General features: G+C 36.8%; 5 protein-coding genes, 2 long non-coding RNA genes and 4 pseudogenes across 12 annotated transcripts; 3 read left to right on the top strand and 8 right to left on the bottom strand.

Annotated features, from left to right (window-relative positions):
* Positions 1 to 4,595: 4,595 nt before the first annotated feature.
* LOC147941177 (uncharacterized) lies at positions 4,596 to 5,868 on the bottom strand. The gene is made up of 2 exons (XR_015560805.1): positions 4,952 to 5,868; positions 4,596 to 4,808 (listed from the first exon to the last, which is right to left on the bottom strand). It is a non-coding gene; the product is annotated as an uncharacterized LOC147941177 (long non-coding RNA).
* Positions 5,869 to 17,864: 11,996 nt separating this feature from the next.
* On the top strand, positions 17,865 to 18,349 carry LOC109125427 (S-protein homolog 20 pseudogene; annotated as a pseudogene).
* Positions 18,350 to 31,058: 12,709 nt separating this feature from the next.
* Positions 31,059 to 32,101, bottom strand: LOC147941176 (uncharacterized; annotated as a pseudogene).
* An 18,962-nt stretch (positions 32,102 to 51,063) lies between these two features.
* On the bottom strand, positions 51,064 to 54,020 carry LOC104700929 (protein NRT1/ PTR FAMILY 5.12). The gene is made up of 4 exons (XM_019227624.2): positions 53,501 to 54,020; positions 53,201 to 53,418; positions 52,557 to 53,095; positions 51,064 to 52,154 (listed from the first exon to the last, which is right to left on the bottom strand). Exons 1-4 carry the CDS (start codon positions 53,634 to 53,636, stop codon positions 51,374 to 51,376), a joined length of 1,674 nt encoding a protein of 557 aa, XP_019083169.1. The 5' UTR covers positions 53,637 to 54,020; the 3' UTR covers positions 51,064 to 51,373.
* Positions 54,021 to 56,450: 2,430 nt separating this feature from the next.
* On the bottom strand, positions 56,451 to 59,238 carry LOC104704527 (protein NRT1/ PTR FAMILY 5.11-like). The gene is made up of 4 exons (XM_087460089.1): positions 58,449 to 59,238; positions 58,145 to 58,362; positions 57,536 to 58,050; positions 56,451 to 57,434 (listed from the first exon to the last, which is right to left on the bottom strand). The coding sequence occupies exons 1-4, from the start codon at positions 58,567 to 58,569 to the stop codon at positions 56,657 to 56,659; spliced, it is 1,632 nt and encodes a 543-aa protein (XP_087316215.1). The 5' UTR covers positions 58,570 to 59,238; the 3' UTR covers positions 56,451 to 56,656.
* A 1,446-nt stretch (positions 59,239 to 60,684) lies between these two features.
* LOC147941175 (uncharacterized) lies at positions 60,685 to 62,175 on the bottom strand. Of its 3 annotated transcripts, none has more exons than XR_015562794.1 (4): positions 61,917 to 62,144; positions 61,700 to 61,844; positions 61,413 to 61,589; positions 60,685 to 60,970 (listed from the first exon to the last, which is right to left on the bottom strand). It is a non-coding gene; the product is annotated as an uncharacterized LOC147941175 (long non-coding RNA). The 3 variants fall into 3 exon arrangements; XR_015562795.1 differs by having other exon boundaries at positions 60,685 to 60,901; XR_015562796.1 differs by lacking the exon at positions 60,685 to 60,970 and adding an exon at positions 61,189 to 61,305 and having other exon boundaries at positions 61,917 to 62,175.
* Positions 62,176 to 62,243: 68 nt separating this feature from the next.
* LOC147941174 (nucleolar protein 12-like) lies at positions 62,244 to 63,526 on the top strand (annotated as a pseudogene).
* A 2,577-nt stretch (positions 63,527 to 66,103) lies between these two features.
* On the bottom strand, positions 66,104 to 73,036 carry LOC104700927 (protein NRT1/ PTR FAMILY 5.11-like; annotated as a pseudogene). Its single transcript, XR_015562268.1, has 3 exons — positions 72,828 to 73,036; positions 66,941 to 72,728; positions 66,104 to 66,868 (listed from the first exon to the last, which is right to left on the bottom strand). The product of XR_015562268.1 is annotated as a protein NRT1/ PTR FAMILY 5.11-like (transcript).
* A 43-nt stretch (positions 73,037 to 73,079) lies between these two features.
* Positions 73,080 to 76,034, bottom strand: LOC104700925 (protein NRT1/ PTR FAMILY 5.13-like). Of its 3 annotated transcripts, none has more exons than XM_019227619.2 (6): positions 75,744 to 76,021; positions 75,525 to 75,601; positions 75,032 to 75,422; positions 74,713 to 74,930; positions 74,094 to 74,620; positions 73,080 to 73,997 (listed from the first exon to the last, which is right to left on the bottom strand). In XM_019227619.2, exons 3-6 carry the CDS (start codon positions 75,135 to 75,137, stop codon positions 73,190 to 73,192), a joined length of 1,659 nt encoding a protein of 552 aa, XP_019083164.1. In that variant the 5' UTR covers positions 75,138 to 75,422; positions 75,525 to 75,601; positions 75,744 to 76,021; the 3' UTR covers positions 73,080 to 73,189. The 3 variants fall into 3 exon arrangements, with proteins under 3 accessions (XP_019083164.1, XP_087315329.1, XP_010414832.1); XM_087459203.1 differs by having other exon boundaries at positions 74,757 to 74,930; positions 75,744 to 75,979; XM_010416530.3 differs by having other exon boundaries at positions 74,719 to 74,930; positions 75,032 to 75,601; positions 75,744 to 76,034.
* Positions 76,035 to 76,836: 802 nt separating this feature from the next.
* LOC104700924 (wax ester synthase/diacylglycerol acyltransferase 2-like) lies at positions 76,837 to 79,564 on the top strand. The gene is made up of 7 exons (XM_087459204.1): positions 76,837 to 77,086; positions 77,167 to 77,739; positions 77,842 to 77,908; positions 77,989 to 78,056; positions 78,156 to 78,365; positions 78,482 to 78,619; positions 79,097 to 79,564. Exons 1-7 carry the CDS (start codon positions 76,898 to 76,900, stop codon positions 79,265 to 79,267), a joined length of 1,416 nt encoding a protein of 471 aa, XP_087315330.1. The 5' UTR covers positions 76,837 to 76,897; the 3' UTR covers positions 79,268 to 79,564.
* A 2,091-nt stretch (positions 79,565 to 81,655) lies between these two features.
* LOC104704525 (uncharacterized) lies at positions 81,656 to 125,251 on the bottom strand. The gene is made up of 6 exons (XM_087458412.1): positions 125,236 to 125,251; positions 124,129 to 124,744; positions 83,913 to 84,415; positions 82,029 to 82,122; positions 81,800 to 81,942; positions 81,656 to 81,726 (listed from the first exon to the last, which is right to left on the bottom strand). Exons 1-6 carry the CDS (start codon positions 125,249 to 125,251, stop codon positions 81,656 to 81,658), a joined length of 1,443 nt encoding a protein of 480 aa, XP_087314538.1.
* Between the last annotated feature and the right edge of the window lie 18,928 nt (positions 125,252 to 144,179).

The raw sequence follows: 144,179 nt of genomic DNA, 5'->3' as shown, positions 1-144,179 counted from the left end.
GCGAGTATTGTGTCTGATAGAGATTCTAAGTTCACTTCGGTGTTCTGGAGAGCGTTTCAGGCAGAGATGGGCACTAAGGTGCATATGAGTACAGCTTATCATCCCCAGACAGATGGACAGTCACAGAGGATGATTCAGACGCTGGAGGATTTGCTGAGGATGTGTGAGTTGGATTGGGGAGGCCATTGGGCAGATCACTTGAACTTGGTGGAGTTTGCTTACAACAACAGTTATCAGGCGAGTATTAAGATGGCTCCCTATGAGGCTTTGTATGGGAGGTCGTGTCGTACACCGTTATGCTGGACTCAGGTGGGGGAGAGGAGCATTTACGGGGCAGATTTTGTTCAGGAGACCTCTGAGAAGATTCGGGTTCTCAAGCTGAACATGAAGGAGGCTCAGGATAGGCAGAGGAGTTATGCTGATAGGAGGAGGAGAGATCTTGAGTTTAAGGTGGGAGACAGGATGTATCTCAAGATGGCCATGTTGCAGGGTCCGAACAGGTCATTGTCAGAGACTAAGTTGAGTCCGAGGTACATGGGTCCGTTCAGAGTGATTGAGCGGGTGCGACCGGTAGCATATAGGCTGGAGTTGCCTGAGGTTATGCGTGCGTTCCACAAGGTGTTCCACATTTCTATGTTGCGGAAGTGTCTCCGTGAGGGAGAGCAGGTGTTGGCTAAGATTCCTGAGGATCTTCAGCCTAACATGACTTTGGAGGCGAGACCAGTGAGTGTTCTCGAGAGGAGGATTAAGGAACTTCAGAAGAAGAAAATTTCTTTGATGAGAGTCCTGTGGGATTGTGATGGTGTTGAGGAGCAGACGTGGGAGCCTGAGGCAAAGATGAAGGCAAGGTTTAAGAAGTGGTATGAGAAGTAAGCCGCGACTTGAACTTGTCTAGCTAGGTCCCATCTGTAATTCGTGGCTAAAGCGGGAATGGAATATTCCAGCCCATCTCTCTTGTTTACTTGGTCGCTTGGAATGGTTGGTTGTGCGACTAAGTAACAAGATGAGGTGGTGCTCGGGGTACAAAGTTTACGTGAGTTGGGATTTTGGAGGAAAGTTTCCTGAAATAGAAGTTGCCTAAAGTGGAAAGTTTCCAAAAGTGAAAAGTGGTAAAAATGGAAAGTTTTACGGGAGTTAAAAATTTGTCCATTTTAGTGGAAGAAGCCGTGGAGGGGCTTGTGTGGCTTTAGTGGCAGACTTTTTAGTCATTTTGTAGCCTTAGTGGCAGACTCTTTAGTCATTTTGTAGCCTTAGTGGCGGACTTTTTAGTCATTGTGTGGCCTTAGTGGCGGTCTTTCGAGACATTGTGTGGCCTTTGTGACAGGCTGTTTAGCCAGATGTGTGGCTTTTGTGGCGGGCTGTTTAGCCAGATGTGTGGCCTTTGTGGCGGGCTGTTTAGCCAGTTGTGTGGCCTTTGTGGCGGGCTGTTTAGCCAGAGTGCCTGTTTAGGCGGTCCTTCGGGACAGATGGCCTTGGTGGCGGTCCTGTTTAGGACATTTGTTTGGCCTTGGTGGCGGTCCTGTTTAGGGCAGATTGTTTGGCCTTGGTGGCGGTCCTGTTTAGAACATTTGTTTGGCCTTTGTGGCGGCCCTTGTGGCAGTGAGATGATCCATGTGTGGTCATGAGGTATCCCAGTGAGGGGATATGTGGTTGGTAAGACATTGAGATGTCTTACGCGAGCCACAAGAAGGAAACCTGGATAGGGATAGGACTCGGACGTGTTCAGAATTGTTTGCTCGCGACTCTTGGGGGACTTAGGTTCTCCTAGTACTGCCATATTCTGAGACTTTGTGGCTTGGGAGTATGGTTGGTATATCGACTTCGGATGACGATCTGGGGGCGCGCTGTAGGGTGGCAACCCGAGAGACGAGTATTGGACTTTCTTATATATTATGGCATGCAGGCTTCGGCCTGATGAGGAGCCAATATTATGGCATGCAGGCTTCGGCCTGATGAGGAGCCAATAAAAACTCAAGGTTTAGGCCTGTGAGTAAAGGAAAGTCCAAAAGTCAAGAGCAAATGACGCCTGGAGCGTGAGTATATCGCCTAGAGGTAACCTTCTGTAGATCAGTCGGAGGAGTGCGGGCCGTGGAGACGGTTGCACGTGAGTCCTTGGCTGATGGTTGTTCGAGATTCGAGGACGAATCTAGATTGGTGGGAGAGAATTGTAACATCTGTGTTCCGGAATTAGAGTTTGAGTTATGTTGAGTAAACCAAAAGAGTGAAATTTAATTAATTTTGGTTTAATTAAATCCTGGTTTAATCTAACTAAACCAAAAACCCTTAATTCTCCTTCTTTTTGTCGACATTTGCTCCTCTTTTGTGCTTTGGTTGACATTTTCATCAGAGAGAGGGAGAGAAAAAGAGTTAAGTGTTGGTTATTTGGTGTAAAGGAGAAAGAGAAGGAGATCAAGCTTTTTCCTTAGAATTAAGAGAGAAACAGAACTGTCAGGATTTGGGAGAAGGAGGATTCGACTGGTCAAATCGTTTCTAAAGGTATTGATTTTTGGTAGAGTTGTAGCTAGGAGATTTTTGTACACTCTCCTTTTTACAGAAGTGGATTTGGATTTAAACTCAAAGAGTTATTGGCAGTTTCGTGGGGCGTTTCGTATCAGTCGCAGATTGAGACCAGCGGGTGTTTCGGGATCTATTGCGGTTTAACCTGAGATCTGGTCGTGCTGAAATTTTGTGAGAAGTGTCGGGACGTCTAGGGCTAGCCTTTCACCGGAGGGATTTGATAGTTAACGGTTGGTTTGTATTTTAGGATTTCGTCTTTGAGACTGTTATTTTATGATGTTTCTGTCCAGTTTTGCTATAAAGTCGTTTTTGGTTGTGTGGTTTGTTGTAGGGCGTTTTTGGGCTGTTGCAGACGTTAGGAGAGTCTCAACTTGTCATATTTGTTATAATCATGTCGAAAAGGTGAGTGCGTGACCATGAGCTTATCTAAGCGATTGGGTTGTATGACTTGTTTTGTATGATGATGTGTAGGTGTGGTGAAAGTGTTATTGGTTGTTCTGTTTAAATGGTTGGTTTGTTATTTTTTTTATTTGTAGTTGTACTCTTGATTTGCTTGTGTGTATAGCTCGTAGATGGGAGGATCGCCTCACTGAGTATTTCTGGTAATACTCACGCATCTCATTGTGTTTGTGGTGCAGGTAGAGGCAAAGTGTGACCGTGGGATCATGGCAATGAAGAGGAGGATGTTCTAGTGTCTCGTTTGGTTGTTGTCTTGATTTTGTTAGGTTGCTAGAGTTGAGTCCTAAAATTTTGTTTAGGATTGCTGGTTCTATGGTTTATATTGATTGGATCTTTAGCTTATGATTTTGGAATTATTACGGTTTAATTGATATTGGTTTATTGGTTTTATTATTTTCGCTGTTTGTTATGATTGTGGTTAGGTGGCTAGTGGGTATGGGACCACTAGCTTAGATGTTTATTATCATATTATATTAATATATTTATTATTTATTATTTAAAAAAAAACGGGTCGGGTACCTTTTAAGGAACAATTTAACCCTGAAGCCATCCTCTCCTTCAGGTTAGGACTAACCGAATCTACAAAGCTCCTCTGCCTCCCACCTACTGGAATCGTGATAGGTCCTCTTGCACCTTGGATCCTCTAGACCCTCTGGACAGCCCGAAATTGCCTAATTTTTGACAAGATCCAACCCCAAACTGAAGATATTGTATTTCTAGCTATCTTCCGAGCGAAGGAATGACAGGAAGCTCAACAGACTCAAGCCTATCGGACATCACTGCAAGGCAGATCCCTGATCTCTGTACCGCGAACTGCCCAACCCTCCCTGAACCAAATTACCTGTTTCACTGATGCAGCTTGGAGAGATAACGGGAACACGGGATGCGAGTGGATCTTCAAAGATCAATCCGGCGCTATTCTGCTACAAGGAGCATCCACTGCAACTCACATCCGATCACCCCTGATGGCCGAAGCACTAGCAACTCTCTTGGCGCTGGGAGTTGCTATTGAATCGGGTTTCAACCAAATTATATTTGCTTCAGACTCGCAGATGATAGTCCAAGCATTCAATCGTAAGACCTTCCCAAAAGAACCTCGCGGGCTTCTATGTGATACCCACTCTCTATCGTCTCAATTCGATCTGTGTAATTTCTCTCATATCCCTAGACTCGATAATCACCAAGCTGATGCTATCGCGAAAAATGCCCTAAGGGGCTTCTGTATCACAACTGATTAAGTTTAATTAAAGTATTTTGTTTGCCAAAAAAAAAAAGTCTCGGATCACAATTTTGGAGGAATTATTAACTTATGGACATAACTCTATCTTTTTGTCACTTAAAGGACAAAAAAAAAAAAGAGAAATAAGTCTAGATGTTTTGATATTCTTGATGCTAACATAGATAAACATATGTGCAAACATCAACCATGCGTTTGGATTATAAGACCTAGTGGATCATGTAGATTAACAAGTCAGGAATATGTTTCCAATTGAATGTTATAGTTGGTCAGCATTTTTCTTTTCTTTCTACAAATAAAAGATATTTCTATTTTTGAAACAACCCGACCCGTTTTTTTAATCATAATTAAGTATTCCATAATACGTAATTAAACATCAAACCACAAATCATCATTAAACCAACCACAATCATTATGCACAGCGGAAACATACCAATAACAGAAACATTCCTAACCATTCTAACCAACAACCTAGCATGCTACTAAACCGGGTCTCAACATTAATAAACATATCCAAGACCAACAACACATAACTGAGACTCTAGATCATCCTCCTCCTCATCGCCTTGATTCCACGATCACACTTTGCCTTTACCTGCACCACAAACACAAATTGAGATGCATGAGTATTGTCATAAACACTCAGAGAGGCCATTCTCCCATCTACTGGGCTATACACATTAGCAACTGAGATTCTATTGTGAAGGCAAACTAACAAAACACAACAACACATCATACCAAGAAAACAAGTCTCGGTTAAGTTCGGTGTCAACCGACGCTAGGTCGGTGTCGACCGACGCTAGGTCGGTGTCGACCGACGCTAGGTCGGTGTCGACCGACGCTAGGTTGGTGTCGACCGACACAGACTCGACCATGGTGTCGACCGACACACAACTGGTGTCGATCGACACCGCCTTCGCAGACACGATCTGAACAAAAAAGAACGTCAAACCTCGTTCCAAATTGCTTCCAATCCGCTCCAAACTCTCCCAAACGCTTCAGGAACCTATGGAGACATAAACCAACCAACCCACGCAAGCAAAACACCACAAACAACAAAGAACAACCACAACCAAAGAGATCTCAGGATTAGATCAGCCATGGTCAAACACTCCCCTCTTTTGAAGGAAGATTTGCAGGAAACAACACTTTAAGAAGCTTCTCCTTCGTTCCCAGCAACAATTCTCCCTTCCATAGCACATATCTCACCAAAAACCCCCAGAACAAGCCAAAAACCTCTCAACTCATAAGTTCTCTCCTTTCTCTCTTTTCTTCTCTGAAGCGGCGACAGAACACTAAAACCATCGACCTGGGTCGCTTCTCCACTTATATACCCGGTTTAGACAATCCAAATAACCAAACCAACCCAAAAATTGCGAATTAAAACAATCTGGTCGAACCAGAAAAGCTGGTGTCGATCGACACACTCATTATCTCCCTTTAGGATTGAAAAGCTGGTAACCATTATGTTTGTACAAAAAGGGTCTATGACCAACCAATCGAAGTTGAAAAATTAGAAAAAAAATTAATTTGACATAAATATAGAAATAATAGAAAATTATAAGCAAGATAATATATGAATTCCAAATAAAACAATGTGACATAAATATGAATTCCAATCAAAAAGTTTTACCAATAGAACAATGTTGAAAGCAATATTTTTGCATAAATTATTTTGTTAGATGAAAAATATGAGACGATCTATGTTTATATAGAAGTGAGTAGTTACAAAATTAAAAATTAATAATTAACTGTATATTTTCCTTAATCCCTTTTCTATTTTTTTTGTAGAATTAATAATTTAAAATTAAAAATAAATGTTATAATTTTAAATTTTATGAAATCTTATTATATATATATATTAACTTTTACACATGTCAAAATCTCAGATTGATATAAACTTGACACATGTCAAAATCTTATTAGTGGCTAACTTTCAAAACCCAACTTTTTTTTTTTTTTTTTTGTCAAAACCCAACTTTATATAATAAGATATATGTATATTTAAACTAATCATATGCAGCTTATGTCATTTTTAATATGATTATTTTTTTCAAGCTGTTAATGGAAACAGTATAATGCTTAATTCATGCTCTTCCACTTTCACATAGGTTACTTTTTATTTTAGTCTTTTATTCAACCACAAGTAAAAATGTTAATTCATTTCATATATATTACATTTACTCAATCATATAAAGAAAAATTAGGATGAACTAAAAAACATTTAGGCTGAACTAAAAAAAAAACTTAAATCAAGTAAGATTATGAAGCAAGTCAATGACAAAAAGAGAACCAATACTTATTTTTTAAAAAATCTATCAATATTACAAACATGATAAAATAACTGCTTAATAAAATTATTATGCATTGAGAAAAATTTTATACTAAATGTGAAAGTAGATACTTTAACAGTTTCAATAAATATGAGGACAAAAATTTTTGAAAATGATAAACAATATAAAATGATAAATAAATTTAAAGTTTTTTTTTTAAGAAATCAAGAATTAAATTCTACTAAACACATAGCCCACGCATGCAACTATCTAGTAACATATATTGTCTAGTATCACAATAATGTTTTCTTGGCATAACATTGCAACAAAAATGACTTAAGAACCTTACTAGAAGAGTCGACAGTATTCTAACATTTTATCCGTAAAAAAATTTATTCCGTATTCATATCCTTTGGAAGCATCTTTTTAAAAATTCTAACATAGAATATTGATCGTTAGCCTAATTATAGAAATCATTTAAACATATCATTATCCCACATAAAATGCAAATATACAAAGTTTCATGAACATTTTTAATGCTATGTCGTTACAATGGGGTTGTCTAAGCGCATCACCTGCCATAATAGAATTTCCGACCAAGTCAAGAGTGCTTAGATGGTGAAAAAGTTAAACCCGGCAATGAATATCCGTTATGAAACTGACTTTCTTTGTGGTGTATGAATGAATGATGTATAGAATGATGATGTATGGAATGAATAGAAGTCAGGGTGTTTCAATTCCCCTTATGCAGTTGCAGTATAAGAGGTGTCAATCCTATCTGAGTGATTGTGAACAATTAAGATGTGCATATGAGTCTAAGTCAAGCCAATTGTAAAGATTGTTTGTCACTAACAATCCTAAAATGAGATATGAAATGCAGAAAGTAAAAACAACTAGAACAGGATACTAAATGCAAACAGAACAAACAACTTGAAGCTATAATGAAACTAGAACAAAGATAGAAACTATGCTAATGAACTAATGCAAGACAAGTAATGAACAGGAAACTACGTGAATGCAATGGAAATGAAACAGGAATGAAACAAGACAATCACAAATCAAAAACACAAGTTCTGGGGATGAACTCGAGCAGCACTCGACCGAGTGTAGGTCGAGTGGGTGGTCGAGCTAGACTTAAACGTGAAAACAGAGCAACACAAGAAAAACAGAGCAATGCTAAAACCAATCAAACAACAAACAAGCAATGATATTTAGACTAGGATTTCAATAAACAAAGAAGGCCTTGAGGAGGGATTCATGGGCTGAGCTAATCATTGTGGTTATCTAACTTTGTCAACAAATCTCAAGCAAACATTGAGTTGATCTCTAGACATACTATTCTAATACATGTTTAATCCACTCTCATGGCAAGAAACAATCAAACCTATGCAATTCTAGACTTGTTCTCACAAAGAAAAGAATCTACACAAGCAGGCATTAAGCAATACATCTCAAACCAAACAAGACTCCTAATCTCTTAGCAAGCCTAATGGTAAGCTCTAGATCTAGCCTTATCTATGCTCCTTAGACATTGGTGTGATGCTAAGATGCTTGAAATCAAACCCTACCCTCTCAGATATAGGATCAGCATTAAGATCATCTAGCCTAGAAGAGATCTACAACAATCAAGCTTGACCAAATCAAACAAACCACAAGATCAGCCCAGCCTAACCCATCCTCAAGGTCCTAAACAAACTACTCACAAGAACACATGGTGAAATATGTCAAAAACCCAGAAAATAATGAAACTTGCATCATTAGAGAGATGAAACAGAGATCTACAATATTGATGAAGGAATAAAACTCGAAATCTTAATACTTTGAAAGTTATGAAACAAACAAAATATAAGAATCTAGTCTTTCTCTCTCAAACAAGTACAAGATCTAAAAATAAAATAAAAGTGCAAAAGAAATAATATCTAAAAAAGGTAAAAACTAGGTTTTAGACTCTCTAAAAAGCTGGACTCTTTTGTGGCTGCAAGTACAAGGGCCTTATATAGGAGGTGAGGTGGAAGCCCTAAAAATACAAAAATTCAAAGTGGTCAACGGCTCGGTCAACTCGACCAGTGCTCGGTCGAGTGGCTGGTCGAGCTGGCTTCTCTCGTGCATTCTCCACTCGGTCGAGTCCTCCTCAGCACACGGTCGAGTGGTGGTCGAGTGATGCGATCGAGTTGGACTCCGGACCTTGATTCTACAGCCTTAACTCTCTTGTTTTCTCCTCAGGACAGCTTCACTTCTCCTCAGCATTGCTTCCATGCTCCTTAAGCTCCAAAATCACCTGTTTATGCATGAAAAGATGCAAATTCAATGCAACTACACTCTAATGCATGATTAGTCCTAAAGCTACACAATAATGGCCTAAATGGATAGCAAAAGATGCAAAAGTTGTGAATAAACTAAGGGAAAACAAGGTAAAATATATGAACATCAACACCCCCAAACTTAGTCTTTGCTTGCCCTCAAGCAAATAATCAAAGACAAAAGAAAGTAGGTGAGGTTTGAAAGTGGGATCTCAGCTCCTAAAGCTTGCAAATAGACTATCTAGAATCAATGTCCAAGTTACTAGTACCATGATGCAAGTTGAATGAGCTATACTTAAAGACTTTAGACAAGCATATCACAACCTTCACTGATTTGAGCCATAGACATCCACATGCATTCAAATCAACCATTTCCTTTAACATTCATTAATCAAGAACATGAATCAATTCTATGCAATGCTTAAACTCATTTGGCTTGGCAGTAAAAGGTTTAGAGACAATGATGGTCTCTTTTTTAAAGTAGGGCTTATCAATATCAAGTTTCTCTCATAAAAAATGAATTGAGCTTTAGAAGAATGCTAAAGGTAAGAACACTTAGACACATACAAGAACAAAACCTTGTCTACCCAAAGGCACCCAAAGTGTTTATCCTATCAATCTAAACCCAATTGGTCCTAGTGCTACCCTTTAACTTCTTTTCTTCTTTTTCACCCTTTTCTCTTTTGGTTTTAAAGTCTTAGGAGAGGTTTCTTATTTGATCTTTCTAGTGGAATGGGGGATTCTTACTTATTTGCTATGGCTCTCTTTTCTTCTTATTCTTAAGACATATAAGCATTTTGCTAGACTTCTCTTTCCTTTCTTTCTTTTCTTTAACTAGAACCATCTTTAAACAACCTTATTCTTCCCATTCTTTCACTAGACTTTAAATTTTCTTAAACACATTCCCCTCCTAAAGACTATAACCTTTTCTTTCTCTTTTTCCTTTTTTCTTTTCATAATAGCCAAGTCCCAAACCCAACAAGTGAACCACCTAGTCCTATCTAGTTTGAAAAATGCAAACTAGAACTACACAAGGCTTTACTCTTGTCAGTTCAAACCTAACACTTTCTACCAAGCTCAATCCCAAAAATAGGCCTCACACACACAAGAATAAACATGGCTTGAAAGAAGGTTTGGTTTAGGGGTAGGGGAACTGGTTCTTAATGAGGAAATCAGCTACTTGGATCAACAAGAGTGGTAAAAAGGAAGAAGATGATCCAAATATGTATGTGGTATCCATGAGTTTAAAGCATTGCACACATTGATAATTAAAAGTCAATATTAGGTTCTTATAAATAGGAAATGGTTTCAAATCTCAACATGCTTCAATTTAGACCAAATGCAATGTAGGAATTCAAGGCCTGGTTCAATCTTATTCTAACCACTCAACTAGCATCAAAGTACTATTAACTTGGGCATTGATCCTAGTCTAGTGAATAAACAAGCTAATAAGGGAATACTCATCATAGATCCCTAATGCAAGTACTATACAATCCTACATGAAACATGGTAAACAAGATCCTAATGTGCAGTGCAAACTACATGAACACTCTTTTTTTTTTTATAAAGATTTTTGCAAAAATTTTCAAATTTTTAGGGTTTTTCTATGCCTTAGATGCTATGCAAGTATTAACATGATTATGCTAAAAATTTGAAATAAGAATCACAAAACACAATGTCAAATGCTATCTCAAACCCTCCCCCAAACTTAAATCACACAGTCCCTGTGTGAAAGAAATTTGAGTGAGGATTCAAGATGAAAAACAAAAAACAAAACACAATGTCAAATGTTATGATATCTACAAGGGAAGGTGATAGTGGTACCTTAGGGATTGTGGAAGTAGTTGTCCACATACATCTGCATGCTGTCATAGGAGTAGTTGGGGTCTTGTTGGTGACTTGGAGGTGGAGATTGGGGCAGCTCGACGATGGGGATCGACCGGGACTCGGTCGAGTACGTGCTCTAGTGGGGAGGTCGAGCTGGACCACGTGTCTTCTTTTCCAAGTCTAAATCTCTCCTTACCCAACTACATTCTCATTAAACAGCCTGCCCAACACAAACATAAAACAAAAATATCAAAACTACAAGGAAAATAAAGCATATGTACAATGATACCTTAGGGACTTCCTCCCTAGTGAGCTTGTTTAAAGTCACTAAGCTTGACTTTTGATGCCTTTTCAGGCTTGTTTTAGAGACCAAGTAGGTGATGAAATCCCCCCTGGTTCTACTTGGTAACCTTGGTGTTCCTTCTTGATCACTACTTCTTTAGCACTTGAACCATGTTTCTTCTTAAACTTGAGTCTTGGTCTTGCCTTCTTCAAAGACCTCTTGGTGAGCTGAACTTGAAGACCCTTCACTAAACCAGCTAACACTTGAACTGAATCCATTAGATGTTGAACTAATTCTTCATGAGATGAGACCTTAGCTTTTGAAGTCTCTTCTTCTCTCAAAACCTCAAAATCAGCCTTATCTTCAATCTTAAATGGTTGACCTCCAATGGTTGGTTGGTTAGATGGATCTGTAATATCAAAGTTCATGGTCAAACCTTCAGCTATGTTCAACCTTATCAGCCCCTCCTTAACATCAATGATTGCTCCTGCTGTGGCAAGGAATGGTCTCCCAAGCAAGATTGGATCCTCTACCTCCTTATCCATCTTTATTATGATGAAATCAGTGGGAATTCTTGCCTTGCCTATCTTGACTAGGAGGCTCTCCAATTTACCAACTACATCTTTGTGTGAACCATCAGCTAGACTTATGTAGAGATTGCTTGGCTTGAATTCAGTGTGTCCAAGCTTTTCTGCTATAGAGTAGGGCATGACACTAACAGATGCTCCAATATCACACAAGCATTTGTGGAAGTGAAGGTAGCTGATGGAGCAAGGTAGATTGAATGGACCTGGATCTTCAAGTTTTGTTGGTACAATAGCTTTCCCAATCTCTTTCAAATCCTTCATGTCTTGGTCTTGAGCCTTCTGCTTGGATAATTCAAGAAGCATGTCCTTGAGTGCAGGATGGTGAGCATATTTTTCCAAAGGAGGTCCTCTATCTTCCTCCTTCTCCTCAATGACAACCTCTTGTTGAATGGCCAATACTTTCTCTTGTTGCAAAGCCATCATTTCCTTTCTCTCAATGATTTCCCTTAGTTCCTTCAGCTTCTGTGCCTTGAAACGTCCTGGGAATGGTAGAGGCGGTTTGTAAGCAGGAGGAATGTACTTAGCAGGCTTAACAGTTTCTGTGTTCTCAGCTCGATCGACCACTCGATCAGGCACTCGGTCGAGTGCAGGCTCGAGCACATGGTCGAGTGCACTACCGGATTCAGTCTGCTTTGCACAAACTTCACTCTGAGCTTCAAGAAATGACCAATCCTCCCCAGCTTGAACTTCACTGTCCTCAGTGACTTCTGCCTCATTGAGATGAATGGCCTTGGCAGTGCATTCCCTTGGGTGTTGAAGTTGGTTTGGTGTAGGAGAGGAAGTAGAAGTCATGCAACTCTCCATGTTCGTGATTGTAGAGCTCAGTCTCTCCAACTGGTTATTCACTCCAGTAGAATAAGAATTCAACGTTTGGTGCAGCTCAGCAAACTACCTTGCTTCCTCAATCTGCTTAGTGGCTTGCCCAAGCAACAGTTGTTGCATCATAGCTCTTAAGTCAGGTTCTTGAGCTTGTGAGGTCTGGAACCATGGAGAGGGATACAATTCAGCCTGGTATACTGGTTGATGTTGCATGGGTATGTAATTGAACATACTGTTGTTGTACATCATTACTGACTCGAACAGGTACTCGGTCGAGCGCAGGCTCGAGTGGGTGGTCGAGTCGACTGGGAAGTAATGGCTATTTGGATCCGGCTTCTGGCTCGCTCAAGTGCTCGATCACAGCTCGGTCGAGTTGGTGGTCGAGCTGGTACTTGAAACCCAATCACAGACAAGCAGTAGAAGAAACGAGATCAGTAGTGAACAAGTGGATAAACGAACTTAATCTTAGACTTCTTTTGATCCTAATTGTCACAAAAACACACTCAAATGGGCAACGGCGCCAAATTGAAACTGACTTTCTTTGTGGTGTATGAATGAATGATGTATGGAATGATGATGTATGGAATGAATAGAAGTCAGGGTGTTTCAATTCCCCTTATGCAGTTGCAGTATAAGAGGTGTCAATCCTATCTGAGTGATTGTGAACAATTAAGATGTGCATATGAGTCTAAGTCAAGCCAATTGTAAAGATTGTTTGTCACTAACAATCCTAAAATGAGATATGAAATGCAGAAAGTAAAAACAACTAGAACAGGATACTAAATGCAAACAGAACAAACAACTTGAAGCTATAATGAAACTAGAACAAAGATAGAAACTATGCTAATGAACTAATGCAAGACAAGTAATGAACAGGAAACTACGTGAATGCAATGGAAATGAAACAGGAATGAAACAAGACAATCACAAATCAAAAACACAAGTTCTGGGGATGAACTCGAGCAGCACTCGACCAAGTGTAGGTCGAGTGGGTGGTCGAGCTAGACTTAAACGTGAAAACAGAGCAACACAAGAAAAACAGAGCAATGCTAAAACCAATCAAACAACAAACAAGCAATGATATTTAGACTAGGATTTCAATAAACAAAGAAGGCCTTGAGGAGGGATTCATGGGCTGAGCTAATCATTGTGGTTATCTAACTTGGTTAACAAATCTCAAGCAAACATTGAGCTGATCTCTAGACATACTATTCTAATACATGTTTAATCCACTCTCATGGCAAGAAACAATCAAACCTATGCAATTCTAGACTTGTTCTCACAAAGAAAAGAATCTACACAAGCAGGCATTAAGCAATACATCTCAAACCAAACAAGACTCCTAATCTCTTAGCAAGCCTAATGGTAAGCTCTAGATCTAGCCTTATCTATGCTCCTTAGACATTGGTGTGATGCTAAGATGCTTGCAATCAAACCCTACCCTCTCAGATATATGATCAGCATTAAGATCATCTAGCCTAGAAGAGATCTACAACAATCAAGCTTGACCAAATCAAACAAACCACAAGATCAGCCCAGCCTAACCCATCCTCAAGGTCCTAAACAAACTACTCACAAGAACACATGGTGAAATATGTCAAAAACCCAGAAAATAATGAAACTTGCATCATTAGAGAGATGAAACAGAGATCTACAATATTGATGAAGGAATAAAACTCGAAATCTTAATACTTTGAAAGTTATGAAACAAACAAAATATAAGAATCTAGTCTTTCTCTCTCAAACAAGTACAAGATCTAAAAATAAAATAAAAGTGCAAAAGGAATAATATCTAAAAAAGGTAAAAACTAGGTTTTAGACTCTCTAAAAAGCTGGACTCTTTTGTGGCTGCAAGTACAAGGGCCTTATATAGGAGGTGAGGTGGAAGCCCTAAAAATACAAAAAGTCAAAGTGGTCAACGGCTCGGTCAACTCGACCAGTGCTCGGTCGAGTGGCTGGTCGAGCTGGCTTCTCTCGTGCATTCTCCACTCGGTCGAGTCCTCCTCAGCACACGGTCGAGTGGTGGTCGAGTGATGCGGTCGAGTTGGACTCCGGACCTTGATTCTACTGCCTTAACTCTCTTGTTTTCTCCTCAGGACAGCTTCACTTCTCCTCAGCATTGCTTCCATGCTCCTTAAGCTCCAAAATCACTTGTTTATGCATGAAAAGATGCAAATGCAATGCAACTACACTCTAATGCATGATTAGTCCTAAAGCTACACAATAATGGCCTAAATGGATAGCAAAAGATGCAAAAGTTGTGAATAAACTAAGGGAAAACAAGGTAAAATATATGAACATCACGTTCACTATCCAATTTACATATATTTTTTTAAAACCTCATATGTTATTTTCAAATGTTAATTTTGTGATACAACCTTAGCTTCGTCTTCTAAAAAAACATAATGTACTTTAAATATGATGATCTGTCAATGTTTTGGGTTAAAAGCATTTTCTATTGATGAAATCTCAAGCTTGTTTTATATTTTACTTTTTTTTATCATGTTATAGAATTGTAGCTCCAGTTGATAATATGTCTTCTAAGATATGCACTTTTCGTAGTGGCTTACATGTCACTTTTTGTAATAGCTTACATGTCATTTTTCTATATTTTGTGGCCATTGATTTTATCTTTTTAGATGGATTATTTTTTCACGAGCTTGTTTTATAGTTTTCCAAACAAAGTGTCAACTTTACAATGTCTTCATTTTTGATCAAAAATTTTAAGTTGGGTTGAGTAATTAATCTTTTATTTTTCTTTAAATGAAGTTTAATAATAAATTTTTGTAGTACATGTTTCTTAGAAACTAATGTTTCATTTCAATTTTATTTTTATGTTTAGAATCTTATAAATACAATTACATAAATTGTTTTTTACTCTACCATGCATTAATATCTTACTTCCATTTTAAAACTCATTACCCGTTCTAATTTTGGAATATGATAATTTTTGGTTAAATTTGAATAATAAAATTATTATGAAAACAAATTCATAGTACTTTTTTTAGTATTTTCAAATTTTCATTTATGTTACTTAATTCATTTTAATATAGTTATTATTTTTACTATTTACTAAAATAAATTTATATTATTGTTTCTACTATTTTAAAGTTTAATTGATTTTACTTAATTTGTTTTTAATCTATTTTTACTATTATTAATTACTAGATTAGGACCCGCCCGATGTGCAGGTTTAGATTTTTTAAAATAAAATAAAATTTAACAAAGAATATAAAATAAATATTTTTAGTAAGTAAAAACTATCTATAAAAATAAATTAATACACGGAGTTGTCCAATGTGATATTTGGTGTAAATAGTGTGATTATGCGGTTGAGATTATTAATCATGTTTTCTTTGAATACCCTCGCTCAGAGGGTTTTCTATATGAGTCGGTGTACTCGAATTTGGATTTTGTTTTCTGGAAAGGTGCCTCTCAACAGGGTAATCCTGATCAACTTTTTCAATTACCATAGAATTTATGGGCAATCTGCAAGACCATAAAGAAAAAAGTTTTTCAACGTTTAGAGATTGAGGCAAATGATTTTGGACGGTAAGTTATCCTGGGAAGAGGCGCCCTCTTTTACGATATCATGCCAGCTCCATCCCCGTCTTCGGATGTCCAGGTTTCTTCACATGGTTGTCAGATTAATGATTCTTGGAAAGCAACCAATGTGCATTCAGGATTGGGCTGGTAGTGTTGCGTTGGTGAGGAGCGAACCTTGTTGTTGGGGGCCAAGTGTCTAAGACGGAGCCCCTCCCCTACATTCGGAGTTAGAAGCATTGTTGTCGGTCATGGAGAGGATACATGCTGCAGGGATCGCTTGTCAACATTTCGAGACTGATTGTGCTGAGTTACTAAATATTGTGCAGTCCCTGAAGATTGGTCGTCCTTCTCCAACCTGCTCGATGAGTTTAACTCGCTGGAGTCCTTCCCACAATTCTATATCTCTTGGATCCCGCGTGCGTCAAATACGAAGGCAGATTGTCTTGCCCGTGCTTCGCGTTCTATTATCTCTGAAGTTTCTTTTGTAAACCCCTTCCCTCTAGCTTGGATAACTAACCGAGGAATTTCCTATTAGTTTATTGTTTGGTTGAAAAAAAAGTAAATGAGTTAAAAGTTATTAAAATAAAATTAAATTTAACAAAGAATATAGATTTAATTCTTTTCATAAATAACTCTTTTCATAAGTAAAAACAATGTATAAAAGTAAAGAGATAAACTTTTAGTTATAGAAAATAGTTATTTTTTTTGCTATAATACACTAATGTATATCTATTTACAAATCTACTATATACATTACCACTAAAAGTCTATTTGTACACACAAATATTTAAAATATACTCTTTAGTCTTTACTACTACCAACAAATTACCTCTATATACACATTAAATAACCTATTATATGTCTCTTCTCTTTAATTTTTTTATAGTTAAAAAAACGCATACGTTAATATTACATACTCCTATCTTCTATATTACAATAGCAGTTTTTTGAATAAATTATTTGATTGGTAAAAAAAATATGAGACGATCTATTTAAAAAAAAATCTTTTTCTTTATGTAAATGTGAGTATTTAGATTTTTTTTATAAACAGTAATTAATTGTATATTTTCACAATCATTTTTATATGATAAGTACTCCTTTTTCTTGCCAAATCAGCAATTTAAAATTAAAATAAATAAACTATATTATAATTCAAAATTTATGATATATATATATCATTTATTTGTAATGGTATTTTTATATTTTAAAGCTGTTTAAATTTTATAATTTTCTTATAAATGTCTTTTAATATTTTTAAAACTGTTAACTGTTTTGTTTTTTATTTGGAAGTTTATAAAGGTTTTTTTTCTTTAAAAGTTTTTTTCTTTAAAAGATTTTAAATAAAATTAGGTTTTCTTTTCTCTATTTTACTTTTTTAGAAAACCTTTTTATGTTAGATTTTGAATTTTTACATTTTTATTTTTTAAAATTTTAATAAATTTATAATTGACATATGTCAACATCTGAATGATACAATTGACATGTATCACGATATTGTTAATGAGTAATTTTGACATTAAGATTTATATAATAAGATAAGTAATAAATATTCAAACATAGTGGACAAAGATCTCATATCACATTTTTGGAGGAATTATTAACTTATGGACACAACTCTATCTTTTTGTCACTTAAAAAAAAAAAAAAAAGAGAAATAAGTCTAGATGTTTTGATATTCTTGATGCTAACATAGATAAACATATATGCAAACATCAACCATGTGTTTGGATTATAAGAACTAGTGGACCATGTAGATTATCAAGTCAAGAAATATGTTTCCAATGGAATGTTATTGTTGGTCAGCATTTTTCTTTTCTTTTTGCAAATAAAAGATATTTCCATTTTTTCTAAAATAAATAAATAAATTTCCATTTACGAGAGTAAATAATAGTACTATATCCTTTGACTATTTAATCATTCTTCAAATGTGATGGAGTATAAATAGATGAGATGCTATAATTTAAAGTTCATTTTTATAAAACATTCACAGTTATTATTGGAAAAAAGTCATTCATAATGTATGGCTCATCATCATTTCACTTAATATCTTGTGTTATATTTATAGTTTTTCTTTTTGGTGGTTTATGCGAAGCTAGTCTGCATATAAATGTGGATATCATCAATGATATTGGTTAAAATATTCAATTAGTAGTCAATTAGGACTACACTGCAAATCAAAAAACAAAGACCTCGGATCACAATCTTTAGCTCCTCATCAACACTGGGGATTTAGAGCATCTATTAACTTTTGGAAAAGAACTTTATTCTTTTGTCACTTTGTATGGGAAAATCAGTCTAAATGGTTTGATATTCTTAATTCTAACGATATAAAGATATGTAAACATCAACCTTGTGTTTGGAGCATAAGACCTTATGGTCCATGTAGAATAACAGGTGGTGAAAAATGTTTCCTATGGAATGATGGTGTTTGAATACTGTTGTAACAAAGATTTCATATTTATAAGCCAAATAATAAAAAGTGTTATTTTCTTTTTACTAAACCAACATTTTTCGTCTTTTAAGCCCATCATAAAATGTCAAAACTTTGGTGAAACGACCCGACCAGTTTTTTAATAATAATAATAATCTAAACTAAACTAGTGGTCCAATATCCACTAGTCACCTAACCACAAACACACAACAACGAATAACATAAACAATACTGTTATAAAACTAGAGAACTCGAAGGTGTAAATCTCTTGTTCTTATTCATAGAATCGGCATAGAGGTAACATATTGTAACACCCGTGAACCAAAACTGTGCGTTTTGGGTAAGAGTGTCGATCGACACCAAGGGGGTGTCGGTCGACACCACTGATTTTCTGGTTCGACCAGATTGAGTTTTAATCGTTTTGGACCGGTTTGGTTTAGGAAAAACCATTGGACCGAGATATTTAAGTGAAAATCGACGGAAAGAAGGGTTTTTGGCTTTTGTTGGTCGCCGTTTGTTTGTTTTTGAGAAGAAAAGAGAGAAAACAGTTCCTAAAGGTTTTTGAGAGAGATTTGTGAGTTTTCTTAGCTGTTCTTGTGAGATTTGGAGCTAGGAAGGATCTAGAGGCTTGCTAGGAGGGTTGGATTTGTGGTTATTGGTCTGAACCTTCCTGCAAAGAGGTGAGTGCATGACCATGGCTAATCTAAGCCTTTGATTTCCTTGTACTTGCTTGGTTGTTGCTTGTTTGTGTGTTTTTCTTGCTGGGATTGGTTGATACAGGTTCCTACGGATGTATAAGGCTTGGGTTTCGAGTATTGGACGATTTGGAGGAGCTTTAGGAGCAAGATTCAACTTTCGGCTTCGCGCAGATCGCAGTTGTAGAGGGAGTGTCGATCGACACCACTTGGTGTTGGTCGACACCATCAAACTGGGCATCGATCGACACTGTGGGGTAGTGTCGGTCGACACCAAAGCCAGTGTCGGTCGACATTTGGCAGGTGTCGGTCGACACCTCCCTTCCAGCGAGACGTGTTTGGTTTCCTGGTTTGTTTGTTTTGCTTGTTGATTGTTTCGAACATGGTTATCATTGTTGCTTGTGTGTATAGCCCGGTAGATGGGAGGATTGCCTCACTGAGTGTTTATCAAATACTCATGCATCTCAATATGTGTTTGTGGTGCAGGTAAAGGCAAAGTGTGATCGTGGAATCAAAGGCGATGAAGAGGAGGATGTTCTAGGGACTCGATCGGATGTTGTCTGGCATTGCTAGGTTGCTAGAGTTGAGTCATTAGAAACATGACTAGGTTGCTGGTTTCATGTTTTCCTGTTGATTGAATATTTGATTATTGGTTATTTATATTTATTGGATATTGGTTTTTGTTATTCCGCTGTTGATTGTGAATGTGGTTAGGTGGCTAGTGGGTATGAGACCACTAGTTGTAGTTTATATATTTATTATTTTTTCCTATTTATTTATTATTTAAAAAAAAAAAAGAGGTCGGTCCTTTCAGTTTGGTATCAGAGCCCTTACGGTTCTAGGTTTGGGTTCACTAGGTTTCTGTTGTGATGTTTGGGATTGCATGCTTGATTGATTATGTGAGTTAGTCAATTGTATGTGGCATGGAGTCCTAGAACATCCTCTTCTAGCCTACAATGTGATTCCACGGTGAGTTTACTTTTCTGTGTTGTAGTAGAATTTGTTTGCTTAGTCTTTTATTCATGGTAGTGCAGATGGCTAGAGGTGGTGCTGTTACTGGTCGTGGTCGTGGACGCGGACGTGGTCGTGGACGCGGATGTGGTAGGGGTAGAGTCCCAGAGGTTAGCGAGACCGAGGACCAGAGTGTGACAGCAGAGGGTGTCAGCGAGTCGCAGGGTGTCCAAGGGGATTCCGTGAGTGTGGTCGGAGGGGGCGGTGTTGATGCTCCAGTGGCCGGTGATGGTAGGGCCCCAGGTGTGGGTGTCCCAGTGGGTGGAGTCCCGGGTGTCGACCTTGCGGGTTTGCTGGCACAGTTGATTGAGCGGTTGCCGCCAGTGGCACCGGCTCAGGCTCAGGTAGTGCCACCAGTGGTGGCGGAGGAGCGGCAGCCAGTGGCTGCGGATGTGGGAGCGCATGGACGTTATTTGTCTATGCTCAGGGAGATGAAGGGTCTTTCCACTGAGAAGTTTTCGGGTGATACAAATCCTACTGTTGCGGATGCTTGGAGGGCGAGTGTGGAACGTAACTTCCATACTCTGAGATGTCCTGAGGAGTTTTGGGTGGACATTGGGGTCCATCATTTGGTTGGTGATGCTCAGATGTGGTGGACTTTTGTGGCAGCCAGGAGAGTTCATAGGGAGATATCTTGGGCTGACTTCGTCTTGGAGTTCAACCGCAAGTATTTCCCTAGAGAGGCACTGGATAGGTTGGAGGTGCAGTTCCTTCAGCTAGCTCAGGGAACTGGGTCAGTGCGGGAGCTTGACTTGGAGTTCAGTCGACTTCTGAGGTTCGGGGGTCGGGATATGGAGTCTGAGGAGGCTCAGATCCGAAGGTTCTTGAGGGCCCTACGTGATGATTTGAGGGTTTACTGTAGAGGGCCGAGTTATGCTTCGCGTGCAGAGTTGGTAGAGACTGCAGCTGGGTTTGAGGAGGATATCCGGGCACAGTCAGTGTCGGTCAGACCAGCAGTTCAGCCTAGTAGGGCTCAGCAGCAGGGTGGTTCTAGCAGGGGCGGTAGGCCTGCGCAGGGAACCAAGAGGAGGTGGGAGGCTACGCAGAGGCCGAGTGGTGCGAGTTGCTTCGGGTGTGGAAGCAAGGATCACAAGGTTGCTAGCTGTCCCAAGAGGAGTGCCCCGACGGCAGTAGATCGTGTGTGCTATCATTGCAGGGAGCCAGGGCACATCAGGCCTTATTGTCCTAAGTTGCAGCCGGTTGCAGTGGCAGCGTTGTAGCAGGTGCAGCCTGGAGGGCAGCAGGTGGCACGGATTGAGCAGGCGGCACGAGTTTACACGACTACATAGACTGGTGGGACCAGTGCCGGGACGATCACAGGTATAATTTATGGTACTGTAACTTTGTGAATTCTTAGTAAGTTCAGATTTTATGTTTTTCGGTGATAAAGTGTTAGTTTCTCAACACATGAGGTTTGTGTAGGGACCTTGTTGGTGGGTGGGTTTAAGTCCCACGTTATGTTTAATTCTGGAGCTTCTCATAACTTCATTACTCCGGAGTATGCAGAGGGTGCGGGAATCAGAGGGGATCTCGGGGAGCGTACAGGAGTTGTCAGGGTTGCAGGAGGCAAGTTCTTGAGAGTTATCGGAAGAGCTAGGGGAGTTTATATTCAGATCACAGGAGAGTCATGGCCAGCGGATTTGCTTATCAGTCCAGTGGAGCTGTATGATGTTATTCTCGGGATGGATTGGATGCATCAGCATATGGTACATCTGGATTGCTATCAGGGTAGAGTGGAGTTTGAGCGTCCAGGAGGGAAGTTGGTTTTTCAGGGTATCAGACCGACTTCGGGGAGTCTCGTGATCTCGGCCATTCAGGCTGGTAAGATGATCGAGAAGGGCCGGGAGGCTTATTTGGATACCATTTCTATGCTAGAGTCAGTGGGGAAGTCTACGGTTAGCGGTATTCCGGTAGTGGAGGAGTTTGAGGATGTGTTTCAGTCTTTGCAGGGATTACCACCATCTCGGTCGGATCCTTTTACTATTGAACTGGAACCGGGGACGATGCCGTTATCCAAGGCTCATTACAGGATGGCTCCAGTAGAGATGGCAGAGCTGAAGAAGCAACTAGAGGATTTGTTGAGTAAAGGATTCATCCGTCCTAGTGTATCACCGTTTGAGCGCCGATGTTGTTTGTCAAGAAGAAGGATGGGAGTTTCTGGTTGTGCATTGATTATCGGGGTTTGAACCGGGTTACTGTGAAGAACAAGTACCCTCTTCCCAGGATCGATGAGTTGTTGGATCAGTTGAGGGGTGCTACTTGGTTCTCTAAGGTAGATCTGGCGTCGGGTTATCATCAGATACCGATAGATGAGGCAGAGGAAGACTGCATTCAGGACGAGGTATGGGCATTATGAGTTTGTGGTGATGCCTTTTGGGTTGACTCATGCACCAGCAGCGTTTATGAGATTGATGAACAGTGTGTTTCAGGAGTTTCTGGATGTATCTGTCATCATTTTCATCGACGATATCCTGGTCTATTCTAAGAGTCCTAAGGAGCATGCAGTGCATTTGAGGGCAGTTATGGAGAAGCTGCGGGAGCAGAAGTTGTTTGCTAAGCTGAGCAAGTGCAGTTTTTGGCAGCGGGAGATGGCTTTCTGGGTCACATTGTGTCTGCAGATGGGGTTTCTGTGGATCCAGAGAAGATTCAGGCTATCAGGGATTGGCCTAGACCGCAGAATGCCACTGAGATCAGGAGTTTTCTGGGATTGGCAGGATACTACAGGAGGTTCGTGCAGGGGTTTGCGAGCAGAGCACGTCCTATGACTAAGTTGACAGGGAAGGATGTTCCTTTTGTTTGCTCAGAGGAGTGTGAGGACGGCTTTACAAGCCTGAAGGAGATGTTGACTACTGCGCCAGTTTTGGCTTTGCCTGAGTAGGTAGAACCCTATGTGGTTTATACAGATGCATCCAAAGTTGGTTTGGGGTGTGTTCTGATGCAGCATGGGAAGGTGATTGCCTACGCTTCGTGGCAGTTGCGGAAGCATGAAGGCAACTATCATACTCATGATTTGGAGATGGGTGCTGTAGTTTTTGCCCTGAAGGTTTAGAGATCTTATCTTTATGGTGCAAATGTGCAGGTGTTTACAGATCATAAGAGCCTGAAGTATATATTCACTCAGCCTGAGCTGAATTTGAGGCAGAGGTGGTGGATGGAGCTTGTGGCGGATTATGATTTGGAGATAGCCTACATCCTGGTAAGGCTAACTTGGTTGTAGATGCTCTGAGTCGGAAGAGGGTAGCTTCGGCTCAGGAGCAGGAGATGGGGTCTCTGGTAGGAGAGATCAGTGCTTTGAGCTTGTGTGCGGTTTCACAGGAACCGTTAGGTTTAGAAGCAGTTGATAGAGCTGATCTTTTGAGTAGGGTGCGGTTGGCTCAGGAGAAGGATTTGGGGCTGGTGAATGCCTCTAAGAATGTGGATTCAGAGTATCAGGTCTCAGGTAATGGTACTATCTTGGTGCACGGTCGGGTTTGCGTGCCCAAGGATGAGGATTTGAGATAGGAGATTCTGAGAGAGGCTCATGCGAGCAAGTTTTCTATTCATCCGGGAGCGACTAAGATGTACCGTGACCTCAAGAGGTACTATCACTGGGTCGGGATGAAGAAGGATGTGGCTGGATGGGTTTCGAGGTGTGATGTGTGTCAGCTAGTGAAGGCTGAGCATCAGGTTCCTGGCGGTTTACTGAAGAGTCTACCCATTCCTGAGTTGAAGTGGGATATGATCACTATGGACTTTGATGCTATTTGGGTCATTGTGGACCGGTTGACTAAGTCGGCACATTTTCTGGCCATTAAGAAGACTGATGGAGCAGCGGTCTTGGCTAAGAAGTATGTGAAGGAGATAGTCAGGTTGCATGGGGTGCCAGCGAGCATTGTGTTTGATAGAGATTCTAAGTTCACTTCGGTGTTCTGGAGAGCGTTTCAGGCAGAGATGGGCACTAAGGTGCATATGAGTACAGCTTATCATCCCCAGACAGATGGACAGTCACAGAGGACGATTCAGACGCTGGAGGATTTGCTGAGGATGTGTGTGTTGGATTGGGGAGGCCATTGTCCAGATCATTTGAGCTTGGTAGAGTTTGCTTATAACAACAGTTACCAGGCGAGTATTGGCATGGCTCCTTATGAGGCTTTGTATGGGAGGCCGTGTCGTACACCGTTGTGCTGGACTCAGGTGGGGGAGAGGAGCATTTACGGGGCAGATTTTGTTCAGGAGACCTCTGAGAAGATTCGGGTTCTCAAGCTGAACATGAAGGAGGCTCAGGATAGGCAGAGGAGTTATGCTGATAGGAAGAGGAGAGATCTTGAGTTTCAGGTGGGAGACAGAGTGTATCTCAAGATGGCCATGTTGCGGGGTCCGAACAGGTCATTCACAGTGACTAAGTTGAGTCCGAGGTACATGGGTCCGTTCAGAGTGATTGAGCGGGTGGGACCGATAGCTTACATGCTGGAGTTGCCCGAGGTTATGCGTGCGTTCCACAAGGTGTTCCACATTTCTATGTTGCGGAAGTGTCTCCGTGAGGGAGAGTAGGTGTTGGCTAAGATTCCTGAGGATCTTCAGCCTAATATGACCTTGGAGGCGAGACCAATGAGGGTTCTCGAGAGGAGGATCAAGGAACTTCGGAAGAAGAAGATTCCTTTGATGAGAGTCCTGTGGGAGTGTGATGGTGTTGAGGAGCAGACTTGGGAGCCTGAGGCAAAGATGAAGGCAAGGTTTAAGAAGTGGTATGAGAAGCAAGCCGCGACTTGAACTTGTCTAGCTAAGTCCCATCTGTAATCCGTGGCTGGAGCGGGAATGGAGTATTCCAGCCCATCTCTCTTGTTTTACTCGGTCGCTTGGGATGGTTGGTTGTGCAACTCAGTAACAAGATGAGGTGGTGCTCAGGGTACAAAGTTTCCGTGAGGCAGGGTTTGGAGAAAAGTTTCCTGAAATAGAAGTTTCCAAAAGTGGAAAGTTTCCAAAAATGGAAAGTGTTAAATATGGAAAGTTTTGCGGGAGTATAGAATTTGTCCATTTTAGCGGTGGAGAGCCTTGGAGGGGCGTGTGTGGCCTTAGTGGTGGACTTTCGAGTCAGTGTGCCGTGTGTGGCGGTCTTTTTAGACCTTTGTGTGGCCCTTGTGGCGGGTTGTTTAGCCGTGTGTGTCCTTTGTGGCGGGCTGTTTAGCCATTGTGTGGCCTTTGTGGCGGGCTGTTTAGCCAGATGTGTGGCCTTTGTGGCGGGCTATTTAGCCAGATGTGTGGCCTTTGTGGCAGGCTGTTTAGCCATTGTGCCTGTTTAGGCGGTCCTTCGGGACAGATGGCCTTGGTGGCGGTCCTTTTTAGGACATTTGTTTGGCCTTGGTGGCGGTCCTTTTTAGGACATTTGTTTGGCCTTGGTGGCGGTCCTGTTTAGGACATTTGTTTGGCCTTGGTGGCAGTCCTGTTTAGGACATTTGTTTGGCCCTTGTGGCAGTGAGTATGATCCTTGTGTGGTCATGAGGTATTCCAGTGAGGGAATATGTGGTTGGTAGGACATTGAGATGTTTTACGGGAGCCACGGGAAGGAAACCTGGATAGGGATAGGACTCAGACGTGTTTAGAATTGTTTGCTCGCGACTCTTGGGGGACTTCGGTTCTCCTAGTACTGCCATATTTAGAGACTTTGTGACTTGGGAGTATGGTTGGTATATCGACTTTGGATGACGATCCGGAGGCGCGCTGTAGGGTGACGACCCGAGAGACGAGTTTGGATTTTTCCTTATATGTTATGGCATGCAGACTTAGGTCTGATGATGAGCCAATAAAAACTCAAGGTTTAGGCCTATGGGTAAAAAAGAAGTCCAAAAGTCGAGAGCAAATGACGCCTGGAGCGTGAGTCTATCGCCTAGAGGTGACCTTTCGTAGTTCGGTCGGAGGAGTGTAGGCCGTGGAGATGGTTGCACGGGAATCCTTGGCTGATGGTTGTTCGAGATTCGAGGACGAATCTAGTTGGATGGGGGAGAATTGTAACACCCGTGAACCAAAACTGTGCGTTTTGGGTAATGGTGTCGATCGACACCAATGGGGTGTCGGTCGACACCACTGATTTTTTGGTTCAACCAGATTGAGTTTTAATCGTTTTGGACCGGTTTGGTTTAGGGAAAACCATTGGACCGAGATATTTAAGTGGAAATCGACCGAAAGAAGGTTTTTTGGCTTTTGTTGGTTGCCGTTTGTTTGTTTTTGAGATGAAAAGAGAGAAAACAGTTCCTAAAGGTTTTTGAGAGAGATTTGTGAGTTTTCTTAGCTGTTCTTGTGAGATTTGGAGCTAGGAAGGATCTAGAGGCTTGCTAGGAGGGTTGGATTCGTGGCTATTGGTCTGAACCTTCCTGCAAAGAGGTGAGTGCATGACCATGGCCAATCTAACCCTTTGATTTCCTTGTTCTTGCTTGGTTGTTGCTTGTTTGTGTGTTTTTCTTGCTGAGATTGGTTGATACAGGTTCCTACGGATGTATAAGGCTTGGTTTTCGAGTATTGGACGATTTGGAGGAGCTTTGGGAGCGAGATTCGACTTTCGGCTTCGCGCAGATCGCAGTTGCAGAGGGAGTGTCGATCGACACCACTTGGTGTCGGTCGACACCAGCAAACTGGGCATCGATCGACACTGTGGGGTAGTGTCGGTCGACACTTGGAAGGTGTCGGTCGACACTTGGAAGGTGTCGGTCGACACCTCCCTTCCAGCGAGACGTGTTTGGTTTCCTGGTTTGTTTGTTTTGCTTGTTGATTGTTTTGGAACATGGTTATCATTGTTGCTTGTGTGTATAGCCCGGTAGATGGGAGGATTGCCTAAGTGAGTGTTTATCAAATACTCATGCATCTCAATATGTGTTTGTGGTGCAGGTAAAGGCAAAGTGTGATCGTGGAATCAAAGGCGATGAAGAGGAGGATGTTCTAGGGACTCGATTGGATGTTGTCTGGCATTGCTAGGTTGCTAGAGTTGAGTCATTAGAAACATGACTAGGTTGCTGGTTTCATGTTTTCCTGTTGATTGAATATTTGATTATTGGTTATTTATATTTATTTATATATATTGGATATTGGTTTTTGTTATTCCGCTGTTGATTGTGAATGTGGTTAGGTGGCTAGTGGGTATGGGACCACTAGTTATAGTTTATATATTTATTATTTTTTTTCCTATTTATTTATTTTTTTTAAAAAAAAAAGAGGTCGGTCCTTTCACATATATATAGTAAGGGCAAAGTCTAAACCCAAATCGACTAGGACTTAGTACTATGGGCCTATGGACCGTACATATCATAAACACTAAAGAGGCCGGTTATGGAAGTCCACTCCAAGTGTTTTAGAACACTCTCTCTTGGATGACATAATCGTGCCGATGCTAAGGGATCAGTGCAATACGCTTGGGGGTGCTGCCTCATTAAAACCTTACGAGGAAAACCTAATGGGACAAAACCATGGTGAAGGAAAAAGAGTACAGCACACATTGCTCCCCCTGTTCTAAGCATCCCTAAAGTCCTTAAGTCTCCGCATTCCAATCTGGTGCATGAGCTTCTTGAATGTAGTTGTCGGTAATGCCTTAGTGAAGAGATCGGCTGAGTTGTCGCATGATTGAACTTGCACCACTTGAACTTCTAAGGCCTTTTGTAGTTCATGTGTGAAGAAGAACTTGGGTGGGATGTGCTTCGTCCGATCTCCCTTGATGTATCCTTCCTTGAGCTGTGCGATGCAGGCCGTATTGTCTTCGTATATGACTGTTGCTTCCTTATCGTCGATCATGCCACAATCTGTCCTGATATGTTGAGTCATTGACCTCAACCAAACACACTCACGTCCGGCTTCATGAATTGCTAGGATCTCCGCATGGTTAGACGATGTGGCCACAATACTTTGCTTCATAGAACGCCATGAGATCGCCGTACCACCGTGACTAAAAACATAACCGGTTTGTGACCTTGAGTTGTGCGGATCCGATAAGTAACCTGCATCAGCGAAACCAACTAAACCTTTCTTGTTATAGTTAGTATAAAACAAACCAAAGTCTGTTGTCCCTTGTAGGTAACGCAGAACATGTTTAAGACCATTCCAGTGCCTTTTAGTTGGACAAGAACTAAATCTTGCTAGGAGGTTCACGGCAAAACATATGTCCGGTCTAGTGTGGCTAGCCAAGAACATTAACGCTCCTATAACACTGAGGTATGGCACTTCAGGACCGAGAACTTCTTCATCGGCCTTCTTTGGACCAAATGGGTCTTTATCCAAGTCAAGGCTCCTCACAACCATTGGGCTGGTCAATAGGTGAGCTTGGTCCATATTAAACCTCTTGAGTACCTTTTCAGTATATGCCATTTGATGCACAAGGATTCCATCATTAACGTACTCAAGCTGCAATCCCAAACAGAACTTCGTTTTGCCTAGGTCTTTCATTTCAAATTTTTTCTTGAGATATTCTACTGTTTGGACAATTTCACCAGAGGTCCCAAGGATGTTTAAATCATCCACATACACTGCTATTATCACAAACCCTTTGTTTGCAAACTTCTTTATAAAAATACATGGACTGATTGGGTCATTCTTATAGCCTTCCTTGGCTAATTTCTCACTTAATCTATTGTACCATATTCGACCACTTTGTTTCAGTCCATAAAGGGATTTGTTCAGCCATATGCAGTATTATTCTCGAGAACCACTCTTATCTTTAAGCTCAAAACCCTCTGGTAATCTCATATAAATCTCATTATCCAGTGGACCATATAAGTATGCAGTTACAACATCCATTAACCGCAAATCCAGTTTTTCTCTTATAGCCAGACTTATTAGATATCTAAAAGTCGTTGCATCCATCACAATGGAGTATGTCTCCTCATAATCTATTACTGGTCTTTGAGAGAATCCTTGTGCTACAAGCCGTGCCTTATATCTCACGATTTCATTACTCTCATTTTCTCTTCCTTACAAAGACCCACTTATGTCCTACTGGTTTTATATTGAATGGTGTCCTTAAGATCGGACCAAACACATTCCTCTTCTTGAAAGAGTTCAACTCCACGTCAATGGCTTCTTTCCACTTTAACCAATCTTTACTTTGAGTGCACTCTAATATAGACGTGGGTTTATGATCCTCATTTATCTCAAGTGCTACCTTATATGCAAATACTTCATCAATGTCGACATTCTTACGGTTCCATTGTATTCCAGACATGATATAATTGATTGAGATCTCATTATTATCAATACCTTCAGGTACTTGAGGTTCAGCGTCCCAAACCTCATTCGGTACCTTAGGATTTGCCGCGGCCATGTCTGTAATTTCCTTAACCTCGGTATGTTTTGCACCTTTCTTAGATTTCCGAGGGTTCTTATCTTTGGAACCTAACGGTCTACCTCGTTTATACGTGGCTTAGACTCTGCAGCAACTTGATTATTGTGTTCCTTCTGAACATCAATACGTATTGGTGCATTACAAGCTGGTATGTACGATTTTGTTACTCTCTTTGGGTCAGCAAAGGAATCTGGCAATTGATTAGCTAGCTTCTGTAAATGAATAATCTTTTGAACCTCTGCATCACATGCTAGAGTTCGAGGATCTTGCCAATTTAAGGATGTTTGATTCCATGATAATTCTTTAACCAACTTGCTTGTCTCTCCACCCAACATAGGAAATTCGGATTCTGTAAATTGACAGTCCGCGTATCTAGCCTTAAATAAATCTCCTGTAGTTGGCTCAAGATATTTAATAATGGTGGGAGACTCATATCCAACATATATTCCCATCCTCCTTTGAGGTCCCATCTTAGTTCTCTGTGGTGGAGCAATCGGTACATAAACGGCACACCCGAATGTTTTGAGATAGGATATGTCTGGCTCATGACCCGTTAATAGTTGGGATGGTGAATACATATGTTCACTAGATGGCCTAATGCGTATAAGCTCTGCTGCATGTAATACTGCATGTCCCCAAGCCGACACAGGAAGCTTCGACCTCATAAGCAATGGCCGAGCAATCAATTGAATATGTTTAATAAAAGATTCAGCTAATCCATTTTGTGTATGGACATGTGCCACGGGATGTTCCCCACTCACCCCCATGGACATACAATATTCATTAAACGCTTGGGATGTAAATTCACCAGCATTGTCTAGACGTATAGTCTTACGTGGAAATTCTAGAAAGTGTGCTCTTAGTCTTATAATTTGAGCTAACAGCCTAGCAAATGCTAGGTTCCTTGTGGATAACAAACAAACATACGACCATCTGGTCGATGCATCAATCATGACCATGAAATATCTAAACGTCCCACAAGGTGGGTGTATTGGTCCACATATATCTCCTTGTATCCTTTCCAGAAAATTCAAAGGCTCCTTAGTTACTTTGACTAGTGATGGCCTTATAATAAGTTTCCCTTGTGCACATGCTACACACGTGAGATTCATAATAAGCTTACGCATCATGTTAGAACCCGAATGGCCAAGCCGGTCATGCCATAGAGTGAACTGTTCATTGAACATTTTATTCTTTGCCAAGTTTGCTTCTATCATGTTAATTTTAGCATGGTAAAGACCAGTGGCTAGTGCATGTATAGTCTCTAGGACTTTCTTATGTTCTTGAATAATTTCTGTAATATACAGAAACTCTTTGTCTCCTTCACCCTTTGTTTCAACATAGTAACCATTCAATCGAATGTCCTTAAAGCTCAATAAGCTTCTCTTAGAGCTGGGTGAATACAAGGCATCACTTAGTTCAAGATGTGTGCCATTAGGTAATAATATATGAGCCTGGCCGTAGCCCTCTATAAGGCTTGCTATACCCGCAATTGTACTAACATTGACATTTTTCATTATGATATTAATAAAGTATCTCTTATCCTTCAAAATTGTGTGGCTGGATCCACTATCCACCACAAGTTCACTCTTGTCCTCAGCCATTTCTATAATGACAATAATTTTTGTTTAAAACTTTAATAGAACAAGCAAATACATATTGAAGGAAATGAAATAATTTTGAATTTAAACCAAAATAATTATCCAACAAAAATAATCCAATCAAATGCAAAAAACATAAAGCATAGAAATTAAACCAAAATAATATTTTTGAGTTCACATATCCTCTCCTAAACAATCGGAGGTCTCATGATCAAATAGATCATCCTTCTCATGGTCAAAATCATCTTCACCATCAAGATGAACCAGGTTAGCCTATGGATTTTTCTTCAAGCTCTCTTGATAGAGATCAACAAAATGCTTAGGAGTTCTGCAAGTCTTTATCCAATGGTTCTCCAAACCACATCTATGGCAAGTGGACTTGGTCTTTTGTTGCGGCCTGAATGCCCCGCGGCCTCTCCCCCAACCACGGCCGAAATCGGATCGGTTACCACGGCCTTGACAACCAAACTTGTGTCCTTGGTAAGTCCCACGACCAGGACCACCACGTCCACCTCCTCCACGGCCACGGCCACTCTTGTCCCTATGGACATAGTGAGACTCCTTGGTCTCCTTTGGATCATTAGTCTCTTGAGGATTTTTCTTTGCTAAATCAACCTTGTGAGCTTCTGGCGATGGAGCTGTACCAGGAGGTCTCATTGCACAATTCATCATCAATAGCTCATTGTTCTGCTCAGCTAGCAGGAAACACGAGATTAGGTCTGCATAGGTTTTAAACCCCTTTTCACGGTACTGTTGCTGAAGCAGTATGTTGTTGTGTGAAAAGTAGAGAATGTCTTCTCTAGAAGCTCCTTCTCGGTCACCTCAGTACCACACAACCTAAGGATTGAGAAAATCTTAAAAAGCTCTGAGTTATACTCATCCACGGATTTGTAGTCCTGGATCCTTAGGTTTTTCCAATCGAATTGAGCCTTTGGTAGGAGCACCGCCTTTTGGTGTCCATATCTGCTTTTCAGCTCTGTCCAAAGGTCAAGAGGATCCTCTATGGTGAGGTACTGATTCTTGAGGCTCTCAGCAAGGTGATGGCGCATATGCATAATGGCCTTGTACTTCTGCTTATCAGACGGGTCATATCCCTCCTCAATACACTCAAATAAATCCTTTGATTTCAGCATGATCTTAGTGTCCAATGCCCATTGCAAGTAATTGTCTCCAGAAGCATTCAAGGCAACATAGTCTAGATTGTTAAGCCTTGCCATCTGCATAATACAGAAATAGACAATCAGTCTTTAGCATGCGGTATTATGAGACGGATCCATGCAATCATTTAATAGGACATGCGATAATGAGACCGAACCATGCCAAATACATAGGGTCATGCGATAATGAGACCGATCCATGCCCAACACTTATACTCAAATTTCGTGGTTTAATCATGCATGCAAGACAACAAACCTAGATAGATACTAGCATGCAACAATTTCCTTTTATTAAGAGCTTCCTTTTTTTAGGTTGAATTTCCTATTCTAATTAGGAAAAGTTTTAAGAAATATTTTTAAGTTTTTAGGATAATGATTATTATAATTTAGAAGTTATCCAAATTTATTTTTCATGCAAACATAGAATAGTTCCGATTTTAACTAGGATTTTAAAGTTTTAGATTTTAAGGTTTGATTAAACAAACAATCTTAATCGGTTTCAATCCTTAGAACAATCAGATTAAATTTTCTTCTATGAATTCCGAATTTTAATAGTTTAGTTCTAGGGTTCTTATGCAACAAACAAACAATCAAACAACCCTAAACTTTTAATCTTAAGCAATTCGGATTTTAGGATAAGTTCTACGGTTTCAAGCAATCAAACAATCATAATCGGATTTTAATCATAGTATAAACAGTTTAATTGCAACCAAAACTAAACAACCTATAACAACCGATTTTTAAAGTTTTAAAGTTATAGGTTTTAGGGGTTTGGAAGCTTATGAACTTGTTTGTTTGATTGTGTACTTGTAAATTTAAAGTTCTAATAGATTTAAGGATCAAGTTCGATTATGGGTTCTTAAGAGGGTTTGATCTTATTTACCTTCACCGATTAGGAGGTTGACTGGATATGAACCGGGAGCTAAAGACTTCGGTTTTACTTCTCTTGATCACGAACCTCGAACAAGGTAGGAGGAAGAAACCAATCAAACTTGAGCTGCTACTTTGAACAGGAACCAATCGCCGAACAGAACTCACCCCAGACAGGAACAGACCACAAACTAGGGTTTATCATGAACAGGAAACCGATCGCCGAGTGTATCCTCGAACAAGGGAAGAAGGCGGCGGTTTTTAGGGTTTTAGGGTAAGGGTTTTTCTCAGCTGGCTTTAGAGCTTTGTGCTGATAACGTGTTATAAAACTAGAGAATTCGAAGGTGTAAATCTCTTGTTCTTATTCATAGAATCGGCATAGAGGTTATATATATATATAGAAAGGGCAAAGTCTAAACCCAAACCGACTAGGACTTAGTTCTATGGGCCTATGGGCCATACAGATCATAAACACTAAAGAGGCCGGTTATGGAAGTCCACTCCAAGTGTTTTACAACAAATACCATTAAACTAATAATAACTAATACTCAAATAACCAGTATTAATTCATAACAATTGAACCAATAATCCAAACAACATAAATCAAAGAACCAGCAACCTAAGACACATTATAATGACTCAACACTAGCAACCTAGCAAAGGCCAGACAACTACCAATCGAGTCACTAGAACATCCTCCTCTTCATTGGCTTGATTTCACGATCACACTTTGCCTTTACCTACACCACAAATACAAATTGAGATGCATGAGTATTTTATAAACACTCAGTGAGGCAATCCTCCCATCTACTGAGTTATACATACAAGCAACTGAGATACCAATGTCCAAAACAAACAACAATCAAGACATACAAACCAGGGAACAAGTATCGTCTTTGCTGGAAGGGAGGTGTCGACCGACACTGACTATTGGTGTCGACCGACACTACCCCACAGTGTCGATCGATGCTTCTCCATGGTGTCGACCGACACCCACCTATTGTCGATCGACACTGATTCCGCTGACGCGATATGCTGAAGCCGAGAGTCGAATCTCGCTTCTCATCACCTTCAATCCATCCAAACCTCAATCCCAAAGCCATATGAATCTGTAGAAAACCTATAGCAACCATAACAAGCAAGAAAACACCACAAACAACACCAAAGAAGCAAGAACAAGGAAATCTCAGGCTTAGATCAGCCATGGTCATGCACTCACCTCTTTGCAGGAAGATTCTGACCCAAAATGACGAATTCAGCACCCAAGCAATCCTCCTAACACGTCTCCAGTCCTGGATCTTCACTCCCACAGAAGAATCTCCAAGGAAAAGCACCCAAAACTCCAAAATCTCCCAAGAACGCTCTTTTTCTCTCTTTCTCTCTGTTTCTCTCTAAAAGCAGCCAAATAACACTGAAGCCGCGACCCAGGTCGACTTCCCACTTAAATACCCCGGTTTCAGGGTTTTCCTTAAATCAAACCTACCCAAATCGACAATTAAATCGAATTGGTCAAACCAGAAATTGCTGATGTCGACCAACACTACCCTTGGTGTCGATCGACACCCATCCCCAAAACTCACAGTTTGGTTTGCGGATGTTACATTTGGACTGTAGAACATCCCTGCTAGATCAATTTGATTGAGTCCCTAAGACCACTAAAGAGAAAGAATCTTAGAAGCAAGCTCTAAGTTTGAAGATAATTAACAATTAAATGAAAGATGCACCACAACGGTTTAGTCAACAAAAAACATCTAATGCAAAATCTCATAATTTTATGTAGCCAAATCGAGATAATTTAGAGATTTGAAAAAACTATATAAAAATTTGGCTATTTGGCAAATTCACCAATGTCTTGGAATAATACTATGATTGTTATGATGTGAAAGGAAGAATTGAATATTAAGGGCAGGCCCATGGGGTTGCTCATGTAAATGCTTTTATTAAAAAATAATAAAAAGAAGAGAGAACATAAAAGAAAGAGGATTGTTGCTTCTGTGAGAAATTTGAGAAACGTTTCTAAGAGTCAATTAGACAGGTGTCATTTACCCAATAGTACACATATTAAAAACAAATAAAAAAGAAAAATATGTAATAAAAATATATTTTTTTAGTTTTCTGTGAAACGTTTCATCGTTCCTCTATTAAAGATGGTCTAAAGGCACAATATTTTTGTTGCCGTTTAATAAATAATATATAATTATAAAGGCACAAAGGGGGTGTATTCAACTTGACATTTTAAGTGATTTGTGTAAAATTTACAAATCCTATGTTATTCAATCATGGATTTTCAAAACTCGATTAAATCTATTGTTATTGAACTGATGATTTAAAAATTAACTTTAAAATCCATTGTTATTAAACTGATGATTTAAAATTTTATTTTAAAATCCACTGTTATTCAAAACAATTTGTGGATTTTAATTTTAATGATTTTTAGGGATTCTGAAGGATTTGAGATGATTCTTTTAGTAAAAAAAACTACAGAAATCCAAATCTCATTGTTTTAGGTAGGATTTGAAAGAATTTTACAATAAATCATATTAACTTTCCTAAAATTATCAAAATCATTTAAAAGCTCATGAAAACTCAAAACACTTGATATTTTAATTGATTTGTAAATCCTATGTTATTCAATCATGGATTTTAAAAAGTCTACTAAAATCTATTGTTAATGAACTGATGATTTAAAAATATACTTTAAAATCTACTGTTATTGAACTGATGATTTAAATTTCTACTTTAAAATCCACTGTTATTTAAAACAATTTGTAGGATTTGAAAGAATTTTACAATAAATTATATCAACTTCCCTAAAATCATCAAAATTATTTAAAATCTCGTAAAAATTCAAATCAATTGAAATATTAGATTAAATATTAGTTGTAATAGTATCATGTAAATTTGAAACCAAATATTACTAACTAATCATTTACATATTTTTTTCCATAGGTTAATGTCAATTTGCTTTCTCTTTTGTCATTTCTTGATAAGAGAAACTAGCAAGTTGTCTTGTCACGTGATGTAAAAAACCATATGATGTGACAACAACAATTGTTCGTTTTTTGGTTTCCTTTTTCATTTAACAAACAACAAGTGTTGACAAACACATTATACAGTATAATTAAGGGTCTTACTTATTCAAATACAATGTTTGCAATTGGGGTTACTCAAGTTTGTGGAAGCGGACAGTTGCAATTTCAAGTGTTATTAAAGATTTTTAACGGTTGGTTTAATGTTTTAAAATTGGTACACTTGCGGGAGTTTTACGACTGATTGATCATGTGTTGCAATAGCGGTTAAAACGTTGATATCAAAAGTAAATATAATAAATAATTATACAAATGTCTAAAAACAACAAAAGCTTCATTAAACTTGATTAATAATTAAAATTCATAGATAAAGTACTAAAAGAATTATTCAAAAAACAAATAAATTTCATAATAAAATATTTATTATTTTATGAGTTTAGTTCGTCGCCAAGTATTTTTGCAATATACAGAATGAAAAGGATAATGTCATGATAAAAAAATTCAAAAAGTTACACATGACCAATAATGAATGAATAATGAGATAGGATACTTGCGTTTCTTCTTTATTTTCATCAATTTGGGTGGAAACCATAGTTGAAAGTAGCGGAAGAACCAATCAAGACGTGAAAACTATGAAAATTTAATTACACGTGATGAATGATTCCAAGTAATTTAAGTTTTCGTGAGACTTTAAATGATTGTGATGATTTTAGAGAAGTTGATATGATTTATTGTAAAATTCTTTCAAATCCCACACAAAACCATATGATTTGGATTTCTGTATTTTTTAACTAAAGGAATCCTCTCAAATCCTCGAGAGTCGCTAGAAATCGTTAAAATCTAAATCCACAAACTTTTTTGAATAATAGTGAATTTTAAAGTAGATTTTTAAATCATTAGTTCAATACTATGGATTTTATTAGACTTTTTAAAATTCACAATTAAATAACATATGATTTGTTAATTTTATACAAATTACTTAAAATGTCAAGTTGAATGCAGATATTAGAGTTTTCTTTTAAATTTTAACTAACTACTAGACATATTTAATACAAAATATATACAATTACTTACGCTGTATATTAATATATTTCCACAGTGAACTCGTATCAACAGATGAAGACTGAACAAAACACATTAAGAGATTGTCTTTTTTTCTCCCCTTGCCAAAGCCAAAGCTACTTGTGTTGCTTTTTTTTTTTTTGGGTCTAAAATGTTTAATTTGATTAGTTGGATATTAGGCCCAGTTTTATGCCAAAAGTCCAATCTGGAAATAAGGCTTTAATGCAGCCCAATTCTTAAAGTTAAATAATCTAGAGTGATGTGAGATTATATGGTATCTAATATATTAAAGTAGAAGTCGAGAAAGCTCACATTAATCCTCAGAAATTCGACTTCTATTTAATTGTCCTTAATGAAAAATCTTTTAAAAAAACCCGGATAAGCTATTCTCCCCTATTACAGATGCAGAAACGCACCACAATCATCCTCAGACCTAGAATTACTTTTTTGCCATTAATGAAAATCAATTCTGGACCTTTTTACCATTTTATAATTTTAAAAATTATTAAAAAAAATAATTACAAAAATATATAATTAAAAGTCAAATTTCGTAAAAAAAAAGGCAAAAACTCTAAATAGGCTTCTATAAAAAAAAACCCATCAAGAATACATCGTCTTAGTCAAAACCCTAAAATCGTTGGTCGTTTACTATTATAAATACCATATACCCTAACTATTCTCCATAACTCAAAATTAGGAAGGAAAAAAACCCTAAACTATTATCATGTTCTGGAATTTATTTTTGTATTATAATCTTAGTTTTCTATATGATTCATCGGATTCTAATTTTTCATTCTCTTTTTGTAGTAGTTGTTTGAAAATCAAGATCAAGCAATTTCTCCATCTTTTCAAACAAGTATGTTGTGTTGTTCTCTATATTTTGTTTTATACTTTGGTAATTTGAAATCTTTTTTTGTTTCTGGTAAATTCATGGATGATCATAATTGTGGATGTACAAAATTGAATATAATGAAATTCATGTACTAATATTAGTTAACCCGAATCCTTAATCTTTATAAATTATATTGATGCTAATTTTTTTTTCTAATGGTTATAGTTGCAGAAAACTATGGTGAACTCTATTCATAAAAAAATTTATGGTAATTTTCTAAATTTTTTGATTTCCTTCTATTTACAAATAGATTTAAATTATAGTTTTGTTTATTTTTGTTTTAAATAATAATATAATATGTGTGCCTAATAAATATTTTCTCTTAAATTAATAGAAAGCATAAGAAATTATAATTAGAATTCTGTTTATTTTTTGAAAATCTATGTATATAATATATTATTTATCCCTTTTGAATAAATAGAAAATGACGAAAGCGCCTAGGAAAGAAGAGTGTGTAATTTAACAAACGAACAGCAAAAAAGATGTAACTAAGATTCAATTCCTTCTTAAATTGATGGAAAGAATGTGTGACAACCCGTCCCGCAGACCCCACTAACCCCCTCGTTAGCTGCCCCAACGGACCGTCTGTGGGTCCCATTAGCCCCCCGCCAGCCGGCCCAACAGGCTCCAAGCTAGCCCTGCAGGTCATCGATCTTAACCCATCACTCTGGATATCCCAATCCACCAGTAGGTTATTGGTGCGCCAGGCGTTCCCTCGAACCCCGGACCCCACTGCTAGCTTGGAATCTGTTGGGCCAGCTAGCAGGGGCTAGTGGGGCCCACGGATGGTCCGTTGGGGCAGCTAGCGGAGGGCTAGTTGTAACACCCGTGAACTAAAACTGTGCGTTTTGGGTAAGAGTGTCGATCGACACCACTGATTTTCTGGTTCGACCAGATCGAGTTTTTAATCGATTTGGTTCAGGTTGGTTTTAGGAAACCATTGAACCGGGGTATTTAAGCGGGTTTCGACGCAAGAAGGGTTTTGGAAAGTTATTTTGTCGCCGCTTTGTTGTTTTTGAGAGAAAAGAGAGAAAAGCATTGTTCTTGAGATTTTGAGAGAGATTGGTGAGATTCTTGGTTATTCTTGAGAGTTTTGGAGCTAGGAAGGATCTAGAGGCTTGTTAGGAGGGTTGGATTCGTTGCTATTGGTCTGAATCTTCCTGCAAAGAGGTGAGTGCATGACCATGGCTTATCTAAGCCTTCGATTCCTTGTTCTTGCTTGTTTGTTGCTGTGTTTGTGTGTTTTTCTAGCTGGGATTGATTGCTACAGGTTTCCACGGAAGAATATGGCTTGGGTTTTGGTATTGGGCGATTTGGTGGAGTTGGGAGGCGAGATTCGACTCTCATTTTCGTTTTGATCGCAGATGCAGAGGGAGTGTCGATCGACACCACTTGGTGTCGGTCGACACCAGTGAAGCAAGCATCGATCGACATTGTGGGGTAGTGTCGGTCGACACCGTTGAGCCAGTGTCGGTCGACACTTGGCTGGTGTCGGTCGACACCTCCCTTCCAGCGAGTCGGTGTTCGTTTTTCCTGGTTTGTTTGCTTTGTGTGTTGATTGTTTGGAACATTGGAATCATTGTTGCTTGTGTGTATAGCCCAGTAGATGGGAGGATTGCCTCACTGAGTGTTTATCAAATACTCATGCATCTCAATATGTGTTTGTGGTGCAGGTAAAGGCAATGTGTGATCGTGGAATCAAGGCGATGATGAGGAGGATGTTCTAGTGGTTCGCTTGGTTGTCTGGCTTCTGCTAGGTATCTAGAGTTGAGTCCTAGAATGTTGTTTAGGAATGCTGGTTATTTGATTTATGATGTTGGATCATTAGTTTATGATTATTAATGATATTGGTTATGTTTGGATATTGGTTATTTATTTTATTGGATATTTATTGGTTATTGGTATTGTAATTCCACTGTTGATTGTGATTGTGGTTAGGTGGCTAGTGGGTATGGGACCACTAGTTGTAGTTTATTTATTATTATTACTATTTATTATTTATTAAAAAAACGGGTCAGGTCGTTTCACTAGTGGGGTCCGCGGGACGGGTTATCACGGAATGAAGGAATATGAATTAAATTCGCGATTTCATCTCTTATATGTTCTTCAAGAAAGAAGAGATTAAGAAAGATTAGGAAGAGTTTTTTTTTTAACAATTTACAATTATTGTTTATTCGAAATTGCTTTGGATGGATGGATAATATATAATAAATTGTAAAGTTCCCCTTCTGGTTATTAAAAAAATCATAAATTTAAATTTTCTATCTCAATTAAAATTAAAAAGTAATAAAAGATAAATACTATAATATATTGCGAATATTTTTTTGAGAAAATCCCTGTTTTTAGTAATGTTAAATTTCTACAGAATAATTTTTCTTTCACTTTTAAAAAACGAAAATTAGAAAAAATTAGAAATCAAATATTTATATCCCATTTATTTTTTTTTAAAAAATGAAAAATAAATGCTAGAATCTATTGTAAATATTTTTTTGAGAAAATTTCTACTTTTTAAAATGTTAAATTTCTATTGAGAATTATGAAAGTTTGACTTGGATAGAAGGAACTGAAAATCTCGAGAGGCTATATTACAAATATCTATTTAATTTGAAGATATGACACAATCTTTTGTGATCTCCAAGAATTCTCATAGGGTTTTTACAAATCCCCGCAAAAAAACCATGTTTTTCTGGCTGGATAGAAGCAAAGACTAGAAATAAGATAAAAGGTCATGATGATTATAATTAGGAGGAGTATTATAACACCCCGGTTTCAGAGACTTGCAGAGAGGTTTAAAAGAATTGATTTGACCACCTATGTCACCAAAATGCACTTATCTTTTTGGTCAAAGGTCCTGAGAGAACTCCAAAGTTAAACTTGCTTGAGCTGAAGTAGTGTCAGGATGGGTGACCTTCCCGGAAGTGATTGACGGTACTGTGCGAGTGAGGACAAAACACAGGAAAAGATCATGTGGTGATTATAGAGGCGATAACAAGTCTTTAAAGCGTCTCGGACGTAGCAAACCGGCCGTCGGATATTGATGGGCTCACGGGCCTAGTGATAGGACGTAAGGCCCATTAAGGAAGGTGGGTCCATGGACTGGAATTGGATATGGGGCCCACTAAGAGGTGGTGGTCGGGGCGTTGAATATATATATTGAAAACAAAAACGAATAATTTTAAAGAATAATTTCTCTTTCACTTTTAAAAATAAAGTTCTTTTAAAAAACGAATTATTTAAAAAAAAAAACGAAAATTAGAAAAAAAAGTTGGAAATCAAATATTCATATCCCATTTAATATTTTTTAAAAATAGAATATAAATACTAGAATCTATTATAAATATTTATTACGAGAAAATTTCTATTTTTAATTGTTAATTTTCTATAGATAATTATGAAGGTCTGGCTTAGATACTAAGCTATCAATTTGGAGGCGCTCAATCACAACATTAGAAGTCAAATTCGGTAGGCCTAAACATTTAGGGTATATTTTTTAGAGGATAGGGTTTAGTATTTATAGTTTTGGATTTTTGAAATTTCCAGAAATAGCACTATTTACATAATTTTAATATTTTAAGAATTTTTGAGTTTGGGTTATCGTCCCTATAATACTTTACATTTAGAGTATATTTTAGAGCGGATAAGGTTTAGCATTTAGAGTTTCGGGTTTAATTTTGACCTATATTGCTGTATTATAACTTTAGAGATGATTTGCTAAATTTAAAAATGAAACGACCCGACCCGTTTTTTTAAAAAAAAATAATAAATAATAAATATAATATAATAAATAAACTACAACTAGTGGTCCCATACCTACTAGCCACCTAACCACAATCACAATCAACAACGGAATAACCAAACTCAATAACCAATAAATATCCAATAATAAACCAATGAGTATAACAACAACAATATCCAATAATCAAATGACAGGAAACATAGAACCAGCAACCTAGCAATGTTCTAATGACCCAACTCTAGCAACCTAGCAATGCCAAACAACATTGAACCGAGTCCCTAGAACATCCTCCTCTTCATTGCCTTTGATTCCACGATCACACTTTACCTTTACCTGCACCACAAACACATATTGCAATGCATGAGTATTTAATAAACACTCAATAATGCAATCCTCCCACCTACTGGGCTATACACCAAGCAATAGAGTCATCTCCAACCATCAAACAACAATCAACAAACAACAAACGACAAACCAGGACTCTGCATCGACCGACACCAACATGCATCGACCGACACCATATGGGAATGCATCGATCGACACATAAGCTGCATCGACCGATGCAAGTGTAACTTGCATCGACCGACACCAAATCTGCATCGACCGACGCATGCTCGACATAACACAAAAACCCTAGAGTTTTACGCGCCGTCCTTGCACTTGCATCGACCGGCGCAAGATATGCATCGACCGACGCAATGCCGAGCATCGTGTTTCCCCGAAGCTTCTCGCCGGATCTTCGTTTCTGCAACCACAAGACTCGATCCCAAGCCACAAGAAAGCTTCCTAACGTCCAAAGCAACGATCTAACAAGTCTAACATCACACAACAAGCAGATTAAAGAGTTTTCTAGCTTAGATAAACCATGGTCCTGCACTTACCTTGGCTACAGAAGAAATCCGACCCAAAACACAAGGAGAAATGTTCCTAGGACGCTCCTACAACGATCTCAGCTACAGATCTCACCCAGAAACGCCACAAACCTCCAAGAATCTCCCAAAACGCTCAAGAACTCTCACAAAGCTTTTTCTCTCTTTCTCTTTTCTCCAAAAACGGCCACCACCCACGAATGAGACAAAAAATTGTGTTAAGGGTTTTCCCTTCACCCAAAACGCATCGTTTAACTTAAGTCAAAACGCACGAAATTGAGTCAGCATCCGGTTCGCGGATGTTATAATTCTCCCCCACCAATCTAGATTCGTCCTCGAATCTCGAACAAACATCAGCCAAGGACTCCCGTGCAACTGTCTCCCTGGCCCGCACTCCTCCGACCAAAACTACGAAAGGTCACCTCTAGGCGATAGACTCACGCTTCAGGCGTCATTTGCTCTCGACTTTTGGACTTCCTTTTTACTCATAGGCCTAAACCTTGAGTTTTTATTGGCTCCTCATCAGACCTAAGTCTGCATGCCATAATGTTGGCTCCTCATCAGGCCTAAGCCCGCATGCCATAACATATAAGGAAAAATCCAAACTCGTCTCTCGGGTCGTCACCCTACAGCGCGCCTCCGGATCGTCATCCGAAGTCGATATACCAACCATACTCCCAAGTCACAAAATCTCCGAATATGGCAGTACTAGGAGAACCAAAGTCCCCCAAGAGTCGCGAGCAAACAATTCTGAACACGTCTGAGTCCTATCCTTATCCAGGTTTCCTTCCTGTGGCTCGCGTAAGACATCTCAATGTCCTACCAACCACATATCCCCTCACTGGGATACCTCATGACCACACAAGGATCATCTCACTGCCACAAGGGCCAAACAAATGTCCTAAACATGACCGCCACCAAGGCCATCTGTCCCGAAGGACCGCCTAAACAGGCACTTTGGCTAAATAGCCCGCCACAAAGGCCACACATATGGCTAAACAGCCCGCCACAAAAGCCACACATCTGGCTAAACAGCCCGCCACAAAGGCCACACACGACTAAACAGCCCGCCACAAAGGCCACACACGGCTAACCAGCCCGCCACAAAGGCCACACAAAGTCTAAAAATACCGCCACACACGGCACACTGACTCAAAAGTCCGCCAGTAAGGCCACACAAGCCCCTCCAACGCTCTCCACCGCTAAAATGGACAAATTCTAAACTCCCGTAAAACTTTCCATATTTAGCACTTTCCACTTTTGAAAACTTTCCACTTTTGGAAACTTCTATTTCAAGAAACTTTCCTCCAAAAACCTCGCCTCACGGAAACTTTGTACCCCGAGCACCACCTCATCTTGTTACCGAGTCGCACAACCAACCATCCCAAGCGACCGAGTAAACAAGAGAGATGGGCTGGAATACTCTATTCCCGCTCCAGCCACGGATTACAGATGGGACCTAGCTAGACAAGTTCGAGTCGCGGCTTGCTTCTCATACCACTTCTTAAACCTTGTCTTCATCTTTGCCTCAGGCTCCCAAGTCTGCTCCTCAACACCATCCCAGTCCCACAGGACTCTCATCAAAGGAATCTTCTTCTTCCGAAGTTCCTTGATCCTCCTCTTTAGAACCCTCACTGGTCTCGCCTACAAGGTCATGTTAGGCTGAAGATCCTCAGGAATCTTAGCCAACACCTGCTCTCCCTCACAGAGACACTTCCGCAACATAGAAATCTGGAACACCTTGTGGAACGCACGCATAACCTCAGGCAACTCCAGCCTATATGCTACCGGTCCCACCCGCTCAATCACTCTGAACGGTCCCATGTACCTCAGACTCAACTTAGTCTCTGACAATGACCTATTCGGACCCTGCAACATGGCCATCTTGAGGTACACTCTGTCGCCCACCTGAAACGCAAGATCTCTCCTCCTCCTATCAGCATAACTCCTCTACCTATCCTGAGCCTCCTTCATGTTCAGCTTGAGAACCCGAATCTTCTCAGAGGTCTCCTGAACAAAATCTGCCCCGTAAATGCTCCTCTCCCCCACCTGAGTCCAGCATAACGGTGTACGACACGGCCTCCCATACAAAGCCTCATAAGGAGCCATGCCAATACTCGTCTGGTAACTGTTGTTATAAGCAAACTCTACCAAGCTCAAATGATCTGCCCAATGGCCTCCCCAATCCAACACACACATCCTCAGCAAATCCTCCAGCGTCTGAATCGTCCTCTCTGACTGTCCATCTGTCTGGGGATGATAAGTTGTACTCATATGCACCTTAGTGCCCATCTCTGCCTGAAACGCTCTCCAGAACACCGAAGTGAACTTAGAATCTCTATCAGACACAATGCTCGTTGGCACCCCATGCAACCTGACTATTTCCTTCACATACTTCTTAGCCAAGACCGCTGCTCCATCAGTCTTCTTAATGGCCAGAAAATGTGCCGACTTATTCAACCGGTCCACAATGACCCAAATAGCATCAAACGTCCTGGACACTGGCAAACCTACCACGAAGTCCATAGTAATCATATCCCACTTCCACTCTGGAATGGGAAGACTCTTTAGTAAACCGCCAGGAACTTGATGCTCAGCCTTCACTAGCTGACACACATCGCACCTCGAGACCTAACCTGCCACATCCTTCTTAATCCCGACCCAGTGATAGTACCTCTTGAGGTCACGGTACATCTTAGTCACTTCCGGATGAATAGAAAACTTGCTCGCATAAGCCTCTCTCAGAATCTCATGCCTCAACTCCTCATCCTTGGGCACGCAAACCCGACCGTGCACCAAGATAGTACCATTATCTGCGACCTGATACTCTGAATCCACATCCTTAGAGGCATTCACCAGCCCCAAATCCTTCTCCTGAGCTAACCGCACCCTACTCAGAAGATCAGCTCTATCAACTGCTTCCAAACCCAACGGTTCCTGTGAAACAGCACACAAGCTCAAAGCACCTATCTCTCCTACCAGAGACTCCACCTCCTGCTCCTGAGCCGAAGCTACCCTCTTCCGACTCAAAGCATCTGCAACCAAGTTAGCCTTACTAGGATGATAGGCTATCTCCAAATCATAATCCACCACCAGCTCCATCCACCGCCTCTGCCTCAAATTCAGCTCAGACTGAGTGAATATATATACTTTAGGCTCTTATGATCTGTAAACACCTGCACCTTTGCACCATAAAGATAAGATCTCCAAATCTTCAGGGCAAAAACTACAGCACCCATCTCCAAATCATGAGTAGGATAGTTACCTTCATGCTTCCGCAACTGCCGCGAATCATAGGCAATCACCTTCCCATGCTGCATCAGAACACACCCCAAACCAACTCTAGATGCATCTGTATAAACCACATAGGGTTCTCCCTGCTCAGGCAAAGCTAAAACTGGCGCAGTAGTCAACATCTCCTTCAGGCTTGCAAAGCCTTCCTCACACTCCTCTGACCAAACAAAAGGAACATCCTTCCCTGTCAGCGTAGTCATAGGACGTGCTCTGCTCGCAAACCCCTGCACGAATCTCCTGTAGTATCCTGCCAACCCAAGAAAACTCCTGATCTCTGTGGCATTCTGCGGTCTAGACCAATCTCTGATAGCCTGAATCTTCTCTGGATCTACAGAAACCCCATCTGCAGACACAATATGACCCAGAAAGCCCATCTCACGCTGCTAAAAACTGCACTTGCTCAACTTAGCAAATAACTTTTGTCCCTGCAACTTCTCCATAACTGCCCTCAAATGCATTGCATGCTCCTCAGGACTCTTAGAATAGACCAGGATATCGTCGATGAAAATGATGACAGATACATCTAGAAACTCCTGAAACACACTGTTCATCAATCTCATAAACGCTGCTGGTGCGTTAGTCAACCCGAAAGGCATCACCACGAACTCATAATGCCCATACCTCGTCCTAAATGCAGTCTTCCTCACATCTGACTCATCTATCGGTATCTGATGATAACCCGACGCCAGATCTACCTTAGAGAACCAAGTAGCACCCCTCAACAGATCCAACAACTCATCAATCCTGGGAAGAGGGTACTTGTTCTTCACAGTAACCCGGTTCAAACCCCGATAATCAATGCACAACCGGAAACTCCCATCCTTCTTCTTGACAAACAACACCGGCGCTCCCCACGGTGATACACTAGGACAGATGAATCCCTTACTCAACAGATCCTCTAGCTGCTTCTTCAGCTCTGCCATCTCTGCTGGAGCCATCCTGTAAGGAGCCTAGGATAACGGCGTCGTCCCCGGTTCCAGTTCAATGGTGAAAGGATCCGACCAAGATGGTGGTAATCCCTGCAAAGACTGGAACACATCCTCAAACTCCTCCACTACCGCAATACCGCTAACCATAGACCTCCCCACTGACTTTAGCATAGAAATAGTAACCAAATAAGCCTCACAGCCCTTCTCGATCATCTTCCCAGCCTGAATGGCTGAGATCACGAGACTCCCCGAAGTCGGTCTAATACCCTGAAAGACCAACTTCCCTCCTGGACGCTCAAACTACACTCTACCCCGATAACAGTCCAAATGCACCATATGCCGATGCATCCAATCCATCCCGAGAATAACATCATACAGCTCCACTGGACTGATAAGCAAACCCGCTGGCCATGACTCTCCCGCGATCTGAATATCAACTCCCTTCGCTCGCCCAATAAATCTCAGGAACTTGCCTCCAGCAACTCTGACAACTCCTGTACGCTCCCCAGGATCCCCTCTGATTCCCGCACTCTCTGCACACTCCGGAGTAATGAAGCTATGAGAAGCTCCAGAATCAAACATAACATGGGACTTAAACCCTCCCACCAACAAGGTCCCTGCACAAACCTCATGTGTTGAGAACCTAATACTTATCACAGGAAAACATAAAATCTGAACTTACTAAGAATCAAAAAGAAAAAGTACCAGAAATTATACCTGTGATCGCTCCGGCACTGGTCCCACCAGTCTCAACAGTCGTGTACACCCGTGGCGCCTGCTCAATCCGTGCCACCGGCTGCCCTCCCGACTGCACCTGCTGCAACGCCGCCACTGCTACCGGCTGTAACTTGGGACAATAGGGCCTGATGTGCCCCGGCTCCCTGCAATGATAGCACACACGATCTGCTGCCATCTGAGCACTCCTCTTGGGACAGCTAGCCACCTTGTGATCCTTGCCTCCACACCCGAAGCAAGTCAGACCACCCGGCCTCTGAGTAGCCTCCCACCTCCTCTTGGTTCCCTGCGCAGGCTTACCGCCTCGGCTGGAACCACCCTGCTGTTGAGCCCTACTAGGCTGAACTGCTGGTCTAACCGTCACTGACTGTGCCCGGATATCCTCCTCAATCCCAGCTGCAGTCTCAACCAGCTCCGCACGCGTAGCATAACTCCACCCTCTACAGTGAACCCTCAAGTTATCACGTAGAGCCCTCAAAAACCTCCGGATCTGAGCCTCCTCAGACTCCTATCCCGACCCCCAAACCTCAGAAGTCGACTGAACTCCCTAGGGAAATACTTGCGGTTGAACTCCAAGACGAAGTCAGCCCAAGACATCTTCCTCTGCACTCTCCTGGCTGCCACAGAACTCCACCACAACTGAGCATCACCAATCAAAAGATGGACCCCAATGTCCACCCAAAACTCCTCAGGACATCTCAGAGTATGGAAGTTACGTTCCACACTCGTCCTCTATGCATCCGCAACAGTAGGATCTGTACCACCCGAAAACTTCTCAGTGGAAAGACTCTTCATCTCCCGGAGCATAGACAAATAACATCCATGTGCTCCCACATCCGCAGCCACTGGCTGCCGCTCCTCCGCCACCACTGGTGGCACAACCTGAGCCTGAGCCGGTGCCACTGGCGGCAACCGCTCTAACAAATGTGCCAGCAAACCCGCAAGGTCGACATCCGGGACTCCACCCACTGGGACACCCGCACTTGGGGTCCTAAGATCACCGGCCACTGGAGCATCAACTCTGCCCCCTCCGACTACACTCACGGAATCCCCCTGGACACCCTGCGACTCGCCGACACCCTCTGCTGTCACACTCTGGTCCTCGGTCTCACTAACCACTGGGACTCTGCCCCTTCCACGTCCGTGTCCATGACCACGTCCGCGTCCACGACCACGACCAGCAACAGCACCACCTCTAGCCATCTGCACTACCATGAACAGAAGGCTAACCAAACAAATTCTACTAGAACACAGAAAAGTAAACTCACTGTGGAATCAAATTGTAGGCTCGAAGAGGATGTTCTAGGACTCCATGCCACACACAATTGACTAACTCACATAATCAATCAAGACATGCAATCCCAACATCAACAACAGAAACCTAGTGAACCCAAACCTAGAACCGTAAAGACTCTGATACCAAACTGAAACGATCCGACCCGTTTTTAAAAAAAAATAATAATAAATAATAAATATAATATAATAAATAAACTACAACTAGTGGTCCCATACCCACTAGCCACCTAACCACAATCACAATCAACAGCAGAATAACCAAACTCAATAACCAATAAATATCCAATAATAAACCAATGAGTATAACAACAACAATATCCAATAATCAAATGACAGGAAACATAGAACCAGCAACCTAGCAATGTTCTAATGACCCAACTCTAGCAACCTAGTAATGCCAGACAACATTGAACCGAGACCCTAGACCATCCTCCTCTTCATTGCCTTTGATTCCACGATCACACTTTACCTTTTCCTGCACCATAAACACATATTGCAATGCATGAGTATTTAATAAACACTCAGTAATGCAATCCTCCCATCTACTGGGCTATACACACAAGCAATAGAGTCATCTCCAACCATCAAACAACAATCAACAAACAACAAACGACAAACCAGGACTCTGCATCGACCGACACCATATGGGAATGCATCGACCGACACAGAAGCTGCATCGACCGATGCAAGTGTAACTTGCATCGACCAACACCAAATCTGCATCAACCGACGCATGCTCGACATAACACGAAAACCCTAGAGTTTTATGCGCCGTCCTCGCACTTGCATCGACCGACGCAATGCCGAGCATCGTGTTTCCCCGAAGCTTCTCGCCGGATCTTCGTTCCTGCAACCACAAGACTCGATCCCAAGCCACAAGAAAGCTTCCTAACGTCCAAAGCAACGATCTAACAAGTCTAACATCACACAACAAGCAGATTAAAGAGTTCGCTAGCTTAGATAAGTCATGGTCCTGCACTTACCTTTGCCATAGAAGAAATCCGACCCAAAACACAAGGAGAAACGTTCCTAGGACGCTCCTACAACGATCTCAGCTACAGATCTCACCCAGAAACGCCACAAACCTCCAAGAATCTCCCAAAACGCTCAAGAACTCTCACAAAGCTTTTTCTCTCTTTCTCTTTTCTCCAAAAACGGCCACCACCCACGAATGAGACAAAAAATCGTGTTAAGGGTTTTCCCTTCACCCAAAACGCATCGTTTAACTTAAGTCAAAACGCACGAAATTGAGTCAGCATCGACCGATGCTCCACCTGCATCAATCGATGCACATCCTAAAACGGGATTCCGGTTCGCGGATGTTACAAAAAACGAGTTCCTTCTAATTTTGAATGTTTATATTAACAAATATTTGAAATTCATATTTGTGTTCTTTATTTTAAATTTGTAACTGGATCATTTTGGAAACCAAATTATATATGTTTTTTTATGAAAAAAAGGAAGCATAAGACTTTTTAAAATATTGAAGGATCAAGTGAAATTTAAGATGTTAAAGTAGTATATTAAAGTTTTTTTAAAAAACTGTTAACTGGCCTAAAAAATAACAAAATATTTTGAGACTTCATTAATGGGGTTTGACACTTTTTACTGTAGTTTGTTTCTTTACAAGACTAAAATATTTTGATGACTATCATACATGTTTAAAAAAATATATACAAAATTACTACTAAATCTAACAAAAAAAATATTTATTTTTAATTTTGACAAAATAAAAATCAAATTTTAAAATTATTGTTTATAATCAGCATTTGACCATACAAGAGTGTGGGTAACTCTCCTAGTTATACGTAACCAGTGTTAAATTAAAATTACAACCCAAAACCAAACTCAATCTGATATGAAACCGAACTAAAAAGATAGATCCAAAAGTGAAACTATGCATGTATATTGTAATATAGTTTGGGAAAAATGTCATAAAAAATATTTTAAATTACAAAAATGGGATTTGAGTCTAGTAGTTAAGTAAGGTATGATTTCTCCCAAAGGGGTGATGGGTTCCAGTTCTAATTTAATTTTTTTTTTTTGGCAAGCTGTTAACGTTGACTTAACTTCTCCGTCAGTTGATTTGAAGATGTGCTTTTCTTTGTAAAATCAATAAAAATTAACTATTTAATTGGAAAGTCAACTAAAGTTAACTATTTAATTCACTACAAACAAAGTTTATGCTTTTTCAATATTTTTGGTAAGTTCAAGATTTTTATGACATTTTTCTTAATATAGTTTTACTGCATCCATGTTTTCTATTTTCCAAAAACAGAATTACTATATTCTAATGGAACCCAAAAGAAAAAGCTGATCAAAATCTTTAAAAAAATAAAATAAAAAAGATACATTATTTGTATAAAACTCAAACTCAACAAAAAAAACCAAAAACTATACCATACCAAATCATAAATGATATCTTTCGTTTCAACATTTAAATCAATTATCAATCCCTATAACCAAAATATTATCACAAAACGTATAAATAATGATTTTAATATCAAAATTAATAAATCGTAAATACCATTTCATTTATCCATCCATATCGCTCTCACTATTTTTATTCAACCTATTTAATGTTTCTCAACGTAACCTTATTCCTCAAGATGGCTAGAGTTTACTTTGGGCTTTTGTAGACATACGACTTGGCGAGATGGACAATGAAAACGAAGGAGATGGAGCTGAGACAAGCAAGTAGCCAATAGAAGTAATCAAGATGTGCCTGGTTCAGGTTATTATCGAACCAGCTCGCTTGACCGGACTGGCTTGTGGCTTTCTCGATGACCGATACCATGAAACTACTCAGGAAGTTTCCTATGCCGATTATGCTTAGGTATAGAGCCAGTCCCATGCTCCTAAGCTCGACAGGGATCTGTCCATAGAAAAACTCTTGTAATCCAACCATAGTGAAAACGTCAGACACTCCAAAGAGAACGTATTGTGGAATGAGCCAGCAAACACTCATTGGGACCGTGGCGTCAGGCGAGTCAACTAGCCCGTTATCTCGAGCGACCTTGAGTCTTTTCATCTCGACCAAAGCAGCTGTCGCCATTGAAATAATTGAGAGGAAAATGCCGGTAGAAATTCTCTGAAGTGTTGTGATTCCTGCTGGTTTATGAGTGAACGATCGTACGATTGGGACGAATAAACGGTCATAGATTGGGATGAAGAAGATAATTCCTAGGCTTATGAAGCATTGGAGTGTAGCTGCAGGGACTATGAGTGTTGATGAGATTGATCTGTCCATTGTAGATCCTTGCTTTGTGAAGAAAGTAGGAGATTGCCCATACACAATGCCAAAAACTAAACTACACATCCATATTGGAATGAGACTCAACACAGCTTTTGCTTCCTCAACTTCATATGAACCGCACGAAATTACCGCTCTATCCAAGAATCTGCATTTGCAAAAGATTAAATTTATTTTCCATTATCTTTTTGAGAAATGTAAATGTAAACAGTTTTGCTGTTGTACGTATGAAATTGAAAAAGAGAAAGTTGAATAGAATTTAAGGTATAAGCTGTATACATAAATATATGGTCGAGCATGCATTTATAGTAAACAAACTAAATAAGTGAAAAGGGGAAAAATGTTGAAACATGCCACATGCGACGAATAAATGTTTTAAATTTATAGACTGAAAAAAGTTTCAACCTTTATTTACTTTTTTGAAAAGTTAGTATATTGACTACGGTTTAACTGCGTTTAGATAAGCATATTGACTTGCAAAACCACAGCGTAAAAGAGCAAAGAAAACGAAAAAAAGAAAAAAAAAAAACATGTATAAATCTAGTATTACCTGAACTTATTCGAAGTTTTTTCGTTAGAAAGAAGAAGGCAAGTCTCATCAGAAGGAGTTTGTCGTCGGTTTTTGGCTGCAGCGATTAAAACAAGGCTAATTCTAACAAAAGGGTTATTATGTTTTTTCCCTTGTCTTTTTTCTTCTCCAGTGTTGAAACGGTATGTTTTGATTCCAAGTAAGAACAAGAACAGAGAAAGCATCATGGAGAGACATGGAATCCCATATCCTAAAGCCCAGCTTAGATTTTCTTGGACATAATTGATGACCAACCGAGTGGTGAATATGCCGGTTGATATCGCAAAATACAACCAGTTAAAGTAAGAGCTCTTGGCTTTGGACTCTACAGGGTCTTGTTCATCAAACTGATCTGCTCCTAAAGTTCTAAGACATACCTTGAAGCCTCCTTCCCCTAACGCAATCAAATAGAGAGCACAAAAGAAGACTCCTACTTTGACCTGAGAAACGCACGAAACATGTGTTTCTTGATCTCCACAGATATCAGGAATCGTCGCTGAATACGTAAGCAGCCCAAGTCCCTAAATAATTCAAGATCACACAAAATACAAATATTTGAGATTTTCAAGAATTGTGAGATTCGAGCTCAAGAATGAACAAGAAAAAGCTTTTGAGTAATTTATTACCATTATGTAGAAAGAGGAGGTTACGAGGATGGTACGGAAACGTCCGAGAAACGAGTCGGCGATAGAACCCCATATCAGAGGCAAAAAAGCTGCAGTTCCGAGCCAGAGGTTAACGTTTGACGCAGCAACCGCCGTTGACTCTTGTAGCGGCCCCGTGAAGTAGGTCATCAGATTTGAAGCTACCCCGAAGTAGGCGAATTTCTCCGCCATTTCAGCACCTGTTCGGAATATTCTCTTCTTTTAGTTGACGTGGAAGTTTGACGACGTAAGTGGATACAAAAAAAAAGGTCAAAGACTTACCAATGAAGAAGCCAGAAGATCTCCATCCACCGGAGGCGGATCTGACGGATGGATTGCCTTGAAAATCGACGGAACACTCGACAATATCGTTTGAAACTATAGTTCCAGTCTCATTATCGGCTGTGAACGTCGACATTGCCTCTTATAATATTGTCCGAGTCTCTGAGGGTTATTGGACTATATATAGTACATAAGATGGCCAAAATCTAATTTACGTTCATATGAAATTATTTAGCACGTGAGTCACGACGATCTAGAACTTAATTTATTGGTCCCTTGATAAATGCGACGCCATAAACTTCTTAGGTGTCAGGGAATGACACGCCATATCGAAGTAGTTGGGAACGAGGAGAAGAAATTTGCACAATAGATTGGTTATTATAATTAATTAAAATAAATGGAAGATTTTTTTTTTTTTTGGGTCAACAATAGGAAGATTAGATTTCAGATATAATGATGATACGGCCGATCTACATGCATGCCTGTCATGGAGTTCAGATTAACCAAATTCACAATGATCAATTCAACATCTATAGTCTAGGCTTCATATTATATAACCTTACAGCGTTTTCCACGTGAGTCACAACGAATACGCTATTGGTCAATTAATTGATTAATTACGACTAGACGCTAGAAAAGTCTACGGTTACAGGAAATGACACCGCGCGTAGATGAAGTGGTTGGGGACGAGGCAAAGTTGTCAAAAAAAAAAATAGGTGAAAGGTTTGATTTCAATTGATGAGAGGTCCGATCCGATCTTTACTTGGATGATGCATCCTATTTAACATTTTCTGGCAGACGCCAGATGATTGTAATCTTCACTTTTTTTTATTATTTTTTAGAAATTTGAAAACTACATTTTCTTTGACTATAGCATCGTAGACGTAGTGAATCGATTTTTTTTTATAAATTTCTTTTGGCCTACTGGCAAATTATAGTAAATCATTTTGTTTTGTTTGTAGCGGACACAAGAAAAATCAAAACTAAATATCTTACTTTTTCTGTTCATCACTACAAAAACTTTCTTTGTCGATTTAAAGTAAAATAAAAATATGTCGATTTTGAACTTTTTCAATTATTTTAAAGTGTTATTAACTTTTTAAATAATTTTAAAGTGTTATAGACTTTTGTACTAAGGTTAATAATATACTTTTTACTAAAGTACCTTTTTTTATTTTCGATTATAGATATATATATATATATATAAAATAAATTGAAATTGATGTCGAGGGAGAACACGGTGATGGAGGCAGATACGTCTAATCTGGCATCACGATCCCATGTGTGAGATAATTATTAATATGTCACCAACACAGCGTAAGCTGTATCGCAGTTAAATAAAGTTAGGTTCACGCAGAGAACGTTGCATGGCGAAATTGTGTGAGACAAACATTATTGTGTAGGAAAGCTTTACCCGAGAAAATGAAGGAAAAACTTTGTCAAAGCATTAATAAAAAATTAGCATGATCGCTTTTGTTTTTAGTGGCTTCATCAATATTATGGTAAGAAGTAAGACATTATTATGTTTAATAATTAAAAAATAATAATTTTGGATATTTATGAATTATATTTGCAATAATTTATTCAAAACTATTTTAATGTTGTTTATCTAAAATTATTCATAGTTATTCGAGATATCAGAATATGAATCGACTTTTTAACTCATGAAAATTTATATGATGTTGAATAATGTTTTGAGTTAACAATTTTACAAAGGATATAACTCCAAATTGTAAGTCAATCATAATACATTGTAACTCAAACTCAATTTTAAAAATTTTAGTTTTGTTGTTGATTGGTAAAATTTTTAAATAATCTATGAGTTAAGTCCATAACTCAACTTAACTCAATGGTAACTCATGTTACCAATCAAATATATGATGTTTTCAAGTTTCTATGCAACTTTTAGATTAGTTTAGTATTTATATTATGCAGTATTGTTTCTGATTGGTTGAACTTGTTAAAAGTAAAGACTTTTTAATCTGCGTGCTTTAGTTAAAACATCCTATATTTTGAAACGGAGGGAGTATAATATAAATATTTCGGATATATCCGGATATCCGGTTTTCATATTGTTTGCTATCCATATCCGGATCTGCCGAATATCTAAATTTATTATCCGGATTGGGATTCGAATCCGGATATCCTGTTTTACGGAGTAGAGTAGAGCGGATCCTAGATCGGATCCCGGATAGCGGATAATATGTTCCAGGCCTATGAAACCATAACAGAGATGGAAAAAGAAATTTCAGTTTTCTCATAATCAATAGTTTGACTATTAAGATGTATGTGCAGTGCTGGCCCAGAGGGGAAGCCATGTATGTCCTCCAATTTTTTTTTTTTTTGTTAAAGGTTTATTTAAAAATACATGGTATAGAAAAGACCCAATTTAGTATGAAAAAAAATAATTTTAGTATGAATTTGGGTTAATTTTTTTCACTTTTAGTGTAAACCTAAAAAGAAAAATGTTTATAACTTTTTTTTTAAAAATAAAAGATAAATTTTCTTTTTACTCTAAAGCCTCTAAATGGAACTGTGTGTAGGCAGTGCCGGCTCAAGGTTTTTAGGGGCCCATGGGCAAAAAAAAAAAAATTGAATAAAAGGCCATTTTTTTTTTTTTAACTTTTGTTATATGTTGAAAAATATGGATTTCATTTTGATAATATATAAACACTTAACAAGATTATAAAAAAATTATTTTCGTTCTATTGTTGGAGTCTGTTGAAATAATTGTGGAAGATAAAATATCTTTTTAGTTATTGACTCATCAAAATAAATTCTTAAAACATATTTTAATATATTATTTTGTTTTATAAATTTTTTTTGTCTCTTTTATTTTACATATATTTTTATATCTCTTTATCTTGTATTATTTTTTTTGTGCTCCTTTATCTTGTATTATTTTTTTTTTGTGCCACTTTATCTGACATTATTATTTTTTTTGTGCCCCTTTTATCTTATAATTTTTTTTTTATATAGAAAAAAAAATTATTTGCATCTTAAATCTTTAAACCCGGGGCGGTCACATTACTTGTTCCCCCATTTAAGTTGGCACTGTGTGTAGGGCATCCAATAATACTGGACCGGCACCATAAGACCATTTATACAACTCGATACGATATGCTATCAAGCCAATTCAGTTAAGAAGACTGATGACTATATGATGTTTTTAGAAGTGTTTGGTCTATTGTAGACATACGACTTAGCGAACCACAAGTAGGATGCTAAACCAGTGGAGCTAAGACAAGCGAGTAGCCAGTAGAAATAATCTAGATGAGCCTGGTTTAAGTCGTTATCGAACCAACTCGTTTGACCAGATTGGCTCGTGACTTTGTCAATGATTGATATCATGAAGCTGCTTAAAAAATTGCCGACCCCGTATATGCTTAGATTCAGAGCCATACCAACACTTCTAAGCTCACAAGGGACTTGGTCGTAGAAGAACTCTTGCAAACCCACCATTGTGAACACGTCTGCAACTCCAAAGATAACGTATTGCGGAACCAACCACCATACACTCATCAGTATCGTGACATCATCCCGAGCGGTCTGGAGCCTTTGAGTCTCAACCAAGGCGGCTACTACTATAGCAAGAATGGAGAGGAAGATCCCTGTGCCAATCCTTTGAAGCATTGTGATTCCTGATGGGTTTTGAGTGAAAGATCTTGCCACCGGGACGAGCAGACGGTCGTAAAGTGGGATGAAAATGACCATTGTTAGGCTTATGAAACATTGGAGTGTAGCTGCAGGGACTAAGAGTCCTGGTAAGATTGACCTGTTCATTGTGGCTCCTTGCTTTGTGAAGAAAGTATGGGATTGTGCACATATAATAGCGTAGACTAAGCAAGTCATCCATATGGGAACAAGCTTAAGCACTGCTTTGGCTTCTTCGATTTCAGCCAAACTACACGAAATCGCTGCCTTGTCGAGGAATCTGCCATAGTAACATATACATTCAGAGAAACCAAGATGGTATAATCACATATGTAGCCTTAAAAGACATTCAAGAAAAGAAAGATTTCTCTGTAGTGTTACCTGAATTGCTTGGAACTCTGGTCAGCAAGGAGAAGGAGGGCTTCGTTCGGGTTATAAAGATCTAAATTTTGTTGTCCTCTGTTCTTTAAGGCCTCAATGAAAACATGAATGATTCTAGCAAAAGGGTTCTTCTTTCCTACTCTTGCAGTGCTATAGCGGTAACTCTTAGTTCCAATGAGGAAGAGAAGCAGAGAAATTAGCATGAAAACACTTGGAATACCAAATCCTAAGAACCAATTTAGGTACTCTTGAATGTAGCTAGAGACCAAACGAGTGCTCAATATGCTAACACAACTTCCAAACATCAACCAGTTAAAGTAAGAACTCTTGGCTTTTGCCTCTTTTAAATCATTTCCATTCAACTGATCAGCTCCAAATACCTTAATACACGGTTTGTAACCGCCTTGTCCTATTGCTATAAGATACAGAGAACAGAAAAAGAGAATTACTCGGAACTGATTTGAATCTTTGGTGTCTGAAGTAGTCATGGCAGAAAAAGACAGCAACCCAAGTCCCTGTTTGTTTCATGATTAAACCATCTTAAGAAACAATAATGAAGTGACAGATTCTAACAAAGTTGTTTGAGAGGAAATGGTTATATGTATATACCAAGATATAGAGAGAAGACGAGATCACAATGGTACGAAAACGTCCGAGGAACGAGTCAGCAATAAAGCCCCAGAGAAGAGGCAAAAACGACACTGTTCCAGTCCATGCGTTGACATTGGCCGCAGCTGCAGCTGTTGACTCCCCCAATGGTCCCGTCAAGTACGTTATCAGGTTCGACGATATACCGCAAAAGGCGAACTGCTCCGCCATTTCAACACCTTATACAAACAAAACAAAACGGATTAATCTCTAGTATAAGAGTTTAACGAAGCTAATTTGGTGTAATCAGACTTAATTTACTAACCGATGATAAGCCTAGCCGATTTCCATCCTCCAGAGGATGATCTGCCGGCTGGTTTGTCCATGGAACTCTCAGTGTTGACCTGATGAAGAGTACCTTCAAGCTCATCGCAGGCGATCACCATTTGTCTTTTACAAATTAAAGTTGTCTTTTATGCACAAGAAGATAATAATTGAGTAAGTAGTATACGTCTTTTGTTATATTGAATTTAAATAGAGAAATACCCTAGAATAGCATTATTTTATTTTAGGTTTTTGTTCCAAAAATATCACACACACTTATATATTCCTAATCTAGCATTAGTGAATATTAAGTATTTAAACAAATAACACAATTGCTTTTTTAATAGCAAAAAAAATCAAACACAAGATCTTTCTCCGGTGAAGCTTGAATCTTCCAAGCTGAGATCTTCATCTCAGATATTTCAATTAAATGCTAAATCGATCGTCATAAGCTTCAATCAAATGATTTAATCAGAGTTTTATCGATTTCATTACCAATCGAATTCGGATTCGTTGCTCTGTTAGGTGTTGGTGATTTTAAGCAGCGACGAAGTAGAGAGACGAGACAGTTTGGTGTTGTTAGCTTAGTCTTCTACTCCAATGGTGAGATCGAGATCTCAAGGAACCACTAGGTGAGTGACTCCAACGCCTTTAGGTGACGTTGAGAAGCCGCTTCCCAACGGAGATCTCTACGTCGGAAGCTTCTCCGGCTTGCTTTCAAGTTGCAGATCAAAATGGTAGTGGTTTCATTGATGATAAAGAGTTTCAAGGAGCTCTTTCTTCTTATCAACAGAAATTCAGTATGAGAACTGTTCATCTTCTTATGTATTTCTTTTCACCAATAGCAATGCCCTGAAAATTGGTGAGCTTTCTTCTATATGCTTTTGATTGATTGAACAAGGATTGTTGTTCGGTAACGTTATTATGTCCATCTCTTCATTTCATTATAGCAAAATTCATACTTTGGGGCATTTCGTCAATGTTTTTTATATTAGCATGCTGGCAATTTTAACAATATTTTGTAGACTTCTCAATGAATAACTTGCTATTGCACAATCTCACTATCATCTTTTTGAATCTCTTTGTTTCATTATTTTAGTTCTAATTGAATTTATAAATAATCATTCTAGTTACATTCATTTCTCTTGCTAGCATAGTTTTAAATTGGTGTCCTGTACTAACTTGACAAGCCTCCACATTTTGTAGGACCTAAAGAGTTTACTGCACTTTTCTACTAGTTCAGAACTGAAAGGTAAGTTTTATAAATGTTTTCATGAATCTAATTGGGTTTCTGTTAGTGATATAGCATAGCAACATTGTTTGGAAGTTCCCTCATGTGGTTTGTATTGGGAATGGTTCAGTCCATTTTTGAGAAGTCTCACAAGGACATGAGCCGAAAATAGATGTAAAGGAGCTGAGAGATGTACTTTTGAGCCTTGGGTTTTGGTTTCTCCTATGATTTTGGATCTGCTTGTTTCCAAGTTTGACAAAAGTGGAGGAAAGAACAATTTTTTGGGATTTTTATATATTTTGGAAGACCTTCCTAAATATTCAGGATGTCTTCCTAAACATTATGAAATCCTTCCTAATTTTTTTAAATTTGAGTTTTTGAATCCTTTATTTATGTTTTGTCTTAATGTATCACAAATTACTCCATTTAGTGAGAGATAATAATTTTATTTTGTGCACATCCTGATATTTTATCTACACATACAATAGGTGTAATGATTTGATTTTGTGTCTTCCTAAATATTTATGAAGGTTATCATGAAATTTAAGATGTCATTCCTAAATATTATTGAATCTTTCCTAAATTTAATTAATTATGTTTCTATATATCTTTTTAATGCTTTGCCTCAATATATCAAAGATTCCTCCATCAATGAATGATACAGATTTCATTTCATGAAGGCTATCATGAGTTCCAAACTTTTTATGAACATCATCCTGAAATTTAAAAAAAACTTTTCGGAATTTCGTTCTTGAAATTAAAGAGAATCTGTAGCAGTAATTATGCTGAGGAAAGTCTTCATCAATTTTAAAATATCATTTCTAAACATCGTTCAATCATTTCTAAACATGGTTCAATAATTTTGTTTGTATCCAGCCTGGTGTTTTACCTGTATTAATGTTTATTGTGTACTTTCTACGAAGGAACAAATTGGCTTATTGTTTTGACTTATTGGTTATGCTCTCTTAGACCTTTCGTAAAGGCTTCAGGTTCAGATCCGAACATATGACAAAATACTTAACTTTTCTTTTTCATGAAAACCATCCTGAATTTTAAAAGATATTTCCTAAATATTATTCAATCCTTCCTGAATAATTTTGTTTGTAAAAACGAGCACGCTTGTTTAATACAAGCATCTTTTTTCTTTCCTCGGATCTTTGAGCCATACGGTTTTGTGTTCTTGGAACCTGGTTCCTGACCTTATCAAAGTTTGCTGTATCCACCTATGATTAATCAATGGTCACAACATGTTTACAAGACATAATCACAACGTAACAGATCAGACACTCTACCTGCAACAAGAAAATAGAGTTATTCGTCAATCCTCAAATACACTAAAACCATCTTAATGGCTTTAAAGACCTTAAATTTGAATAGTAGCAGTCAAGTTGTTTAACTTTTAATCCAGCAAAATGGGTTCTAAAAACCAAAATGTTCAGAAGCCAATTCACAAGCATTCGATAAGAAAATTAAGATGGAAGTAAGAACTATAGAGCTTAGAGACAATATATTAAGAAAGGATGAAATTTTCCAGTTGGTTAGTATCAAGAGCACAGGGAACAACATAAGTTCTGAAGCAAGCAATTGTAGCCTCATGTGTTCCTTATCTCAGCAGCTCAATAAATTTCTTCACAGCAAAAAACAAATTTGAACAAGAGTTACATGGTTTAAATTCAATGATCGACATTTAGCTGTGCCCAAACATAAAAAAGATTCTTTTAAGTCATTTTATACCTCTGCTAGTAACATTTCACATAACTGTGGCTTGAACATTTCAAAAGTGAAAATCCCAGGAGAGGACTCAACCATCATGTTTCTGAAACTTTGCTCCGACTTCTGACTAAAAGCTTTATGAAACGAAGGCACAAAGAAACTTGTAGGGTGAAGAGAATAATTCTCTCCATGTAGACGCTGAAAAAACCAGATTAACACAAAGCAAAAATTAAATGATTGAAATAACCAATTGAAATAACCAATTCAAGATTAAGACTTTTCAACCCAACTCGGTAAAAGAAAATTACGTGGTAAGAGACAAGACTTTCTTCTTGTATTCGTTATGCCTCATAATCTGGAAATTGAGATACGAATACAAAGCCACAAAAACGGAAGCTTGAAAACTATTAAAAATCAGGTAAAAAGGAGAAAGCTTTGACTCGAACTCGCTCACTGTCATGGAAGTATTAACAGGAGAAAGTCTAAAGGTAGATCTTCATAGGTTGATGAGATTAACACACACACCTGTTTCTGGAGCTGAAATAGAATACAATGATCATTGAGGACGAAAGGAGCTTGGGAGCGAAGGATGTTGATGGCGGTCTCAATGTCACCGGATTCAATCGAGTTTCAGATCCGGCGAATGATCAATCTGGAGTGGTAAGACAAGAGGAAGGAGACGATAATGGAGATGAGGATGATGAATTGGCGTCGTCTTCACTCATGTCTCTTCGTCAATCTCCTCTTGTCGGCGATGAGAATTGGCTGGGGAACACACAACTATAGTAATTTTAATTTTAGTGGTTTAACTATTTAATTAGAATAAGTGCTAAATTTGGAAAATAGAAGATTATGCGCTAAGTTTGGAAGAAAAACTTAAAATGATGCTATTTTTGTCAATTGCTCGTTTAAAGAAGAGAAATACTTGTCAATAGCACCATCTAAGTTTTTATTCCAAAGTTGGCACACATACTCAAAAGTTCCAAACTAGCATTAGTAAATATTAATATTTTTTATCTTAGTTAATAAAATTAATTGAAGGAAACAGAGGCCAAATCTCAAACGATGAACCTTAGACTAAATTAGGTATTTTCACCACTTTCTTCTCCGACGATGTGGCTAAAGGTGAAAGTTCCAGATTTCGAGTCTCTTCTCTGACAATAACCCTTTCCGGTAAAATCAACCTTAATAAATCAAAGGTGAGAAGAAACGAAATGAGGAGAATGATGAAGAAGAAACAATTTTCTCTGTGAAGTCAAAAAAATTCTAAAAAGGAGAAGAAATTAATTTTCAGATTCTGAGAAAATGACAAATTCAGAGGTTGTTGTAGAAACTAGACTGGATTCAAAAAGGAAGAAAAGGAAGAGAGATGGGATTGGGAACCAATATGAGGGAATCATTGAGATGAATAAGGAGAAGAAGGTTGGTGAGCAGAGGAAGAAAGCTCATGAAGTAGCTGATCCGATGGTTTTAAAAGAAGGATTTGGTGATGAGAGTAAGCTTGTTAGAACTGTTTTCGTTGGGAATTTGCCATTTAAGGTTAAGAAAAAGTCATCTTGAGGAGATTTAGTAATTTGGGTGTAATTGAATCTGTGAGGATATGTTATGTGCCTATTATCAATGTGAGTTTCTTATAGCTTAAAGATGAGTTATTTAGATTGAGTTTTGTGTTTAATTGTTGATTTTGTTTGTTTTTTTTAATTGATTAGTGAGAAGAGGACAAGGAAAGGAACTATAATGCTGAAACAAAATCGATGAGAAAGTTTAAGGTCTGTGCTTGAAACCATGTATTGTAATTCTGATTTTGAAGTTTAGTGAAGAAAAGTCTAATGTCAATCTGTTTGAAAGAGATAAGTATGTTAATTCTTCTTTGGCACATAATATGTCTCTGGTAATATAACCTCTTAGCCTTTTTGTTTATGTATAGATTGATTTATGGTTTTATGTTATATTCAGATTGATGGCAATAATATCCGCGTTGATAGAGCAGGTCCGCCTTGTAAGAAACGGAAAAGTCAGGTTGATGCTCATTTTTATGATCATAATAGGACAGTCTTTATGGGTCATCTCCCTTTTGATGTGAAGGTTACTTGTTTGTATTAGTCTTAGGACTCTTCTGTTCAATTTTGCAGTCATAGAACAGTATCTCAGATTCTCAGTCTTGTTGTATCCAAAAAGCGTGTGAACTTACAAAAACAGCTCCATGTCCTATTCTTTTGAAGGAAAGGTGGATTTGATGTAGAGAAGATTAAGCAGACACTTTGGTTATCATCTGCTGTGAAATTGCTTAAATCTGTTTGTACAAGGTGATCAATCATCAAATTATAGTCTCAATAGGCACAATATACTTAGCAGAGACAAAGAGAAATGGAAGAGCTAGTATGTCCCATGGTAAAGCAGAGGTTTCCACAATACATGGACGTAATTATGGTTCTGGTCATCAGCATTTTTTGAGATTTCTTAATATTTAGGAAAACTTCCCTAAAATTCAAGGATTCTTCCTAAACATTATGAATCCTTCCTAAATTTAAAGAAATGAGTTTTTGACCCATTTTCATTTCCTGTTTTACCTTGATGTATCGCAGATTACTCGATTTAGTGTGGAAATTTGATTATATTTTGTGCACATCATGACATTATATACATATCTATAGGAGTAATGATTTGAGTTTGCATTTTTCTAAATTTTTATTAATGTTATCCTGAATTTTAAAGAGTCATTCCTAAATATTACTGAATTTTTCCTAAATTTAAATAAATGTGTTTCTAACCTCTTTTTGATGTATTTCCTTATGTTAAAAATTACTACATTAGTAATGAGTATTGTGCATATCTTGGTGTTTATGAATATCCAGACTTTTTATGAAAGTCATCGTGAAATCTAAAATTTTTATGAAGATCATCCTGAAGTTTAAAGAATCCTTCATGAATTTCATGTAATCATAACTGAATTTTGTGGAATTTATCCTGAAATTTCAAAGAGTCCTTGAAATTAAAGAGAGCCGGTAGTAAACTCAATCATGTTATAGTGTTCTTTGATCCATCATCTACAACTATTGTAACCTAGATCCTAGAGTATAATTAATCATAAGCTCATTTGCATGACTATCATCTTGAACACTAACAAGACCACATTTTACCTTAAAGACTCAACCATCTTCAAAATTAGATAAAGGAGTCTCACAACCAGTACTATACGACATAACCTGCAATCAAGTAATAATATTTAGGAAGAAAACCTTAAACTTCAGGATAGCGTTCATAAAATATTTAAGAAGACACAAAATCAAATTATTAATCTTCACTATATAGATAAAATATCAGGATGTGCACAAAATAAAATCAAATATAACTCACCAAGTGGAGTTATATGTAATACATTATGGCAAAATATAAATTAATGGCAAAACATAAATTAAAATATTCAAAAACTCATTTCTTAAGATTTAGGAAAGTTTTCATGATGTTTAGGAAGATGTTCTTGAAACTTAGGAAGATTTTCCTAAATATCCAGAAATCCCAGAAATGATGATGATCATAATTAGAAGATCATCCCGTTGTACTCCGCATCATCAACACTACTAGCCAACTCTATCATCGACGAAGCACAAGCCGAAGACATCAACGAAAACGACAAACTTTCGTACATTTACCAACTGCTTTTTTTCCAATGATATTATATCAAACACTTGGTATGCAACAACTTTAATGTCCAAAGAGGAGAGAGTACCACTCAAATACACATTTCAGCTTCCAAATTACATATGATTTTCTATTTTATTCACAGTTCAGATTCCAATACCCAACAATTCAAGCCACCATTCATAATCAGATTTCATTTATTACCAACCAATGCCCAAACAATTCCAATACCCAAATTAACATTGGTTTAGCTCTGAGACCACCACTCATAATCAGACATACATATCGTAGAAGAGTTTCTTCAGGAATCTCAAAGAATGTTCTGGCTGAGAATGGAGTAACAAAGACCCTGCATCTCCGTTACATCGTAAAGACGTGGCTTCTCCGGTCTTCGTTCTCTTCCATCTTCGTACTTTTTCTTCCATCTCCGTTCTTCTTTTGCTTCTTCTTACAATAATCATCACGATGACATCACTACAAATTTACCCAATTTCTAAATTAAAAGCCATAAAAATCACTTTGAAAATCTCAAAATTTAAGATCGTAATTGATAAATGAAGAAGAAGAACAAGACCGAAGGCTTCACCGTAAGCATTGGAAACTTCACTTAAGCTTTCAAAATTGTAAGTAAAAAGTTATAATTAATTTTAATGATATATAAATTTGTGCTAAATTTGGAATATTTGAATGTGTGTGCTAGTTTTGGAACAAAAACTTAAATATGTGATATTTTTGTCAATTGCCCTTTAAAGAACGACTTTTAATTATATATATAAAAAAATATCAAACTAATTAACATAAATTTATCGATTCGATATCATCAATTTCTCTCGTTTGATTGTAGTTATTAATATTTTTCATTTGATATACTTTTATAGGGCAAGAGAACATTATCATATAACGATTATGTTTTACATGACTAGTTTTTCTAAAACTAGTTGTTATTCAATAAAAGTAACTCCAACATTGGCTTTGTTTATCCTTATTTGCATGGTTGTGAAGTTAATTTCTGAAATACAATAATGAAGCCTAGTTCAAATGGCAGAACAGAGAAAACAATGCTTTAGAGTTTAGAAGGTGTTTGGTCTATTGTAGACATATGACTTGGCGAACCACAAGTAGGAGGCGAAACCAATGAAGCTAAAACAAGCTAGTAGCCAGTAGAAGTAATCTAAATGAGCTTTGTCAGGTCGTTATCGAACCAGCTCGTTTGACCAGACTGGCTCGTGATTTTATCAATAACTGATACCATGATGCTGCTTAGAATGTTTCCTGCCCCGTATATGCTTAGTTTTAGAGCCATACCAACGCTTCTAAGCTCACAAGGGACTTGGTCGTAGAAGAACTCTTGCAAACCCACCATTGTGAACACATCCGCGACTCCATAGATAACATATTGTGGAACCAACCACAACACGCTCATCAATATTAGTTCATCGTCCCAAGCAGTTTGGAGCTTTTTGGTCTCGACCAAAGCGGCTATTACTATAGCAAGAGTGGAGAGGAATATCCCTGTGCCAATCCTTTGCAGCATTGTGATTCCTGATGGGTTTTGAGTGATGGACCTCGCGAATGGGACGAGTAAACGGTCGTAGATTGGGATGAAAACGCCTATTGCGATGTTTATGAAACTTTGAAGTGTAGCTGCAGGGACTAAGAGTCCTGGTGAAATTGACCTGTTCATTGTGGCTCCTTGCTTTGTAAAGAATGTAGGGGCTTGTGCATATACAATGGCGTAAACTACACAACTTGTCCATATTGGAATAAGCCTAAGAACCGCCTTTGCTTCTTCGATTTCAGCCATTTCACATGAAACAGCTGCCTTGTCTAGGAATCTGCATAGTATCCAAGAGAAATAAACTATAAACTTTTTCTTTGTGATAATTTTTCACATATTATTATGTTACCTAAACTGTTTGGAACTTTGGTGAGCTTGGACAAGGAGAGTCTCGTTCGCGTCAGCCATATCATCGAAATCAGGTTGTCTTCTGTTCTTTAAAGCCTCCATGAAAACACGACTGATTCTAGAGAAAGGGTTTTTCTTTCCTCCTCTCTCAGTACTAAAACGGTAAGAGGTAGTTCCAAGGAGGAAAAGAGACAGAGCAAGCAACATGGAAACACTTGTGATACCAAAACCTATTGACCAGCTTAGGTTCTCTTGAATGTAGGTAGAGACCAAACGAGTCGTCAATATGCTAATACAGTTACCAAAGAACATCCAGTTGAAGAAGGAACTCTTGGCTTTTCTCTCTCTTAGATCGTAACCATCGAACTGATCAGCCCCAAATACCTTAATACACGGTTTGTAACCGCCTAGTCCTATTGCTATAAGATACAGAGAGCAGAAGAAGAATGTCACTTGGAACTGATTCGAATTTTCGGTGTTTGAAGGAGTCATGGCTGAAATAGACAGCAACCCAAGTCCCTGTTTGATTATGTTTCAAATATAATTATTCATCAAAATCTCTAGTAATAGAAATGTTTTGAGAGGTGAGTATTTTTATATACCAAGATATATAGAGAAGATGCGATGACAATGGTGCGGAAACGACCGAGAAACGAGTCAGCTATAATGTAAGAACAGAGAAACTAAGGGTGTATTTCCATTGAAGATACTTTTCTAATTAATCTTTTAGTTGGGTTTTACAATGCTATTTATATACAAAAGTTATAGAACAATCTAGACTTTTTAGGAGGCAACCTTATCCTTAACTTCCAGCTGTATTGATAGGGATTAATGAGCTTTTGAATTTGTTACCGTTCCTCTGATTTGCAGGTCTGATCCTCTGTTGAGCAGGTCTGTTCCGTCTGGTCCGCTGTTTGCAACCTGCAGTTTTGTTCCTCTGTTTTGCAGGGTTGTATTGTCGATGAAGACTTTGTCTTCTTCTGTTGACTAAGGCTGAGATTATCTTGTTGGGCTTGGGCTGTGTCTCCATTCTTTTTGTCAAGGCCCACATTATCTCTTACACCCTCCCTCAAACTTGACGTGGGTGAGACGCTAGAAGCAGACACGCCGAGTTTGCCACAAAGATCAAAGAACGACGGACGTGGTAGGGGTTTTGTGAAGATATCGGCAAGTTGCAGTGTTGCTGGGATATGATGAGTTTCAATGAGACCGAGAGCTACTCTTTCCCGAATAAAGTGAAAGTCCTTGTCAAAGTGTTTAGTACGGTTGTGTAGAGCCGGGTTTGCAGAAAGGTAGACAACAGACAGGTTGTCACAGAAGACTCGGGTGGGTTGATACTGAGAAACGCCAAGATCACATAGGAGGGAGGAAATCCACATGAGTTCACGAGCCACAACCGATAAGGCTCGATACTCTGACTCAGTGGAGGAGTTTGAGATGGTTTTCTGACGTTTTGCAGACCATGAGGTCAAAGTGGAGCCAAGTAAGATGCAAAATCCCGATGTGGATCGCCGTGTATCCTTGCAGCCAGCATAGTCACTATCACAAAATGCAGAGAGCACCGGATTATTGTGTTTTCGAATTGGAAGACCCATGTTGATGGTTCCTTTCACATACCGGAGAATTCTCTTGAGCAGACTGAAGTCAGAGTTTGTGGGATTGTGCATTCTTTGGCATATGAAGTTAACTGCATATTGGAGGTTCGGTCGTGTAATTGTCAGATATTGCAGTTTGCCTGCTAGACTCCTGAAGTAGGTCGGCTCAGAGAATGGTGTAGTGTTGAGGTTCTCCAGCTATTGTGGCAGAGGAGTGGGCATGGGATTGCAGTCCGACATGCCAGCTTAAAACAGAATCTCTGAGGCATAACCTGTTTGATGCAGAAGCAGGCCATTTGATAGAGTCTCGAACTGTATGCCAAGAAAACAACTTGGTGGACCAAGATCCTTCATTGAAAAACGAGTATTGAGAGCAGTGAGGAGTTGTTCTAGTAGAGACATGTCATTGCCGGTTAGGAGTATGTCATCTACGTAGAGGAGAAGCACCAAGGTCTTCTGATATTGATTACACACAAATAGAGAGGGATCTGATGTACTGCATTCAAAGCCAAAATCAAGCAAGAAGTTGCTGAATGTATCGAACCATGCCCTCAGAGCCTGTTTTAAGCCATAAAGGGCTTTAGTGAGACGACATACGTGATTTGGCTTGTCTGGATCGACAAAACCTGACGGTTGATACATAAACACAGGTTCCTGCAGTTCACCATGCAGAAACGCAGTTGATACATCAAGTTGCTTGATAGGCCAAGAATGAGCAACAGCCGTATCAAGAACTAGACGTATGGTGGCAGTCCTTACAACAGGACTAAAAGTTTCAAGATAGTCCACTCCCTCTTCTTGGTCAAAGCCCTTGGCCACAAGACGAGCTTTTAACTTGTCGATTGTTCCATCAGGTTTGAGCTTCGTTGTGAATACCCACTTGGAGGATAAGATATTCATGTCTTCAGTGGGTTTGGTAAGAGACCAGGTTCGCAATATATGAATCCGTTTAATCTCTTCCATGACTGCATTGTTCCAACCCGGATGTTTCATGGCCATGGTAATATTTTTCGGTTCAACTGCAGTATGTTTGGAGGCGAGAAGAGCATAGCGCTTGTTCAGTTTCTGAATCCCATCCTTTGATCTGGTTGTCATGGGATGGAGACTGTTTGTAGTCACTGGTACGATGGTTGTACTCGGAGCAAGATCACTATGTGTAATGGTTGCAGTCTGTATCAGGATCTACACCATAGTCATGGGGAGGTGGGGACTCTGATTCTGCAGCAGAATCTTCATCAAGATCATGATCATGATTCAGCTCTTCTGCTTCTGGATCGGTGTGTGACATTGTTGCGACACGATTATGAATCAATGTGGTGTTAGTATCCTCTGACTGCTTGGATGAAGAGTGCAAGTCTGATGAAGAACACGAGTACATTTGTTGCCAAGCCTGAAGAAGAGGTGTTGTATATGATGGAGAGAGCTGCTGAAATTTCTCTTTAAATGGAAAGTGACACTCATCAAATATGACGTGTCTGGAGATATACACTTTACCGGTTGGAGGGTGTAGGCAACGATAGCCTTTGTATTGGCTGTGGTAGCCAAGGAACACACATTGTAGTGATCTTGGATCAAATTTGTTCTGAGCTAGAGGCCGCAGACACGGGTAGCAAGCAGAACCGAAGACTCGGAGGAAGGAATAGTCGACTTTTTCTTGATGAAGGGTTGTATGAGGACTGACATCATTTAGTACTGAGGAAGGGAGAATGTTAATAATGTAGTTGGCCGTGAAAAACGCTTCTACCCAGTATTTCAAAGGTGTGTAACTATGAAATAGCATAGACAGTTCAATTTCTACTAAATGTCGATGCTTCCTCTCTGCAAGACCATTTTGTTGTGGAGTGTAGGGACATGAGATCTGATGATGAATCCCATGCTCTTGAAGATGTTTCTTGAAGTTATTACTTGTAAACTCTCCACCCCCATCACTTTGAAAGATTCGTATTTTTGCATTCAATAGATTTTCAACCAGCTTTTGAAATGCAATAAACACTGAGTAGAAATCTGACTTTAAATGTAATGGATAAAACCAGGAGAATCTTGAATAATCATCAACGAAAACCACATAATATTTGAACCCTTGGTTTGACACAACCGGTGAGGGTCCCCAAAGATCACAATGGATCCTATCTAAAGGCTTTAAACTGCGAGAAGTAGAAGAAAAAAACTGAAGCTTGGTGCTCTTTCCCATCTGGCAAGGCTACCAAACAGGAGATGTTCTGCTCTTATTGATTTGAATTTCCTTGCAGGCTAGAAGATGCTGCAGAGATCTTGAGTTTGAGTGTCCTAGACGATGATGCCAAGTTTCTAAGCTTGCTGCACATCGTCGATTTGAAAAACAAGCCACAATCTCTTGATTCTGCAGCACATAAAGTCCTTCTTTACGAGGACCGTTGGACACCACCTTCTGAGTGTTTAAATCGATGATGTACACTTTATTAGAATCAAAGAAAACACCACAGGGATAGTCATCGCATAACTTGGAGACAGAAAGCAGAGATTTCTTGATGTCAGGACAAACTAACACCTCATTAATGGGAATAGTACCTTTGGATGAAGATATGGTGGTGGAACCAACATGAGTTATGGGAAGATAGGCTCCATCCCCAACCATTACCGTATCATTTCCTTTGTAAGTGGTGGTGCCTTGAAGACCAGAGGTAGATGACGTTATGTGGGCTATTGCAGCTGAGTCTGGATGCCACTCTCGACCATTTTCTTCAGATACCCGGAGAGAGGCAAAAGCTTGCGTTGGGACGTCACTTTGATAGTTGTTATCGAACCTGTTGTAACATTTGAGGGCAGTGTGACCAATGCGACCACATATTTGACAGATAGGTCTCTCGCCTTGAACATGAGGAGAGGACTGGTGTTGAGTGAATCCAACCTCGTGTTGTATAGCCTCCTCTGCCTTTGTTCTGACCGAAGCGACCACCACGACTTTTATGATTCGGAGCAAACTGAGGAGCACACGGATTTATCTTTTCAGTCATAAAGGCAAGGTGAGGAGTGACAGTGGTTGTATCCTTATATGACTGTAGTTTACTGTCGAATCCTTGAACTTCTGAAATCACATCGTTGAAGGTAGGTGGTGGTAGTTTGCTCAAGGAACTTTGAATTACCGTAGCAATGGGGTCGTACTCCCTTCCCAGTCCATTGAGAAAGCCAAAGATCTTCATAGATTCATCTACAGGCTTCCGAATGGAGCTGAGAGAGTCGCAAATGGTCTTGAATTCTCTAGCAGAGAAAGTTTTACCCTTCTTGGAAACGAGTTGCAGGTTGCGACGGAGAGAAAACTCTCTGGCCACGCTGCTTTTGTTGAAGTTTTCAGCAAGCGAGACCCAGATTTGATGAGAGGTTTCAAGACTGTGAACATGACCAAGAACCTCTTCGGATAGAGTTCCAAATAACCAAGACCGGACTTCGGTGGTGACATCACCGTTGGTGACACGACGGGTCTGAGCTGGGACCGAGACAGCTCCGTTGACGAACCCGATAAGTTTCTGACTGGAAAGGAGAGACTCGAACTGCGTCTTCCACAAGAGGTAGTTGTTGTCATTGAGTTTGAGCGTGACTGAGCTCGAGACATGGACGTTGTCTGGAAAGGGATATGCGGTTGCCATTGAGATGCCTGTAAGAGCTTAGAATGGCTCTGATACCATGTAAGAACAGAGAAACTAAGGGTGTATTTCCTTTGAAGATACTTTTCTTATTAATCTTTTAGTAGGGTTTTACAATACTATTTATATACAAAAGTTATAGAACAATCTAGACTTTTTGGGAGACTTTCCTTAACTTCCAGCTGTATTGATAGGGATTGATGAGCTTTTGAATTTGTTACCGTTCCTCTGATTTGCAGGTCTGATCCTCTGTTGAGCAGGTCTGTTCCGTCTGGTCCGCTGTTTGCAACCTGCAGTTATGTTCCTCTGTTTTGCGGGGTTGTATTGTCGATGAAGACTTTGTCATCTTCTGTTGACTAAGGCTGAGATTATCTTGTTGGGTTTGGGCTGTGTCTCGGCCCACATTATCTCTTACATATAAAACCTCCGAGTAGCGGCATAAACGAAACGGTTCCAATCCAAGCATTAACATTTGTTGCGGCTGTAGCTGTTGACTCACCTAATGGTCCGGTCAAGTACATTATTAGGTTTGACGATATCCCGAAGTAAGCGAATCGCTCCGCCATCTCCACACCTACAAAAATATTATATACAAAAACAAAGAGAATTATCAAATATTATATGGTGACTGTGTGAGTGTGTGAGTAAAAGGAGCTCAACTGTGCTTACTTACCGATGATGAGCCTCGCGGATCTCCATCCACCAGTGTTATTTCCTCGGTTATTAAGAGAAGCCTCAGTGGTATCTCCGAGCTCATCTGCAGCTGAGGAGCCGGTGATAGCCATTGTATATGGGATTGATTGGTTCTGATAGTATTAAAATATATGTTAATCATTGTAGGAATTATGTTAGTTTGTTTTATTCCTTTCTTTTCAAAAGTTTAAAGATAAGAAAGCTCACACGCACGTTATATGTCTTTCGTTCATGGCCACAAACATATATCTCTTTTTTAGAAATATCTTAGACAGAGCCGGCGCTAGCATTTCAATAGGGCTACAAACAGAGGAATAGTTACAAATGGCATTTATTTAGAAACTACACTCCGTCCACACGACGATAGGTGTACGACCTGGAAATGAATAGGAACGTAAAGAACCCAACGGCGCTAACAACGGCAAGTAAGTAATAGAAGTAATCGAGATGGGCTCTGTTCAGATTACTATTGAACCAGCTGTCTCCAGCGTCTCCTCCAGTGGTTAAGTCGATCAGAGAGATAAGTAAGCTGCTCAATAAGCTTCCCACGCCTAACGCACTTAAGTAGAGAGCCATACCGATACTTCTCAGCTCAGTGGGAACTTGGCTATAAAAGAACTCTTGCATTCCCACTAAAGTGTGCAGGTCGGCTAATCCCAGCAATATATACTGAGGGAATAACCACCAGATCGACATTGGACCAGTTATGTTCGGTTGGTCTATAAGTCCGTGTTCTTTTGCAGTCTTGAGCCGTTTTGACTCAACCAGAGCTGCAACCACCATAGTGAGAGTTGCTATTACCATTCCAGTTCCAATTCTTTTGAGTGTTGTGATGCCACAAGGATCTTTGGTTATTGACTTTCCCATTGGGACCAAAACACGGTCGTAGATGAGGACAAAGACTATAATTGATAAGCTGATCAGGGCCTGAAGAGAAGCAGGTGGGATCATTACACCAGGAAAAATTGTTCTTTCCATTGTGACACCTTGCTTTGTGAAGAAAGTCATGTACTGTGCGTATGGTATGGCGTAAGATAGAGTTGTAAGCCATACTGGAATTAGCTTGACAAGAGCTGTGGCATCTTCTACATCTCTAGACTTGCATGACATTTCTCCATCATTGGGAACAAGCAATGCTTTGTTGAGAAAACTGTCACAAGAAAGTGTATTTAAATTCATAATCATGCAAGTATGCAACAAGGCTGTCCGAACCGTAACATCTATGATTGCTATATGTCAAACATACCTCAGCTCCTCTGGAGAATCTTGAGATGGATTTGCCTCAAGCTCAGCTATGCATAATTCTGAGGAACTCAATCTTTGGTTCTTGAATGCTAATAAAAAGACTCTACCTATCCTGGTAAAAGGGTTGGTTTCTTCTACTTGTCTTCTTTTACTGTACCTATAAAGTCTTCTTCCTAACACGAAAAGAACAAGAGAGATCACCATGAACACACACGGGATACCAAATCCAAGCGCCCAGCTAACGTATTCCTGGATGTACACAACCACTAAAATCACCAGGCTGATTCCTGCACATATACTAAAATACCACCAATTGAAGAAAGAGCTTCTATCCCTGTACTCTTGCAGGTTCTTCTCATCAAACTGGTCAGCACCAAAAGCCTGAACACAAGGTTTGTGCCCACTTTGTCCAATAGCCACCAAATACAGAGAAAAGAAGAAGAGTGCATTGACAAAAGACGAAGGTGAAGAGGTCACTTCAGTAGTGTTGGGAATCATAAACGCAGATGAAGTCAGAAATGCCAGTCCCTGTCATCAAAATCCAAATTATGTTCAAGTCAGTTTCTGCTTCTAATATGATCGACAAAATCGAAAAAAAAAGAGACAGAACAAAGACGAACCAGTACATAGATAAGAGAAGCAATGATAATTGTTCGGTACCGACCAAGAAAAGCGTCAGCGACAAAAGCTCCAAGAACAGGAAGAATAGTGGAAATACCCGACCAAGCGTTGACATTAGCGGCGGCGACAGCGGTAGATTGACCGAGTGGTCCAGTCAAGTAACTTATTAGGTTTGATCCGATCCCATAGTGCGCAAACCTCTCCGCCACCTCCACACCTGCCAAAACAAAAATGTCCTCAAGAGAGAGATTCAAAAAAAAAGGAGGTCTAAAAAAATAGTGAAACAGAGCAGCTCGTGATTATAATGATGGAGCTTACCGATTATGAACCATGCAGCTCTCCTTCTACCTGTATTGGATCTTCTAGCGTCGAATCCACGGTGGTCAACGGCGTCGATCACGCGTTCTTCTCCAGAATTAGCCATTTGGAGAGAGACTAGAAATAAGAACTTTTTTTGTAACGCCTAACAATTTACAAAATACATTTGAAATATATATATATATATATTCCAATACTATAACACTTGGACTGCAGAATTTGAATTTTCTTGTCTCTTTTGTATACATAGTTTCTGTATGAGACATGTGTTCCGACTGTCTTTTAAAATTCTGGAATAAGCCTAATAAGAGCTGTGGCGTCTTCGACATCTCTAGACTTGCATGCCATATCTCCATCATTGGGTACAAGCAAGGCTTTGTTGTTGAGAAACCTGTCACAAGATAATGGATTATATAACCTCATAACCAACCATACAAGCAAGGCTTCCGAACCATAGCTTAACGTATATATTGAACATAAAACTGGTCAGCACCAAAAGCCTGAACACAAAGCTTGTGTCCACTCTGTCCAAGAGCGCATTGAGTAAAGAAGGAGGTGAAGAGCCAATCCCTGACACCAAATTCAAACTCTTTCTCAATCTCCTTGTTGAAGAACAAGTAAAAGCCAATACCCATCATAAAGATTCGATTTTTTTTTTTTTGGTATCAAAGAATCGATTTTTATCAGTCCGATCGAAAGAGAAGAGACGAACCAGAACGTAGATAAGAGAAGCGATGATAATAGTTCGATACCGACCGAGAAAAGCGTCGGCGACGAAAGCTCTAAGACCAAGCGTTGACATTAGCGGCGGCTCTCCATCTACGGGTATTAGATCTTCTGGCGGAGAATCCACGGTGGTCAACGGCGTCGGTGACGTACTCTTCTTCTCTGAGAAGAGAAGTTTCTCCACAAGTCGTCATTATCTTCTCTGTCTCCAACGAAAGCGACAAGGAACGAGGTACTGATTTGAGTTGTTCACCTTTGAAAGCTAATTTCTCTGTCCTTTTCTTTTTTCATATATTTTTAATTACTTAATTAGTAACTGTCATATTGTACTTTTCACAAGTGAATTTTTAAAGATCTAGTGACAGCCACAGTATATAAAATGAATTGATATGATTGTCAAAAAAAAAAAAAAAATGAATGATATGATAATGGGAGAAAAAATAGTAATTATATGTACATGAATAAAGAAGGATTCACAATCTTGAAGTTGAAACATCTCTTTTAGTTGCTCACAGAAACCATCTAGGATTTGATTATGAGTGAGAGGATGATCTTAGCTGGAGAACCAAAGTTGCATCAAAATTGTGGTTGTGATCAATCACATTGCGGAGATATTCTGCATGCTTCCATGGAGTCTCGTTAATATGGATTAAGATAGTATTAGATGTGTGATTATATGGAAGTTCATGGGAAGCCTTGGCGTCACGCAAAAATTAACAGTTAGTGTATCGTCAAAATGAATAACAATCTTTGGTAGACTAAAAGTCCATAGGTTTGTTTCTACAGTATTATTCACATGACGAAAACAAAAGAAAAGAGTACGTACGCTTTCATCCACCACCTATCAAACATTGACGTATAGGCGGATAGGCCCATTACTATTTCTTGCCACATAAATAGAACTGTTATGTCAATTTCGAAAGGCGTGGATACTTTCTCGACAGACACAGAGGCACTAAACCGTACGTGAACTATTCTTTTCGAGTACTAGCTATTAACTCTTAGCTCCTTAACAACCTCAATTAACTACAACAGTGTCAAATGTATACACATATATTAATAGCTATGTGTCTATAAATAAGCCATTTGCATGTGTACTTAGTAGACTAATACCATAAAACCGGATATTTAATAAGAGATATGGCAATAGAAAGGCAAGTAACGGAAGGAGAGGAGCCGGTAAGTCCATTTGCGCGGTTGTTTAGCTTGCCAGGTCTTGATGTCTTCAACATTCTAACCATTGGATTCAAAACCGAAACCAATCCATCAATCCTTGTGGAAGGCTTCAAGAACACACTGATCAACCATCCACGCTTCTCTAGCATACTGGTCGGTAATTGACTTATACACACGTTTTTATTTTTTATATGTTAAGTTTCATGACTTCTAACATCATATGAGACATGTAGGTGACTGGTCATGGTGAGCACAAAGGAAAAGCTAAATGGATTCCAACGAAAGTAATAGTAGAAGAGCATGTAATTGTTCCAGATATAGATCCTAACATTGAGAATCCTAATGAATTTCTAGAGGATTATACATCTAAGATGGCTCTTTCTCCAATGGATATGTCCAAACCTTTATGGGAGTTTCATTTATTGAAACTTAAAACATCACATGCCGAATCTGTGGTCGTGGCTAGGTTCCATCACTCTTTGGGCGATGGGATGTCTCTTATGTCTCTTTTACTCGCTTGCACTCGGAAAACATGTGACCCCGAGTCGTTGCCTACTTTTGTGGCTCCGAAGAAAAACAAAGCAAAGAACATTTGTTTTGCTTTGGTTGCTTGGTTATGGTTCATAGTAAGATTTATGTTCCACACTTGTGTCGAAGTTATCAAATCAATACTTTTTATTTCTTGTGCGAGGGACACCTCAGCTCATATAATGGGTAAACCAGGAGTTACACTCAACAATAATAAGTTTATTCATCAAATCGTTAGTTTGGATGATATCAAAATGGTGAAGAACGCCATGAATATGGTACGTTTGCTTAATTAGTTTTTTTTTCTACAAAAATGAGTTTTTTAAATGCTTTCCCTCCTTTTTTTTTTTTTTACATCTTTCTTTCCTCTTTTTTATTAGACTATAAATGACGTTCTTTTTGGGATGGTACAAGCTGGTCTTTCTCGATATTTGAATCAAAGATATGGTAAATCTAAGGCCAAACATAAATATCATAATATGATATATATAACAATATCTTACATTTTGTCTCGAATTTGTAAACAGATATTGAAGACAAACTACATCTTCATGGTGTTGTTTTTTTTAATCTAAGGCCAAACAGAAATATTGAGGTGCTTAATAACATATCCCAAACGATTTTTTGCTTCCTTTTTTTGTTTTGTCTTGTTCAAAATAGTACGAATTCTAACAAATAATTAAGTCTATATCAGGAATTGGCAAATATGATGGCAAAAGGTTCGAAGTGTAGATGGGGGAACTCAATAGGTTATGTTCTGATCCCCTTGGACATGAAATCGAACGATGATGTATTTGAATATGTTCGACAATCCAAAATTGTTATGGATCGTAAGAAACATTCCCTCGAACCTCTATTTTCCCATGTGTTGCTCAAGTTAACATTGGAGGTTTTTGGATTTAAGGTAAGATTTTAAATCAAACATTATCTTAACATATGCAGTTCCAAATATATATAATTAATGTATCTTGTGTTCTTATCGACATAATTATATGTATCTGTGCATGGGGTGGAAAACAGGCACTCAAAAATCTTGTAAAGAGAATTTTTGGAAGCACAACAATGATATTCTCTAATGTGGTTGGTCCAGCCGAACACATTAGTTTTTTCGGCCATAAAATATCTTACGTTGCTTCAAGTACCTTTGGTTTTCCACAGGTACTCTCTTACACAAACACATTCTTGAAAGTTGAAACCGATCATCAAAAATTACATTACTTCAACTTCTTTTGCATAAATTAGGCTAATATTAGATTATCCCACATTATAAATGGATTTGGTAAGGGAGATATAAGGGAATTTGGTTCGAGAATCATCTCATGGAGTTTGTTATATTCATTTCGTTTTATAAAGGATATTGATTTAATATTTTATTTTTGCTTCACAGAGAGTGTTTTTTTTCCATGTTTTTAATAGAGTTTTTCAAACAAAATATGTTATATATATATATAGGTATATTATTTTAGCTTATTAATTAAGAAAAATATACAGTATTTATTTTTTTAAAATATGTGTATATATATGATTTTATTTTTTAATTTGTTAAACCACGTAAGAATAATTTTTTTGCATTGTGAAACAAGGGACTCATAATAATTTTTTTAATTCTATCCCTTTTTTTTTTTGTTAAACAAGGGACTCATTATCGGTACTCAAAGCTATGTGGACAAACTCATTATCAACATCGGAGTTGATTTAGACGTGATCCCAGACCCTCATCACCTCCGCGATCTCATCATCGAAGCTCTCCACATGATGAAATCTGCTGTTGTTCCACAAACGACTTTTCATGCTTCAGAGGTGTAAACGAAATGGTCGGCGTGCATAGCATATCTATGGATGAAACCTATTTACTACATATAATTCAGTTGAGAATGTGATTATTTTCAATAGATTGTTTATTTACGTCTCATCCTTTGTTTAACATCTTTATAAGTCCTACACTATCATTGGTTTGCTGTATGTCATCCTTAGTTTATCATCTTATAAGTCCTACATTATCAATAATAATTCATCCATAAATGTTTGTACGAACGTGTTGGATCATTTTTTTTTTTAAAGATGTATTCCCTCCGTTTCGAAATATAGGATGTTTTGGAGAAATTTTTTGTTTCATAATATAGGATGCTTTCAAATTTCAATGCAACTTTTAGTTAGTTTAGTATTTTATATTATGCAGTATTGTTTTTGATTGGTTGAACTTGTTAAAAGTAAAGACTTCTTAATCTGCGTGCTTTGCTTAAAACATCCTATATTTTGAAACGGAGGGAGTATATATCACCAGGAGAGTTTCTGCACTCTTGTACGGGCAAAAACTTTTTAAAACAGTTATTGTCTAAATTTTTTATGGTCAAATATATCACTAATTCAATTCTTTTATACGCTTGTATGGGAATATATATTTTTAAATAATATTTTCAAATATATCAAAAAGTAAATTAATTATAAGACTAAAAAGAATTCCAACAAAAATGTAAATAGAAAATAATTAACCAAAAGAGAAGCTATAATTTAATCTTCAATAATAAAGAATGGAAGTAATTTTTATAATATAAACATAAAGTAACAAAGGTAGGAGAGTTACCCGCGAGCATATCCGACCAAATGTTTAAGCCTAACAAAGTTGACTTTTAATGTTGTGATTGAGCGCCTCTATATTGATGATAGCTTAGTATCCAAGTCAAACCTTCATAATTATCTATAGAAATTTAATATTTCTAAAAATATATTTTTTTCGAAAAAAAAATATTTACCAAAGATTTTAGTATTTATATTCCATTTTTTAATAATTTTAAATAGTATACGATTATTTTAACCCGATTTTTACTAATTTTCGTTTTAAAAAAAATATAATTCATTTTTAAGCTATCAATATTCGTTTTTAATAATTTGTTTTTATTTTCAATATATATACATTTTTAATTGTTTTATTTGTTCATCCACGTAATTATAATTGTCAGAACTTTTTGTCTTATTTAGAGTATTTGTTCCTCCTTTTGGTGATAGTGTATCCAGCCGGAAAAACATGGTTTTTTTCGGAGATTTGCAGCAACCTTATGAAATTTTGTCGAGATCACAAAAGATTGTATTATATCTTCAAATTAAATGGATATTTGTAGTATATCCTCTCGAGATTTTTAGTTCAAACCGTCATAATTATCTATAGAAATTTAACATTTTAGAAAATAGAAGTTTTGTTGAAACAAATAATTACAATAGATTCTAGCATTTATTTTCCATTTTTTAAAAAAAATAAATGGGATATGAATATTTGATTTCCCTTTTTCTAATTATCGTTTAAAAAACAAAAAAAAAAATAAAAGTGAAACAAATAGTCTGTAGAAATTTAATATTTTTAAAAGCAGGGATATTCTCAAAGAAATATTTGCAATATATTCAAGTATTATCTTCTATTACTTTTAAACTAGGAGAGTTACCCGCACGCTTGTGCGGGCAGGAACTAAATAGAGAAAAAAAAAATTAATTTAATTCTATAAAATGTTGAATCAAAATTTTATTATATTTTAAAAACCTGTTTATTTTTTTTTAATTTGTATAGTAGTTCGTATGTTCAGACATAAATTATTTTTTTGTAAGTTTCGTATTAAATATATATATATATATATTAAAAATTTTAAAATAATAAAATGAATAATAGTTAATAAAATGTTTATAGTATTACTCTACATATGCAAAATATAAATTGAAAATTTAAAGTCCATTTTTAAAGTTTAATTGAAATTTTAAAGTCCATTTATAAAGTTTTAGCCCAAATTGACTGTAACAAAGTTTTAAATGAGCCAAATACAATTGTTATAGTCAATTTTAATTACCTTGATATAATAATTTGGGATAATATAATATGTAATTTTGTTTAGACCATTAAAATGATATTTTAAGCAACCCATAAATATACTTTCGTTTAGACCATTGTATTTGATACTACAAACATTCAAAATTATACTAAAGTTTGCATATACAAAAAGTTCATTAAGCCACCGTATCTTCATTTCTGAGTTCATTCTTTATGACTGAGTGTCTGAGCTCTCACTTTGATGCTCCATTACATAGTTTATGTAATAACGTCCAGCAAACTCAGACCTGTAAATATATTAAGTGTATGAAACAAAATTATTTTAACATCATACATAATCATATATAAAGTGTATAAAGTTATTTTTACATAATCGAATCTTACCAGTCCTTCGAACTGTGGTTTATAAAGATCTTCGAAGAGGCCAATGTGTTTTCGATACATGGTGCACCTATAAACATTTGGAGAGTGAATATATTGGTTACCTTATGATAATTATATCAGAACTATTTTATGTTACATACCTTCATATTCTCCGACCTTCACAAACCGCATTACACAAAACTCAGGTCCGGATTTGTATATGAGATGACACCTTTTTGATTGCCATTTAGACATGAATTCTGAAGCGTAGTTATCTTTGACACGACACTTAACAGTTTCATTCCTACATGTTTATCAAATTAATAAATAATCTTAACAGAGACAATTTTAAAACGTAACTGTCCTAAAAGTAGAGTAAATGTCTTTTACCTGCAGTTCAACAACGTGAAAACAACTTCATTACTTTTAATGGCACTGTCAGGTCTTCTTTTATCTTCCACATCTACTATACACCCAAAGACATCTAATTTGGGGAAAAGATAGAATTTAGTTTTCCAAAGTGTTGCAAATCTACATTTTGTAAAAGTTTAATTCATAATTTTCTAAGGGAGGGGCCAATAAACAAAGTTATAACAAATCCTATAAAGATTCTAGATTCCCGAACACAAAGTTACAATTAACTATACTCACGGAGTGTACCATATCAATATTAAATTAATTAACGAAACACTTACGGAAAGAGATGGGATGATTTATTCTTCCATGATATATATCATCCAAATCCTCGAATCAAAAGTAATTCTTTGGACTCAATTGTTGGACCAGCGTCATAATGGTATCGTCCGTGAATTTAATTTGATAAGGATGATGAGTATTCCTCTCATTCAGGGTTGGATTGATTACTTTGAAAGTTCTAATATCATATCAGTCACCATCGTCGATATATTTTCGGAGTTTGGCGAGTGTATTTGGTAAAAAAGTAGCTTCGATTGTGACATTTGTTTGGCCTTGGTGGCGGTTCTTTTTAGGACATTTTTTGGCCTTGGTGGCGGTCCTGTTTAGGACATTTGTTTGGCCTTGGTGGCGGTCCTGTTTAGGACATTTGTTTGGCCTTTGTGGTGGCCCGTTGGGCAGTGAGATGATCCTTGTGTGGTCATGAGGTATCCTAGTGAGGGTATATGTGGTTGGTAGGGCATCGTGTTGTCCTACGTGAGCCATGGGAAGGAAACCTGGATAGGGATAGGACTCAGACGTGTTCAGAATTGTTTGCTCGCGACTCTTGGGGGACTTAGGTCCTCCTAGTACCGTCATATTCTAAGACTTTGTGGCTTGGGAGTATGGCTGGTATATCGACTTTGGATGACGATCCGGGGGCGCGCTGTAGGGTGGCAACCCGAGAGACGAGTATTGGGCTCCCTTATATACATTATGGTATGCGGGCTTAGGCCCGATGAGGAGCCAATATTATGGCATGCAGATTTCGGTCTAATGAGGAGCCAATAAAAACTCAAGGTTTAGGCTTGTGAGTAAAAAGGAGAGTCCAAAAGTCGAGAGCAAATAATGCCAGGAGCGTGAGTCTATCGCATAGAGGTGACCTTCTGTAGATCGGTCAGAGGAGTGCGGGCCATGGAGACGGTAGCTGGGAGTCCTTGGCCGAGTGTTGTTTGAGATTCTAGGACGAATCTAAATTGGTGGGGGAGAATTGTAACATCCGCGAACCGAAATCCCGGTTGAGGGATTGCATCGGTCGATGCAAGGTTGAGTTTCTGCATTTTGACTTAAGTTAAACGCTGCGTTTTGGGCAAAGGGAGAAGGAAACCCTTAAGTTCGTGTTTTGTCTCATTAGGCGTGTTTAGCCGCTTTTGAGAGAAACAAAAGAGAAAGAGAAGAGTTCTTGGTGTTCTTGAGTGTTCTTGGTGGTTTCTTGGAGTTAGAAGCGGTTTCTGTAGAGATCTGTAGCTGGGATCGTTGTAGGAACTTCATAGAAGTGTTTTCTTGCTTGTTAGAGGTTTAGATTCTTCTTGGCAAAGGTAAGTGCAGGACCATGGATTATCTAAGCTTTCTAGTATGATATCATCAACATATACGAGAATGACAATGATACCTTGGTCACTTGGGTATGTGAAAAGAGTGTGGTCAGATTCTGATCTCCTGAATCCCCGCTTGGTCAAGGTTGAGCTTAGCTTGTGATACCACGCCCTTGGCGATTGCTTCAAGCCATAGATCGCTTTGTTGAGTTTGAACACTTTGCCGGGGCTAACCGTGTCCTCTAGGCCCGGTGGTGTCTCATGTATACTTCTTCCTCCAGTTCACCTTGTAGAAACGCATTCTTCACGTCCATCTGCCATAGCTCCCATTTCAAGTTGACGGCCAAAGAGAGAACTACCCGGACTGTGTGTAGTTTGGCTACCGGGGCAAACATATCCTTATAGTCCTCCCCGTACGTTTGCGTGAAGCCTCTTGCCACAAGGCGAGCTTTGTACCGTTCAATCTCCCCGTCACATCGATATTTGATCGTGAAGATCCATTTGGACGTCACTGCCTTCTTTCCTTTGGGTAGATCAGTCTCGTCCCACGTGTGGTTTTTCTCCATGGTCGTTCGTTCGTCTTGAACTGCATCACGCCACACCTTGTGATCTTTAGCTTCCTCATATGTTTGTGGGATCCAGTGGCTATCAACTTGAGTGAGAAAGACTTGGTGTTCTTCCGGTAAATGGGCTAACGTGCACACGGCTTGAATCGGGTGAGCTATGGCAGCATTGTTGTAGTACACTCGCGTGTTTTTCCAGTTAGATGGTGGAAACTTGAGTCTTTGGCTGCGTCTCAAGGGGATAACTTCCTCAAGATCATCATCTTCGTTTTCTCGGTTTTAGCCTGGTTTGGGACAAAATGGGTATAGTTGTTGTCTAAACACTCCAAATTCCTCCTGAACTCTTACAATTAGTTAACTGCACTGGATTGTCACACATTTTGACACAAAAAACACAAACAAAGCTGTTTACTGCTTCGAATTAATGTTTTCTCGGTGTTAGCATGTTTTCTCGTTTTATGCTTGTTTTGGAACAAAATAGGTATAAGTGTTGTCTAAACACTCCAAATTCAACCCGAACTCTTATAATTAGTCAAATGCATTGGATTGTTACATATTTTGACCCTAGAAAGAGTAACATAGCAGTTTACTGCTTCAAATCAATGTATTTTCGGGTTTAGCCTGTTTCGGGACAAAATGGGTATAATTGTTGTCTAAACACTCCAAATTCATCCCGCACTCTTACAATTAGTTAAATGCATTGGATTATCACACATTTTGATACTAGAAACACAAACAAAGCTGTTTTCTGCTTCGAATTAATGTTTTCTCGGTTTTAGCCTGTTTTCTCGTTTTAAGCCTATTTTGGAACAAAATAGGTATAAGTGTTGTCTAAACACTCCAAATTAAACTCGAACTCTTATAATTAGTCAAACACATTAGATTGTTACATATTTACAACTTAGAAAGAGTAACATAGCTGTTTACTGCTTTAAATCAATGTTTTCTCGGTTTTAGCCTGTTTTGGGACAAAATGGGTATAATTGTTGTCTAAACACTCCAAATTCATCCCGAGCTCTTACAATTAGTTAACTGCACTGGATTGTCACACATTTTCACACAGAAACCACAAACAAAGCTGTTTACTGCTTCGAATTAATGTTTTCTCGGTGTTAGCCTGTTTTCTCGTTTTATGCCTGTTTTGGAACAAAATAGGTATAAGTGTTGTCTAAAACCTCCAAATTCAACCTGAACTCTTATAATTAGTCAAATGCATTGGATTGTTGCATATTTTCACCCTAGAAAGAGTAATATAGCTGTTGACTGCTTTAAATCAATGTTTTCTCGGTTTTAGCCTGTTTTGGGACAAAATGGGTATAATTGTTGTCTAAACACTCCAAATTCATCCCGAGCTCTTACAATTAGTCTAATGCATTGGATTATTACATATTTTGATCCTAGGAACAGTAACAAAGCTGTTTATTTTTTCGAATTAATGTTTTCTCGGTTTTAGCCTGTTTTCTTGTTTTAAGCTTGTTTCAGGACAAAATGGGTATAATTGTTGTCTAAACACTCCAAATTCCTCCCGAACTCTGAAAATTAGTTAAATGCATTGGATTGTCACACATTTTGACACTAGAAACACAAACAAAGCTTTTTACTGCTTTTAATCAATGTTTTCGCGGTTTTAGCCTGTTTTCTCGTTTTAAGCCTATTTTGGAACAAAATAGGTATAAGTGTTGTCTAAACACTCTAAATTAAACACCAACTCTTATAACTAGTCAAACACATTAGATTGTTACGTATTTTCTCCCTAGAAACAGTAACATAGCTGTTTACTGCTTTAAATCAATGTTTTCTCGGTTTTAGCCTGGTTTGGGACAAAATGGGTATAGTTGTTGTCTAAACACTCCAAATTCCTCCTGAACTCTTACAATTAGTTAACTACACTGGATTGTCACACATTTTGACACAAAAAACACAAACAAAGCTGTTTACTGCTTCGAATTAATGTTTTCTCGGTGTTAGCATGTTTTCTCGTTTTATGCTTGTTTTGGAACAAAATAGGTATAAGTGTTGTCTAAACACTCCAAATTCAACCCGAACTCTTATAATTAGTCAAATGCATTGGATTGTTACATATTTTGACCCTAGAAAGAGTAACATAGCAGTTTACTGCTTCAAATCAATGTATTTTCGGGTTTAGCCTGTTTCGGGACAAAATGGGTATAATTGTTGTCTAAACACTCCAAATTCATCCCGCACTCTTACAATTAGTTAAATGCATTGGATTATCACACATTTTGATACTAGAAACACAAACAAAGCTGTTTTCTGCTTCGAATTAATGTTTTCTCGGTTTTAGCCTGTTTTCTCGTTTTAAGCCTATATTGGAACAAAATAGGTATAAGTGTTGTCTAAACACTCCAAATTAAACTCGAACTCTTATAATTAGTCAAACACATTAGATTGTTACATATTTACAACTTAGAAAGAGTAACATAGCTGTTTACTGCTTTAAATCAATGTTTTCTCGGTTTTAGCCTGTTTTGGGACAAAATGGGTATAATTGTTGTCTAAACACTCCAAATTCATCCCGAGCTCTTACAATTAGTTAACTGCACTGGATTGTCACACATTTTCACACAAAAACCACAAACAAAGCTGTTTACTGCTTCGAATTAATGTTTTCTCGGTGTTAGCCTGTTTTCTCGTTTTATGCCTGTTTTGGAACAAAATAGGTATAAGTGTTGTCTAAACACTCCAAATTCAACCCGAACTCTTATAATTAGTCAAATGCATTGGATTGTTACATATTTTGACCCTAGAAAGAGTAACATAGCAGTTTACTGCTTCAAATCAATGTATTTTCGGGTTTAGCCTGTTTCGGGACAAAATGGGTATAATTGTTGTCTAAACACTCCAAATTCATCCCGCACTCTTACAATTAGTTAAATGCATTGGATTATCACACATTTTGATACTAGAAACACAAACAAAGCTGTTTTCTGCTTCGAATTAATGTTTTCTCGGTTTTAGCCTGTTTTCTCGTTTTAAGCCTATTTTGGAACAAAATAGGTATAAGTGTTGTCTAAACACTCCAAATTAAACTCGAACTCTTATAATTAGTCAAACACATTAGATTGTTACATATTTACAACTTAGAAAGAGTAACATAGCTGTTTACTGCTTTAAATCAATGTTTTCTCGGTTTTAGCCTGTTTTGGGACAAAATGGGAATAATTGTTGTCTAAACACTCCAAATTCATCCCGAGCTCTTACAATTAGTTAACTGCACTGGATTGTCACACATTTTCACACAGAAACCACAAACAAAGCTGTTTACTGCTTCAAATTAATGTTTTCTCGGTGTTAGCCTGTTTTCTCGTTTTATGCCTGTTTTGGAACAAAATAGGTATAAGTGTTGTCTAAAACCTCCAAATTCAACCTGTACTCTTATAATTAGTCAAATGCATTGGATTGTTGCATATTTTCACCCTAGAAAGAGTAATATAGCTGTTGACTGCTTTAAATCAATGTTTTCTCGGTTTTAGCCTGTTTTGGGACAAAATGGGTATAATTGTTGTCTAAACACTCCAAATTCATCCCGAGCTCTTACAATTAGTCTAATGCATTGGATTATTACATATTTTGACCCTAGGAACAGTAACAAAGCTGTTTATTTCTTCGAATTAATGTTTTCTCGGTTTTAGCCTGTTTTCTTGTTTTAAGTTTTTTTCGGGACAAAATGGGTATAATTGTTGTCTAAACACTCCAAATTCCTCCCGAACTCTGACAATTAGTTAAATGCATTGGATTGTCACACATTTTGACACTAGAAACACAAACAAAGCTTTTTACTGCTTTTAATCAATGTTTTCGCGGTTTTAGCCTGTTTTCTCGTTTTAAGCCTATTTTGGAACAAAATAGGTATAAGTGTTGTCTAAACACTCCAAATTAAACACCAACTCTTATAACTAGTCAAACGCATTAGATTGTTACATATTTTCTCCCTAGAAACAGTAACATAGCTGTTTACTGCTTTAAATCAATGTTTTCTCGGTTTTAGCCTGGTTTGGGACAAAATGGGTATAGTTGTTGTCTAAACACTCCAAATTCCTCCCGAACTCTTACAATTAGTTAACTGCACTGGATTATCACACATTTTGACACAAAAAACACAAACAAAGCTGTTTACTGCTTCGAATTAATGTTTTCTCGGTGTTAGCATGTTTTCTCGTTTTATGCCTGTTTTGGAACAAAATAGGTATAAGTGTTGTCTAAACACTCCAAATTCAACCTGAACTCTTATAATTAGTCAAATGCATTGGATTGTTACATATTTTGACCCTAGAAAGAGTAACATAGCAGTTTACTGCTTCAAATCAATGTATTTTCGGGTTTAGCCTGTTTCGGGACAAAATGGGTATAATTGTTGTCTAAACACTCCAAATTCATCCTGAACTCTTACAATTAGTTAAATGCATTGGATTATCACACATTTTGATACTAGAAACACAAACAAAGCTGTTTTCTGCTTCGAATTAATGTTTTCTCGGTTTTAGCCTGTTTTCTCGTTTTAAGCCTATTTTGGAACAAAATAGGTATAAGTGTTGTCTAAACACTCCAAATTAAACTCGAACTCTTATAATTAGTCAAACACATTAGATTGTTACATATTTACATCTTAGAAAGAGTAACATAGCTGTTTACTGCTTTAAATCAATGTTTTCTCGGTTTTAGCCTGTTTTGGGACAAAATGGGTATAATTGTTGTCTAAACACTCCAAATTCATCCCGAGCTCTTACAATTAGTCTAATGCATTGGATTATTATATATTTTGACCCTAGGAACAGTAACAAATCTGTTTATTTCTTCGAATTAATGTTTTTTCGGTTTTAGCCTGTTTTCTTGTTTTAAGCTTGTTTCGGGACAAAATGGGTATAATTGTTGTCTAAACACTCCAAATTCCTCCCGAACTCTGACAATTAGTTAAATGCATTGGATTGTCACACATTTTGACACTAGAAACACAAACAAAGCTTTTTACTGCTTTTAATCAATGTTTTCGCGGTTTTAGCCTGTTTTCTCGTTTTAAGCCTATTTTGGAACAAAATAGGTATAAGTGTTGTCTAAACACTCCAAATTAAACACCAACTCTTATATCTAGTCAAACGCATTAGATTGTTACATATTTTCTCCCTAGAAACAGTAACATAGCTGTTTACTGCTTTAAATCAATGTTTTCTCGGTTTTAGCCTGGTTTGGGACAAAATGGGTATAGTTGTTGTCTAAACACTCCAAATTCCTCCCGAACTCTTACAATTAGTTAACTGCACTGGATTGTCACACAATTGACACAAAAAACACAAACAAAGCTGTTTACTGCTTTCAATTAATGTTTTCTCGGTGTTAGCCTGTTTTCTCGTTTTATGCCTGTTTTGGAACAAAATAGGTATAAGTGTTGTCTAAACACTCAAAATTCAACCCGAACTCTTATAATTAGTCAAATGCATTGGATTGTTACATATTTTGACCCTAGAAAGAGTAACATAGCAGTTTACTGCTTTAAATCAATGTTTTTTTGGGTTTAGCCTGTTTCGGGATAAAATGGGTATAATTGTTGTCTAAACACTCCAAATTCATCCCGAACTCTTACAATTAGTCAAATGCATTGGGTTGTCACACATTTTGACACTAGAAACATAAACAAAGCTGTTTCTTGCTTCGAATTAATGTTTTCTCGGTTTTAGCCTGTTTTCTCGTTTTAAGCCTATTTTGGAACAAAATAGGTATAAGTGTTGTCTAAACACTCCAAATTAAACTCGAACTCTTATAATTAGTGAAACGCAATAGATTGTTACATATTTTCACCCTAGAAAGAGAAACACCTATCTGTTTACTGCTTTAAATCAATGTTTTCTCGGTTTTAGCCTGTTTTGGGACAAAATGGGTATAATTGTTGTCTAAACACTCCATATTCCTCCCGAACTCTTACAATTAGTTAACTGCACTGGATTGTCACACATTTTGACACTAAAAACAAAAACAAAGCTGGTTACTGCTTCGAATTAATGTTTTATCAGTGTTAGCCTGTTTTCTCATTTTATGCTTGTTTTGGAACAAAATAGGTATAAGTGTTGTCTAAACACTCCAAATTAAACCCGAATTCTTATAATTAGTCAAATGCATTAGATTGTTGCATATTTTCACCCTAGAAAGAGTAACATAGCTGTTTACTGCTTTAAATCAATGTTTTCTCGGTTTTAGCCTGTTTTGGGGCAAAATGGGTATAATTGTTGTCTAAACACTCCAAATTCCTCCCGAACTCTTACAATTAGTTAACTGCACTGGATTGTCACACCTTTTGACACTAAAAACACAAACAAAGCTGGTTACTGCTTCGAATTAATGTTTTATCGGTGTGAGCCTGTTTTTTCGTTTTATGCCTGTTTTAGAACAAAATAGGTATAAGTGTTGTCTAAACACTCCAAATTCAACCCGAACTCTTATAATTAGTCAAATGCATTGGATTGCTACATATTTTGACCCTAGAAAGAGTAACATAGCAGTTTACTGCTTTAAAGCAATGTTTTTTCGGGTTAAGCCTGTTTCGGGACAAAATGGGTATAGTTGTTGTCTAAACACTCCAAATTCCTCCCGAACTCTTACAATTAGTTAACTGCACTGGATTGTCACACCTTTTGACACTAAAAACACAAACAAAGCTGGTTACTGCTTCGAATTAATGTTTTATCGGTGTGAGCCTGTTTTTTCGTTTTATGCCTGTTTTAGAACAAAATAGGTATAAGTGTTGTCTAAACACTCCAAATTAAACCCGAATTCTTATAATTAGTCAAATGCATTAGATTGTTGCATATTTTCACCCTAGAAAGAGTAACATAGCTGTTTACTGCTTTAAATCAATGTTTTCTCGGTTTTAGCCTGTTTTGGGACAAAATGGGTATAATTGTTGTCTAAACACTCCAAATTCCTCCCGAACTCTTACAATTAGTTAACTGCATTGGATTGTCACACATTTTGACACTAGAAACACAAACAAAGCTGGTTACTGCTTCGAATTAATGTTTTATCGGTGTTAGCCTGTTTTCTCGTTTTATGCCTGTTTTGGAACAAAATAGGTATAAGTGTTGTCTAAACACTCCAAATTAAACCCGAAATCTTATAATTAGTCAAACGCATTACATTGTTACATACCTTCACCCTAGAAAGAGTAACATAGCTGTTTACTGCTTTAAATCAATGTTTTCTTGGTTTTAGCCTGTTTTGGGACAAAATGGGTATAATTGTTGTCTAAACACTCCAAATTCCTCCCAAACTCTTACAATTAGTTAAATGCATTGGATTGTCACACATTCTGACACTAGAAACACAAACAAAGCTGTTTTCTGCTTCGAATTAATGTTTTCTCGGTTTTAGCCTGTTTTCTCGTTTTAAGCCTATTTTGGAACAAAATAGGTATAAGTGTTGTCTAAACACTCCAATTTAAACACCAACTCTTATAATTAGTCAAACACATTAGATTGTTACATATTTTCACCCTAGAAACAGTAAAATAGCTGTTTACTGCTTTAAATCAATGTTTTCTCGGTTTTAGCCTGGTTTGGGACAAAATGGGTATAATTGATGTCTAAACTCTCCAAATTCATCCCGAACTCTTACAATTAGTTAACTGCACTCGATTGTCACACATTTTCACACAAAAACAAAAACAAAGCTGTTTACTGCTTCGAATTAATGTTTTCTCGGTGTTAGCCTGTTTTCTCGTTTTATGCCTGTTTTGGAACAAAATAGGTATAAGTGTTATCTAAACACTCCAAATTCAACTCGAACTCTTATAATTAGTCAAATGCATAGGATTGTTACATATTTTGACCCTAGAAAGAGTAACATAGGAGTTTACTGCTTTAAATCAATGTTTTTTCGGGTTAAGCCTGTTTCGGGACAAAATGGGTATAATTGTTGTCTAAACACTCCAAATTCCTCCCGAACTCTTACAATTAGTTAAATGCATTGGATTGTCACACATTCTGACAGTAGAAACACAAACAAAGCTGTTTTCTGCTTCGAATTAATGTTTTCTAGGTTTTAGCCTGTTTTCCCTTTTTAAGCCTATTTTGGAACAAAATAGGTATAAGTGTTGTCTAAACACTCCAAATTAAACCCGAATTCTTATAATTAGTCAAACGCATTTGATTGTTGCATATTTTCACCCTATAAAGAGTAACATAGCTGTTTACTGCTTTAAATCAATGTTTTCTCGGTTTTAGCCTGTTTTGGGACAAAATGGTATAATTGTTGTCTAAACACTCCAAATTCATCCCGAGCTCTTACAATTAGTCTAATGCATTGGATTATTACATATTTTGATCCTAGGAACAGTAACAAAGCTGTTTATATTTTCGAATTAATGTTTTCTCGGTTTTAGCCTGTTTTCTTGTTTTAAGCTTGTTTCAGGACAAAATGGGTGTAATTGTTGTCTAAACACTCCAAATTCCTCCCGAACTCTGAAAATTAGTTAAATGCATTGGATTGTCACATATTTTGACACTAGAAACACAAACAAAGCTTTTTACTGCTTTTAATCAATGTTTTCGCGGTTTTAGCCTGTTTTCTCGTTTTAAGCCTATTTTGGAACAAAATAGGTATATGTGTTGTCTAAACACTCTAAATTAAACACCAACTCTTATAACTAGTCAAACGCATTAGATTGTTACGTATTTTCTCCCTAGAAACAGTAACATAGCTGTTTACTGCTTTAAATCAATGTTTTCTCGGTTTTAGCCTGGTTTGGGACAAAATGGGTATAGTTGTTGTCTAAACACTCCAAATTCCTCCTGAACTCTTACAATTAGTTAACTGCACTGGATTGTCACACATTTTGACACAAAAAACACAAACAAAGCTGTTTACTGCTTCGAATTAATGTTTTCTCGGTGTTAGCATGTTTTCTCGTTTTATGCTTGTTTTGGAACAAAATAGGTATAAGTGTTGTCTAAACACTCCAAATTCAACCCGAACTCTTATAATTAGTCAAATGCATTGGATTGTTACATATTTTGACCCTAGAAAGAGTAACATAGCAGTTTACTGCTTCAAATCAATGTATTTTCGGGTTTAGCCTGTTTCGGGACAAAATGGGTATAATTGTTGTCTAAACACTCCAAATTCATCCCGCAATCTTACAATTAGTTAAATGCATTGGATTATCACACATTTTGATACTAGAAACACAAACAAAGCTGTTTTCAGCTACGAATTAATGTTTTCTCGGTTTTAGCCTGTTTTCTCGTTTTAAGCCTATTTTGGAACAAAATAGGTATAAGTGTTGTCTAAACACTCCAAATTAAACTCGAACTCTTATAATTAGTCAAACACATTAGATTGTTACATATTTACAACTTAGAAAGAGTAACATAGCTGTTTACTGCTTTAAATCAATGTTTTCTCGGTTTTAGCCTGTTTTGGGACAAAATGGGTATAATTGTTGTCTAAACACTCCAAATTCATCCCGAGCTCTTACAATTAGTCTAATGCATTGGATTATTATATATTTTGACCCTAGGAACAGTAACAAAGCTGTTTATTTCTTCGAATTAATTTTTTCTCGGTTTTAGCCTATTTTCTTGTTTTAAGCTTGTTTCGGGACAAAATGGGTGTAATTGTTGTCTAAACACTCCAAATTCCTCCCGAACTCTGACAATTAGTTAAATGCATTGGATTGTCACACATTTTGACACTAGAAACACAAACAAAGCTTTTTACTGCTTTTAATCAATGTTTTCGCGGTTTTAGCCTGTTTTCTCGTTTTAAGCCTATTTTGGAACAAAATAGGTATAAGTGTTGTCTAAACACTCCAAATTAAACACCAACTCTTATAACTAGTCAAACGCATTAGATTGTTACATATTTTCTCCCTAGAAACAGTAACATAGCTGTTTACTGCTTTAAATCAATGTTTTCTCGGTTTTAGCCTGTTTTGGGACAAAATGGGTATAATTGTTGTCTAAACACTCCAAATTCATCCCGAGCTCTTACAATTAGTCTAATGCATTGGATTATTATATATTTTGACCCTAGGAATAGTAACAAAGCTGTTTATTTCTTCGAATTAATGTTTTCTCGGTTTTAGCCTATTTTCTTGTTTTAAGCTTGTTTCGGGACAAAATGGGTGTAATTGTTGTCTAAACACTCCAAATTCCTCCCGAACTCTGACAATTAGTTAAATGCATTGGATTGTCACACATTTTGACACTAGAAACACAAACAAAGCTTTGTACTGCTTCGAATTAATGTTTTCTCGGTTTTAGCCTGTTTTCTCGTTTTAAGCCTATTTTGGAACAAAATAGGTATAAGTGTTGTCTAAACACTCCAAAGTAAACACCAACTCTTATAACTAGTCAAACACATTAGATTGTTACATATTTTCTCCCTAGAAACAGTAACATAGCTGTCTACTGCTTTAAATCAATGTTTTCTCGGTTTTAGCCTGGTTTGGGACAAAATGGGTATAGTTGTTGTCTAAACACTCCAAATTCCTCCCGAACTCTTACAATTAGTTAACTGCACTGGATTGTCACACATTTTGACACAAAAAACACAAACAAAGCTGTTTACTGCTTCGAATTAATGTTTTCTCGGTGTTAGCATGTTTTCTCGTTTTATGCCTGTGTTGGAACAAAATAGGTGTAAGTGTTGTCTAAACACTCCAAATTCAACCCGAACTCTTATAATTAGTCAAATGCATTGGATTGTTACATATTTTGACCCTAGAAAGAGTAACATAGGAGTTTACTGCTTCAAATCAATGTATTTTCGGGTTTAGCCTGTTTCGGGACAAAATGGGTATAATTGTTGTCTAAGCACTCGAAATTCATCCCGAACTCTTACAATTAGTTAAATGCATTGGATTATCACACATTTTGATACTAGAAACACAAACAAAGCTGTTTTCTGCTTCGAATTAATGTTTTCTCGGTTTTAGCCTGTTTTCTCGTTTTAAGCCTATTTTGGAACAAAATATGTATAAGTGTTGTCTAAACACTCCCAATTAAACTCGAACTCTTATAATTAGTCAAACACATTAGATTGTTACATATTTACAACTTAGAAAGTGTAACATAGCTGTTTACTGCTTTAAATCAATGTTTTCTCGGTTTTAGCCTGTTTTGGGACAAAATGGGTATAATTGTTGTCTAAAGACTCCAAATTCATCCCGAAACACATCCCATAACCGCACTGGATTGTCACACATTTTGATACTAAAAACACAAACAAAGCTGGTTACTGCTTCGAATTAATGTTTTATCGGTGTTAGCCTGTTTTCTCGTTTTATGCCTGTTTTGGAACAAAATAGGTATAAGTGTTGTCTAAACACTCCAAATTCAACCCGAACTCTTATAATTAGTCAAATGCATTGTATTACATATTTTGACCCTAGAAAGAGTAACATATCAGTTTACTGCTTTAAATCAATGTTTTTTCGGGTTAAGCCTGTTTCGGGACAAAATGGGTATAATTGTTGTCTAAAGACTCCAAATTCATCCCGAACTCTTACAATTAGTTAACTGCACTGGATTGTCACACATTTTGATACTAAAAACACAAACAAAGCTGGTTACTGCTTCGAATTAATGATTTATTGGTGTTAGCCTGTTTTCTCGTTTTATGCCTGTTTTGGAACAAAATAGGTATAAGTGTTGTCTAAAGACTCCAAATTCAACCCGAACTCTTATATTTAGTCAAATGCATTGTATTGTTACATATTTTGACCCTAGAAAGAGTAACATAGCAGTTTACTGCTTCAAACCAATGTTTTTTCGGGTTTAGCCTGTTTCGGGACAAAATGGGTATAATTGTTGTCTAAACACTCCAAATTCATCCCGAACTCTTACAATTAGTCAAATGCATTGGTTTGTAACACATTTTGAAACTAGAAACACAAACAAAGCTGTTTACTGCTTCGAATTAATGTTTTCTCGGTTTTAGCCTGTTTTCTCGTTTTAAGCCTGTTTTGGAACAAAATAGGTATAAGTGTTGTCTAAACACTCCAAATTAAACCCGAATTCTTATAATTAGTCAACCGCATTAGATTGTTGCATATTTTCTCCCTAGAAACAGTAACATAGCTGTTTACTGCTTTAAATCAATGTTTTCTCGGTTTTAGCCTTGTTTGGGACAAAATGGATATAATTGTTGTCTAAACACTCCAAATTCCTCCCGAACTCTTACAACTAGTTAACTGCACTGGATTGTCACACATTTTGACACAAAAAACACGAACAAAGCTGTTTACTGCTTTGAATTAATGTTTTTTCGGTGTTAGCCTGTTTTCTCGTTTTATGCCTGTTTTGGAACAAAATAGGTATAAGTGTTGTCTAAACACTCAAAATTCAACCCGAACTCTTATAATTAGTCAAATGCATTGGATTGTTACATATTTTGACCCTAGAAAGAGTAACATAGCAGTTTATTGCTTTAAATCAATGTTTTCTCGGTTTAAGCCTGTTTCGGGACAAAATGGGTATAATTGTTGTCTAAACACTCCAAATTCCTCCCGAACTCTGACAATTAGTTAAATGCATTGGATTGTCACACATTTTGACACTAGAAACACAAACAAGCTTTTTACTGCTTTTAATCAATGTTTTCGCGGTTTTAGCCTGGTTTCTCGTTTTAAGCCTATTTTGGAACAAAATAGGTATAAGTGTTGTCTAAACACTCCAAATTAAACACCAACTCTTATAACTAGTCAAACGCATTAGATTGTTACATATTTTCTCCCTAGAAACAGTAACATAGCTGTTTACTGCTTTAAATCAATGTTTTCTCGGTTTTAGCATGGTGTGGGACAAAATGGGTATAGTTGTTGTCTAAACACTCCAAATTCCTCCCGAACTCTTACAATTAGTTAACTGCACTGGATTGTCACACATTTTGACACAAAAAATACAAACAAAGCTGGTTACTGCTTCGAATTAATGTTTTCTCGGTGTTAGCATGTGTTCTCGTTTTATGCCTGTTTTGGAACAAAATAGGTATAAGTGTTGTCTAAACGCTCAAAATTCAATCCAAACTCTTATAATTAGTCAAATGCATTGGATTGTTACATATTTTGACCCTAGAAAGAGTAACATAGCAGTTTACTGCTTTAAATCAATGTTTTTTCGGGTTTAGCCTGTTTCGGGACAAAATGGGTATAATTGTTGTCTAAACACTCCAAATTCATCCCGAACTCTTACAATTAGTCAAATGCATTGGTTTGTCACACATTTTGACATTAGAAACACAAACAAAGCTGTTTATTGCTACATATTAATGTTTTCTCGGTTTTAGCTTGTTTTCTCGTTTTAAGCCTATTTTGGAACAAAATAGGTATAAGTGTTGTCTAAACACTCCAAATTAAACTCGAACTCTTATAATTAGTGAAACGCATTAGATTGTTACCTATTTTCACCCTAGAAAGAGAAACAGCTATCTGTTTACTGCTTTAAATCAATGTTTTCTCGGTTTTAGCCTGTTTTGGGACAAAATGGGTATAATTGTTGTCTAAACACTCCAAATTCCTCCCGAACTCTTACAATTAGTTAACTGCACTGGATTGTCACACATTTTGACACTAAAAATAAAAACAAAGCTGGTTACTGCTTCGAATTAATGTTTTATCGGTGTTAGCCTGTTTTCTCGTTTTATGCTTGTTTTGGAACAAAATAGGTATAAGTGTTGTCTAAACACTCCAAATTCAACCCGAACTCTTATAATTAGTCAAATGCATTGGATTGTTACATATTTTGACCCTATAAAGAGTAACATAGCAGTCTACTGCTTTAAATCAATGTTTTTTCGGGTTAAGCCTGTTTCGGAACAAAATGGGTATAATTGTTGTCTAAACACTCCAAATTCATCCCGAACTCTTACAATTAGTTAACTGCACTGGATTGTCACACATTTTGACACTAAAAACACAAACAAAGCTGGTTACTGCTTCGAATTAATGTTTTATCGGTGTTAGCCTGTTTTCTCGTTTTATGCCTGTTTTGGAACAAAATAGGTATAAGTGTTGTCTAAACACTCCAAATTCAACCCGAACTCTTATAATTAGTCAAATACATTGGATTGCTACATATTTTGACCCTAGAAAGAGTAACATAGCAGTTTACAGCTTTAAAGCAATGTTTTTTTGGGTTAAGCCTGTTTCGGGACAAAATGGGTATAATTGTTGTCTAAACACTCCAAATTCCTCCCGAACTCTGACAATTAGTTAAATGCATTGGATTGTCACACATTTTGACACTAGAAACACAAACAAGCTTTTTACTGCTTTTGATCAATGTTTTCGCGGTTTTAGCCTGATTTCTCGTTTTAAGCCTATTTTGGAACAAAATAGGTATAAGTGTTGTCTAAACACTCCAAATTAAACACCAACTCTTATAACTAGTCAAACGCATTAGATTATTACATATTTTCTCCCTAGAAACAGTAACATAGCTGTTTACTGCTTTAAATCAAGGTTTTCTCGGTTTTAGCATGGTGTGGGACAAAATGGGTATAGTTGTTGTCTAAACACTCCAAATTCCTCCCGAACTCTTACAATTAGTCAAATGCATTGGTTTGTCACACATTTTGACACTAGAAACACAAACAAAGCTGTTTATTGCTTCGAATTAATGTTTTCTCGGTTTTAGCCTGTTTTCTCGTTTTAAGCCTATTTTGGAACAAAATAGGTATAAGTGTTGTCTAAACACTCCAAATTAAACCCGAACTCTTATAATTAGTGAAACGCATTAGATTGTTACATATTTTCACCCTAGAAAGAGAAACAGCTATCTGTTTACTGCTTTAAATCAATGTTTTCTCGGTTTTAGCCTGTTTTGGGACAAAATGGGTATAATTGTAGTTAACTGCACTGGATTGTCACACATTTTGACACAAAAAATACAAACAAAGCTGGTTACTGCTTCGAATTAATGTTTTCTCGGTGTTAGCATGTGTTCTCGTCTTATGCCTGTTTTGGAACAAAATAGGTATAAGTGTTGTCTAAACGCTCAAAATTCAATCCAAACTCTTATAATTAGTCAAATGCATTGGATTGTTACATTTTTTGACCCTAGAAAGAGTAACATAGCAGTTTACTGCTTTAAATCAATGTTTTTTCGGGTTTAGCCTGTTTCGGGACAAAATGGGTATAATTGTTGTCTAAACACTACAAATTCATCCCGAACTCTTACAATTAGTCAAATGCATTGGTTTGTCACACATTTTGACACTAGAAATACAAACAAAGCTGTTTATTGCTTCGAATTAATGTTTTCTCGGTTTTAGCCTGTTTTCTCGTTTAAGCCTATTTTGGAACAAAATAGGTATAAGTGTTGTCTAAACACTCCAAATTAAACTCGAACTCTTATAATTAGTGAAACGCATTAGATTGTTACATATTTTCACCCTAGAAAGAGAAACAGCTATCTGTTTACTGCTTTAAATCAATGTTTTCTCGGTTTTAGCCTGTTTTGGGACAAAATGGGTATAATTGTTGTCTAAACACTCCAAATTCCTCCCGAACTCTTACAATTAGTTAACTGCACTGGATTGTCACACATTTTGACACTAAAAACCAAAACAAAGCTGGTTACTGCTTCGAATTAATGTTTTATCGGTGTTAGCCTGTTTTCTCGTTTTATGCTTGTTTTGGAACAAAATAGGTATAAGTGTTGTCTAAACACTCCAAATTCAACCCGAACTCTTATAATTAGTCAAATGCATTGGATTGTTACATATTTTGACCCTATAAAGAGTAACATAGCAGTCTACTGCTTTAAATCAATGTTTTTTCGGGTTAAGCCTGTTTCGGAACAAAATGGGTATAATTGTTGTCTAAACACTCCAAATTCATCCCGAACTCTTACAATTAGTTAACTGCACTGGATTGTCACACATTTTGACACTAAAAACACAAACAAAGCTGGTTACTGCTTCAAATTAATGTTTTATCGGTGTTAGCCTGTTTTCTCGTTTTATGCTTGTTTTGGAACAAAATAGGTATAAGTGTTGTCTAAACACTCCAAATTCAACCCGAACTCTTATAATTAGTCAAATGCATTGGATTGCTACATATTTTGACCCTAGAAAGAGTAACATAGCAGTTTACTGCTTTAAAGCAATGTTTTTTCGGGTTAAGCCTGTTTCGGGACAAAATGGGTATAATTGTTGTCTAAACACTCCAAATTCCTCCCGAACTCTGACAATTAGTTAAATGCATTGGATTGTCACACATTTTGACACTAGAAACACAAACAAGCTTTTTACTGCTTTTGATCAATGTTTTCGCGGTTTTAGCCTGATTTCTCGTTTTAAGCCTATTTTGGAATAAAATAGGTATAAGTGTTGTCTAAACACTCCAAATTAAACACCAACTCTTATAACTAGTCAAACGCATTAGATTGTTACATATTTTCTCCCTAGAAACAGTAACATAGCTGTTTACTGCTTTAAATCAATGTTTTCTCGGTTTTAGCATGGTGTGGGACAAAATGGGTATAGTTGTTGTCTAAACACTCCAAATTCCTCCCGAACTCTTACAATTAGTCAAATGCATTGGTTTGTCACACATTTTGACACTAGAAACACAAACAAAGCTGTTTATTGCTTCGAATTAATGTTTTCTCGGTTTTAGCCTGTTTTCTCGTTTTAAGCCTATTTTGGAACAAAATAGGTATAAGTGTTGTCTAAACACTCCAAATTAAACCCGAACTCTTATAATTAGTGAAACGCATTAGATTGTTACATATTTTCACCCTAGAAAGAGAAACAGCTATCTGTTTACTGCTTTAAATCAATGTTTTCTCGGTTTTAGCCTGTTTTGGGACAAAATGGGTATAATTGTTGTCTAAACACTCCAAATTCCTCCCGAACTCTTACAACTAGTTAACTGCACTGGATTGTCACACATTTTGACACTAAAAACAAAAACAAAGCTGGTTACTGCTTCGAATTAATGTTTTATCGGTGTTAGCCTGTTTTCTCGTTTTATGCTTGTTTTGGAACAAAATAGGTATAAGTGTTGTCTAAACACTCCAAATTCAACCCGAACTCTTATAATTAGTCAAATGCATTGGATTGTTACATATTTTGACCCTAGAAAGAGTAACATAGCAGTCTACTGCTTTAAATCAATGTTTTTTCGGGTTAAGCCTGTTTCGGAACAAAATGGGTATAATTGTTGTCTAAACACTCCAAATTCATCCCGAACTCTTACAATTAGTTAACTGCACTGGATTGTCACACATTTTGACACTAAAAACACAAACAAAGCTGGTTACTGCTTCAAATTAATGTTTTATCGGTGTTAGCCTGTTTTCTCGTTTTATGCTTGTTTTGGAACAAAATAGGTATAAGTGTTGTCTAAACACTCCAAATTCAACCCGAACTCTTATAATTAGTCAAATGTATTGGATTGCTACATATTTTGACCCTAGAAAGAGTAACATAGCAGTTTGCTGCTTTAAAGCAATGTTTTTTCGGGTTAAGCCTGTTTCGGGACAAAATGGGTATAATTGTTGTCTAAACGCTCCAAATTCCTCCCGAACTCTGACAATTAGTTAAATGCATTGGATTGTCACACATTTTGACACTAGAAACACAAACAAGCTTTTTACTGCTTTTGATCAATGTTTTCGCGGTTTTAGCCTGATTTCTCGTTTTAAGCCTATTTTGGAATAAAATAGGTATAAGTGTTGTCTAAACACTCCAAATTAAACACCAACTCTTATAACTAGTCAAACGCATTAGATTGTTACATATTTTCTCCCTAGAAACAGTAACATAGCTGTTTACTGCTTTAAATCAATGTTTTCTCGGTTTTAGCATGGTGTGGGACAAAATGGGTATAGTTGTTGTCTAAACACTCCAAATTCCTCCCGAACTCTTACAATTACTCAAATGCATTGGTTTGTCACACATTTTGACACTAGAAACACAAACAAAGCTGTTTATTGCTTCGAATTAATGTTTTCTCGGTTTTAGCCTGTTTTCTCGTTTTAAGCCTATTTTGGAACAAAATAGGTATAAGTGTTGTCTAAACACTCCAAATTAAACCCGAATTCTTATAATTAGTCAAATGCATTAGATTGTTGCATATTTTCACCCTAGAAAGAGTAACATAGCTGGTTACTGCTTTAAATCAATGTTTTCTCGGTTTTAGCCTGTTTTGGGACAAAATGGGTATAATTGTTGTCTAAACACTCCAAATTCCTCCCGAACTCTTACAATTAGTTAACTGCACTGGATTGTCACACATTTTGACACTAAAAACACAAACAAAGCTGGTTACTGCTTCGAATTAATGTTTTATCGGTGTTAGCCTGTTTTCTCGTTTTATGCCTCTTTTGGAACAAAATAGGTATAAGTGTTGTCTAAACGCTCCAAATTCAACCCAAACTCTTATAATTAGTCAAATGCATTGGATTGCTACATATTTTGACCCTAGAAAGAGTAACATAGCAGTTTACTGCTTTAAAGCAATGTTTTTTCGGGTTAAGCCTGTTTCGGGACAAAATGGGTATAATTGTTGTCTAAACACTCCAAATTCATCCCGAACTCTTACAATTAGTCAAATGCATTGGTTTGTCACATATTTTGACACTAGAAACACAAACAAAGCTGTTTATTGCATTGAATTAATGTTTTCTCGGTTTTAGCCTGTTTTCTCGTTTTAAGCCTATTTTGGAACAAAATAGGTATAAGTGTTGTCTAAACACTCCAAATTAAACTCGAACTCTTATAATTAGTGAAACGCATTAGATTGTTACATATTTTCACCCTAGAAAGAGAAACAGCTATCTGTTTACTGCTTTAAATCAATGTTTTCTCGCTTTTAGCCTGTTTTGGGACAAAATGGGTATAATTGTTGTCTAAACACTCCAAATTCCTCCCGAACTCTTACAATTAGTTAACTGCACTGGATTGTCACACATTTTGACACTAAAAACAAAAACAAAGCTGGTTACTGCTTCGAATTAATGTTTTATCGGTGTTAGCCTGTTTTCTCGTTTTATGCTTGTTTTGGAACAAAATAGGTATAAGTGTTGTCTAAACACTCCAAATTCAACCCGAACTCTTATAATTAGTCAAATGCATTGGATTGTTACATATTTTGACCCTAGAAAGAGTAACATAGCAGTTTACTGCTTTAAATCAATGTTTTTTCGGGTTAAGCCTGTTTCGGAACAAAATGGGTATAATTGTTGTCTAAACACTCCAAACTCATCCCGAACTCTTACAATTAGTTAACTGCACTGGATTGTCACACATTTTGACACTAAAAACAGAAACAAAGCTGGTTACTGCTTCGAATTAATGTTTTCTCGGTGTTAGCATGTTTTCTCGTTTTATGCCTGTTTTGGAACAAAATAGGTATAAGTGTTGTCTAAACACTCCAAATTCAACCCGAACTCTTATAATTAGTCAAATACATTGGATTGCTACATATTTTGACCCTAGAAAGAGTAACATAGCAGTTTACAGCTTTAAAGCAATGTTTTTTTGGGTTAAGCCTGTTTCGGGACAAAATGGGTATAATTGTTGTCTAAACACTCCAAATTCCTCCCGAACTCTGACAATTAGTTAAATGCATTGGATTGTCACACATTTTGACACTAGAAACACAAACAAGCTTTTTACTGCTTTTGATCAATGTTTTCGCGGTTTTAGCCTGATTTCTCGTTTTAAGCCTATTTTGGAACAAAATAGGTATAAGTGTTGTCTAAACACTCCAAATTAAACACCAACTCTTATAACTAGTCAAACGCATTAGATTGTTACATATTTTCTCCCTAGAAACAGTAACATAGCTGTTTACTGCTTTAAATCAATGTTTTCTCGGTTTTAGCCTGGTGTGGGACAAAATGGGTATAATTGTTGTCTAAACACTCCAAATTCATCCCGAACTCTTACAATTAGTCAAATGCATTGGTTTGTCACACATTTTGACATTAGAAACACAAACAAAGCTGTTTATTGCTACGAATTAATGTTTTCTCGGTTTTAGCTTGTTTTCTCGTTTTAAGCCTATTTTGGAACAAAATAGGTATAAGTGTTGTCTAAACACTCCAAATTAAACTCGAACTCTTATAATTAGTGAAACGCATTAGATTGTTACCTATTTTCACCCTAGAAAGAGAAACAGCTATCTGTTTACTGCTTTAAATCAATGTTTTCTCGGTTTTAGCCTGTTTTGGGACAAAATGGGTATAATTGTTGTCTAAACACTCCAAATTCCTCCCGAACTCTTACAATTAGTTAACTGCACTGGATTGTCACACATTTTGACACTAAAAATAAAAACAAAGCTGGTTACTGCTTCGAATTAATGTTTTATCGGTGTTAGCCTGTTTTCTCGTTTTATGCTTGTTTTGGAACAAAATAGGTATAAGTGTTGTCTAAACACTCCAAATTCAACCCGAACTCTTATAATTAGTCAAATGCATTGGATTGTTACATATTTTGACCCTATAAAGAGTAACATAGCAGTCTACTGCTTTACATCAATGTTTTTTCGGGTTAAGCCTGTTTCGGAACAAAATGGGTATAATTGTTGTCTAAACACTCCAAATTCATCCCGAACTCTTACAATTAGTTAACTGCACTGGATTGTCACACATTTTGACACTAAAAACACAAACAAAGTTGGTTACTGCTTCGAATTAATGTTTTATCGGTGTTAGCCTGTTTTCTCGTTTTATGCCTGTTTTGGAACAAAATAGGTATAAGTGTTGTCTAAACACTCCAAATTCAACCCGAACTCTTATAATTAGTCAAATACATTGGATTGCTACATATTTTGACCCTAGAAAGAGTAACATAGCAGTTTACAGCTTTAAAGCAATGTTTTTTTGGGTTAAGCCTGTTTCGGGACAAAATGGGTATAATTGTTGTCTAAACACTCCAAATTCCTCCCGAACTCTGACAATTAGTTAAATGCATTGGATTGTCACACATTTTGACACTAGAAACACAAACAAGCTTTTTACTGCTTTTGATCAATGTTTTCGCGGTTTTAGCCTGATTTCTCGTTTTAAGCCTATTTTGGAACAAAATAGGTATAAGTGTTGTCTAAACACTCCAAATTAAACACCAACTCTTATAACTAGTCAAACGCATTAGATTATTACATATTTTCTCCCTAGAAACAGTAACATAGCTGTTTACTGCTTTAAATCAAGGTTTTCTCGGTTTTAGCATGGTGTGGGACAAAATGGGTATAGTTGTTGTCTAAACACTCCAAATTCCTCCCGAACTCTTACAATTAGTCAAATGCATTGGTTTGTCACACATTTTGACACTAGAAACACAAACAAAGCTGTTTATTGCTTCGAATTAATGTTTTCTCGGTTTTAGCCTGTTTTCTCGTTTTAAGCCTATTTTGGAACAAAATAGGTATAAGTGTTGTCTAAACACTCCAAATTAAACCCGAACTCTTATAATTAGTGAAACGCATTAGATTGTTACATATTTTCACCCTAGAAAGAGAAACAGCTATCTGTTTACTGCTTTAAATCAATGTTTTCTCGGTTTTAGCCTGTTTTGGGACAAAATGGGTATAATTGTAGTTAACTGCACTGGATTGTCACACATTTTGACACAAAAAATACAAACAAAGCTGGTTACTGCTTCGAATTAATGTTTTCTCGGTGTTAGCATGTGTTCTCGTCTTATGCCTGTTTTGGAACAAAATAGGTATAAGTGTTGTCTAAACGCTCAAAATTCAATCCAAACTCTTATAATTAGTCAAATGCATTGGATTGTTACATTTTTTGACCCTAGAAAGAGTAACATAGCAGTTTACTGCTTTAAATCAATGTTTTTTCGGGTTTAGCCTGTTTCGGGACAAAATGGGTATAATTGTTGTCTAAACACTACAAATTCATCCCGAACTCTTACAATTAGTCAAATGCATTGGTTTGTCACACATTTTGACACTAGAAATACAAACAAAGCTGTTTATTGCTTCGAATTAATGTTTTCTCGGTTTTAGCCTGTTTTCTCGTTTAAGCCTATTTTGGAACAAAATAGGTATAAGTGTTGTCTAAACACTCCAAATTAAACTCGAACTCTTATAATTAGTGAAACGCATTAGATTGTTACATATTTTCACCCTAGAAAGAGAAACAGCTATCTGTTTACTGCTTTAAATCAATGTTTTCTCGGTTTTAGCCTGTTTTGGGACAAAATGGGTATAATTGTTGTCTAAACACTCCAAATTCCTCCCGAACTCTTACAATTAGTTAACTGCACTGGATTGTCACACATTTTGACACTAAAAACCAAAACAAAGCTGGTTACTGCTTCGAATTAATGTTTTATCGGTGTTAGCCTGTTTTCTCGTTTTATGCTTGTTTTGGAACAAAATAGGTATAAGTGTTGTCTAAACACTCCAAATTCAACCCGAACTCTTATAATTAGTCAAATGCATTGGATTGTTACATATTTTGACCCTATAAAGAGTAACATAGCAGTCTACTGCTTTAAATCAATGTTTTTTCGGGTTAAGCCTGTTTCGGAACAAAATGGGTATAATTGTTGTCTAAACACTCCAAATTCATCCCGAACTCTTACAATTAGTTAACTGCACTGGATTGTCACACATTTTGACACTAAAAACACAAACAAAGCTGGTTACTGCTTCAAATTAATGTTTTATCGGTGTTAGCCTGTTTTCTCGTTTTATGCTTGTTTTGGAACAAAATAGGTATAAGTGTTGTCTAAACACTCCAAATTCAACCCGAACTCTTATAATTAGTCAAATGCATTGGATTGCTACATATTTTGACCCTAGAAAGAGTAACATAGCAGTTTACTGCTTTAAAGCAATGTTTTTTCGGGTTAAGCCTGTTTCGGGACAAAATGGGTATAATTGTTGTCTAAACACTCCAAATTCCTCCCGAACTCTGACAATTAGTTAAATGCATTGGATTGTCACACATTTTGACACTAGAAACACAAACAAGCTTTTTACTGCTTTTGATCAATGTTTTCGCGGTTTTAGCCTGATTTCTCGTTTTAAGCCTATTTTGGAATAAAATAGGTATAAGTGTTGTCTAAACACTCCAAATTAAACACCAACTCTTATAACTAGTCAAACGCATTAGATTGTTACATATTTTCTCCCTAGAAACAGTAACATAGCTGTTTACTGCTTTAAATCAATGTTTTCTCGGTTTTAGCATGGTGTGGGACAAAATGGGTATAGTTGTTGTCTAAACACTCCAAATTCCTCCCGAACTCTTACAATTAGTCAAATGCATTGGTTTGTCACACATTTTGACACTAGAAACACAAACAAAGCTGTTTATTGCTTCGAATTAATGTTTTCTCGGTTTTAGCCTGTTTTCTCGTTTTAAGCCTATTTTGGAACAAAATAGGTATAAGTGTTGTCTAAACACTCCAAATTAAACCCGAACTCTTATAATTAGTGAAACGCATTAGATTGTTACATATTTTCACCCTAGAAAGAGAAACAGCTATCTGTTTACTGCTTTAAATCAATGTTTTCTCGGTTTTAGCCTGTTTTGGGACAAAATGGGTATAATTGTTGTCTAAACACTCCAAATTCCTCCCGAACTCTTACAACTAGTTAACTGCACTGGATTGTCACACATTTTGACACTAAAAACAAAAACAAAGCTGGTTACTGCTTCGAATTAATGTTTTATCGGTGTTAGCCTGTTTTCTCGTTTTATGCTTGTTTTGGAACAAAATAGGTATAAGTGTTGTCTAAACACTCCAAATTCAACCCGAACTCTTATAATTAGTCAAATGCATTGGATTGTTACATATTTTGACCCTAGAAAGAGTAACATAGCAGTCTACTGCTTTAAATCAATGTTTTTTCGGGTTAAGCCTGTTTCGGAACAAAATGGGTATAATTGTTGTCTAAACACTCCAAATTCATCCCGAACTCTTACAATTAGTTAACTGCACTGGATTGTCACACATTTTGACACTAAAAACACAAACAAAGCTGGTTACTGCTTCAAATTAATGTTTTATCGGTGTTAGCCTGTTTTCTCGTTTTATGCTTGTTTTGGAACAAAATAGGTATAAGTGTTGTCTAAACACTCCAAATTCAACCCGAACTCTTATAATTAGTCAAATGTATTGGATTGCTACATATTTTGACCCTAGAAAGAGTAACATAGCAGTTTGCTGCTTTAAAGCAATGTTTTTTCGGGTTAAGCCTGTTTCGGGACAAAATGGGTATAATTGTTGTCTAAACGCTCCAAATTCCTCCCGAACTCTGACAATTAGTTAAATGCATTGGATTGTCACACATTTTGACACTAGAAACACAAACAAGCTTTTTACTGCTTTTGATCAATGTTTTCGCGGTTTTAGCCTGATTTCTCGTTTTAAGCCTATTTTGGAATAAAATAGGTATAAGTGTTGTCTAAACACTCCAAATTAAACACCAACTCTTATAACTAGTCAAACGCATTAGATTGTTACATATTTTCTCCCTAGAAACAGTAACATAGCTGTTTACTGCTTTAAATCAATGTTTTCTCGGTTTTAGCATGGTGTGGGACAAAATGGGTATAGTTGTTGTCTAAACACTCCAAATTCCTCCCGAACTCTTACAATTACTCAAATGCATTGGTTTGTCACACATTTTGACACTAGAAACACAAACAAAGCTGTTTATTGCTTCGAATTAATGTTTTCTCGGTTTTAGCCTGTTTTCTCGTTTTAAGCCTATTTTGGAACAAAATAGGTATAAGTGTTGTCTAAACACTCCAAATTAAACCCGAATTCTTATAATTAGTCAAATGCATTAGATTGTTGCATATTTTCACCCTAGAAAGAGTAACATAGCTGGTTACTGCTTTAAATCAATGTTTTCTCGGTTTTAGCCTGTTTTGGGACAAAATGGGTATAATTGTTGTCTAAACACTCCAAATTCCTCCCGAACTCTTACAATTAGTTAACTGCACTGGATTGTCACACATTTTGACACTAAAAACACAAACAAAGCTGGTTACTGCTTCGAATTAATGTTTTATCGGTGTTAGCCTGTTTTCTCGTTTTATGCCTCTTTTGGAACAAAATAGGTATAAGTGTTGTCTAAACGCTCCAAATTCAACCCAAACTCTTATAATTAGTCAAATGCATTGGATTGCTACATATTTTGACCCTAGAAAGAGTAACATAGCAGTTTACTGCTTTAAAGCAATGTTTTTTCGGGTTAAGCCTGTTTCGGGACAAAATGGGTATAATTGTTGTCTAAACACTCCAAATTCATCCCGAACTCTTACAATTAGTCAAATGCATTGGTTTGTCACATATTTTGACACTAGAAACACAAACAAAGCTGTTTATTGCATTGAATTAATGTTTTCTCGGTTTTAGCCTGTTTTCTCGTTTTAAGCCTATTTTGGAACAAAATAGGTATAAGTGTTGTCTAAACACTCCAAATTAAACTCGAACTCTTATAATTAGTGAAACGCATTAGATTGTTACATATTTTCACCCTAGAAAGAGAAACAGCTATCTGTTTACTGCTTTAAATCAATGTTTTCTCGCTTTTAGCCTGTTTTGGGACAAAATGGGTATAATTGTTGTCTAAACACTCCAAATTCCTCCCGAACTCTTACAATTAGTTAACTGCACTGGATTGTCACACATTTTGACACTAAAAACAAAAACAAAGCTGGTTACTGCTTCGAATTAATGTTTTATCGGTGTTAGCCTGTTTTCTCGTTTTATGCTTGTTTTGGAACAAAATAGGTATAAGTGTTGTCTAAACACTCCAAATTCAACCCGAACTCTTATAATTAGTCAAATGCATTGGATTGTTACATATTTTGACCCTAGAAAGAGTAACATAGCAGTTTACTGCTTTAAATCAATGTTTTTTCGGGTTAAGCCTGTTTCGGAACAAAATGGGTATAATTGTTGTCTAAACACTCCAAACTCATCCCGAACTCTTACAATTAGTTAACTGCACTGGATTGTCACACATTTTGACACTAAAAACAGAAACAAAGCTGGTTACTGCTTCGAATTAATGTTTTCTCGGTGTTAGCATGTTTTCTCGTTTTATGCCTGTTTTGGAACAAAATAGGTATAAGTGTTGTCTAAACACTCCAAATTCAACCCGAACTCTTATAATTAGTCAAATGCATTGGATTGCTACATATTTTGACCCTAGAAAGAGTATCATAGCAGTTTACTGCTTTAAAGCAATGTTTTTTCGGGTTAAGCCTGTTTCGGGACAAAATGGGTATAATTGTTGTCTAAACACTCCAAATTCCTCCCGAACTCTGACAATTAGTTAAATGCATTGGATTGTCACACATTTTGACACTAGAAACACAAACAAGCTTTTTACTGCTTTTGATCAATGTTTTCGCGGTTTTAGCCTGATTTCTCGTTTTAAGCCTATTTTGGAACAAAATAGGTATAAGTGTTGTCTAAACACTCCAAATTAAACACCAACTCTTATAACTAGTCAAACGCATTAGATTGTTACATATTTTCTCCCTAGAAACAGTAACATAGCTGTTTACTGCTTTAAATCAATGTTTTCTCGGTTTTAGCCTGGTGTGGGACAAAATGGGTATAGTTGTTGTCTAAACACTCCAAATTCCTCCCGAACTCTTACAATTAGTTAACTGCACTGGATTGTCACACATTTTGACACAAAAAACACAAACAAAGCTGGTTACTGCTTCGAATTAATGTTTTCTCGGTGTTAGCATGTGTTCTCGTTTTATGCCTGTTTTGGAACAAAATAGGTATAAGTGTTGTCTAAACGCTCAAAATTCAACCCAAACTCTTATAATTAGTCAAATGCATTGGATTGTTACATATTTTGACCCTAGAAAGAGTAACATAGCAGTTTACTGCTTTAAATCAATGTTTTTTCGGGTTTAGCCTGTTTCGGGACAAAATGGGTATAATTGATGTCTAAACACTCCAAATTCATCCCGAACTCTTACAATTAGTCAAATGCATTGGTTTGTCACACATTTTGACACTAGAAATACAAACAAAGCTGTTTATTGCTTCGAATTAATGTTTTCTCGGTTTTAGCCTGTTTTCTCGTTTTAAGCCTATTTTGGAACAAAATAGGTATAAGTGTTGTCTAAACACTCCAAATTAAACTCGAACTCTTATAATTAGTCAAATGCATTGGATTGCTACATATTTTAACCCTAGAAAGAGTAACATAGCAGTTTACTGCTTTAAAGCAATGTTTTTTCGGGTTAAGCCTGTTTCGGGACAAAATGGGTATAATTGTTGTCTAAACACTCCAAATTCCTCCCGAACTCTGACAATTAGTTAAATGCATTGGATTTTCACACATTTTGACACTAGAAACACAAACAAGCTTTTTACTGCTTTTAATCAATGTTTTCGCTGTTTTAGCCTGATTTCTCGTTTTAAGCCTATTTTGGAACAAAATAGGTATAAGTGTTGTCTAAACACTCCAAATTAAACACCAACTCTTATAACTAGTCAAACGCATTAGATTGTTACATATTTTCTCCCTAGAAACAGTAACATAGCTGTTTACTGCTTTAAATCAATGTTTTCTCGGTTTTAGCCTGGTGTGGTACAAAATGGGTATAGTTGTTGTCTAAACACTCCAAATTCCTCCCGAACTCTTACAATTAGTTAACTGCACTGGATTGTCACACATTTTGACACAAAAAACACAAACAAAGCTGGTTACTGCTTCGAATTAATGTTTTCTCGGTGTTAGCATGTGTTCTCGTTTTATGCCTGTTTTGGAACAAAATAGGTATAAGTGTTGTCTAAACGCTCAAAATTCAACCCAAACTCTTATAATTAGTCAAATGCATTGGATTGTTACATATTTTGACCCTAGAAAGAGTAACATAGCAGTTTACTGCTTTAAATCAATGTTTTTTCGGGTTTAGCCTGTTTCGGGACAAAATGGGTATAATTGTTGTCTAAACACTCCAAATTCATCCCGAACTCTTACAATTAGTCAAATGCATTGGTTTGTCACACATTTTGAAACTAGAAATACAAACAAAGCTGTTTATTGCTTCGAATTAATGTTTTCTCGGTTTTAGCCTGTTTTCTCGTTTTAAGCCTATTTTGGAACAAAATAGGTATAAGTGTTGTCTAAACACTCCAAATTAAACTCGAACTCTTATAATTAGTCAAATGCATTGGATTGCTACATATTTTGACCCTAGAAAGAGTAACATAGCAGTTTACTGCTTTAAAGCAATGTTTTTTCGGGTTAAGCCTGTTTCGGGACAAAATGGGTATAATTGTTGTCTAAACACTCCAAATTCCTCCCGAACTCTGACAATTAGTTAAATGCATTGGATTGTCACACATTTTGACACTACAAACACAAACAAGCTTTTTACTGCTTTTAATCAATGTTTTCGCGGTTTTAGCCTGATTTCTCGTTTTAAGCCTATTTTGGAACAAAATAGGTATACGTGTTGTCTAAACACTCCAAATTAAACACCAACTCTTATAACTAGTCAAACGCATTAGATTGTTACATATTTTCTCCCTAGAAACAGTAACATAGCTGTTTACTGCTTCAAATCAATGTTTTCTCGGTTTTAGCCTGGAGTGGGACAAAATGGGTATAATTGTTGTCTAAACACTCCAAATTCATCCCGAACTCTTACAATTAGTTAACTGCAATGGATTGTCACACATTTTGACACTAAAAACACAAACAAAGCTGGTTACTGCTTCGAATTAATGTTTTCTCGGTGTTAGCATGTTTTCTCGTTTTATGCCTGTTTTGGAACAAAATAGGTATAAGTGTTGTCTAAACACTCCAAATTAAACTCGAACTCTTATAATCAGTCAAATGCATTGGATTGTTACATTTTTTGACCCTAGAAAGAGTAACATAGCAGTTTACTGCTTTAAATCAATGTTTTTTCGGGTTTAGCCTGTTTCGGGACAAAATGGGTATAATTGTTGTCTAAACACTCCAAATTCCTCCCGAACTCTGACAATTAGTTAAATGCATTGGATTGTCACACATTTTGACACTAGAAACACAAACAAGCTTTTTACTGCTTTTAATCAATGTTTTCGCGGTTTTAGCCTGATTTCTCGTTTTAAGCCTATTTTGGAATAAAATAGGTATAAGTGTTGTCTAAACACTCCAAATTAAACACCAACTCTTATAACTAGTCAAACGCATTAGATTGTTACATATTTTCTCCCTAGAAACAGTAACATAGCTGTTTACTGCTTTAAATCAATGTTTTCTCGGTTTTAGCATGGTGTGGGACAAAATGGGTATAGTTGTTGTCTAAACACTCCAAATTCCTCCCGAACTCTTAAAATTAGTCAAATGCATTGGTTTGTCACACATTTTGACACTAGAAGCACAAACAAAGCTGTTTATTGCTTCGAATTAATGTTTTCTCGGTTTTAACCTGTTTTCTCGTTTTAAGCCTATTTTGGAACAAAATAGGTATAAGTGTTGTCTAAACACTCCAAATTAAACCCGAATTCTTATAATTAGTCAAATGCATTAGATTGTTGCATATTTTCACCCTAGAAAGAGTAACATAGCTGTTTACTGCTTTAAATCAATGTTTTCTCGGTTTTAGCCTGTTTTGGGACAAAATGGGTATAATTGTTGTCTAAACACTCCAAATTCCTCCCGAACTCTTACAATTAGTTAACTGCACTGGATTGTCACACATTTTGACACTAAAAACACAAACAAAGCTGGTTACTGCTTCGAATTAATGTTTTATCGGTGTTAGCCTGTTTTCTCGTTTTATGCCTCTTTTGGAACAAAATAGGTATAAGTGTTGTCTAAACGCTCCAAATTCAACCCAAACTCTTATAATTAGTCAACTGCATTGGATTGCTACATATTTTGACCCTAGAAAGAGTAACATAGCAGTTTACTGCTTTAAAGCAATGTTTTTTCGGGTTAAGCCTGTTTCGGGACAAAATGGGTATAATTGTTGTCTAAACACTCCAAATTCATCCCGAACTCTGACAATTAGTTAAATGCATTGGATTTTCACACATTTTGACACTAGAAACACAAACAAGCTTTTTACTGCTTTTAATCAATGTTTTCGCTGTTTTAGCCTGATTTCTCGTTTTAAGCCTATTTTGGAACAAAATAGGTATAAGTGTTGTCTAAACACTCCAAATTAAACACCAACTCTTATAACTAGTCAAACGCATTAGATTGTTACATATTTTCTCCCTAGAAAGAGAAACAGCTATCTGTTTACTGCTTTAAATCAATGTTTTCTCGGTTTTAGCCTGTTTTGGGACAAAATGGGTATAGTTGTTGTCTAAACACTCCAAATTCCTCCCGAACTCTTACAATTAGTTAACTGCACTGGATTGTCACACATTTTGACACTAAAAACAAAAACAAAGCTGGTTACTGCTTTTAATCAATGTTTTCTCGGTGTTAGCATGTGTTCTCGTTTTAAGCCTGTTTTAGAACAAAATAGGTATAAGTGTTGTCTAAACACTCCAAATTAAACACCAACTCTTATAACTAGTCAAACGCATTAGATTGTTACATATTTTCTCCCTAGAAAGAGTAACATAGCAGTTTACTGCTTCAAATCAATGTTTTCTCGGTTTTAGCCTGTTTCGGGACAAAATGGGTATAATTGTTGTCTAAACACTCCAAATTCATCCCGAACTCTTACAATTAGTCAAATGCATTGGTTTGTCACACATTTTGAAACTAGAAATACAAACAAAGCTGTTTATTGCTTCGAATTAATGTTTTCTCGGTTTTAGCCTGTTTTCTCGTTTTATGCCTGTTTTGGAACAAAATAGGTATAAGTGTTGTCTAAACACTCCAAATTAAACTCGAACTCTTATAATTAGTCAAATGCATTGGATTGTTACATTTTTTGACCCTAGAAAGAGTAACATAGCAGTTTACTGCTTTAAATCAATGTTTTTTCGGGTTTAGCCTGTTTCGGGACAAAATGGGTATAATTGTTGTCTAAACACTCCAAATTCCTCCCGAACTCTGACAATTAGTCAAATGCATTGGATTGTCACACATTTTGACACTAGAAACACAAACAAGCTTTTTACTGCTTTTGATCAATGTTTTCGCGGTTTTAGCCTGATTTCTCGTTTTAAGCCTATTTTGGAACAAAATAGGTATAAGTGTTGTCTAAACACTCCAAATTAAAAACCAACTCTTATAACTAGTCAAACGCATTAGATTGTTACATATTTTCTCCCTAGAAACAGTAACATAGCTGTTTACTGCTTTAAATCAATGTTTTCTCGGTTTTAGCCTGGTGTGGTACAAAATGGGTATAGTTGTTGTCTAAACACTCCAAATTCCTCCCGAACTCTTACAATTAGTTAACTGCACTGGATTGTCACACATTTTGACACAAAAAAACACAAACAAAGCTGGTTACTGCTTCGAATTAATATTTTCTCGGTGTTAGCATGTGTTCTCGTTTTATGCCTGTTTTGGAACAAAATAGGTATAAGTGTTGTCTAAACGCTCAAAATTCAACCCAAACTCTTATAATTAGTCAAATGCATTGGATTGTTACATATTTTGACCCTAGAAAGAGTAACATAACAGTTTACTGCTTTAAATCAATGTTTTTTCGGGTTTAGCCTGTTTCGGGACAAAATGGGTATAATTGTTGTCTAAACACTCCAAATTCATCCCGAACTCTTACAATTAGTCAAATGCATTGGTTTGTCACACATTTTGAAACTAGAAATACAAACAAAGCTGTTTATTGCTTCGAATTAAGGTTTTCTCGGTTTTAGCCTGTTTTCTCGTTTTAAGCCTATTTTGGAACAAAATAGGTATAAGTGTTGTCTAAACACTCCAAATTAAACTCGAACTCTTATAATTAGTCAAATGCATTGGATTGCTACATATTTTTACCCTAGAAAGAGTAACATAGCAGTTTACTGCTTTAAAGCAATGTTTTTTCGGGTTAAGCCTGTTTCGGGACAAAATGGGTATAATTGTTGTCTAAACACTCCAAATTCCTCCCGAACTCTGACAATTAGTTAAATGCATTGGATTGTCACACATTTTGACACTACAAACACAAACAAGCTTTTTACTGCTTTTAATCAATGTTTTCGCGGTTTTAGCCTGATTTCTCGTTTTAAGCCTATTTTGGAACAAAATAGGTATAAGTGTTGTCTAAACACTCCAAATTAAACACCAACTCTTATAACTAGTCAAACGCATTAGATTGTTACATATTTTCTCCCTAGAAACAGTAACATAGCTGTTTACTGCTTTAAATCAATGTTTTCTCGGTTTTAGCCTGGTGTGGTACAAAATGGGTATAGTTGTTGTCTAAACACTCCAAATTCCTCCCGAACTCTTACAATTAGTTAACTGCACTGGATTGTCACACATTTTGACACAAAAAACACAAACAAAGCTGGTTACTGCTTCGAATTAATGTTTTCTCGGTGTTAGCATGTGTTCTCGTTTTATGCCTGTTTTGGAACAAAATAGGTATAAGTGTTGTCTAAACGCTCAAAATTCAACCCAAACTCTTATAATTAGTCAAATGCATTGGATTGTTACATATTTTGACCCTAGAAAGAGTAACATAGCAGTTTACTGCTTTAAATCAATGTTTTTTCGGGTTTAGCCTGTTTCGGGACAAAATGGGTATAATTGTTGTCTAAACACTCCAAATTCATCCCGAACTCTTACAATTAGTCAAATGCATTGGTTTGTCACACATTTTGAAACTAGAAATACAAACAAAGCTGTTTATTGCTTCGAATTAATGTTTTCTCGGTTTTAGCCTGTTTTCTCGTTTTAAGCCTATTTTGGAACAAAATAGGTATAAGTGTTGTCTAAACACTCCAAATTAAACTCGAACTCTTATAATTAGTCAAATGCATTGGATTGCTACATATTTTGACCCTAGAAAGAGTAACATAGCAGTTTACTGCTTTAAAGCAATGTTTTTTCGGGTTAAGCCTGTTTCGGGACAAAATGGGTATAATTGTTGTCTAAACACTCCAAATTCCTCCCGAACTCTGACAATTAGTTAAATGCATTGGATTGTCACACATTTTGACACTACAAACACAAACAAGCTTTTTACTGCTTTTAATCAATGTTTTCGCGGTTTTAGCCTGATTTCTCGTTTTAAGCCTATTTTGGAACAAAATAGGTATAAGTGTTGTCTAAACACTCCAAATTAAACACCAACTCTTATAACTAGTCAAACGCATTAGATTGTTACATATTTTCTCCCTAGAAACAGTAACATAGCTGTTTACTGCTTCAAATCAATGTTTTCTCGGTTTTAGCCTGGTGTGGGACAAAATGGGTATAATTGTTGTCTAAACACTCCAAATTCATCCCGAACTCTTACAATTAGTTAACTGCAATGGATTGTCACACATTTTGACACTAAAAACACAAACAAAGCTGGTTACTGCTTCGAATTAATGTTTTCTCGGTGTTAGCATGTTTTCTCGTTTTATGCCTGTTTTGGAACAAAATAGGTATAAGTGTTGTCTAAACACTCCAAATTAAACTCGAACTCTTATAATTAGTCAAATGCATTGGATTGCTACATTTTTTGACCCTAGAAAGAGTAACATAGCAGTTTACTGCTTTAAATCAATGTTTTTTCGGGTTTAGCCTGTTTCGGGACAAAATGGGTATAATTGTTGTCTAAACACTCCAAATTCCTCCCGAACTCTGACAATTAGTCAAATGCATTGGATTGTCACACATTTTGACACTAGAAACACAAACAAGCTTTTTACTGCTTTTGATCAATGTTTTCGCGGTTTTAGCCTGATTTCTCGTTTTAAGCCTATTTTGGAACAAAATAGGTATAAGTGTTGTCTAAACACTCCAAATTAAAAACCAACTCTTATAACTGGTCAAACGCATTAGATTGTTACATATTTTCTCCCTAGAAACAGTAACATAGCTGTTTACTGCTTTAAATCAATGTTTTCTCGGTTTTAGCCTCGTGTGGGACAAAATGGGTATAGTTGTTGTCTAAACACTCCAAATTCCTCCCGAACTCTTACAATTAGTTAACTGCACTGGATTGTCACACATTTTGACACAAAAAACACAAACAAAGCTGGTTACTGCTTCGAATTAATGTTTTCTCGGTGTTAGCATGTGTTCTCGTTTTATGCCTGTTTTGGAACAAAATAGGTATAAGTGTTGTCTAAACGCTCAAAATTCAACCCAAACTCTTATAATTAGTCAAATGCATTGGATTGTTACATATTTTGACCCTAGAAAGAGTAACATAGCAGTTTACTGCTTTAAATCAATGTTTTTTCGGGTTTAGCCTGTTTCGGGACAAAATGGGTATAATTGATGTCTAAACACTCCAAATTCATCCCGAACTCTTATAATTAGTCAAATGCATTGGTTTGTCACACATTTTGACACTAGAAATACAAACAAAGCTGTTTATTGCTTCGAATTAATGTTTTCTCGGTTTTAGCCTGTTTTCTCGTTTTAAGCCTATTTTGGAACAAAATAGGTATAAGTGTTGTCTAAACACTCCAAATTAAACTCGAACTCTTATAATTAGTCAAATGCATTGGATTGCTACATATTTTGACCCTAGAAAGAGTAACATAGCAGTTTACTGCTTTAAAGCAATGTTTTTTCGGGTTAAGCCTGTTTCGGGACAAAATGGGTATAATTGTTGTCTAAACACTCCAAATTCCTCCCGAACTCTGACAATTAGTTAAATGCATTGGATTTTCACACATTTTGACACTAGAAACACAAACAAGATTTTTACTGCTTTTAATCAATGTTTTCGCGGTTTTAGCCTGATTTCTCGTTTTAAGCCTATTTTGGAACAAAATAGGTATAAGTGTTGTCTAAACACTCCAAATTAAACACCAACTCTTATAACTAGTCAAACACATTAGATTGTTACATATTTTCTCCCTAGAAACAGTAACATAGCTGTTTACTGCTTTAAATCAATGTTTTCTCGGTTTTAGCCTGGTGTGGTACAAAATGGGTATAGTTGTTGTCTAAACACTCCAAATTCCTCCCGAACTCTTACAATTAGTTAACTGCAATGGATTGTCACACATTTTGACACAAAAAAACACAAACAAAGCTGGTTACTGCTTCGAATTAATATTTTCTCGGTGTTAGCATGTGTTCTCGTTTTATGCCTGTTTTGGAACAAAATAGGTATAAGTGTTGTCTAAACGCTCAAAATTCAACCCAAACTCTTATAATTAGTCAAATGCATTGGATTGTTACATATTTTGACCCTAGAAAGAGTAACATAGCAGTTTACTGCTTTAAATCAATGTTTTTTCGGGTTTAGCCTGTTTCGGGACAAAATGGGTATAATTGTTGTCTAAACACTCCAAATTCATCCCGAACTCTTACAATTAGTCAAATGCATTGGTTTGTCACACATTTTGAAACTAGAAATACAAACAAAGCTGTTTATTGCTTCGAATTAATGTTTTCTCGGTTTTAGCCTGTTTTCTCGTTTTAAGCCTATTTTGGAACAAAATAGGTATAAGTGTTGTCTAAACACTCCAAATTAAACTCGAACTCTTATAATTAGTCAAATGCATTGGATTGCTACATATTTTTACCCTAGAAAGAGTAACATAGCAGTTTACTGCTTTAAAGCAATGTTTTTTCGGGTTAAGCCTGTTTCGGGACAAAATGGGTATAATTGTTGTCTAAACACTCCAAATTCCTCCCGAACTCTGACAATTAGTTAAATGCATTGGATTGTCACACATTTTGACACTACAAACACAAACAAGCTTTTTACTGCTTTTAATCAATGTTTTCGCGGTTTTAGCCTGATTTCTCGTTTTAAGCCTATTTTGGAACAAAATAGGTATAAGTGTTGTCTAAACACTCCAAATTAAACACCAACTCTTATAACTAGTCAAACGCATTAGATTGTTACATATTTTCTCCCTAGAAACAGTAACATAGCTGTTTACTGCTTTAAATCAATGTTTTCTCGGTTTTAGCCTGGTGTGGTACAAAATGGGTATAGTTGTTGTCTAAACACTCCAAATTCCTCCCGAACTCTTACAATTAGTTAACTGCACTGGATTGTCACACATTTTGACACAAAAAACACAAACAAAGCTGGTTACTGCTTCGAATTAATGTTTTCTCGGTGTTAGCATGTGTTCTCGTTTTATGCCTGTTTTGGAACAAAATAGGTATAAGTGTTGTCTAAACGCTCAAAATTCAACCCAAACTCTTATAATTAGTCAAATGCATTGGATTGTTACATATTTTGACCCTAGAAAGAGTAACATAGCAGTTTACTGCTTTAAATCAATGTTTTTTCGGGTTTAGCCTGTTTCGGGACAAAATGGGTATAATTGTTGTCTAAACACTCCAAATTCATCCCGAACTCTTACAATTAGTCAAATGCATTGGTTTGTCACACATTTTGAAACTAGAAATACAAACAAAGCTGTTTATTGCTTCGAATTAATGTTTTCTCGGTTTTAGCCTGTTTTCTCGTTTTAAGCCTATTTTGGAACAAAATAGGTATAAGTGTTGTCTAAACACTCCAAATTAAACTCGAACTCTTATAATTAGTCAAATGCATTGGATTGCTACATATTTTGACCCTAGAAAGAGTAACATAGCAGTTTACTGCTTTAAAGCAATGTTTTTTCGGGTTAAGCCTGTTTCGGGACAAAATGGGTATAATTGTTGTCTAAACACTCCAAATTCCTCCCGAACTCTGACAATTAGTTAAATGCATTGGATTGTCACACATTTTGACACTACAAACACAAACAAGCTTTTTACTGCTTTTAATCAATGTTTTCGCGGTTTTAGCCTGATTTCTCGTTTTAAGCCTATTTTGGAACAAAATAGGTATAAGTGTTGTCTAAACACTCCAAATTAAACACCAACTCTTATAACTAGTCAAACGCATTAGATTGTTACATATTTTCTCCCTAGAAACAGTAACATAGCTGTTTACTGCTTCAAATCAATGTTTTCTCGGTTTTAGCCTGGTGTGGGACAAAATGGGTATAATTGTTGTCTAAACACTCCAAATTCATCCCGAACTCTTACAATTAGTTAACTGCAATGGATTGTCACACATTTTGACACTAAAAACACAAACAAAGCTGGTTACTGCTTCGAATTAATGTTTTCTCGGTGTTAGCATGTTTTCTCGTTTTATGCCTGTTTTGGAACAAAATAGGTATAAGTGTTGTCTAAACACTCCAAATTAAACTCGAACTCTTATAATCAGTCAAATGCATTGGATTGTTACATTTTTTGACCCTAGAAAGAGTAACATAGCAGTTTACTGCTTTAAATCAATGTTTTTTCGGGTTTAGCCTGTTTCGGGACAAAATGGGTATAATTGTTGTCTAAACACTCCAAATTCCTCCCGAACTCTGACAATTAGTTAAATGCATTGGATTGTCACACATTTTGACACTAGAAACACAAACAAGCTTTTTACTGCTTTTAATCAATGTTTTCGCGGTTTTAGCCTGATTTCTCGTTTTAAGCCTATTTTGGAATAAAATAGGTATAAGTGTTGTCTAAACACTCCAAATTAAACACCAACTCTTATAACTAGTCAAACGCATTAGATTGTTACATATTTTCTCCCTAGAAACAGTAACATAGCTGTTTACTGCTTTAAATCAATGTTTTCTCGGTTTTAGCATGGTGTGGGACAAAATGGGTATAGTTGTTGTCTAAACACTCCAAATTCCTCCCGAACTCTTAAAATTAGTCAAATGCATTGGTTTGTCACACATTTTGACACTAGAAGCACAAACAAAGCTGTTTATTGCTTCGAATTAATGTTTTCTCGGTTTTAACCTGTTTTCTCGTTTTAAGCCTATTTTGGAACAAAATAGGTATAAGTGTTGTCTAAACACTCCAAATTAAACCCGAATTCTTATAATTAGTCAAATGCATTAGATTGTTGCATATTTTCACCCTAGAAAGAGTAACATAGCTGTTTACTGCTTTAAATCAATGTTTTCTCGGTTTTAGCCTGTTTTGGGACAAAATGGGTATAATTGTTGTCTAAACACTCCAAATTCCTCCCGAACTCTTACAATTAGTTAACTGCACTGGATTGTCACACATTTTGACACTAAAAACACAAACAAAGCTGGTTACTGCTTCGAATTAATGTTTTATCGGTGTTAGCCTGTTTTCTCGTTTTATGCCTCTTTTGGAACAAAATAGGTATAAGTGTTGTCTAAACGCTCCAAATTCAACCCAAACTCTTATAATTAGTCAACTGCATTGGATTGCTACATATTTTGACCCTAGAAAGAGTAACATAGCAGTTTACTGCTTTAAAGCAATGTTTTTTCGGGTTAAGCCTGTTTCGGGACAAAATGGGTATAATTGTTGTCTAAACACTCCAAATTCATCCCGAACTCTTACAATTAGTCAAATGCATTGGTTTGTCACATATTTTGACACTAGAAACACAAACAAAGCTGTTTATTGCATTGAATTAATGTTTTCTCGGTTTTAGCCTGTTTTCTCGTTTTAAGCCTATTTTGGAACAAAATAGGTATAAGTGTTGTCTAAACACTCCAAATTAAACTCGAACTCTTATAATTAGTGAAACGCATTAGATTCTTACATATTTTCACCCTAGAAAGAGAAACAGCTATCTGTTTACTGCTTTAAATCAATGTTTTCTCGGTTTTAGCCTGTTTTGGGACAAAATGGGTATAATTGTTGTCTAAACACTCCAAATTCCTCCCGAACTCTTACAATTAGTTAACTGCACTGGATTGTCACACATTTTGACACTAAAAACAAAAACAAAGCTGGTTACTGCTTTTAATCAATGTTTTCGCGGTTTTAGCCTGATTTCTCGTTTTAAGCCTATTTTGGAACAAAATAGGTATAAGTGTTGTCTAAACACTCCAAATTAAACACCAACTCTTATAACTAGTCAAACGCATTAGATTGTTACATATTTTCTCCCTAGAAACAGTAACATAGCTGTTTACTGCTTCAAATCAACTCTTATAATTAGTCAAATGCATTCGATTGTCACACATGTTGACACCAGAAATATAAACAAAGCTGTTTACTGCTTTTAATCAATGGTTTCGCGGTTTTAGCCTGTTTTCTCGTTTTAAGCCTGTTTTGGAACGAAATAGGTATAAGTGTTGTCTAAACACTCCGAATTAAACCCGAAATCTTATAATTAGTCAAACGCATTAGATTGTTACATACTTTCACCCTAGAAAGAGTAACATAGCTGTTTACTGCTTTATATCAATGTTTTCTTGGTTTTAGCCTGTTTTGGGACAAAATGGGTATAATTGTTGTCCAAACACTCCAAATTCCTCCCAAACTCTTACAATTAGTTAAATGCATTGGATTGTCACACATTCTGACACTAGAAACACAAACAAAGCTGTTTTCTGCTTCGAATTAATGTTTTCTCGGTTTTAGCCTGTTTTCTCGTTTTAAGCCTATTTTGGAACAAAATAGGTATAAGTGTTGGCTAAACACTCTAAATTAAACACCAACTCTTATAATTAGTCAAACGCATTAGATTGTTAGATATTTTCACCCTAGAAACAGTAAAATAGCTGTTTACTGCTTTAAATCAATGTTTTCTCGGTTTTAGCCTGGTTTGGGACAAAATGGGTATAATTGTTGTCCAAACACTCCAAATTCATCCCGAACTCTTACAATTAGTTAACTGCACTGGATTGTCACACATTTTCACACAAAAACCACAAACAAAGCTGTTTACTCCTTCGAATTAATGTTTTCTCGGTGTTAGCCTGTTTTCTCGTTTGATGCCTGTTTTGGAACAAAACAGGTATAAATAGGTATAAGTGTTGTCTAAACACTCCAAATTCAACCCAAACTCTTAAGCCGGTTTTATGTTGTTAATTAGACTAGGGTTACTAATCATGTGGTGAGAAGCACCCGAGTCAACAACAAGAGACCTACTTGGTTTAGAAGCAAGAAACGAGTTACCGGATTCTTTGAGTGAGGCAATGGAACGAATAAGGGCCTCTATATCAGACTTCCTCACCACCTCTCCATAGGACGCAGTCATGGCCGTTTCTTCTCCTTGCCTTGATGGCCCGGCCCCTTTTTCACCTACCGCTTCCTTGGAGAGATTTGCTTTGAACTTTGCTGGTTTAAGATGGGGGTGAAGTATCCAGCATTTGTCCTTCATGTGACCCTTCTTCTTGCAGTGGTCACACACCCACACCTTCCTATCTTCCTGCTTGTACACGCCCTTATTTGCCGTGACCAGCTCCCCCTTACCGCTAAATAGATCGAGTGAGCCTTGTTCCTTTTGAACTTGGGAACACACTTCTTCAAAGCTAGGAAGCTTGTCTCCTCTTAGAATGTGCTTCATGAGGTCGTTAAAGGCTGGGTTGAGTGTGAGTAGGAGACCAAAGATCTTGTCTTGCTCTTTCCTCTCATTAAGAACCGTCGGATCTAGGGAACTTGGCCGTAAGGCCTCAAGCTCCGACCAAAGGGCCCTGAACTTACCAAGGTGCTTAGTAAACTCCAAGTCATCTTGGCTCAGACTGTTGATGGCTCTCTTAACTTCAAAGACTCGAGTCAAGTTAGAGACATTACCATACACGCTTTTAAGCGTTTCCCAAAGCTCCTTGGCCGTCTCGCAGTAGGAGTAGGCTTCAAGGATTGGCGTATCTAGGGAGTTCTGGAGAACAGACAGGACAACTTGGTCTTCTTGAAACCACTTGGCCTTTCTCTCGTTCTCTTCCTCTACTTCCCCTTCAGACGCGCCTTCATCTTCTTCTTTTAGGTTTTGCTTTGAAACATAGTCGGTTGTGACATGACTCCAAAGGCCACGACCTCCAAGGGCGGTTCTTGTGGTTCTTGTCCACAGCAAGTAGTTTGTTCCCTTAAGAACAACCGGTGTAACAATAGGTTTAGCGTTTTCCATGGCTTGGATGCTATGGACCGTTGGATAAAGCTTTTACCCGGAGAATAAGAACGGTAAGAATGAGAGGTAGAATAAGGCGAGTTAGAAAATAAGAGAATAGTGGAACTAGATTGTCAAGAACAACAACCTTGCTCTGATACCATGTTAGAATTAGCGAAAGACTTGAAGAGTTGAGATAGAGAGATAGAGAGATTAGGTGAACAAATAGAATAAGAAGAAGAAGAATCGGTTCCACTAGAATAGAATAGTACAATTGTTGTCTTACAACCTTTTAAATAGACACTAGAAGTAGGGCAACCTTCCTAAGACAAGAATAGAAACAAGTGATAGTGACATTAGGAGAGAGGTGTATGCGACCAAGGTGATAGTGACCCATCCGTTGGCTTAAGAGAACATGTGACTTCTTCCTCTTCTCACTCCAACGGCTAGAATAGATGATTCTAGACCTCTTGTATGGGCCGAGCACACACACACTTCTCTTGTCTCATTATTTTGGCCCATGTGACATTGAGTGTGGTCCGGTGTCCGTACGGTACGGTCCTATGTCCGTCCGGTCACCTTGTCCGTACAGTCACCTTGATCAATATAGTTGTTGTCTAAACACTCCAAATTCCTCCTGAACTCTTACAATTAGTTAACTGCACTGGATTGTCACACATTTTGACACAAAAAACACAAACAAAGCTGTTTACTGCTTCGAATTAATGTTTTCTCGGTGTTAGCATGTTTTCTCGTTTTATGCCTGTTTTGGAACAAAATAGGTATAAGTGTTGTCTAAACACTCCAAATTCAACCCGAACTCTTATAATTAGTTAAATGCATTGGATTGTTACATATTTTGACCCTAGAAAGAGAAACATAGCAGTTTACTGCTTCAAATCAATGTATTTTCGGGTTTAGCCTGTTTCGGGACAAAATGGGTATAATTGTTGTCTAAACACTCCAAATTCATCCCGAGCTCTTACAATTAGTTAAATACATTGGATTATCACACATTTTGATACTAGAAACACAAACAAAGCTGTTTTCTGCTTCGAATTAATGTTTTCTCGGTTTTAGCCTGTTTTCTCGTTTTAAGCCTATTTTGGAACAAAATAGGTATAAGTGTTGTCTAAACACTCCAAATTAAACTCGAACTTTTATAATTAGTCAAACACATTAGATTGTTACATATTTACAACTTAGAAAGAGTAACATAGCTGTTTACTGCTTTAAATCAATGTTTTCTCGGTTTTAGCCTGTTTTGGGATAAAATGGGTATAATTGTTGTCTAAACACTCCAAATTCATCCCGAGCTCTTACAATTAGTCTAATGCATTGGATTATTATATATTTTGACCCTAGGAACAGTAACAAAGCTGTTTATTTCTTCGAATTAATGTTTTCTCGGTTTTAGCCTATTTTCTTGTTTTAAGCTTGTTTCGGGACAAAATGGGTGTAATTGTTGTCTAAACACTCCAAATTCCTCCCGAACTCTGACAATTAGTTAAATGCATTGGATTATCACACATTTTGATACTAGAAACACAAACAAAGCTGTTTTCTGCTTCGAATTAATGTTTTCTCGGTTTTAGCCTGTTTTCTCGTTTTAAGCCTATTTTGGAACAAAATAGGTATAAGTGTTGTCTAAACACTCCAAATTAAACTCGAACTCTTATAATTAGTCAAACACATTAGATTGTTACATATTTACAACTTAGAAAGAGTAACATAGCTGTTTACTGCTTTAAATGATGTTTTCTCGGTTTTAGCCTCGTTTGGGACAAAATGGGTATAGTTGTTGTCTAAACACTCCAAATTCCTCCCGAACTTTGACAATTAGTTAACTGCACTGGATTGTCACACATTTTGACACAAAAAACACAAACAAAGCTGTTTACTGCTTCGAATTAATGTTTTCTCGGTGTTAGCATGTTTTCTCGTTTTATGCCTGTTTTGGAACAAAATAGGTATAAGTGTTGTCTAAACACTCCAAATTCAACCCGAACTCTTATAATTAGTCAAATGCATTGGATTGTTACATATTTTGACCCTAGAAAGAGTAACATAGTAGTTTACTGCTTCAAATCAATGTATTTTCGGGTTTAGCCTGTTTCGGGACAAAATGGGTATAATTGTTGTCTAAACACTCCAAATTCATCCCGAGCTCTTACAATTAGTTAAATGCATTGGATTATCACACATTTTGATACTACAAACACAAACAAAGCTGTTTTCTGCTTCGAATTAATGTTTTCTCGGTTTTAGCCTGTTTTCTCGTTTTAAGCCTATTTTGGAACAAAATAGGTATAAGTGTTGTCTAAACACTCCAAATTAAACTCGAACTTTTATAATTAGTCAAACACATTAGATTGTTACATATTTACAACTTAGAAAGAGTAACATAGCTGTTTACTGCTTTAAATCAATGTTTTCTCGGTTTTAGCATGTTTTGGGACAAAATGGGTATAATTGTTGTCTAAACACTCCAAATTCATCCCGAGCTCTTACAATTAGTCTAATGCATTGGATTATTATATATTTTGACCCTAGGAACAGTAACAAAGCTGTTTATTTCTTCGAATTAATGTTTTCTCGGTTTTAGCCTATTTTCTTGTTTTAAGCTTGTTTCGGGACAAAATGGGTGTAATTGTTGTCTAAACACTCCAAATTCCTCCCGAACTCTGACAATTAGTTAAATGCATTGGATTATCACACATTTTGGTACTATAAACACAAACAAAGCTGTTTTCTGCTTCGAATTAATGTTTTCTCGGTTTTAGCCTGTTTTCTCGTTTTATGCCTGTTTTGGAACAAAATAGGTATAAGTGTTGTCTAAACACTCCAAATTAAACCCGAATTCTTATAATTAGTCAAATGCATTAGATTGTTGCATATTTTCACCCTAGAAAGAGTAACATAGCTGTTTACTGCTTTAAATCAATGTTTTCTCGGTTTTAGCCTGTTTTGGGACAAAATGGGTATAATTGTTGTCTAAACACTCCAAATTCCTCCCGAACTCTTACAATTAGTTAACTGCACTGGATTGTCACACATTTTGACACTAAAAACACAAACAAAGCAGGTTACTGCTTCGAATTAATGTTTTATCGGTGTTAGCCTGTTTTCTCGTTTTATGCCTATTTTGGAACAAAATAGGTATAAGTGTTGTCTAAACACTCCAAATTAAACTTGAACTCTTATAATTAGTCAAACACATTAGATTGTTACATATTTACAACTTAGAAAGAGTAACATAGCTGTTTACTGCTTTAAATCAATGTTTTCTCGGTTTTAGCCTGTTTTGGGACAAAATGGGTATAATTGTTGTCTAAACACTCCAAATTCATCCCGAGCTCTTACAATTAGTCTAATGCATTGGATTATTATATATTTTAACCCTAGGAACAGTAACAAAGCTGTTTATTTCTTCGAATTAATGTTTTCTCGGTTTTAGCCTATTTTCTTGTTTTAAGCTTGTTTCGGGACAAAATGGGTGTAATTGTTGTCTAAACACTCCAAATTCCTCCCAAACTCTGACAATTAGTTAAATGCATTGGATTGTCACACATTTTGACACTAGAAACACAAACAAAGCTTTGTACTGCTTTTAATAAATGTTTTCGCGGTTTTAGCCTGTTTTCTCGTTTTAAGCCTATTTTGGAACAAAATAGGTATAAGTGTTGTCTAAACACTTCAAATTAAACACCAACTCTTATAACTAGTCAAACACATTAGATTGTTACATATTTTCTCCCTAGAAACAGTAACATAGCTGTTTACTGCTTTAAATCAATGTTTTCTTGGTTTTAGCCTGGTTTGGGACAAAATGGGTATAGTTGTTGTCTAAACACTCCGAATTCCTCCCGAACTCTTACAATTAGTTAACTGCACTGGATTCTCACACATTTTGACACAAAAAACACAAACAAAGCTGTTTACTGCTTCGAATTAATGTTTTCTTGGTGTTAGCATGTTTTCTCGTTTTATGCCTGTGTTGGAACAAAATAGGTATAAGTGTTGTCTAAACACTCCAAATTCAACCCGAACTCTTATAATTAGTCAAATGCATTGGATTGTTACATATTTTGACCCTAGAAAGAGTAACATAGCAGTTTACTGCTTCAAATCAATGTATTTTCGGGTTTAGCCTGTTTCGGGACAAAATGGGTATAATTGTTGTCTAAGCACTCCAAATTCATCCCGAACTCTTACAATTAGTTAAATGCATTGGATTATCACACATTTTGATACTAGAAACACAAACAAAGCTGTTTACTGCTTCGAATTAATGTTTTCTCGGTTTTAGCCTGTTTTCTCGTTTTAAGCCTATTTTGGAACAAAATATGTATAAGTGTTGTCTAAACACTCCAAATTAAACTCGAACTCTTATAATTAGTCAAACACATTAGATTGTTACATATTTTCTCCCTAGACACAGTAACATAGCTGTTTACTGCTTTAAATCAATGTTTTCTCGGTTTTAGCCAGTTTTGGGACAAAATGGCTATAATTGTTGTCTAAACACTCCAAATTCCTCCCGAACTCTTACAATTAGTTAACCGCACTGGATTGTCACACATTTTGATACTAAAAACACAAACAAAGCTGGTTACTGCTTCGAATTAATGTTTTATCGGTGTTAGCCTGTTTTCTCGTTTTATGTCTGTTTTGGAACAAAATAGGTATAAGTGTTGTCTAAACACTCCAAATTCAACCTGAACTCTTATAATTAGTAAAATGCATTGTATTATTACATAATTTGACCCTAGAAAGAGTAACATATCAGTTTACTGCTTTAAATCAATGTTTTTTCGGGTTTAGCCTGTTTCGGGACAAAATGGGTATACTTGTTGTCTAAACACTCCAAATTCATCCCGAACTCTTACAATTAGTCAAATGCATTGGTTTGTCACACATTTTGACACTAGAAACACAAACAAAGCTGTTTATTGCTTCGAATTAATGTTTTCTCGGTTTTAGCCTGTTTTCTCGTTTAAAGCCTATTTTGGAACAAAATAGGTATAAGTGTTGTCTAAACACTCCAAATTAAACTCGAACTCTTATAATTAGTGAAACTCATTAGATTGTTACATATTTTCACCCTAGAAAGAGAAACAGCTATCTGTTTACTGCTTTAAATCAATGTTTTCTCGGTTTTAGCCTGTTTTGGGACAAAATGGGTATAATTGTTGTCTAAACACTCCAAATTCCTCCCGAACTCTTACAATTAGTTAACTGCACTGGATTGTCACACATTTTGACACTAAAAACACAAACAAAGCTGGTTACTGCTTCGAATTAATGTTTTATCGGTGTTAGCTTGTTTTCTTGTTTTATGCCTCTTTTGGAACAAAATAGGTATAAGTGTTGTCTAAACACTCCAAATTCAACCTGAACTCTTATAATTAGTCAAATGCATTGGATTGCTACATATTTTGACCCTAGAAAGAGTAACATAGCAGTTTACTGCTTTAAAGCAATGTTTTTTCGGGTTAAGCCTGTTTCGGGACAAAATGGGTATAATTGTTGTCTAAACACTCCAAATTCCTCCCGAACTCTGACAATTAGTTAAATGCATTGGATTGTCACACATTTTGACACTAGAAACACAAACAAGCTTTTTACTGCTTTTAATCAATGTTTTCGCGGTTTTAGCCTGTTTTCTCGTTTTAAGCTTATTTTGGAACAAAATAGGTATAAGTGTTGTCTAAACACTCCAAATTAAACCCGAATTCTTATAATTAGTCAAATGCATTAGATTGTTACATATTTTCACCCTAGAAAGAGTAACATAGCTGTTTACTGCTTTAAATCAATGTTTTCTCGGTTTTAGCCTGTTTTGGGACAAAATGGGTATAATTGTTGTCTAAACACTCCAAATTCCTCCCGAACTCTTACAATTAGTTAACTGCACTGGATTGTCACATATTTTGACACAAAAAACACAAAAAAAGATGGTTACTGCTTCGAATTAATGTTTTATCGGTGTTAGCCTGTTTTCTCGTTTTATGCCTGTTTTGGAACAAAATAGGTATAAGTGTTATCTAAACACTCCAAATTCAACCCGAACTCTTATAATTAGTCAAATACATTGGATTGCTACATATTTTGACCCTAGAAAGAGTAACATAGCAGTTTACTGCTTTAAAGCAATGTTTTTTCGGGTTAAGCCTGTTTCGGGACAAAATGGGTATAATTGTTGTCTAAACACTCCAAATTCCTCCCGAACTCTGACAATTAGTTAAATGCATTGGATTGTCACACATTTTGACACTAGAAACACAAACAAGCTTTTTACTGCTTTTAATCAATGTTTTCGCGGTTTTAGCCTGTTTTCTCGTTTTAAGCCTATTTTGGAACAAAATAGGTATAAGTGTTGTCTAAACACTCCAAATTAAACACCAACTCTTATAACTAGTCAAACGCATTAGATTGTTACATATTTTCTCCCTAAAAACAGTAACATAGCGGTTTACTGCTTTAAATCAATGTTTTCTCGGTTTTAGCCTGGTGTGGGACAAAATGGGTATAGTTGTTGTCTAAACACTCCAAATTCCTCCCGAACTCTTACAATTAGTTAACTGCACTGGATTGTCACAAATTTTGACACAAAAAAACACAAACAAAGCTGGTTACTGCTTCGAATTAATGTTTTCTGGGTGTTAGCATGTGTTCTCGTTTTATGCCTGTTTTGGAACAAAATAGGTATAATTGTTGTCTAAACGCTCAAAATTCAACCCAAACTCTTATAATTAGTCAAATGCATTGGATTGTTACATATTTTGACCCTAGAAAGAGTAACATAGCAGTTTACTGCTTTAAATCAATGTTTTTTCGGGTTTAGCCTGTTTCGGGACAAAATGGGTATACTTGTTGTCTAAACACTCCAAATTCATCCCGAACTCTTACAATTAGTCAAATGCATTGGTTTGTCACACATTTTGACACTAGAAACACAAACAAAGCTGTTTATTGCTTCGAATTAATGTTTTCTCGGTTTTAGCCTGTTTTCTCGTTTTAAGCCTATTTTGGAACAAAATAGGTATAAGTGTTGTCTAAACACTCCAAATTAAACTCGAACTCTTATAATTAGTGAAACTCATTAGATTGTTACATATTTTCACCCTAGAAAGAGAAACAGCTATCTGTTTACTGCTTTAAATCAATGTTTTCTCGGTTTTAGCCTGTTTTGGGACAAAATGGGTATAATTGTTGTCTAAACACTCCAAATTCCTCCCGAACTCTTACAATTAGTTAACTGCACTGGATTGTCACACATTTTGACACTAAAAACAAAAACAAAGCTGGTTACTGCTTCGAATTAATGTTTTATCGGTGTTAGCCTGTTTTCTCGTTTTATGCTTGTTTTGGAACAAAATAGGTATAAGTGTTGTCTAAACACTCCAAATTCAACCCGAACTCTTATAATTAGTCAAATGCATTGGATTGTTACATATTTTGACCCTAGAAAGAGTAACATAGCAGTTTACTGCTTTAAATCAATGTTTTTTCGGGTTAAGCCTGTTTCGGGACAAAATGGGTATAATTGTTGTCTAAACACTCCAAATTCCTCCCGAACTCTGACAATTAGTTAAATGCATTGGATTGTCACACATTTTGACACTAGAAACACAAACAGCTTTTTACTGCTTTTAATCAATGTTTTCGCGGTTTTAGCCTGTTTTCTCGTTTTAAGCCTATTTTGGAACAAAATAGGTATAAGTGTTGTCTAAACACTCCAAATTAAACACCAACTCTTATAACTAGTCAAACGCATTAGATTGTTACATATTTTCTCCCTAGAAACAGTAACATAGCTGTTTACTGCTTTAAATCAATGTTTTCTCGGTTTTAGCCTGGTTTGGGACAAAATGGGTATAGTTGTTGTCTAAACACTCCAAATTCCTCCCGAACTCTTACAATTAGTTAACTGCACTGGATTGTCACACATTTTGACACAAAAAACACAAAAAAAGCTGTTTACTGCTTCGAATTAATGTTTTCTCGGTGTTAGCATGTTTTCTCGTTTTATGCCTGTTTTGGAACAAAATAGGTATAAGTGTTGTCTAAACACTTCAAATTCAACCTGAACTCTTATAATTAGTCAAATGCATTGGATTGTTACATATTTTGACCCTAGAAAGAGTAACATAGAAGTTTACTGCTTCAAATCAATGTATTTTCGGGTTTAGCGATTTCGGGCAAAATGGGTATAATTGTTGTCTAAACACTCCAAATTCATCCTGAACTCTTACAATTAGTTAAATGCATTGGATTGTCACACATTTTGACACTAGAAACAAAAACAAAGCTGTTTTCTGCTTCGAATTAATGTTTTCTCGGTTTTAGCCTGTTTTCTCGTTTTAAGCCTATTTTGGAACAAAATAGGTATAAGTGTTGTCTAAACACTCCAAATTAAACTCTAACTCTTATAATTAGTCAAACACATTAGATTGTTACATATTTAAAACCTAGAAAGAGTAACATAGCTGTTTACTGCTTTAAATCAATGTTTTCTCGGTTTTAGCCTGTTTTGGGACAAAATGGGTATAATTCTTGTCTAAACACTCCAAATTCCTCCCGAACTCTTACAATTAGTTAACTGCACTGGATTGCCACACATTTTGACACTAAAAACAAAAACAAAGCTGGTTACTGCTTCGAATTAATGTTTTATCGGTGTTAGCCTGTTTTCTCGTTTTATGCCTGTTTTGGAACAAAATAGGTATAAGTGTTGTCTAAACACTCCAAATTCAACCCGAACTCTTATAATTAGTCAAATGCATTGGATTGTTACATATTTTGACCCTAGAAAGAGTAACATAGCAGTTTACTGTTTTAAATCAATGTTTTTTCGGGTTAAGCCTGTTTCGGGACAAAATGGGTATAATTGTTGTCTAAACACTCCAAATTCCTCCCGAACTCTTACAATTAGTTAACTGCACTGGATTGTCACACATTTTGACACTAAAAACACAAACAAAGCTGGTTACTGCTTCGAATTAATGTTTTATCGGTGTTAGCTTGTTTTCTCGTTTTATGCCTCTTTTGGAACAAAATAGGTATAAGTGTTGTCTAAACACTCCAAATTCAACCTGAACTCTTATAATTAGTCAAATGCATTGGATTGCTACATATTTTGACCCTAGAAAGAGTAACATAGCAGTTTACTGCTTTAAAGCAATGTTTTTTCGGGTTAAGCCTGTTTCGGGACAAAATGGGTATAATTGTTGTCTAAACACTCCAAATTCCTCCCGAACTCTGACAATTAGTTAAATGCATTGGATTGTCACACATTTTGACACTAGAAACACAAACAAGCTTTTTACTGCTTTTAATCAATGTTTTCGCGGTTTTAGCCTGTTTTCTCGTTTTAAGCCTATTTTGGAACAAAATAGGTATAAGTGTTGTCTAAACACTCCAAATTAAACCCGAATTCTTATAATTAGTCAAATGCATTAGATTGTTACATATTTTCACCCTAGAAAGAGTAACATAGCTGTTTACTGCTTTAAATCAATGTTTTCTCGGTTTTAGCCTGTTTTGGGACAAAATGGGTATAATTGTTGTCTAAACACTCCAAATTCCTCCCGAACTCTTACAATTAGTTAACTGCACTGGATTGTCACACATTTTGACACAAAAAACACAAAAAAAGATGGTTACTGCTTCGAATTAATGTTTTATCGGTGTTAGCCTGTTTTCTCGTTTTATGCCTGTTTTGGAACAAAATAGGTATAAGTGTTATCTAAACACTCCAAATTCAACCCGAACTCTTATAATTAGTCAAATACATTGGATTGCTACATATTTTGACCCTAGAAAGAGTAACATAGCAGTTTACTGCTTTAAAGCAATGTTTTTTCGGGTTAAGCCTGTTTCGGGACAAAATGGGTATAATTGTTGTCTAAACACTCCAAATTCCTCCCGAACTCTGACAATTAGTTAAATGCATTGGATTGTCACACATTTTGACACTAGAAACACAAACAAGCTTTTTACTGCTTTTAATCAATGTTTTCGCGGTTTTAGCCTGTTTTCTCGTTTTAAGCCTATTTTGGAACAAAATAGGTATAAGTGTTGTCTAAACACTCCAAATTAAACACCAACTCTTATAACTAGTCAAACGCATTAGATTGTTACATATTTTCTCCCTAAAAACAGTAACATAGCGGTTTACTGCTTTAAATCAATGTTTTCTCGGTTTTAGCCTGGTGTGGGACAAAATGGGTATAGTTGTTGTCTAAACACTCCAAATTCCTCCCAAACTCTTACAATTAGTTAACTGCACTGGATTGTCACAAATTTTGACACAAAAAAACACAAACAAAGCTGGTTACTGCTTCGAATTAATGTTTTCTGGGTGTTAGCATGTGTTCTCGTTTTATGCCTGTTTTGGAACAAAATAGGTATAATTGTTGTCTAAACGCTCAAAATTCAACCCAAACTCTTATAATTAGTCAAATGCATTGGATTGTTACATATTTTGACCCTAGAAAGAGTAACATAGCAGTTTACTGCTTTAAATCAATGTTTTTTCGGGTTTAGCCTGTTTCGGGACAAAATGGGTATACTTGTTGTCTAAACACTCCAAATTCATCCCGAACTCTTACAATTAGTCAAATGCATTGGTTTGTCACACATTTTGACACTAGAAACACAAACAAAGCTGTTTATTGCTTCGAATTAATGTTTTCTCGGTTTTAGCCTGTTTTCTCGTTTTAAGCCTATTTTGGAACAAAATAGGTATAAGTGTTGTCTAAACACTCCAAATTAAACTCGAACTCTTATAATTAGTGAACCTCATTAGATTGTTACATATTTTCACCCTAGAAAGAGAAACAGCTATCTGTTTACTGCTTTAAATCAATGTTTTCTCGGTTTTAGCCTGTTTTGGGACAAAATGGGTATAATTGTTGTCTAAACACTCCAAATTCCTCCCGAACTCTTACAATTAGTTAACTGCACTGGATTGTCACACATTTTGACACTAGAAACACAAACAAAGCTGTTTACTGCTTCGAGTTAATGTTTTCTTGGTTTTAGCCTGTTTTCTCGTTTTTAGCCTATTTTGGAACAAAATAGGTATAAGTGTTGTCTAAACACTCCAAATTAAACCCGAATTCTTATAATTAGTCAAATGCATTAGATTGTTGCATATTTTCACCCTATAAAGAGTAACATAGCTGTTTACTGCTTTAAATCAATGTTTTCTCGGTTTTAGCCTGTTTTGGGACAAAATGGGTATAATTGTTGTCTAAACACTCCAAATTCCTCCCGAACTCTTACAATTAGTTAACTGCACTGGATTGTCACACATTTTGACACTAAAAACACAAACAAAGCTGGTTACTGCTTCGAATTAATGTTTTATCGGTGTTAGCCTGTTTTCTCGTTTTATGCCTATTTTGGAACAAAATAGGTATAAGTGTTGTCTAAACACTCCAAATTCAACCCGAACTCTTATAATTAGTCAAATGCATTGGATTGTTACATATTTTGACCCTAGAAAGAGTAACATAGCAGTTTACTGCTTTAAAGCAATGTTTTTTCGGTTTTAGCCTGGTTTCGGGACAAAATGGGTATAATTGTTGTCTAAACACTCCAAATTCCTCCCGAACTCTGACAATTAGTTCAATGCATTGGATTGTCACACATTTTGACACTAGAAACACAAACAGCTTTTTACTGCTTTTAATCAATGTTTTCGCGGTTTTAGCCTGTTTTCTCGTTTTAAGCCTATTTTGGAACAAAATAGGTATAAGTGTTGTCTAAACACTCCAAATTAAACACCAACTCTTATAACTAGTCAAACGCATTAGATTGTTACATATTTTCTCCCTAGAAACAGTAACATAGCTGTTTACTGCTTTAAATCAATGTTTTCTCGGTTTTAGCCTGGTTTGGGACAAAATGGGTATAGTTGTTGTCTAAACACTCCAAATTCCTCCCGAACTCTTACAATTAGTTAACTGCACTGGATTGTCACACATTTTGACACAAAAAACACAAACAAAGCTGTTTACTGCTTCGAATTAATGTTTTCTCGGTGTTAGCATGTTTTCTCGTTTTATGCCTGTTTTGGAACAAAATAGGTATAAGTGTTGTCTAAACACTTCAAATTCAACCTGAACTCTTATAATTAGTCAAATGCATTGGATTGTTACATATTTTAACCCTAGAAAGAGTAACATAGAAGTTTACTGCTTCAAATCAATGTATTTTCGGGTTTAGCGATTTCGGGCAAAATGGGTATAATTGTTGTCTAAACACTCCAAATTCATCCTGAACTCTTACAATTAGTTAAATGCATTGGATTGTCACACATTTTGACACTAGAAACAAAAACAAAGCTCTTTTCTGCTTCGAATTAATGTTTTCTCGGTTTTAGCCTGTTTTTTCGTTTTATGCTTGTTTTGGAACAAAATAGGTATAAGTGTTGTCTAAACACTCCAAATTCAACCCGAACTCTTATAATTAGTCAAATTCATTGGATTGTTACATATTTTGACCCTAGAAAGAGTAACATAGCAGTTTACTGCTTTAAATCAATGTTTTTTCGGGTTAAGCCTGTTTCGGGACAAAATGGGTATAATTGTTGTCTAAACACTCCAAATTCATCCCGAACTCTTACAATTAGTTAAATGCATTGGATTGTCACACATTTTGACATTAGAAACACAAACAAAGCTGTTTTCTGCTTCGAATTAATGTTTTCTCGGTTTTAGCCTGTTTTCTCGTTTTAAGCCTATTTTGGAACAAAATAGGTATAAGTGTTATCTAAACACTCCAAATTAAACCCGAATTCTTATAATTAGTCAAATGCATTAGATTGTTGCATATTTTCACCCTATAAAGAATAACATAGCTGTTTACTGCTTTAAATCAATGTTTTCTCGGTTTTAGCCTGTTTTGGGACAAAATGGGTATAATTGTTGTCTAAACACTCCAAATTCCTCCCGAACTCTTACAATTAGTTAACTGCACTGGATTGTCACACATTTTGACACTAAAAACACAAACAAAGCTGGTTACTGCTTCGAATTAATGTTTTATCGGTGTTAGCCTGTTTTCTCGTTTTATGCCTATTTTGGAACAAAATAGGTATAAGTGTTGTCTAAACACTCCAAATTCAACCCGAACTCTTATAATTAGTCAAATGCATTGGATTGTTACATATTTTGACCCTAGAAAGAGTAACATAGCAGTTTACTGCTTTAAATCAATGTTTTTTCGGGTTAAGCCTGTTTCGGGACAAAATGGGTATAATTGTTGTCTAAACACTCCAAATTCATCCCGAACTCTTACAATTAGTTAAATGCATTGGATTGTCACACATTTTGACATTAGAAACACAAACAAAGCTGTTTTCTGCTTCGAATTAATGTTTTCTCGGTTTTAGCCTGTTTTCTCGTTTTAAGCCTATTTTGGAACAAAATAGGTATAAGTGTTGTCTAAACACTCCAAATTAAACCCGAATTCTTATAATTAGTCAAATGCATTAGATTGTTGCATATTTTCACCCTATAAAGAGTAACATAGCTGTTTACTGCTTTAAATCAATGTTTCTCGGTTTTAGCCTGTTTTGGGACAAAATGGGTATAATTGTTGTCTAAACACTCCAAATTCCTCCCGAACTCTTACAATTAGTTAACTGCACTGGATTGTCACACATTTTGACACTAAAAACACAAACAAAGCTGGTTACTGCTTCGAATTAATGTTTTATCGGTGTTAGCCTGTTTTCTCGTTTTATGCCTATTTTGGAACAAAATAGGTATAAGTGTTGTCTAAACACTCCAAATTCAACCCGAACTCTTATAATTAGTCAAATGCATTGGATTGTTACATATTTTGACCCTAGAAAGAGTAACATAGCAGTTTACTGCTTTAAAGCAATGTTTTTTCGGTTTTAGCCTGGTTTCGGGACAAAATGGGTATAATTGTTGTCTAAACACTCCAAATTCCTCCCGAACTCTGACAATTAGTTCAATGCATTGGATTGTCACACATTTTGACACTAGAAACACAAACAGCTTTTTACTGCTTTTAATCAATGTTTTCGCGGTTTTAGCCTGTTTTCTCGTTTTAAGCCTATTTTGGAACAAAATAGGTATAAGTGTTGTCTAAACACTCCAAATTAAACACCAACTCTTATAACTAGTCAAACGCATTAGATTGTTACATATTTTCTCCCTAGAAACAGTAACATAGCTGTTTACTGCTTTAAATCAATGTTTTCTCGGTTTTAGCCTGGTTTGGGACAAAATGGGTATAGTTGTTGTCTAAACACTCCAAATTCCTCCCGAACTCTTACAATTAGTTAACTGCACTGGATTGTCACACATTTTGACACAAAAAACACAAACAAAGCTGTTTACTGCTTCGAATTAATGTTTTCTCGGTGTTAGCATGTTTTCTCGTTTTATGCCTGTTTTGGAACAAAATAGGTATAAGTGTTGTCTAAACACTTCAAATTCAACCTGAACTCTTATAATTAGTCAAATGCATTGGATTGTTACATATTTTGACCCTAGAAAGAGTAACATAGAAGTTTACTGCTTCAAATCAATGTATTTTCGGGTTTAGCGATTTCGGGCAAAATGGGTATAATTGTTGTCTAAACACTCCAAATTCATCCTGAACTCTTACAATTAGTTAAATGCATTGGATTGTCACACATTTTGACACTAGAAACAAAAACAAAGCTGTTTTCTGCTTCGAATTAATGTTTTCTCGGTTTTAGCCTGTTTTTTCGTTTTAAGCCTATTTTGGAACAAAATAGGTATAAGTGTTGTCTAAACACTCCAAATTAAACTCTAACTCTTATAATTAGTCAAACACATTAGATTGTTACATATTTAAAACCTAGAAAGAGTAACATAGCTGTTTACTGCTTTAAATCAATGTTTTCTCGGTTTTAGCCTGTTTTGGGACAAAATGGGTATAATTCTTGTCTAAACACTCCAAATTCCTCCCGAACTCTTACAATTAGTTAACTGCACTGGATTGTCACACATTTTGACACTAAAAACAAAAACAAGGCTGGTTACTGCTTCGAATTAATGTTTTATCGGTGTTAGCCTGTTTTCTCGTTTTATGCCTGTTTTGGAACAAAATAGGTATAAGTGTTGTCTAAACACTCCAAATTCAACCCGAACTCTTATAATTAGTCAAATGCATTGGATTGTTACATATTTTGACCCTAGAAAGAGTAACATAGCAGTTTACTGCTTTAAATCAATGTTTTTTCGGGTTAAGCCTGTTTCGGGACAAAATGGGTATAATTGTTGTCTAAACACTCCAAATTCATCCCGAACTCTTACAATTAGTTAAATGCATTGGATTGTCACACATTTTGACATTTGAAACACAAACAAAGCTGTTTTCTGCTTCGAATTAATGTTTTCTCGGTTTTAGCCTGTTTTCTCGTTTTAAGCCTATTTTGGAACAAAATAGGTATAAGTGTTGTCTAAACACTCCAAATTAAACCCGAATTCTTATAATTAGTCAAATGCATTAGATTGTTGCATATTTTCACCCTATAAAGAGTAACATAGCTGTTTACTGCTTTAAATCAATGTTTTCTCGGTTTTAGCCTGTTTTGGGACAAAATGGGTATAATTGTTGTCTAAACACTCCAAATTCCTCCCGAACTCTTACAATTAGTTAACTGCACTGGATTGTCACACATTTTGACACTAAAAACACAAACAAAGCTGGTTACTGCTTCGAATTAATGTTTTATCGGTGTTAGCCTGTTTTCTCGTTTTATGCCTATTTTGGAACAAAATAGGTATAAGTGTTGTCTAAACACTCCAAATTCAACCCGAACTCTTATAATTAGTCAAATGCATTGGATTGTTACATATTTTGACCCTAGAAAGAGTAACATAGCAGTTTACTGCTTTAAAGCAATGTTTTTTCGGTTTTAGCCTGGTTTCGGGACAAAATGGGTATAATTGTTGTCTAAACACTCCAAATTCCTCCCGAACTCTGACAATTAGTTCAATGCATTGGATTGTCACACATTTTGACACTAGAAACACAAACAGCTTTTTACTGCTTTTAATCAATGTTTTCGCGGTTTTAGCCTGTTTTCTCGTTTTAAGCCTATTTTGGAACAAAATAGGTATAAGTGTTGTCTAAACACTCCAAATTAAACACCAACTCTTATAACTAGTCAAACGCATTAGATTGTTACATATTTTCTCCCTAGAAACAGTAACATAGCTGTTTACTGCTTTAAATCAATGTTTTCTCGGTTTTAGCCTGGTTTGGGACAAAATGGGTATAGTTGTTGTCTAAACACTCCAAATTCCTCCCGAACTCTTACAATTAGTTAACTGCACTGGATTGTCACACATTTTGACACAAAAAACACAAACAAAGCTGTTTACTGCTTCGAATTAATGTTTTCTCGGTGTTAGCATGTTTTCTCGTTTTATGCCTGTTTTGGAACAAAATAGGTATAAGTGTTGTCTAAACACTTCAAATTCAACCTGAACTCTTATAATTAGTCAAATGCATTGGATTGTTACATATTTTGACCCTAGAAAGAGTAACATAGAAGTTTACTGCTTCAAATCAATGTATTTTCGGGTTTAGCGATTTCGGGCAAAATGGGTATAATTGTTGTCTAAACACTCCAAATTCATCCTGAACTCTTACAATTAGTTAAATGCATTGGATTGTCACACATTTTGACACTAGAAACAAAAACAAAGCTGTTTTCTGCTTCGAATTAATGTTTTCTCGGTTTTAGCCTGTTTTTTCGTTTTAAGCCTATTTTGGAACAAAATAGGTATAAGTGTTGTCTAAACACTCCAAATTAAACTCTAACTCTTATAATTAGTCAAACACATTAGATTGTTACATATTTAAAACCTAGAAAGAGTAACATAGCTGTTTACTGCTTTAAATCAATGTTTTCTCGGTTTTAGCCTGTTTTGGGACAAAATGGGTATAATTCTTGTCTAAACACTCCAAATTCCTCCCGAACTCTTACAATTAGTTAACTGCACTGGATTGTCACACATTTTGACACTAAAAACAAAAACAAAGCTGGTTACTGCTTCGAATTAATGTTTTATCGGTGTTAGCCTGTTTTCTCGTTTTATGCCTGTTTTGGAACAAAATAGGTATAAGTGTTGTCTAAACACTCCAAATTCAACCCGAACTCTTATAATTAGTCAAATGCATTGGATTGTTACATATTTTGACCCTAGAAAGAGTAACATAGCAGTTTACTGCTTTAAATCAATGTTTTTTCGGGTTAAGCCTGTTTCGGGACAAAATGGGTATAATTGTTGTCTAAACACTCCAAATTCATCCCGAACTCTTACAATTAGTTAAATGCATTGGATTGTCACACATTTTGACATTTGAAACACAAACAAAGCTGTTTTCTGCTTCGAATTAATGTTTTCTCGGTTTTAGCCTGTTTTCTCGTTTTAAGCCTATTTTGGAACAAAATAGGTATAAGTGTTGTCTAAACACTCCAAATTAAACCCGAATTCTTATAATTAGTCAAATGCATTAGATTGTTGCATATTTTCACCCTATAAAGAGTAACATAGCTGTTTACTGCTTTAAATCAATGTTTTCTCGGTTTTAGCCTGTTTTGGGACAAAATGGGTATAATTGTTGTCTAAACACTCCAAATTCCTCCCGAACTCTTACAATTAGTTAACTGCACTGGATTGTCACACATTTTGACACTAAAAACACAAACAAAGCTGGTTACTGCTTCGAATTAATGTTTTATCGGTGTTAGCCTGTTTTCTCGTTTTATGCCTATTTTGGAACAAAATAGGTATAAGTGTTGTCTAAACACTCCAAATTCAACCCGAACTCTTATAATTAGTCAAATGCATTGGATTGTTACATATTTTGACCCTAGAAAGAGTAACATAGCAGTTTACTGCTTTAAAGCAATGTTTTTTCGGTTTTAGCCTGGTTTCGGGACAAAATGGGTATAATTGTTGTCTAAACACTCCAAATTCCTCCCGAACTCTGACAATTAGTTCAATGCATTGGATTGTCACACATTTTGACACTAGAAACACAAACAGCTTTTTACTGCTTTTAATCAATGTTTTCGCGGTTTTAGCCTGTTTTCTCGTTTTAAGCCTATTTTGGAACAAAATAGGTATAAGTGTTGTCTAAACACTCCAAATTAAACACCAACTCTTATAACTAGTCAAACGCATTAGATTGTTACATATTTTCTCCCTAGAAACAGTAACATAGCTGTTTACTGCTTTAAATCAATGTTTTCTCGGTTTTAGCCTGGTTTGGGACAAAATGGGTATAGTTGTTGTCTAAACACTCCAAATTCCTCCCGAACTCTTACAATTAGTTAACTGCACTGGATTGTCACACATTTTGACACAAAAAACACAAACAAAGCTGTTTACTGCTTCGAATTAATGTTTTCTCGGTGTTAGCATGTTTTCTCGTTTTATGCCTGTTTTGGAACAAAATAGGTATAAGTGTTGTCTAAACACTTCAAATTCAACCTGAACTCTTATAATTAGTCAAATGCATTGGATTGTTACATATTTTGACCCTAGAAAGAGTAACATAGAAGTTTACTGCTTCAAATCAATGTATTTTCGGGTTTAGCGATTTCGGGCAAAATGGGTATAATTGTTGTCTAAACACTCCAAATTCATCCTGAACTCTTACAATTAGTTAAATGCATTGGATTGTCACACATTTTGACACTAGAAACAAAAACAAAGCTGTTTTCTGCTTCGAATTAATGTTTTCTCGGTTTTAGCCTGTTTTTTCGTTTTAAGCCTATTTTGGAACAAAATAGGTATAAGTGTTGTCTAAACACTCCAAATTAAACTCTAACTCTTATAATTAGTCAAACACATTAGATTGTTACATATTTAAAACCTAGAAAGAGTAACATAGCTGTTTACTGCTTTAAATCAATGTTTTCTCGGTTTTAGCCTGTTTTGGGACAAAATGGGTATAATTGTTGTCTAAACACTCCAAATTCCTCCCGAACTCTTACAATTAGTTAACTGCACTGGATTGTCACACATTTTGACACTAAAAACAAAAACAAAGCTGGTT

Source organism: Camelina sativa, chromosome 7 (genome assembly GCF_030686135.1).
Source record: "Camelina sativa cultivar CO46 ecotype springtype chromosome 7, ASM3068613v1".
NCBI lineage: Eukaryota > Viridiplantae > Streptophyta > Magnoliopsida > Brassicales > Brassicaceae > Camelina > Camelina sativa.
This window is presented reverse-complemented; position numbering and strand designations above follow the sequence as displayed.

Bases quoted from the DNA above. Each gene is read 5' to 3' on its own strand.
- LOC104700929 (XM_019227624.2), bottom strand. From the start codon at position 53,636: ATGTCGACGTTCACAGCCGATAATGAGACTGGAACTATAGTTTCAAAC. The intron at 53,419-53,500 runs GTAAGTCTTTGA...TATTCCGAACAG, and splicing joins ATCTTCTGGCTTCTTCATTG to GTGCTGAAATGGCGGAGAAA. The intron at 53,096-53,200 runs GTAATAAATTAC...TGAATTATTTAG, and splicing joins CCTCCTCTTTCTACATAATG to GGACTTGGGCTGCTTACGTA.
- LOC104704527 (XM_087460089.1), bottom strand. From the start codon at position 58,569: ATGGTGATCGCCTGCGATGAGCTTGAAGGTACTCTTCATCAGGTCAAC. The intron at 58,051-58,144 runs GTATATACATAT...TGAAACAAACAG, and splicing joins CGTCTTCTCTCTATATCTTG to GGACTTGGGTTGCTGTCTTT. The intron at 57,435-57,535 runs GTAACACTACAG...TTACTATGGCAG, and splicing joins CAGAGTTCCAAGCAATTCAG to ATTCCTCGACAAGGCAGCGA.
- LOC104700925 (XM_019227619.2), bottom strand. From the start codon at position 75,137: ATGGCTAATTCTGGAGAAGAACGCGTGATCGACGCCGTTGACCACCGT. The intron at 74,931-75,031 runs GTAAGCTCCATC...TTGTTTTGGCAG, and splicing joins AGCTGCATGGTTCATAATCG to GTGTGGAGGTGGCGGAGAGG. The intron at 73,998-74,093 runs GTATGTTTGACA...TTCTTGTGACAG, and splicing joins GATTCTCCAGAGGAGCTGAG to TTTTCTCAACAAAGCATTGC.
- LOC104700924 (XM_087459204.1), top strand. From the start codon at position 76,898: ATGGCAATAGAAAGGCAAGTAACGGAAGGAGAGGAGCCGGTAAGTCCA. The intron at 78,366-78,481 runs GTAAGATTTTAA...GGTGGAAAACAG, and splicing joins TGGAGGTTTTTGGATTTAAG to GCACTCAAAAATCTTGTAAA. The intron at 78,620-79,096 runs GTACTCTCTTAC...TTGTTAAACAAG, and splicing joins GTACCTTTGGTTTTCCACAG to GGACTCATTATCGGTACTCA.
- LOC104704525 (XM_087458412.1), bottom strand. The intron at 84,416-124,128 runs GTCTCTTGTTGT...CTTGAGACGCAG, and splicing joins CTTGCTTCTAAACCAAGTAG to CCAAAGACTCAAGTTTCCAC. The intron at 82,123-83,912 runs GTGAACTGGAGG...TCCCCAAATTAG, and splicing joins GAAGAATGCGTTTCTACAAG to ATGTCTTTGGGTGTATAGTA.